This window comes from Mauremys reevesii, linkage group 12 (genome assembly GCF_016161935.1).
Source record: "Mauremys reevesii isolate NIE-2019 linkage group 12, ASM1616193v1, whole genome shotgun sequence".
Lineage (NCBI taxonomy): Eukaryota > Metazoa > Chordata > Testudines > Geoemydidae > Mauremys > Mauremys reevesii.
The window spans coordinates 23,555,849-23,668,020 of NC_052634.1; the positions used below are offsets into that span (position 1 = coordinate 23,555,849).

Consider the following 112,172-nt stretch of genomic DNA (forward strand, 5'->3'; position numbering starts at 1 on the left):
CCCCTAGTCAGGATCTCTGGGGCGTGCCTGTATAAAAAGAAACTTTGACTCACCCAGGCTGGGCTGCCATCATGGAAAAGACCAGGTCTTTCTGTGGAGGGTTTGCGTTCCTCCAAGGACGTGATCTCAGTGTGTGTGGGTGTCCCTGTCCCTTCAACCCTTAACAATCCCTGGTGCGTGGGTGGGGCCCCATTACAATCCCCTCTGTCTTACCCCCCATGAGGGATCTGGTGGATGTGGGGGTTCTCCATGCTACTGGGGGTGTCTGGTGCCCCTGTCCCTCCTGGTTAATAGTGGAGTGTGTGGGTGTCCCCCAGCTCGTTAAGGATCCGTGTTGTGTGGATGCCCCCGTTCTTCTCATTAAGAATGGTGCAAAGGAGCATATAGGTGTGTCCCCCACCCCATGAACTAGCTCCCATGTGTGGTTCCCCTGCCCCCATCCAGGCTCTGTGGTGTGTGGGTGTCGCTGTTCCTCTTTTCAAGATCCGTGTTGCTTGGGTGCGTCTCTAACCCACCAGTCAGATTCCCCAGCGTGTGGGTGCTCCCATCCCCCACTCCAGGCTCTGCGGGGTAGGGGTGTCTAAAAAGAGACTGTGTCTCACTGTCTTGCCCAGGCTACGCTACAGGGGCTATTCACAGGTGCGATCCCACTACTGATCAGCACAGGAGTTTTGACCTGCTCCGTTTCCGACCTGGGCCGGTTCACCCCTCCTTAGGCAACCTGGAGACCCCAAGCTTCCCCAGGATCACCATATTGATGCTGAACTTAGTGCGGACACCTGATTGGCACAGCCCCCTGCAGCCCAGAACTCCTGAGCTCAAGCGATCCACCAGCCTCAGCCTCCCCAGGCGCTGGGATCACAGGCACCAGCCACAGAGCCCGGCTTGCTTTGCAGTTTGGCAGCTGGACCTTTAAACTCTGCTTGTGAGCTCTGTGCCTTGGCCAGACGGGGACAGCCTGGAACTGGGAAATGCTTCTGCTCCCCCCGCCCCCGTCTCATGTCGAGCTGCAGGCGCCGCTGTCCTGCCAGGTAAGATCCCGGATGTTTCGGTGCCCCCTTTCCCCGCCCAGCTGTCCGGGTACCTCTCCCCCCCCATACAGAATCCTGGATGTGTGGGTGTCCGTCCCTCTGCAGAGGATCCCGGAGTGTGGATGCCCTTGTCCCCCCCTACAACATCCTGGGTGTGTGGGTGCCACTCTCCCCCCCCCCCCGTAGATCTCTGGTGGGTGGGTCCCCAGTGTGTGAGTGCTCCCATCCCCCGATACAGGCTGGGGGGGAGGGTATAACTGGCTCTCCCTGTCCTGCCCAGGCGGTGCTACAGCAGCTGTTCACAGGGGCAGCAGCCCCACTGTCAACCTGCAGCTTTAACCTGCTCCAGGGGTGACCTGCTTCACCCTCCTGTGGGAGCCCGGGGACCCCGAACTTCCCAGAATCACCTGATTGATGCCGAGCTTAGCGCAGACACCGGCTCAGCATGGCAGGGTGCTGCCCTGAGCCCTGACAATCCGCTTCCCTCCGCCTCCTGCTGCACAGCGAGGGTCCCACGCGAGAGGCTTTGGGCCCAGTTTGTTCAGGAGTGTCCCAGGCTCCAGCTGTAAACTCTGCTGGTCAGTTCTGATCTTTGGCCACACGGGGGCGGCACTAACGGTCCCATCTAAACGCTGTTTGCGTTCGACCTTTCGGATCGCAGATTGTAACCCGCGGGCAGATCTGAGTGCAGCCAAATCCCTCCCCAAACTGAACATTGAAGCAGCAGCTCCCATTGGAAAGATCAGGATTTTTGCCTTTAAAAACAAGGGAAATGTCTGCAGCGAGAGACTGAAGAAGCTCAATTGATTTCATTGACTCCATGAATGTTCCTCTGTGTCCCCCTAGGAGTCATGCCCCACATTTTGGGAACCACTGAACCCTACTCGCTAAGCAGGGGCTAGTGATGCCAAAGCCCAGGGAAAGGGAGAACAAGTGCGGGGCCCCCAGCACTGGAGCCATGTGAAGGGGCTGCAGGAGAGGGGCAATGGGTGGTGGCCCAGGGAATTAAGGGCAAAGGGGGCACAGGAGGGGGCAGGAGTTAGGGGTGAAGGAGGTGCAAGGGTTGGGAGTGCAGGAGCTAGCAGTAAAGGGGGAGTGGGGATGGTCCAGGGGCAATGGGGAAGTGCCAAAGTACAAGCTTTGCCCAGGGCACCATTTTCCCTAATGCGGGTCTGAGCAAACAATTGGAAATGACCCTTCAGTGAGACCAGAACCACAGTGTAGAAAAGCCCCTTTGTTAAGTGGTGGTGACTGAGGGCTTAGGGAGATGGGTTAGAAAACAACAGCCACTTGTCTGTGGAGATTTGATTCTTGCCTGCTAGGCCAGGCTGGGGTGTGGTGTCTCCATGGCTGTACTTCCAGTGTCTGATCTGCCACAGGGAGCCAAGTCTAGACATACTCAGAGGCTCTATGCCAGGGTTCCTCAAACTTCCTTTCACTACAACCCCTTTTTGCCAAAAAAAAAAAAACCAAAAAACTTACTACATGACCATAGAAAGACGCACCAAGCCCCTCTACACTGAGCACAGGCAGAGGAGACAAAGCCTGAGCCCTGCCCCAGTTGGGGGAGGGCAAAACCAGAGCTTGAGGGATTCAGCCCTGGGTGGTGGGGCTCAGACTTTTGGTTTCAGCCCCAGGCACCAACAAGTCTAATGCCAGCCCTGGCGACCCCATTAAAACAGGGTTATAACCCACTTTGGGGTCTTGCCCCACAGTTTGAGAACCACTGCTCTAGGCTGATGGGAGAGAGTTTTCCTGGGCGTGTAGTTAATCCACTTCCCAAGAGGTGGCAGCTATGTCAGTGGGAGAAGCTATATCGGTGGGTGCGCAAGCTGTGGTGTTTACCACATTTAAGAAGTTTAATCAAACCCCATTTTGAAAACCACCTGTGGTCTGGGAATGGCAAAGGAGCTCGATGAAGCAGGGTCTGCCCTTCAAAGTGCTGGACATCATGACTCCATACTCCTGTTGTCATTGGGGATATTGCTCAGTGTTAGAGTGCTTAACTGCAGTTCAAATAGTCCTCAGTTCAAATCCTCGTGTTCTCTTATAACCTTCCTTCTTTTTTTTTAAAAAGTTAAACATTTTCATTTCCATTCTCCATTCTGTTCAGGGGCTCCTCTATACAGGAGTGCTTGATAACAATGTAAACACTCAACATTTTGCTGTCCAAATGCACAAAAACCTAGCAAAGCTGTCCATCAGCTGAAATCAGATCCAATCCTCTAAGTGTCTAGTTTATGTTTTCATCAGTTAAACAAAGGTATCATACGAATGTACATTTGCAGATCCCTCTTCTCCGGGAGCTATGTTGTGCAGAAGAAGAAGAACCACATCCAGCTGCAGTTCAGGAGTCTGATGACCAAAGAGCCACAAAGTGTTCTCAGGGCTGGAGAAAAATGCCGTCTAGTGAGCTATTGAACGAGCTCAACCTGTTTAGCTTATCAAAAGAAGATTGAAAGGTGACTTCATTGAAGTGTTGAAGGGCCTTAATGGAGACAAAAGATTGGGTATTAAAGGGCTTTTTAATTGAGGAGAGAAAGGCATAACAAGAGCTTGTGGCTGGAAGGTGAAAAGAAACAAATTCATATTAGAAATAAGACACAAATATTCAACAGCAAGGATGATTCACCACAGGAACAAGCTACCAAGGAAAGTGGTGGATTTGCCATCTCCTGATGTCATATAATGGAGACTAGATGCCTTTCTGGAATGTGTTTGCCCCAAAAGTAGCTCTGGTGGCATACAGGAGGCCTGTGATATGCAGGGGGTCAGATTAGATGCTCTAATGGTCTCTTCTGGCCATATAGTCGACTAATTTCTGAAAAACTGAGTGTAGCATTGGGAACTGTTTCCGATGTTTTCCTGTCTAGCCGGCTTGCTTCCTAGAACAAACGCTCCTTGAGTGGGGTGATCCACAGGGAGTAGCTCAAACCTCCAAAGTGCATGTGCAGGGGCAGGACATTGGCACAGCAAGGGATGGGTGTGGCAGTGACATCACAAAGGCTTTTTGCAGGACCTCAGGCTATTGGTCAAAGGTGGTGGGGAGGTGGTGACCTCACAGAGAGATGCTGACATCAGCCAGGCAGGACAGGGGTGAGGGGCCAGGGAAACCTCAGAGACCCCTGTGGCTTTGCTTCAGCAAGTCTCCTTCTCCAGGTCTCTCTTTGAGGACTGAGAGAGTATTCGGGTTCACGGACGTGAGTGTCAGGAGGAAGCTTTTTCGAGTTTTCTCCTTCCCTTTTCCTGATTTTACTAGAAAACAGCCATCCCTGTTTAGAAGGTTGAAGCCTCCTCGAGGTTTGAAACCTGTTCAGTCTGATCCATCTGGTGACAGTTGAATTCTAGGCATGGAAAACACGAACTTAAGGAGGCAGAATTTTATTCCGCACCTGGGATTTTGTCCCTTAGAATCACTGGGGTCATTAGGGTTTGTCCTTTCTGTTTCACCTTTTCCTCCATCCATCCATCCCTCCCCCCTTTCTCTTTGTCTCTTGCTTCTTTTGTCCTTTCTCCTGTTCCCCTCCCAACACCAGGAGGGGTGTGTGTATGTGTCTCAGGGGAATGCTCTGCAGCTCCCACTCTGGGAGGTCCACCCAAAAATGTGGGGCTGAAATAGTGCTTGGGCAGTGATCCCCACCAGTGACCTGGGCCATCCTTTGGGCGAGAACCCTCAGCCTCCCGTCCTCAGTCTCTACCCTGATTGGCTGAGCAGGGGGTTATTGACAGGGAGGAGACTCAGGTCCTTGTTGTTCTCTTTTAAGCCCAAGGAAATAAGTCATAACCAGTCATATGTTTAATGAATTTTGCTGCTTCACTGCATTAATGGTCTCTGAGCAGTTCATGATTCTCTCTAACATTGCAGTTCTCCTCAAATACTTGCTGAATAATTACTGTGCACTGTTGTTGGTCTGGAGCTCATCTGAGAGCACTTTATTCAGGTCATTCAGTGTCTGAAATTCAAGATCCGATGGTTAGTTTGAAAATCAGGGCTCTTGGGTCCTATTCCCAACTCTGCCACTGACTGGCTGTGTGACCTAAGACAAGTCAATTCTCCTTTCTCAGCCTTAGCTTCTTCCTCTTTCAAGTAGGGATAATAATGATCCTCTCCTACCTACCTCACGGTGGGTGGGGATCCATTGGAGAGTGTCACTAGGAGTAGTGCATAATATGCGGTGTCCTATCACGTTTACTCAGAGCAGATTATGACATAATAGAATAGCTGAAATAGTCTATTTGATTTGTATTTTTTTATTTTGAAATTGTTAAGAGCAGCAATTACTTAGCTCAGACTGAAGCATCTTATCTAATGTTTGAGATCTAAGTGTCTCGTCTTTGTGTGCGACGAGACAATTTAACACACTGTGACAAACAGGAGATGCTTTTGTTTTGCAACAAAATATTTTTGCAAAGAACTTTCATCTCACTTGTTTTGATTTCGAGAAACAAACTGGTTTAGTCTGAAGGGGATTTTCTGACAGAAATGGTTTCAATGAAATTTCCCCACCATCTCGATTCCTGGGCTCTATCCTTTTCTCTGGGTTTTTTTTTTTGTCCATTAGAACAGGAGTCAGGACTGTTGGCTTCTCTTTCTGGCTCTGTCACCACCTTGCTGTGTAGGCCCTTGGGAAGGTCACTTCCCTTCTTTGTACTTCAGGCTTCTCCCCATCTGTCCAATGAGAACAGGGACAGTTCTCGAACTCTGGGCAGTCATTTTCGGCGGGGCCCCGGCAGGGATAACTAAAAATTTATAAGACTTTCATTTCTTAGGAACCGGTTCCCTATAAAAAGTTCTCATTTAAGGGATGTGTCACAGTACGTATTTTTTGTACCAATAGCGTTACCATGCGTCCGTATTTTCCCAGGAGGAATTTTTAAATTTTTAAATTTTTAAAATTCCTCCCAGACAGTGATTTAAGAACCAAAAAGCCTGACATGTCCAGGAAAATACGGGTGTATGTTAACCCTACCTAAAGTTCTTTTTTTAAAAAGATGGGCCTGAACCAGAAACGAATTCCGTTTTACATGTGTGGGTCCCTGCCACTCCCTGGGGCTGTGCTAGGGTGACCAGATGTCCTGATTTTATAGGGACAGTCCCAATTTTGGGGATTTTTTCTTATATAGGATCCTAATAACCCCCACCCCCGTCCCGATTTTTCACACTTGCTGTCTGGTCACCCTACGGTGTGCACATGTGTGGGTTCCAGCTGCTCCCTGCCCCCCTCATTGAAGCAGGTGTGCAGGGTTACTGCCCTGGGAACTGCAGGGCACCAGTGGACATGGGGCTGGCTGGAGGCAGGGCAGGGGCTGACTGGAAGTAGGGTCTGGCTGCAGGCAGGGCAAGGGGTGCGGGGCTGGCTGGAGATGGGCTGGTGCAGGCAGGGGGTGTGGGGCTGGCTGGAGGCAGGGGCTGGGGCAGGCAGGGCAGGGGGTGAGGGGCTGGAGGCAGGGCAGGGGGTGCAGGGCTGGCTGGAGATGGGCTGGTGCAGGCAGGGGGTGGGAGGCTGGCTATGGGCAGGGGCTGGTGCAGGCAGGGCAGGGGGTGCAGGGCTGGCTGGAGATGGGCTGGCTGCAGGCAGGGGGTGTGGGGCTGGCTGGAGGCAGGGGCTGGGGCAGGCAGGGCAGGGGGTGAGGGGCTGGAGGCAGGGCAGGGGGTGCAGCAGGGGCTGGCTGCAGGCAGGGGGTGCAGGTACAGAGGGTACAGCCCACCCTGTACGGTAAGTGCCCCCTCCTCCCTCCCTCAGCACCGGGGGAGCAGCAGCAGCCCGGGGCTTGGGGGCTATTTAAATGGCCCAGGGCTCCCGTTTCCACTGCCCCAGCCCTTTAAATAGCTGTGGGAGCCCTGGGGAAGCGGCGGGGCTCTGGGGGCTATTTAAAGGGCCGGGGCGGTAGAAGCAATGGGAACCCTGGACTTTTTAAATAGCCCCCAGCGCCCCACAGCCCTACCCCAGCCCTATCCCAGCCCCTGTTGGGAGCCCCAGGCCCTTTAAATTGCCCCCTGGGGAAGCTGGGCCACCCTGGTACAGCGCACCAGCTCTTGCCAGTACTCAGTACCAGGGCTTGGGCACGGGGCCCTCTTAGGGGTGGGGCCCAATTCAGAGGAATCGGGAGAATCGGCCTTAAGCTGGCCCTGTGTGGGGTTGGGGTGGGGTGGGGCAGGACTTGGTCCCATTCTGGGCACCACCAAAAAATATACAAACCTGCCGCCCCATCCAGCCCAACCTTCTGCTGATGCACCTCAGTCCACACCCCTGCAGGGTTTGAAGCTTCCATTGCTTAAACTCCAGGACACTGAGGGATTTCAGCTCCCCTTTGCCCAGCGGGAACCTTCACCCCACTCCCAGCCAGGTTCTTGTCCATGGGATCACTGTAGGGGGGCTGGGTCCCGCTGTGTCTTTTCTCTCTCTGTGACGGGCCAGGGTGCAATAACTGGGGCATCTGAGCACCCAGGACCTTCTGTGGGGCTGCCATTCCCCTTCCCCTTCTGTGGTCTCATCAGTCATTGACTCCAGCCTTTTTTCTATCCATCGTCAGCACCATCCCAAGCAAGCTGCACTCGCCTCAGAAAGAGAGCGTCCCCTGGTGGGTGTAAATCACTGACCTCTCTCCTCCCTGAGCACTGACTGCCCCTCTGTTTCCTTGCCTCTCAGTCTGTGCAGATGGGACCTTTCCCTCCAGTGCTGGAGGATTCACCCTTCTCATCTACCCTTGTCCCAAGCAGCACAGCGGGTGGGAATCTTACATGTACTGAGGTGACTTAGGAGCAGAACCCCCCCGACCTTCCATGCAATTGGCACTTGCCCCTCACTCTGCAGGATTAAAACTCCTGCAGGGAGACTGCTGGGTGACATGCCAGCTGGACATGAGCAAAGCAGCAGGGTGAAAAAAAGAGCTTGGAGATGCTGGGGATTGAACCCAGGGCCTCATCCATGCAAAGCATGTGCTCTACCACTGAGCTACATCCCCAGATGGGCTGGAGGCTACACTCAGAGTTGTCCTATTCCCAGAGCATCCAGTGGCGTAAGAGCAGCATGGGGGACACATTCCCTGCTCTGAGGGCAAACCTGCGGTACTTGAGGCTGCTGGTTCTTAGGGGTCACTTTGCAGCAGGGCCAGATTCGATGTGTGGGGCAGAGAGAGTGGGTGCCCTGGGCTCAGGGTGCAGAGATACACTCAGCCCTCTCCCCTGCATTGGGTGGGGGGTGCTGCCACCCCCTGCTGGAAGGTAATGGGAGGGGAGGGGCACTGTGAGTCTCTCAGCACCTGACCCTGGTGGCAGCAGTGGGGTGGGAAGCTCCAGGTGTTTCCACCTGCCTGTGAAGTCCAGCTTTCCCCAGCACATTCACTGCGGTGCAATTGGGTCACTGTTTCCATGGCTGAGCAGCAAAGAATCACTCCCAGTTTCCCTTCTATCTGCAGCAGGATTAGCCTGTGTCAGTGGTTAATGAGGTGGATCTAGTTGTAGATTGTTATTCATTCCCCACCTTGACAATACACACCGTCCCTTTCCCATGCAGATTCCCAGCACCTCAGTGATCCTGGTAGCGGGGGTTGGGGCCTGAGATTTTCAGGGTTCTTTTCCCCTCCACCTGGAGTGAACTCAGCTTTTCCCCCATCCCAGACAATCCATGAAATAACAACAGGGGCATAAAGAAAGAGGGGAGGGAACATCTCATGGCCAGGGCTGGATGTGCCCAGGGCCCCCTGCTTGTCCATTGTTTCCATGGAATTTGGCCCCCAGCTTTGCACAAGGGACAGAGAAAGATCTTCCTGTTCCTGTGTCTGTGCAAGGAAAATTGTGCTTCCCTAGGAAAGAGAGGAGGGAAATGGCCCCATGGTGGGACAATATCCTCAGGATTAAGACCTAAGGACTCAGGCTGAGAACTGATAGAACTGCACTCATCTGGGATTTAACAAATTGTCTTTCATGGAGCAGGGCCAGATCCAGCGTTTTTGCCTCCCTAAGTGAAAAAAAAATAAAATAAAAAAAAGCCACAATTTGCGCTTTTGGGGGCAATTCAGTGGCAAGTCCTTCCCTCCAAGAGGGACTGAGAGGGCCAGATCTGCCTTTGTGCCTCCCCTTTCCATTGCTCGCCCCAGGCACCTGCTTGCTGTGCTGGTGCCTGGAGCCAGCCCTGCCATGGAGACACTGGGAAGACGGGAGAATCAGAAAAAACCATGGATTTGTTTACAGTACAAGCAAAGAATAACTGAAGGTTTTTTGGTTTAAAATCACTTTTCCCTGACTGAAAATTGAACCCAGGTCTTGGTAGTGAAAGTACCAAATCCTAACCACTAGACCATCAGGAAGGTGATAATGCTGTTTTTTTTCTCACTTATGCTACACTTTCTTAGGCTACTTTCTAAAACTGCTCCATTGTCCACTCCCTGAGGGGCTAGGAGCAGAGTGCAGGAACCCTGTGCTCAGGGTCACAACCTGAGCCCAACCCAAGTCACTGAAACAAACTCAAATGATGCTTCCTCCAGCAGGATCACAGAGAAACAAAAAAACCCCCATGAGGAACAATCCTCCTCTGCCTTCATTTACCGCATCACAACCCTCTCAGCAGCCGACTCTTGCTGGAAGGACACTGAGCTGATAGGAGCTCTGGCACAGAGACCAAGGGAGGGGTGTTGCTCCCCCTGGGTGTGAGCTGATCACATTCTGACTCCCTGTAACAGGGCTCTGAGCTTTGCCATCTTGTGAGTTCTGTGTCCTCAACAAGCAACCACAGCGCTGACCCCTCCAGATCCTTCTGCTGGGAGCATGGGGATTACACAACAGCTGCAAGCCCTTTTCCCGTCTCCTTGTCCTCCTCGGCTTCCCCAGACCTTCCCCACAAATGGTTCTATCAGGTGCTGGAGGGATCTAAGGACCTGCAGGTTTCCCGAACCCACCTCTTAAGGAAAACAGTGATTCCCTTCTCTGACGCTCCTGGGCCTGGGCTTCTTTTGAGTTTTTCCCCAGGGGGCCTGATTCCTTGTGAAAATGTGTGTGTGGCACCAGCTTGTCTGCCCCGTCTCTGGGAGCTGAGAAACTTTTTCAGACTCTCCCCCACTAGATGAGTCCAACAGCACCTCCCCTTGGTGGGAGAATCCTAAATTCCACCCTTTCACCCTGGTTACTCTGACCAGCTGATGGCGACAGCATGTTAAATCAATCCCAGCTCTCTGGTCTAAAAAGCAGCATTTAACCAGCCTTGTGACACCGGTTTGCTCACTGGAGACATAACGAACCAGGAAAGAAAGCAAATGTCAGACAGGGAACCTCAGCTCACAAATAAACACCCTCAGGCTCCTTCTACACTGCGACTATTCGAATCTCCACCATATCATTGCAATAGCAGGGGTCAGGATTTCTCTGGGACACTGAAATGTTTCAGGGGATTGGTGCGTGAGCTCAGCCTTGCATTCCATCCCTGATGTTTCATGGACTAACAACAGCAGCAGCAGAAAGAAAGAGCTGAGCCAATATCTCACTGTCAGAGGTGAAGGTGGCCATGTCCCCTCTGTCTGACCATCGCCATTGCAGGAGAGAAGGTTTCAATACAATTGAATGCACTGGCTCAGACAAGAGACACAGGGAGGTTTTGCTGTTCATGGATCTGTGCAAAGGAAATTGTGTCTCTGTGTGAAATTTAGGCGGGAAATGAAACGTCCGCATGGTGGCCCAATGCCCTAAGGAATGTGGGTGATGGACTCTGGCTGAGAAATGATTTAACAGGAATTTGTATCAATGTATTGCCCTGATTAAAATCTATGGCTGTAAGGTGCCACTGTTGTTAGTACTTGAACCTGCATGGAGACACCCGAGTGGGTGTCAAGTCCATTACCTTAACGAGGGGTAGTTGAATATTTTGTCAAGATCCAAATTTCTTGGTCAAGGTCTAGTCAATGTCTAGATGCCAGAGAAAATAATACACTGATGATAATAAGAAGAATATAGAAAGATTTTGCAGTCACTATGGGCATAACTATGATGATTGTTTCGTGTTTCACTCTTTATATCTGGCACCACCACTGCCTTTCCCTTTAGTCTTGTAGTTAACAAAGGGTAAAACTAAACATCTCTTCAGATACAAGGGAGTGTTTGTGTTCATTCCTGTTAGCTACACAGGGGTTCGATGTAGCTGCTTTCAATCCTCCGGCTCTGCCCTGATAAGTAACATTTCAGGGTGTCACTGAACTGAAGGAGGGAGATCATTTTTTGGCAGCTTACGCTGCCTCTTAAAGGTGTTTGTCTGGCTGGCAGCCCTGGTTCCCAGGACTCTCCTGAGGGAAGAAAGTTTCTGTGCAAAATACCAAAACTTTTAACAGAGAGGAGGGAAAGGCCATGGCCACATGATAGGGCCAGTATGTACCACAACATGGTTCTTTTATGTGGGATGACTCTGAACACTGACTGATCTCCACTCCCTTGTGTTTGAAGAGATGTTTAGTTGTGCACTTAGGAACCTATAATGCTGAAGCAATTTTATGGATGGTGACACTGTTATTTAATGTTGTAAAAATTGTTAAAAACACTTAGCTTAAACTGGAATTGCCTGTCATTAAAGGCTGGTTTCCCCACGTCAGTTCCATAAGCTCTGCTAGAAACACCCTGGCTTCTCTCCTGCCTCGGTGGGAACTGGAGGGAATCGTCCCCTGCTGCCCTTGGCTCCAGGCTGGTTTTTCTGGGGAGGGGACGTGGAATTGATTTGTTCGCTGTTGAGAAGGGAGCCGGGCCAATTCTCAGTGAACGAGAACTCCCAGCATCTTCCCAGCCCAGCCCAGGCTGCTGCCCTGTCCCAGCCTCTGTTCCCCTGGGGGCCTGCGTGTTTGGCTCTAGAGCAGGCCGGGAGCAGCAGCTGAGGCAGAGAACAGCCTGGGCCGGCCAGATAAGAAGGAGTTTAGCAAGCAAAAAAGGTAAAATGGCAGGGGAGTATTACCTAGGACTCGACGGCATTTCTCCATTGGTCTCTCTGCTTGGGGGCAGGGACAATAACACGTCCTGCTGCATTCGTTATTTCAAAGGGAGGTTTAGGATTTTCATTCTCACACACGGTGCACAAAGCAGGACTCAACCTTTGCTGTAAACTGAACAAGCTGCTCACAGATTCTGGCAGCCACAATGAGCATTTGGGGGAGAGCTCAGACCTGCCCCTGTCTCATAGGCAGGGGGTCATCTGTGTGGGGACTGGACCACTGACCTACCCGCTCCTAACTCCCAAATGTTCAGTAACTCTATTATCAGTGCCTGTGAGTGTTATTTAAACCATAAGAAAAACCACCCTGGGCCAGACCAAAGGCCCACCTAGCTCTGAACTTTGTCTTCTCACAGTAGCCAATACCAGGTGCCCCAACAACCAGTCAACAAGGGACCCCTGGGAGTTGAACCCAGGATCTCCTGTTTACAAAACAGATGCTTGAGCCAGCTAAGCTATGGTGCCTGTAAGAGACTAAAACACTTTGTCTGCCCACACCTGACTCCCAGCCATCACCACCAGGGCCTGATAAGCTTTGCTTGTGTTTGGATTCTGCAAAGCAGAGGAGCAGGTGAGGTTTTCCTTGCAAGTTGTGTGTGAGTGAATCTTTGGCCAGGTCTGCACTACAAAGTTGTTTCAGCAGAATTATATTGCTCAGGTGTGTGAAAAACACACAACGCTCCCTCGGTTGGTAGCTTGTGGCTGGTGCACACACTGCAATGCCATGTCTGGCGACAAAAGTGCCCTGTTTTGCTGACAAAATAAAACAACTTCAATAAGAGGTCTAGAGCTTTTTGCAGCAAACTTAAAGTAACAGAGTAAACGCTGCTGTTCATTATATCACCATAACTGGCCTTCCCCAGTATCCCACAATGCCCTCTGTGAACTCGCCTGCCCTGCATTCCTGCTACAGAGCCATGGGCCCCTCCCCTTTCATCGCTCCGGGATGTTCTGACAGCTGAGCCTGCTGCTCTGTTCTGGCAGCCAGGAGCAAATCACTGCCCTGGATGCTGCTCTCTCCCGCACTGCGAAGACTGAGCAGGGTGGTGGGAACTTCCTTACAGTGTAGGGAGGCCACTGGCATCCGAACTGTGACACACCCCTGACACCCCTTCCCTCGAGGAGGCTCTTACCTTCTAAACAGGGACTTCTGTTTTCTAGTAAAATCACGAAAAGGGAAGGAGAAAACTCGAAAGAGGTTCCCCCTGGCGCTCACGTACGTGAACCCGAATACTCTCTCAGTCCTCAAAGAGAGACCTGGAGAAGGAGACTTGCTGAAGCAAAGCCACAGGGGTCTCTGAGGTTTCCCTGGCCCCTCACCCCTGTCCTGCCTGGCTGATGTCAGCATCTCTCTGTGAGGTCACCACCTCCCCACCACCTTTGACCAATAGTCTGAGGTCCTGCAAAAGGCCTTTGTGATGTCACTGCCACACCCCTCCCTTGCTGTGCTAATGTCCTGCCCCTGGCCAGGCACTTTGGAGGTTTGAGCTACTCCCTGTGGATCACCCCACTCAAGGAGCGTTCGTTCTAGGAAGCAAGCTGGCTAGACAGGAAAACATCAGACGCTGTTTGGATGGACAGGGTGGGTCTCAGGGGAGGGGCAGAGAGGGTGCGGGGGGTGGGGGTGGGAACTGAACGCAATGCTCCAGATGTGGCCTCATCAGTGCTGACTAGAGGGGAATAATCACTTCCCTCGATCTGCTTGCAATGCTCCTACTAATCCAGCCCAATATGACCAGTTACCAATATTCAATGCAGACACAGCAATATCTGATACATTGGTTCCTGTCCATTCAGGAGGTTATTTCCCACCTATTCATAAATAATGAAGCTGCTCTAAGCGGAGGGAAGAGAACTGTCCCGTCCGTGCAGTTAACCCATCTCCCCGAGAGGTGGTAGCTATGTCAGTGGGGGGAAGCTATGTTGGTGGGTGTGCAAGCTGTGGTATCTACATGTGTATATAAAGTTTAATCAAACCCCATTTTTAAAACCCCTGTGACCTGGGAATAGAAAAGGAGCTCTCTGAGGCAGAGCCCGTCCTTCAAAATCCTTAATATCACTGACTTGCCAATGCAAATGTCATGGGGGCATAGCTCAGTGGTAGAGTGTTTAACTACAAATCAAGTGGTCTTTAGTTCAAATCCAAGTGTCCCAATTTCTTAAATAAAAATAATTCTATTTCCAGTATACTCAGGAGCTCCACTAAATAGGGATCCCTAAAATGAATGGACGTACTCAAGGTTTGCCTGTGCAAATGCATAAAAACCTAGCAAACATGTCCCCCAGCTGAAATCAGTTCCAATCCTCTAAGTGTCTAGGTTTGTTTTCATCAATGAAACAAAGGCACGTGAAGACACATTTGCAGGTCCTTGGCCTCCATGGGCTACAATGTGCAGAAGAACAAGAACCACATCCACTTGGGAGGAATGGACTAGTCTGTATTACATTTGGTAAGTAAGTTGCCATTGGGACTGAAAACTCTCCTGGGGGTGGACAGGAATCTCTTAGAAAAATAAAATAACCAAGATTTACCAAACTCCCTGTTACACATTCAAACCTCTCTTTGTGCCCATGGCATCAATTGGGGCTCTAATAAATGTCAACCTTCCTTTAACACAGATCATTGTTCCTTGTAACTTTCAGACGCATTCAAATGGCAGCTGTTTACAGGTCATGTGCTGCTAGTTCATGAGCAGCAGCAGAGTCTCTGTACGTTTACCAACCGTAGAGCTCATTATGTCTGCCTCTAAGTAAGTGCAGAGTTATTTCAATGGCTCCTACACTGACATCTGCTGCCCCTTCTGGCTGGTTAATTGCACTATTTGGAACCTGCTCCTAAAATTACACCCTTCCTGGGAGTGAGTCAAAACTGCCCAAGGAAACCCCATTGGGTTTCAAGTGCAGTACAAGCAGGGAGGTGAGGGGCCAGCAGAGGGGTCTCAGAGGTTCTCCTAGGGAGCAGGGTTGGGGGGCTAGTAGTCATGCCTGTGGGGTTCTATTCCTGGCTGTGGGAGGAAAGGGGTGTCTAGTAGATTAGAGGTGGGGGCCTAGAAATCAAACAAAAAAAACATCTCCCTTTTCAGCTTCAATGCTCATTGAACAAGAACATGGCTTCTCATCACTTTGGTTTCAGAGGAGCAGCCATGTTAGTCTGTATCCTCAAAAAGAACAGGAGTACATGTGACACCTTAGAGAATAACAAATTTCTTAGGTTCTGTTGCCATCATGTGGCCATTTCATTTCACTTCTTATTGTTAAAATGTTTGGGTACTTTGCACAGAAACATCATTTCCTTGGGAGAGATGGAGAAGTGGAAGCTGCATTGATTTAATCCTCTGAAAATTAGATAGGGATTAAAATATTCCCCAGTCAGCTCAGTCCCAACCGTCCTTGCTCACTGCTGCCAGTGAAGCTCAGTTCTGTCCCATGGCCCCAAGAACTGCTGGGTGCAAGTCCTGGGTCTGATGTGAAGTAAGAAAAAAAAGATAATAGAGGTACCCTATCCCCTAGAACTAGAAGGGACCATTGAGTCCAGCCCCCTGCCTTCACTAGCAGGACCAAGTCCTGATTTTGCCCCAGATTCCTAAGTGGCCTCTCAATAATTGAACTCACAACCCTGTATATAGTAAGTTAATGCACAAACCACTGAGCTATCCTTCCCCTAAACAGCATAGGGGTGACTCTGCCTGCCTAGACTTTTCTATAAATAAATTGAGACACACCATGCTTGAGGAAGGAGATACAGATGTGTCGTTTGATTGTTTTTCTCATGTTAAATGTACTTGATCATTTCCATGGCAAAAATATTTGTACGAGACCATGAAAAAAGGAAGAAACTGTGAAAATACCCATGGGAGAAAGGGGGTTTCTGAGAGCTGGGGTAGATATGGAGATTTTTATGAAAGGGGGAGAGGCCAAAGTAGGGCCTTAGCTGGAGCAAAGGGGGAAGGTTTTTTGGGAAGTTTCATTTTAGCCAGCCTCACATCCTGTAGTCCCTACTTCCCCATCCGACCAACATGTGACCTAGCGCCTCCCCACTGGCAAAGCCACCTCTGACTCCTGAGACAGCCCCACTGGACTGGCCTCCAGAGCCCCCAGCAATTCCTCTCCTGGCTGGATCCCCTGGCAGCCAGAGCTCTCCGCAGAACTGCCGTGGCTGCTCTCCTGGGTCTCTGGTCAAGGACGGCTACCGGCTTCTCCTGAGAATGCAGCTGAGAAATGACTCACCCTTCTCTAGATTCTCGCCTGTGGGCTCTGAGAAGCAGGATGGGCCCTGTATGATAAAGTCCAGGCAACATTCCCCTCACATCCCAGCCCTGGTATGTCACCAGTAGCTGCTGTGCCTGGGTAGCAGCCAAGGATGTTTCCCACCATTCAGGAGACTCCAACCTGGGACTAAAGTCAGCTTCAGGCTTCTCCTCTCTCCCTTCTTGGAATCAAGTTCATGTTTTTACCAAGAGTTAAAGCAGCCCGAACCCCCAGAGTCTGGATCAATGTCACAAGTTCCTAGTGTCTCCATGGAAGAGAATTTGTTAAATCCCAGATGAGTGGGGTTAAATCAGTTCTCAGCCTGAGTCCTTAGGTCTCAATCCTGAGGATATTGTCCCATCATGGGGCCATTTCCCACCCCTCTTTCCTAGGGAAGCACAATTTTCCTTACACAGACACAGGAACAGCAAGATCTTTCTCTGTCCCTTGTGCAAAGCAGGGGCCAAATTCCATGGAAACAATGGATGAGTTGGGGGCCCTGGGCACATCCAGCCCTGGCTGTGAGATGTTCCCTCCCCTCTTTCTTTATGCCCCTGATGTTATTTCATGGATTGTCTGGGATGGGGGAAAAGCTGAGTTCACTCCAGGTGGAGGGGAAAAAACCGTGAAAGTCTCAGGCCCCAACCCCTGCTACCAGGATCACTGAGGTGCTGGGAATCTGCATGGGAAAGGGACGGTGTGAATTGTCAAGGTGGGGAATGAATAACAATTTACAACAAGAGCCACCTCATTAACCACTGACACAGGCTAATCCTGCTGCCGATAGAAGGGAAACTAGGAGCGATTCTTTGCTGTTCAGCCATGGAAACAGTGACCCAATTGCACCGCAGTGAATGTGCTGGGGAAAGCTGGACTTCACAGGCAGGTAGAAAGAGCAGATCCTAGAAACACCTGGAGCTCCCCACAGCACTGCTGCCACCAGGGTCAGGTGTTGAGCGACTCACAGTGCCCACGCCCCGACACATTACCTTCCAGCAGGGGGTGGCAGCACCCCCCACCCAATGCAGGGGAGAGGGCTGAGTGCATCTCTGCACCCGGAATCCAGGGCACCCAGTGTCTCTGCCCCACACATCGAATCTGGCCCTGCTGCAAAGTGACCCCTAAGAACTAACAGCCTCCAGGACAGCAGGTTTGGCCCTCAGAGCAGGGAATGTGTCCCTCATGCTGCTTTTAGGCCACTAGGTGCTCTGGAAACAGGAGGGCTCTGAGTGTAACCTATAGCACACACAGTCCATCTGGGGATGTAGCTCAGTGGTAGAGCACATGCTTTGCATGTATGAGGTCCTGGGTTCAATCCCCAGCATCTCCAGGTTCTTTTCACCCTGCTGCTTTGCTCATGCCCAGAGCAGGTGTGTCTCCCTGCAGGAATTTCAATCCTGCTTGGTGAGAGGCAAGTGCCAATTGCATGCAAGGTGTGGGTGGGGTTTCTGCTCCTCTGTACATGTAAGATTCCCACCTGCTGTGTTGCTTGGGACAAGGGGTAGATGAGAAGGGCAAATCCTCCAGCACTGGAGGGAAAGGTCCCATCTGCAAAGACTAAACTTATTTCTTGTCTGGGCCCAATCTTTTCACCTGGCATAGCCCTTGTTCCAGCTCAGGTGGTAGCTGGGGGATGTCTCATGACTGCAGCCATGTTTGTTCAGTTCCACCCCCTTATACAGCTTTGGTACAAGGCAGGAATCTTTTGTCTCTCTCCTGAGGAAGAGCCCCAGGTTTAAGATGTGTCAGAGGGGTAGCCGTGTTAGTCTGGTTCTGTAGAAGCAGCAAAGAATCCTGTGGCACCTTATAGACTAACAGACGTTTTGCAGCATGAGCTTTCGTGGGTGAATACCCACTTCTTCGGATGCAAGGTTTAAGATGGATTCCTGTACCAGGTGACATGTTCACATATCCTGTGAGACCCCCCCAAGCCTTCATTCTTCCTGGCCTGACTCACAGATGGTGCAGGACAGAGCCATCTCCAGTCTATTGTCCTGGTTAATGGGAGCCATCAAGAGTCCAAACCACTATTAATGGCCCACACTTTGCATCATTACAACAGGACCTCAGAGTTATAGTTCATATTTCTAGTTTCAGATACAAGAATGATTGAATCATACAAATAGAATGAACACTCACAATAGATAATAAGCTTTGTAATGATACCTTACAAGAGACCTTTTGCATGAAACATAGTCCAATCACTTTATATTCACACTCATTAGCATATTTTCAGAAAATCCTATGGAGTGCAAGGTCACAACAGGGAAAGGGTTTTACTGCAGCACCTGGGAGCAGTTGAGTTTCATGTTCAGGCTGTGGTATGAGTTCCTCCAGGTTTCTCGTAAGCACACAGGGACCTTAGCGGGTGCTCTCGATACAGGAATGGCCCCAACACGATAAAGTGATGGGGATTGCATTATTTCTTTTTAATTCTTGTATTTCCAATGACAGTTCTGTATAACTGTGTTTTCTCCTGGATTTGATATTTAACTAAAGAAAGAATAAGGCCTCAGGATGGAGGAGCAGGCTGGGGCTAGGACTGCTGAGAGAGCAAGAGTAGCAGGTTTTCTGTATTGTTTCCTGCCCTCATTTTCATGACTAATTTCTCTTCTGCATTAAATTTACCTTTTTTTACATGTGAACCTGACTAGTTCAGTTGGTAAAGCATCAGGCTTTTAATCTGAGGGTGTAGGGTTCAAGTCACTGGTCAGCCGAGAAGACAGTTCTCTGTGTAATATGCCCCCAAGATCTTTAGAAGGTGTCTTTGGAGGACTCTTCTTGACTTCAGCTTCTTCTTTTCAGGACATGGCCTTTCCCAGGAAGGGCCCTTTACTGCCTGAGACTGAAGGTGCTACTGCCTCACCTGTCCACTGGCCTCACAGTCTGGAGGAAGAAAGGCCTCTGGGCCTGCAGCAAAGTGCTGTGTGCTGACTTTTTGAGCAAATGCAGGGCTGGTCAGAGAGGCATGTTCCCACTGAGTCCTCCCTGCCAGAAAAAATTGTCCCCACAGACAGGGGCGGCTCCAGGCCCCAGCACACCAAGCGCGTGCTTGGGACAGCAAGCCACTGGGGGCGCTCTGCCAGTCGCCGCGAGGGTGGCAGGCAGGCTGCCTTCGGCGGCATGCCTGTGAAGGGTCCGCTGGTCCTGCGACTTCGGTGACCTCCCGCAGGCAAGCCACCAAAGGCAACCTGCCTGCCGTGCTTGGGGTGGCAAAATGCCTAGAGCCGCCCCTGCCCACAGAGTCCTCCCTGCTGGAAGTCTACAGTAATCAACAGGTGCTCTGCTGGTCCTATGGTGTAAGGGCCAGCACTCAGGACTTTGAATCCTGCAACCTGAGTTGAAGTCTCAGTGGAATCTGAGAACAATTCCTGTGCCACAAACCCTGCTGGGTCTTCCAAGGCTCTGTCTTGCTTTCTCAAAGGCCATGAAAGCCACTAAAAAAGGGTTTTTTTTCCTGCTGATAATAGCTCACCTTAACTGATCACTCTCATTATAGTGTGTATGGCAACATCCAATTTTTCATGTTCTGTTTGTATACATATATATATATCTTCCTGCTGTATTTTCCACTGCATGCATCCAATGAAGTTGGTTTTAGCCCAGGAAAGCTTATGCTCAAATAAATTTGTTAGTTTCTAAGGTGCCAAAAGTACTCCTTGTTCTTTTTGCAGATAAATTAATGGAGGTTAAGTCCATGAATGGCTATTAGCCAGGATGGGTAAGGAATGGTGCCCCTAGCCTGTTTATCAGAGGGTGGAGATGGATGGCAGGAGAGAGATCACTTGCTCATTACCTGTTAGGTTCAGTTCCTCTGGGGCACCGGGCATTGGCCACTGTTGGCAGATAGGATGTGGGGTTGGATGGACCTTTGGTCTGACCCAGTATGGCCATTCTTATGTTCTTAGGAAGGGAGGAGCAGAGCCCTGTGACAGAGTTTCTGTAGTGTAGTGGTTCTCACATTTACCTAACTCGTAAAAGGTCCCTGGTTCAAAGCCAGACAGAAACATGCTGCCTTAATTTTCCCAGCTCCTACTGGCCTGTCCCTGCTGTTGTAGGAGCAGCAGTGATTTCTATGCTCAAAAGGTCTGTTATACTTCCCCTGCTCCCACTTCTGTCTCCTCTCCCTCTCTGAATGCCTGTGAAGTGGTTTTCCCCCTCCCGCTCCCTCCTGGAATGCTGGTGGGATGAATGGGCTGGTTGAAGAGCAGAAGAGCTTCCAGGTAGACAAGGTGTCTGGGACACTAATTAGGCAGTGCTCACACAGCCAGAGCATGGACACTGCCCAAGGTGGAGTGTGACCCACCAGATGCAGCCAAGTCATCTCTAGTCGCAGGCCATGAGGTGCAGGCCCTTAAAAGGGGAAGGGGCCATGTGCTCAGGAGAGCACTCACAAGCTTGTACCTCCAGTGAATGCCCTTCGCCGGGACCGCCTGGCCAGTGGTTCTCTGCGTTGTATTTCATTGTGCCTCAGGGACACTTACCTTCATCGCACCGTCCATAGCTGCGCTGTGGGACACTTACCTTGCAGAATCCTGACATCTCCAGTGCTGTGCCTGTCCTGCGAGTGTGAGTGTGACACCCCCCACATCTTCTTTTGAGCTTAGCTTTCAGTATAATAAATGTGCTGCTTTCTGCCAAACTCTGGTGGGTCATTAGTCCTCCCTTTGCTTACTAGCTGGCCCAATTTTGGGTAACACCTGCAATAACCTCAACCCCTGCAGGGCAGAGGATGGTGAAATGAGCTGAGAAAAAGCCTTAGCATCAGCAGGGATAAGCTAGAGGATCTTGGCCAGTCACCTTTTGAAGCCTTGTGGCTTGGTCTCCTCTGCCCTGGGAGGTTGGCCTATGGCGGCCGGCTTTTCCTGCTGGCCTCCTTTGTGTGACCTGCCAAAGGAGGGAGTGAGGCAGGAATGGGGCAATAGAGGGAAGTCGAGCTGAGGAAGGCAGGGCAGAAGCTAAGCGCCTCAGTGCGACTAAGTGGGGTTAGTAGAGCGTCACCAGTCGCTCTGCAAAGCCTGGGGAGGTGCAGTTAGCTGCTGGGAGGTAGAATCTTGTGCCTGCCTCTTGGCTTCCCAGGGATGGCTACTTGCAGTGCAGGAGAAGAAGGATGGTTCTGGGTGAAAGGAAGACAAGCAAAGCTCTGGGAGGAAATGTGGGTGCGGGGTGCTGGCTCTGCGCTGGGGGAGGGGGTTGGGATGCAGGAGGGGTGGCGCTTAACCCGGGCGGTGCAGCTCCCAAAGTGACCAGTACACACAACCCTGCGGCAGCAGCTCCTAGGTGGGCAGGGCCAGGGGGTCTCCGTGTGCCGCTGCCTGCAGGCGCTGCCCCCAGAGCTCCCATTGGCTGAAGTTCCTGGCCAATGGGTGCTGCGGAGTTGGTACTCGGGGCAGGGGCAGTGCATGGAGACACTCCCCCCGCCCCAGGGGATTCTGGGATATGCCAACCACTTCTGGGAGTGGCACGGAGGGATGGAGGCAGAGTGGGCAGGGAGCCACCTCAGTGCAGCTGGCACATCTCTGCACACCCATTGGGGGAGGGGAGCAGAGGGCCTCCATGTGCTGCCTGGGGTAGGGGCAGTGCACAGAGCTGCCTCCCCTCCCGGGTCTATTACAGGAGTGGGTGGGTGGAGTCTTTTGGCCTGCAAGGTGCAGCAGGTCGGACTAGATGATCACACTGGTCCCTTCTGACCTTAAAGGCTCTGAGTCTAAAAGGGAGATGGAAGTAAAGAATTTTTAAAAAAAAAATAAACCAAACATTAACAATAAAAATACCAGGATAACTCCAACAGCTCATTGTATAGTCCCGCCCCTTTCGTCCTTCCTTGTGTGTTGAATAACCTGCAGGACATTGATTCTCTCATTCCATTGATAAACTGATACAATGTGACTGAAATTAAACCAATTCCCAGGGGAGAAAACATCACAGCCCTGCATTGGCTGGGAATTGAACCCAGGTCAACTGCTTGGAAAGCAGCTATGCTCACCACTATACCACCAATGCAGCTGGCAAAAGTGTTACTTATGCTTGCCCAATGAGGCTAGACCAGCATTGAGGAGATTTTCTTCGTGTTAAAATGTACTGGATTCTCATCACTAAAAAAAACCCACCTCCATCTTCACTTGGGTTTGAACCATCAGCCTTTCAATTAGCCACCAAAGTTGTTAATCACAGGGTGTCTCTACACTATGGGATTATTCCAATTTTACATAAACTGTTTTTTGGAAAGATTGTATAAAGTCGAGTGCATGCAGCCACACTAAGCACATTCATTTGGCAGTGTGCGTCTATGTACCGAGGCTAGCGTCGATTTCCGGAGCGCTGCACTGTGGGTAGCTATCCCATAGCTATACCATAGTTCCCACAGTCTCCCCCGCCCATTGGAATTCTGGGTTGAGATCCCAATGCCTGATGGGGCAAAAACAGTGTCGTGGGTGATTCTGGGTAAATGTTGCCACTCAATCCTCCCTCCATGAAAGAAACGGCAGACATTTCATGCCCTTTTCCCTGGATTGCCTGGGCCGACAGCATAGCATGGCAACCATGGAGCCCGTTCAGCCTTTTTTCACTGTCACCGTATCTCTACTGGATGGTGCTGACAGATGCGGTTCTGCAGCGCTACACAGCAGCATCCCTTTGCCTTTTGCAAGTTAGTAAAGATGGTTACCAGCCATACCATCCCGTCTGCTGCTTTGCAAGTTGACAATGACAGTTGCCGGTTATACTGTATCATTTGTTGCTGTCATGGGTGCTCCTGGCTGGCCTTGGTGAGGTTGGCTGGGGGCATATGGACAAAAATGGGAATGACTCCCCAGGTCATTCCCTTCTTTAAGATTTGTCTAAAGGGAGAGTCAGTCCTGTCTAAACTATCAGGCAAGCCTACAAAAGAACCAGAGAAGCAAAAGACTGCTCCAGGTCAGAGCCCCAGACATCCCACAGAAATGATGAGCTGCATGCCATTCTAGGGTGGTGTTTATGTGACCATCGCTTACTAGCACTGAAGTGTCCATGAAGTGGATCTCTTGTGTGGACTGGTCCAGGCTGAAGTTGATGGTGGGATGGAAATTGTTGAAATCATGGTGGAATTCCTCAAGGGCTTCTTTTCCATGGGTCCAGATGATGAAGATGTAATCAGTGTAGTGCATGTAAAGTAGGGGCATTAGGGAATGAGAGCTGAGGAAGCATTGTTCTAAGTCAGCCATAAAAATGTTGGCATACTGTGGGGCCATGCGGGTACCCATAGCACTGCCACTGACTTGAAGGTTTGTCCCCAAATCTGAAATAGTTATGAGTGAGGACAAAGTCACAAAGTTCAGCCACCAGGTTTGCCGTGACATTATCAGGGATACTGTTCCTGATGGCTTGTAATCCATCTTTGTGTGGAATGTTGGTGTAGAGGGCTTCTACCTCCATAGTGGCCAAGATGGTGTTTTCTGGAAGATCACCAATGTATTGTAGTTTCCTCAGGAAGTCAGTGGTGTCTCAAAGATAGCTAGGAGTGCTGGTAGAGTAGTGCCTGAGGAGGGAGTCTACATAGCCAAACAATCCTGCTGTCAGGGTGCCAATGCCTGAGATGATGGGGCATCCAGGATTTCCAGGTTTATGGATCTTGGGTAGACGATAGAATACCCCTGGTTGAAGTTCTAGGGGTGTGTCTGTGCAGATTTGTTCTTGTGCTTTTTCAGGGAGTTTCTTGAGCAGATGGTGTCATTTCTTTTGGTAACTCTCAGTGGGATCAGAGGGTAATGGCTTGTAGAATGTAGTGTCAGAGAGCCGCCTAGCAGCCTCTCGTTCATATTCCGACCTATTCATGATGACGACAGCACCTCCTTTGTCAGCCTTTTTTATTATGATGTGAGTTGTTTCTCAAATAAATTTGTTAGTCTGTAAGGTGCCACAAGTACTCCTCGTTCTTTTTGCTGATACAGACTAACATGGCTTCCATTCTGAAACTTATTAATTTATCTAGTTCTCTTTTAAACCCTGTTATAGTCCTAGCCTTCACAACCCCCTCAGGCAAGGAGTTCCACATGTTGACTGTGTCTCTGTGAAGAAGAATTTCCTTGTATTTGTTTTAAACTTGCTGCCTATTCATTTCATTTGGTGGCCCCTAGGTCTTATATTATGGGATCAAGTAAGTAACTTTTCCATATTCACTTTCCGCACACCACTCATGATTTTATAGACCTCTATCATATCCCCCCTTAGTCTTCTCTTTGCCAAGCTGAAAAGTTCTAGTCTCATTAATCTCTCCTCATATGGGACCCATTCCAAACCCCTAATAATTTTAGTTGCCCTTCTCTGAACCTTTTCTAATGCCAGTATATCTTTTTTGAAATGAGGAGAGCACATCTGTACCCAGTATTCAAGATGTGGGTGTACCATGGATTTATATAAAGGCAGTAAGATATACTCTATCTTATTCTCCTTTTTTTAATGATTCCTAACATCCTGTTTGCTTTTTTGACTGGCACTGCACACTGCGTGGTCGTCTTCAGAGAACTATCCATGATGACTCCAAGATCTCTTTCCTGATTAGTTGTAGCTAAATTAGCTCCCATCATATTGTATGTATAGCTGGGGTTATTTTTTCCAATGTGCATTACTTTACATTTAGCCACATTAAATTTAATTTGCCATTTTGTTGCCCAATCACTTAGTTTTGTGAGATCTCTTTGAAGTTCTTCACAGTCTGCTTTGGTCTTAACTATCTTGAGCGATTTAGTATCATCTGCAAACTTTGCCACCTCACTGTTTACCCCTTTCTCCAGATCATTCATGAATAAGTTGAATAGGATTGGTCCTAGGACGGACCCTTGGGGAACACCACTAGTTACCCCTCTCCATTCTGAACACACCGATGGGCAAACCTGGAAAGAGAGGTGGCAGCCCTTCGATAGGTCAGCTGGTAGAGCAAAGGACTGGAGCCGGCACTCAGGAAGGCATCCTTACGTCACCCTTCTGACTCCAGCTTGAGGCAGAACTTCTTTTTTTTCCCCTTGCTGAGAAAGAGCAAGAGAAGAAAGAAAGGTCCGGTGGGCCAACTTGGTGCATAAGTCCATGCTGTCTTTTCTTGCTTGGGAGCCCAAAATGAGGGACTCGTGGTGGGTAAAGGCACTGCTGTGCTTCCAGAAAACATCGCACCACAGCACACAAAGGGACCAAAAGAGCATGCCAAAGCCTGGGATTGAACGAGGGAACCTCTCGAGCTCCAGCACTGAGCTACTTCAGCACGTAAATGGCACTTTTTTGGCCTGCTGTTTCTCTGTCCAGGATATTTTTGTCAGCCCTGGCACACAAAAAGGGTATCATTGCGAGTGCCCATGAAGTCAAGATGAATTTTTGCCTGCCTTGCTCAGCTTGACTTGCTTCCTCACCCCATTCCTGCCTTAGATCCTGGGTCACCTGGTGGCTGAACATGGTCCATTGGCTCAAGCGGTGCCAGAGCCTGACACAGTGCCCCGGGCCGCCTTTGCTCTGCACATGCCGGCCGTGCACATTTGCAAATACGTTAAAGCTCCTGTCAGTAAGTTCTGGGGACAGTTGCTCACCATCAGAGGAAGCTCCCTAAAATTGGCCTGTCTCACCCAATTGTACATTGACCTCTGTTCAGACTGAGCCGAAGGAGTGGGGGGGGGGGGGTGGGCTCGCTGCTGTGGCCGCCACTGCTGTGAGAGGGGCCAGTGTTGCGGATGAAGCCATCCTGCAAGCACCTTCCACCTAGCCACCCACTGAAAATCCTGTAGGCTGTAAGATGGGACTAGAAGAACACCGGGGGAGGGGCTTCCTAATCTCCTCCCCCTTCTGCCATCATTGGCCATTCCATACCCAGTGCTGCACCCAGTGGGGTAAAAAGAAAATATGGCCATATCCGAAGAGTCAGTTGTGTTCTTTGCGGTTGCCCCTCCAGTCCCCTCAGGCCTGACCTGCCCTCCAGTTCAGCCACACACTGAAAATTGAAACACAAAACAGTAGAGCCGTAAAAGGCTTCAAGGCCCACCAGGCCCAACCCCCCTTCTAATACGGCAGAAAAGCCGCACTTCTCCTGACTAGGTAGGGACGTCCTATTGCCCCGCAAGAGGTGGAAGGCCATCGTGTTCGGTTTCAGCAGCACTCATGGAGCAGGGGGAAACACATGGCTGAGAAAATTCCCCACAGATGGGTCTTGAGCATCACAACCTTGTAGGTAATGACAAGCTCCACTTACGCCACCGGCTGAGCCATTCCTCACAGGCCAGCAACCATTTCTCCCAGTTCGCGTTCCTCACCTCGTCCCTAACCGAACGCTAGAAGGCCCAACCATCAACCTACCCACTCTTGCAGCCCTCCTCTTCCACCCTGACTGATAGGGGGGAGTATTGAGCCTCCCTCCCTTAGGCCCTTCAGCATCCCTGGGGAACACCAACGCCGCCCAAGTGACTTTGGGCCAGTAGGTCAACCAATAGGACTGCCTCCTAGGCCAGGCTGCAGCCCAGCTTCAGGACTCACAGGAAATGGAGCTCGCATCCCTACCTACAGGACTCCAGGCACGGCCAGGCTTCTGGATCAAACGTCCCCTCTTGTGCTCAAGTCACAACAGCTAGTGGGCAAAAGACAGGCTTTCATGGCCTTGGAGAAAGCAAGATAGAGCCTTGGAAGACCCAGCAGGGTTTTTGGCACAGGAATTGACCTCAGATCCCACCGAGGCTTCAGCTCAGATTGCAGGATTCAAAGTCCCGCGTGCTGCCCTTACACCATGGGACCAGCAGGTGTGGATGACCCTGTGCGGGCAGCCCTGCATTTGCTCACCAAGTTGGCCTGCAGCAGTTTGCTGCAGCTCCCAGAGGCCTTTCTTAATCCAGACTGAGAGGCCAGTGGGCATGTGAGGAAGTTGCCCCTTCAGTCCCAGGCAGTACATGGCCCTTCCTAATGAAAAGCCAAGTACTGGGGGGGAAAGGTGATGTCAAATAACATCCTGGAGAGATGCCTTCTTCCTTTTTGTGGGGAATGGTTCCCTCTTCACCTGACCAGGGACTTGAACCCTGGATCCTCAGATTAAAAGTTTGACGCGCTACCAACTGAGCACATGTGAAAGAAACAAATTAAGTGCACAAGAGTAACTAGTCATGAACATGAGGGCAGGAAACAATACAGAAAACCTGCTACTCTCACTCTCTTAGCAGTCCTAGCCCCAGCCTGCTCCTCCATCCGCCGCCCTGAGGCCTTATTCTTTTTTTAGTTAAATATCAAATCCAGGAGAAAACACAGTTATACAAAGCAAAACGAAATCACAAACAGAAATGTCATTGGAAATACAGAAATAAAAAAGGAAAATGCAATCCCCATCGCTTTATCGTGTCTGGACCATTCCTGTATCGAGAGCACCCGCGAAGGTCCCTGTGTGCTTACAAGAAACCTGGAGGAACTCATACCACAGCCTGAACATGAAACTCAACTGCTCCCAGGTGCCGCAGTAAAACCCTTTCCCTGCTGTGACGTTGCACTCCATGTGATTTTATGAAAATATGCTAATGAGTGTGAATATGATGTAACTGGAACATGCTTCATGCAAAAGGTCTCTTGTGCAGTATCATTACAAAGCTTATAATCTACTGTGTGTGTTCATCCTATTTGTATGACTCAATCATTCCTGTATCTGAAACTAGAAATATGAACTATAACTCTGAGGTCCTGTTGTAATGATGCAAAGTGTGGGCCATTAATAGTGGTTTGGACTCTTGATGGCTCCCGTTAACCAGGACAATAGACTGGAGATGGCTCTGTCCTGCACAATCTGTGAGTCAGGCCAGGAAGAATGAAGGCTTGGGGGGTCTCACAGGATATGTGACCATGTCACCTGGTACAGGAATCCATCTTAAACCTGGAGCTCTTCCCCAGGAGAGAGACAAAAGATTCCTGCCTTGTACCAAAGCTGTATAAGGTGGTGGAACAGAACAAAGGTGGCTGCAGTCATGAGACATCCCCTAGCTACCACCTGAGCTGGAACAAGGACTGTACCAGACGAAAAAATTGGACCCAGACAAGAAATAAGTCTAGTCTGCAAAAGAAGCTTATTGGAAGATCTCTGAGGGTGAGATTTGATCTGTATTGAGTTTTGTACTGTATTAGGCTTAGACTTGCATGTTTTTGGTTTATTTTGCTCTATGAAGAATACAAACTGCACAGAGAAGGAAAAGTTAATGCCTTGGAAAAGTCTCTGTGTGTTAGATGGGTGGGAGGGTGTCTAAAAACCACTTTCCTCTACTTTCTTTTCTCTGAATTCCTTTAGAAAATCCAAAGCAGGAAACAGAACCATTGTCTTCTCTGAGGCTTGAGCTCCGAGACCTTTAAATTATGAAACTGACATGCTGCCAACTGTGCTAAGGTGGCCCAGTGAAATGTTTAGGCTCAGTACATATAGGATCCTCCTACAGCAGTGACTGGGGCAGGGAAGGAGCCAGGGGTGTGCTGGAAAAAGCAGGGAGATCTGGTGCCCACCGACCTGTCCTGGCAGCTTTCACAGGAGCAAATAAATCAATTCTCCCTGCCAGTGAATAATGTACTGGCTAATGGCAGCAGAGTGGGGATGTTTCCAAGCTGTGCACCCACTGCCACATGTTAGAACTCAATCTCCTTTCCCTAGCAGGGCACTTTCCCCTGTGCATTGGGCAAAGCAAGTCGGGGAAGCTAGTTGGGTAACAAAAACCAGTGCTTCAGACACGGCTTAAACTCTTAACCCCAGCACTGTCCCCCTTTATACCAACCAGTTGCACCACTGCAGGTGCTTTTTAGAGCAAGCTGGGAAGCAGGCAGTGATCAGTCTCTGGGGTTCACACCTTTGCCTGGTAATTGAAAGGCTGATGCATCAAACCTAACTCAAGATGCGGCTTTTCAGTGATGAGACTCCAGGACATTTTAACAGAAAGAAAATCTCCTCGATTCTGGTTTAGTCCCATTTGACTCCTTCTGCCCATCTTCTCCCCCTGCCTCCCCACCCCATCTCTTTCCTTCCCCATTGGGGCCGTGCAGAGAGGAGCCCCAGTCAGTCTCTTTCACAGAGAGTCTGTATCCCATAAAAGGAGGGAGGGGTTGCTCTAAAACACTGATAATGGGGAGAGGAGGGGTGTCTGTGATTAGGGGGAGAAAGGATGGAGAACTAACAGTGGGACCCAGAGAGATTCCCCCAGATTGGGGAGATCCCCTGCTGCCCCCCATCAGCCAGCTGTGGGAAGAACAACTTGGGATTGCTTGGGGAAGCCACCTTTAAAAACACAAGTGTAACATGCTAGTTACATTTTAATAAGACCAAAGCCTCCTCAAACCCAGGGTCACAATCACTGGAATGATTTTGCCTTGATATTTTACCAGCCGCAGACACAAAGCGAGTCAAATTACAGTTTCCGTTCGGAGTCAGTGCACACACAAGAATCCGGAGGCTTTTAATTCCTTAGGTTCTGCCGCCATTTCATGTCTGTCCTGTTCCAAGATTTATTGTTGTGCAAAGCAACATTAGGCCCTCGGGAGTGTCCCCCCTGGTCCTGCCTGCCGCCCCGGTCAAGTTAAAAGGGCCCAAGGACCCCTGCCACCACCACCACCAGCACAAGGGGGCTAAGGCGGTTTCCTGGCCACACTCGCTCCATGTAGCACGCCACTCCCGGAAGCGGCTGGCACGTCCCTGCAGCCCCTGGGGTGGGGGTGGTGGCATCTCCACGTGCTGCCCCCGCCCCGAGAGCCAACTCTGAGAACTGTGGCAACGGGAGCTGCAGGGGTGGAGTCTGCGGGCAGCCGTGCTCAGAGACGCCCCCTGCCCTCCCACTTAGGGGCTGCTGCCAGAAGGGGGTGTGGGTTGCTTTCGGGAGATGCCCGAGGTAAAGGTTGCACCCCTCACCCTCTCCTGCACCCCCAACCCAGACCCCACACCTGCACCCAAACTCTCTCCAAGACCCTGCCCCCCACACACCCTCCTGCAGCACAATCCCCTGACTGAGATCAGACCCTGCACCCAAACTCTCTCCTAGAGCCCAATCCCTCTCCCTCCCACATCCAAACTCCCCCCCCAGAGCCTTACACAGCTGTGGGGTGGGGCAGGACTTAGTCCCATTCTGGGAACGACCAAAAATTATACAAACCTGCTGCCTTGTCCAGACCAACCTTCTGCTGACGCACCTCAGCCCACACCCGTGCAGGGTTTGAAGCTTCCATTGCTTAAATTCCAGGACACTGAGGGATTTCAGCTCCCCTTTGCCCACAGGGAACCTTCACCCCACTCCCAGCCAGGTTCTTGTCCATGGGATCACTGTAGGGCGGCAGGGTCCCTCTGTGTCTTTTCTCTCTCTGTGACAGGCCAGGGTGCAATAACTGGGGCATCTGAGCACCCAGGACCTTCTGTGGGGCTGCCATTCCCCTTCCCCTTCTGTGGTCTCATCTGTCATTGACTCCAGCCTTTTTTCTATCCATCGTCAGCACCATCCCAAGCAAGCTGCACTCGCCTCAGAAAGACAAAGAATCCTGTGGCACCTTACAGAGAAACAGACATATTGGAGCATAAGCTTTCGTGGGTGAATCCCCACTTTGTCAGATGAATGTCATGGAAATTTCCAGGGGCAGGTATAAATATGCAGGCAAGAATCAGTCTAGAGATAAGGAGGTTAGTTCAATCAGGGAGCATGAGGCCCTCTTCTAGCAGCTGAGGTGTGAACACCAAGGGAGGAGAAATTGCTTTTGTAGTTGGCTAGCCAGGCACAGAATTCCCACTACATTCATCTGAGGAAGTGGGGATTCACCCACAAAAGCTTATGCTCCTGTACGTCTGTTAGTCTATAAGGTGCCACAGGACTCTGTCGCTTTTTACAGATCCAGACTAACACAGCTACCCCTGTGATACTCAAAAAGACAGTGTCCCTGGTGGGTGTAAATCACTGACCTCTCTCCTCTCTGAGCACTGACTGCCCCTCTGTTTCCTTGCCTCTCAGTCTGAGCAGATGGGACCTTTCCCTCCAGTGCTGGAGGATTCACCCTTCTCATCCACCCTTGTCCCAAGCAGCACAGCGGGTGGGAATCTTACATGTACTGAGGTGACTTAGGAGCAGAAACCCCCCCAGACCTTCCATGCAATTGGCACTTACCCCTCACTGAGCAGGATTAAAACTCCTGCAGGGAGACTGCTGGGCCACATCCCCTCTGGGCATGAGCAAAGCAGCAGGGTGAAAAAAAAGAACCTGGAGATGCTGGGGATTGAACCCAGGGCCTCATACATGTAAAACATGTGTTTTACCACTGAGCTATATCCACAGATGGGCTGTAGGTTACACTCAGAGCTGTCCTGTTTCCAGAGCATCCAGTGGCCTAAGAGCAGCATGGGGGACACATTCCCTGCTCTGAGGGCCAAATCTGCTGTCCTGGAGGCTGCTGGTTCTTAGGGGTCACTTTGCAGCAGGGCCAGATTCAATGTGTGGGGCAGAGAGAGTGGGTGCCCTGGGCTCAGGGTGCAGAGATACACTCAGCCCTCTCCCCGGCATTGGGTGGGGGGTGCTGCCACCCCCTGCTGGAAGATAATGGGAGGGGAGGGGCGCTGTGAGTCACTCAACACCTGACCCTGGTGGCAGCAGTGGTGGGGGGAGCTCCAGGTATTTCTAGGATCTGCTAGTGCCACCTGCCTGTGAAGTCCAGCTTTCCCCAGCACATTCACTGCGGTGCAATTGGGTCACTGTTTCCATGGCTGAGCAGCAAAGAATCACTCCCAGTTTCCCTTCTAGCTGCAGCAGGATTAGCCTGTGTCAGTGGTTAATGAGGTGGATCTAGTTGTAGATTGTTATTCATTCCCCACCTTGACAATTCACACAGTCCCTTTCCTACTCAAATCCCCAGCACCTCGGTGATCCTGGTAGCAGGGGTTGGGGCCTGAGATTTTCAGGGTCCTTTTTCCCCTCCACCTGGAGTGAACTCAGCTTTTCCCCCATCCCAGCCAATCCATGAAATAACAACAGGGGCATAAAGAAAGAGGGGAGGGAACATTTCACAGCCAGGGCTGGATGTGCCCAGGGCCCCCTGCTTGTCCATTGTTTCCATGGAATTTGGCCCCTGCTTTGCACAAGGGACAGAGAAAGATCTTGCTCTTCCTGTGTCTGTGCAAGGAAAATTGTGTTTCTGTATGAAAGAGAGGAGGGAAATGGTCCCATGATGGGACAATATCCTCAGGATTAAGACCTAAGGGCTCAGGCTGAGAACTGATAGAACTGCACTCATCTGGGATTTAACAAATTGTCTTCCATGGAGCAGGGCCAGATCCAGCGTTTTTGCCGCCCCAAGTGGAAAAAAAAATTAAAAAGCTGCAGTCAACTGGAGCTCTACCTGAGTTCTGTCCATAGGCAGGTCCCTGCGTACCTTGCTGAGTAACAAGGTGTATCTGCTTTCTCTCAATGGGTCGATTGTATAGCTGATGGTCCTTAATGGGCCATCAAGCAGGCTAGGCAGAACTGACACCAAATTGTCTGGCTGGGGTGTTCCCCGGAAGCAGAGCACAAGTTTGAAGTACGGGCAGCATAGAGTCAATATTCATAACATCAATTACAAAAATGATACACATCTAGAGATAGCATCATTATAATCAGCCAATCAGAACCTCTCCATAGACCCCTTACACGACAACCTTTCTACAATATTGTCTGCAAATATAGAACAGTGGTCGCAATGATGATCTGTACAGTTACAGATTATGTCAATAAAGTCACAAGAGGTGACATGGCATCAGTGAGACTGATACTGGAATACTGCTTCCAGTTTTGGTGTCCTCATTTGAAAAAGATGTTGTGAAATTGGAGCTGGGGCAGCAAAGAGCCACCAAATGTTCTGAGGGCTGGAGAAAAATGCCTTCTAGTGAGCTATTGAAAGAGCTCAACCTGTTTAGCTTATCAAAAGAAGATTGAAAGGTGACTTCATTGAAGTGTTGAAGGACCTTAACGGAGAGAAAAGATTAGCTATTAAAGGGCTCTTTAATCGAGCAGAGAAAGGCATAAGAAGACCTAATGGCTGGAAGGTGAAAAGACACAAAATCATATTACAACTAAGGCACAAATATTCAGCAGCAAGGATGATTCACCGCAGGAACAAGCTACCAAGGAAAGTGGTGGATTCTCCATCTCCTGATGTCATTTAATGAAAACTTGATGCCTTTCTGGAATGTGTTTGCCCCAAAAGTAGCTCTTGCGTCATACAGGAGGCCTGTGATATGCAGGGGGTCAGATTAGATGCTCTAATGGTCTCTTCTGGCCATAAAGTCGACTAATTTCTGAAAAACTGAGTGTAGCATTGGGAGCAGCATCTGATGTTTTACTGTCTAGCCGGCTTGCTTCCTAGAACGAACGCTCCTTGAGTGGGGTGATCAAGCCTCCAAAGTGCCTGACCAGAGGCAGGACATTAGCACAGCAAGGGAGGGGTGTGGCAGTGACATCACAAAGGCCTTTTGCAGGACCTCAGACTATTGGTCCAAGGTGGTGGGGAGGTGGTGACCTCACAGAGAGATGCTGACTTCAGCCAGGCAGGACAGGGGTGAGGGGCCAGGGAAACCTCAGAGACCCCTGTGGCTTTGCTTCAGCAAGTCTCCTTCTCCAGGTCTGTCTCTGAGGACTGAGAGAGTATTCGGGTTCACGGACGTGAGCGCCAGGAGGAACCTCTTTCGAGTTTTCTCCTTCCCTTTTAGTGATTTTACTAGAGACCAGCCATCCCTGTTTAGAAGGTAAGAGCCTCCTCGAAGGAAGGGGTGTCACAGTTCGGATGCCGGTGCCCCCCCCCACTGTAAGGAAGTTCCCGCCACCCTGCTCTATGTTCGCAGGGCGGGAGAGAGCAGCATCCACGGCAGTGATTTGCTCCTGGCTGCCGGAGCAGAGCAGCAGGCTCAGCTGTCAGAACTTCCCAGAGCGATGAAAGGGGAGGGGCCCATGGCTCTGTAGCAGGAATGCAGGGCAGGCGAGTTCACAGAGGGCATTGTGGGATACTGGCAGAGGCCAGTTATGGTGATATAATGAACAGCAGCATCTACACTGACACTCTGCCACTGTAAGTTTGCTGCACAAAGCTCTAGGCTTCTCATCGAGGTGGTTTTATTTTGCCACCAAAACAGGGCAGTTTTTTCGCCAGACCTTGCATTGCAGTGTGTGCACCAGCCACAAGCTGCTGACCGAGGGAGCGTTGTGTGTTTTTCACACACCTGAGCAATATAATTCTGCTGAAATAACTTTGTAGTGCAGATCTGGCCAAAGATTCACACACAGAGACAGCTTGCAAGGAAAATGTCACCTGCTCCTCTGCTTTGCAGAATCCAGACACAAGCAAAGCTTGTCAGGCCTAGGTGGAGATGCAGATGCAGATGCAGGGAGTCAGGTGTGAACAGAGACTGTACTTTAGTTACAGGCAGGCACCATGGTTTAGCTGGTTAAAGTACCTGTTTTGTAAACAGGAGATCCTGGGTTCAACTCCCAGGGGTGCCTTGTTGAGATGCTTTTAGAGCACCTGGTATTGGCTACCGTCAGAAAACAAGATTCAGAGCTAGATGGACCTTTGATCTAGCCCAGTGTGGTTTTTCTTATGGTTTAAATTACACTCACTGGCACTGATAATAGAGTTACTGAAAGTTTGGGAGTTAAGAGCTGATAGGTCTGTGGTCCAAGCCCCTCACGGATGACCCCCTTCCTCTGGGACAGGGGCAGGTCTGAGCTCTCGCACCAAATGCTCATTGTGGCTGCCAGAATCTGTAGGCAGCTCATTTAGTTTACACCCAGGGTTGAGTCCTTGATTCACACATCAAGGATAACAACCTTTTGTTTCTCCTGCCCCAATAACAAGGAGACTGGGAATCCAACACCAGCCAAAAGTGATCATTTTGGCAAGCAACCCAACCTATTTCCAACATACCGTAAAATCCACATGCAGACTCATACACAAGAAAATCTCCCTGAGGGGATCTGAAGCACCTGCTGCTGGAGGGAAGGAGGGAGCTGTGGGTTGGGATTGAGGAGCAGCGTGAGGAGAAGGGGCCTGTGGGTTGGGATTGAGGGGCACTGGGAATAGGAGGGGGCTGTGAGTTGGGACAGAGGAGAAGGGTGAAGAGGAGCAGGCTCTGGTTGGGAGTGAGGAGCAGTGAGCATAGGAGGGACTGAGGGTTGGGATTAAAGGGCACTGGGAGTAGAGGGGACATGGGTTTGGGCTGAAGAGCATCCTCATTTGGGGATCCAGCAGGAAAGGGGAAGGAAGCAGGTGATTCTAATTCCTTAGGGATATTCTGTGTGTTTGTGTGTGCAGGGGAGGAACATGCTCTATGCCCAGAGGCCTTGATTCCTCCAGCCTGCAAGGACAGAGAGGATGTCAAGGAGTTGCTCCTTCAATCCCCCCACCACCAAGGCCCTTCTTAGGAAAGGCAAAATCCTGAAGACAAAGAGTAACACCAAAGAAGACCCCAAAAAGTCAGATTTTCACAACCACAGAGAGAAATTTATCACCTGACCAGGGATTTGAACCCTGGACCCTCAGAGTACAAGTCTGATGCTTTGCCAACTGAGCTAGCCAGGCTTATATAGGAAAAGTGCAAGTTGGTGCAGAGGTGAAGCTAGTCAAGAAAAAGCGAGTGGGAAACAATAGGAGAAACCTGCTGCTCTCTCTCTCTTCCCAGCTCTGGCCTGGCCTGGTATTAGCGCTGGTTAAAAAGACGGGAAAATATCAGCATCTACCAGCCTCTCGTAGCTGTACAAGACTCAGGCACAATACAGAGGTGCCCATCTGCAAGTGCCAAATGGTTGGATTGGCTAATGCAACCTGTAGACGTCCAGGGCACTCTGGGATACAGAGCCCAGGGTCCATCACCATCATCATTTCACAGGGATAATGATAATGATGGGAAGGTTCACAATTGACTCAGTAGTTGCATACAAAGGTGCACGTTTGGCAGTTACATTGGGAAATTCTGGCTCCTTCTCAGGCTCAGGTTGGCCACCCTGGTCTAGATGTAGAAGTTACAACATTTAAACTTGAAAGAGGGGCCAATTTCCCCATCATTTCCCACCTTTACATCCAAACACGATGACTTTCTGAATGAACCCTCCTCGTTCAGCCAGAAGATCTTGGGGTGGGTGTAGGAGTCACTGGGTAAAATTCTCTGGACTCTGTTCTGAATCAGGTCAGAGCAGAGGTACCTAGTGATCTAGTCTGGCTGTAAAATCTATATATCAACACCAAATATGGTGTGAAATTAATCCTCAGAAACGGCTGTTCCTCACCCAGACCCCAGCAAAGGGCTCTCCAGAGAAGGGGGATGTTGAGGAAGGAAAGATGAAAGACGTCCTTCTCTCCCTGGAGGGACTGGGCTCTGCGCTTTGGACAGAAAGGAAGGGAAGGAAATGGCTACATGATGGCAGCAGAACCTGAGAAATGAAACACAACAGGCTTCTGAGCATGTTGCTTCTGAACAGTGAACGAACCTGACTCCCGTACCATGAAAAGCCAAAAAGCCGTTTCTTTTCTATGCCCGGGAGAAAAGAGTTCCAATCATTCCTGCCCTTACTTTTGAATTATTTTACATTATAAAGAAAATTGTAACAAAATTAGTCTGAACTTGAGCTGCCTGTTATTAAAAGCTGGTTCCCCAATTCAGTTCCAACTGCCCTGCTAGAAACACCCCCAGGTCCCTGCTCACCCCAGGAAGAGGAAAAAGAGAAACCCCCACTGGGCACTGCCCTTGGCTCCAGGCTGCTGTCCCGGGGTGCGGGTGGGGACTGATTGTTTGCTGCTGAGGAGGGAGCCAGTAGAGGCCTCTGGTGCTCTGCTCCTAGCATCTGCCCGGCCCAGGCTGTCCTCTGCCTCAGCTGCTGCTCCCGGCCTGCTCTAGAGTCAAACACGCAGGGCACCCAGGGGAACAGAGGCTGGGACAGGGCAGCTTTGAGCTGGGACGATATTGGGAGTTCTCATTCCCTGAGAACTGGCCTGGCTCCCATCTCAACAGCAAACAAATCAATTCCACGTCCCCTCCCCAGAAAAACCAGCCTGGAGCCAAGGGCAGCAGGGGACGATTCCCTCCAGTTCCCACCGAGGCAGGAGCGAACCCAGGGTGTTTCTAGCAGAGCTTATGGAACTGACTTGGGGAAACCAGCCTTTAATAACAGGCAGTTCCAGTTGAAGCTCAGTGTTTTTAACAATTTTTACAACATTAAATAACCCTTCAATCGTAGTGTCACCATCCATAAAATTGCTTCAGCCTCCTAAGTGCCCAACTAAACATCTCTTCAAACACAAGGGAGTGGAGATCAGTCAGTGTTCAGAGCCATCCCACATAAAAGAACCATGTTGTGGTACATACTGGCCCCATCATGTGGCCATGGCCTTTCCCTCCTCTCTTCTTAAAAGTTTTAGTATTTTGCACAGAAACTTTCTTCCCTCAGGAGAGACCTGGGAACCAGGACTGCCAGCCAGACAAACACCTTTAAGAGGAGGCATAATCTATCAAAAAATAATCTCCCTTCTTCTGTTCAGTGGCAGCCTGAAATGCTACTTATCCCGGCGGAGCTGGAGGATTGAAAGCAGCTACATCAAGCCCCTGTGTAGCTCACAGGAATGAACACAAACACTCCCTTGTATCTGAAGAGATGTTTAGTTTTACCCTTGGTAAACTACAAGACTAAAGGGAAAGGCAGTGATGGTGTCAGATATAAAGAGTGAAACACAAAACAATCATCATAATTATGCCTATAGTGACTGCAAAATCTTTCTATATTCTTCTTATTATCATCAGTGTATTATTTTCTCTGGCATCTAGACATTGACTAGACCTTGACCAAGAAATTTGGATCTTGACAAAATATTCAACTACGCCTCGTTAAGGTAATGGACTTGACACCCACTCGGGTGTCTCCACGCAGGTTCAAGTACTAACAACAGTGGCTGCCTTACAGCCATAGATTTTAATCAGGGCAATACATTGATACAAATTCCTGTTAAATCATTTCTCAGCCAGAGTCCATCACCCACATTCCTTAGGGCATTGGGCCACCATGTGGACGTTTCATTTCCCGCTTAAATTTCACACAGAGACACAATTTCCTTTGCACAGATCCATGAACAGCAAAACCTCCCTGTGTCTCTTGTCTGAGCCTGGGCATTCAATTGTATTGAAACCTTCTCTCCTGCAATGGCGATGGTCAGACAGAGGGGACGTGACCACCTTCACCTCTGACAGTGAGATATTGGCTCAGCTCTTTCTTTCTGCTGCTGTTGTTAGTCCATGAAACATCAGGGATGGAATGCAAGGCTGAGCTCACACACCAACTCCCTGAAACATTTCAGTGCCCCAGAGAAATCCTGACCCCTGCTATTGCAATGATATGGTGGAGATTCGAATAGTCGCAGTGTAGAAGGAGCCTGAGTGTGTTTATTTGTGAGCTGAGGTTCCCTGTCTGACATTTGCCTTCTTTCCTGGTTCGTTATGTCTCCAGTGAGCAAACCGGAGCTGTCACAAGGCTGGTTAAATGCTGCTTTTTAGACCAGAGAGCTGGGGTTGATTTAGCATGCTGTCGCCATCAGCTGGTCAGAGTAACCAGGGTGAAAGGGTGGAATTTAGGATTCTCCCACCAAGGGGAGGTGCTGTTGGACTCCTCTAGTGGGGGAGAGTCTGAAAAAGTTTCTCAGCTCCCAGAGACAGGGCAGACAAGCTGGTGCCACACACACATTTTAACAGGGAATCAGGCCCCCTCGGGAAAAACTCAAAAGAAGCCCAGGCCCAGGAGTGTCAGAGAAGGGAATCACTGTTTTCCTTAAGAGGTGGGTTCGGGAAACCTGCAGGTCCTTAGATCCCTCCAGTGCCTGATAGAACCATTTGTGGGGAAGGTCTGGGGAAGCCGAGGAGGACAAGGAGATGGGAAAAGGGCTTGCAGCGGTTGTGCAATCCCCATGCTCCCAGCAGAAGGGTCCGGGGGGCTCAGCACTCAGAACTCACAAGATGGCAAAGCTCAGAGCCCCGTTACACAGAGTCAGAATGTGATCAGCTCACAGCGAGGGGGAGCAACACCCCTCCCTTGGTCTCTGTGCCAGAGCTCCTATCAGCTCAGTGTCCTTCCCGCAAGAGTGGGCTGCTGAGAGGGTTGCAATGGGGTAAATGAAGGCAGAGGAGGATTGTTCCTGCTGGGTTTTCTTTGTGTTGCTCTGTGATCCTGCTGGAGGAAGCTGAAGCATCATTTGAGTTTTTTTCAGTGGCTTGGGCTGGGCTGAGGTTGTGACCCTGAGCACAGGGGTTCTCTGCTCTTAGCCCCTCAGGGAATGGACAATGGAGCAGCTTCAGAAATTGGCTAGAAAGTAGCCTAAGAAAGTGTAACATAAGCGAGAAGAAAAATAACATTATCACCTCCCTGGTGGTCTAGGGGTTAGGATTTGGCATTTTCACTGCCTGGGTTCAATTCCCAGTCAGGGAAAAGTGACTTTAAACCAAAACTGCTTCAGTTATTCTTCACTTGCAATGTAAATAAATCCACTTTTTTTTCCTGATTCCCCCATCTTCCCAGTGTCTCTATGGCAGGGCCAGCTCCGGGCACCAGCACAGCGGGGCGGTCAATGAAAAGGGGAGGCTTCAGCAGCAATTCATCCCTCTCAGAGGGAAGGACTTGAGGCCAAAAGCGGCAGAGGTAGAGCTGCAGCTTTTTTATTTTTTTTTCCACTGTGGGGGCAAAAACACTGGATCTGGCCCTGCTCCATGGAAGATAATTTGTTAAATCCCAGATAAGTGCAGTTCTATCAGTTCTCAGCCTAAATCCTTAGGTCTTAATCCTGAGGCTATTGTCCCACCATGGGGCCATTTCCCGCCTCTCTTTCCTAGGGAAGCACAATGTTCCTTGCACAGACACAGGAACAGCAAGATCTTTCTCTGTCCCTTGTGCAAAGCAGGGGGCCAAATTCCATGGAAACAATGGACAAGCCGGGGGCCCTGGGCACATCCAGCCCTGGCCGTGAGATGTTCCCTCCCCTCTTTCTTTATGCCCCTGTTGTTATTTCATGGATTGTCTCAGCTGGGGGAAAAGGTGAGTTCACTCCAGGTGGAGGGGAAAAGAACCTTGAAAATCTCAGTACCCAACCCCCACTACCAGGATCACTGATGTGCTGGGAATCTTGCATGGGAAAGGGATGGTGTGAATTGTCAAGGTGGGGAATGAATAACAATTTACAACAAGAGCCACCTCATTAACCACTGACACAGGCTAATCCTGCCGCAGATAGAAGGGAAACTGGGAGTGATTCTTTGCTGCTCAGCCATGGAAACAGTGACCCAATTGCACCGCAGTGAATGTGTTGGGGAAAGCTGGACTTCACAGGCAGGTGGCAATAGCAGATCCTAGAAACACCTGGAGCTCCCCACAGCACTTCTGCCAGCAGGGTCAGGTGTTGAACGACTCACAGTGCCCCCCCCCCCAGACACATTACCTTCCAGCAGGAGGTGGCAGCACCCCTCACCCAATGCAGGGGAGAGGGCTGAGTGTATCTCTGCACCCTGAGCCCAAGGCACCCACTCTCTCTGCCCCACACATCGAATCTGGCCCTGCTGCAAAGTGACCCTAAGAACCAGCAACCTCCAGGACAGCAAGTTTGGCCTCAGAGCAGGGAATGTGTCCCCCATGCTGCTTTTAGGCCACTAGGTGCTCTGGAAACAGGAGGGCTCTGAGTGTAACCTAGAGCACATACAGCCAATCTGGGGATGTAGCTCAGTGGTAGAGCACATGCTTTGCATGTATGAGGTCCTGGGTTCAATCCCCAGCATCTCCAATTTCTTTTCACCCTGCTGCTTTGCTCCTGCCCAGAGGATGTGGCCCAGCAGTCTCCCTGCAGGAGTTTCAATCCTGCTCAGTGATGGATAAGTGCCAATTGCATGGAAGGTCGGGGCGGTTCTGCTCCTAAGTCTTCTCTGTACATTTAAGATTCCCACCAGTTGTGTTGCCTGGAACAAGGGTAGATGAGAAGGGAGAATCCTCCAGCACTGGAGGGAAAGGTCCCATCTGCACAGACTGAGAGGCAAAGACTAGACTTATTTCTAGTCTGGGCCCAATCTTTTCTCCTGGTGTAGTCCTTGTTCCAGCTCAGGTGGTAGCTGGGGATGTCTCATGACTGCAGCCATGTTTGTTCAGTTCCACCCCCTTATACAGCTTTGGTACAAGGCAGGAATTTTTTGTCTCTCTCCTGAGGAAAAGCCCCAGGTTTAAGATGGATTCCTGTACCAGGTGACATGGTCACATATCCCGTGAGACCCCCAAGCCTTCATTCTTCCTGGCCTGACTCAGGGATGGTGCAGGACAGAACCATCTCCAGTCAATTGTCCTGGTTAATGGGAGCCATCAAGAGTCCAAACCACTGTTAATGGCCCTCACTTTGCATCATTACAACAGGACCTCAGAGTTATAGTTCATATTTCTAGTTTCAGATCCAAGAATGATTGGTTCATACAAATAGGATGAACACACATCGTAGATTATAAGCTTTGTAATGATACCTTACAAGAGACCTTTTGCATGAAGCATAGTCCAGTCACTTTATATTCACACTCATTAGCATATTTTCATAAAATCCTATGGAGTGCAACGTCACAGCAGGGAAAGGGTTTTACTGCGGCACCTGGGAGCAGTTGAGTTTCATGTTCAGGCTGTGGTATGAGTTCCTCCAGGTTTCTCGTAAGCACACAGGGACCTTCGCGGGTGCTCTCGATACAGGAATGGCCCAGACATGATAAAGTGATGTAGTTTGCATTTTCCTTTTTTATTTTTGTATTTCCAATGGCATTTCTGTTTGTGATTTTGTTTTGCTTTGTATAACTGTGTTTTCTCCTGGATTTGTTATTTAACTAAAAAAAGAATAAGGCCTCAGGGCACCGGATGGAGGAGCAGGCTGGGGCTAGGACTGCTAAGAGAGCCAGAGTAGCAAGTTTTCTGTATTGTTTCCTGCTCTCATTTTCTTGATTAGTTTCTCTTCTGCACGAAATTTGCTTCTTTGAAGCATGAGCCTGACTAGCTCAGTTGGTAGAGCATCAGACTTTTAATCTGAGGGTCCAGGGTTCAAGTCCCTGGTCAGGTGAAAAGTAACCTTTCCCTGTTGGATATTTCCCCCAGAACTGATGAAGGCATCTCTCTAGGATGTTATTTGAATCACTTTTTTCCCCCAGGAATTCACCTTTCACTAGGAAGGGCCATGTACTGCCTGGGACTGAAGGGAAAACTTCCTCACATGCCCACTGGCCTTTCACAGTCTGGATTAAGAAAGGCCTCTGGGAGGTGCAGCAAACTGCTGCATGACAACTTGGTGAGCAAATGCAGGGCTGCCCCCACAGGGTCATCCTCACCAGAGCTCAGCAGAGGTCTGGGGGTTCCCTATTGGTCCCATGGTGTAAGGGCAGCACTCGGGACTTTGAATCCTGCAATCTGAGCTGAAGTCTCGGTGGGATCTGAGGACAATTCCTGTGCCACAAACCCTGCTGGGTCTTCCAAGGCTCTATCTTGCTCTCTCCAATGCCATGAAAGCCTGTCTTTCACCCGCTAGCTGTTGTGACTTGAGCACAAGAGGGGATGTTTGATCCAGAAGCCTGGCCATGCCTGGAGTCCTGTAGGTAGGGATGCGAGCTCCATTTCCTGTGAGTCCTGAAGCTGGGCTGCAGCCTGGCCTAGCAGGCAGCCCTATTGGTTCACCTACTGGCCCAAAGTCACTTGGGCGGTGTTGGTGTTCCCTAGGGATGCTGAAGGGCCTAAGGGAGGGAGGCTCAATGCTCCCCCCTATCAGTCAGGGCGGAAGGGGAGGGCTGCAAGAGTGGGCAGGTTGATGGCTGGGCCTTCTAGCATTCGGTTGGGGTTGAGGTGGAGAACGCGAACTGGGAGAAATGGTTGCTGGCCTGTGAGGAGTGGCTCAGCCGGTGGCGTAAGTGGACCTTGTCATTACCTACAAGGTTGTCATGCTCAAGACCCATCTGTGGGGAATTTCCTCAGCCATGTGTTTCCCCCTGCTCCACGAGTGCTGCTGAGACCGAACACGATGGCCTTCCACTTCTTGTGGGGCCATAGGACGTCCCTACCTAGTCAGGAGAACTGTGGCTTTTCTGCTGTATTAGAAGGGGGGTTGGGCCTGGTGGGCTTTGAAGCCTTGTACGGTTCTACTGTTTTGTTTTTCAATTTTCAGTGGTGGCTCAGCTGGAGAGCAGGTCAAAGCCCAAAGCCCTGCCCCCGCCCCCCTCGCTCCACCCTTCCCCCAAAGCCCTGCCCCCCGCTGTGCCCTTCCCCAAAGCCCTGCCCCTGCCAAACCCCTTTCCCCAAAGCCCTGCCCCTGCCCCCTTCCCTGAGGTCCTGCCCCGCCCCGCCCCAAAGCCCTGCTCCTGCCCCCATCACTCTGCCCTTTCCCCAAAGACCTGCTCCCACCCCCGAGGTCCTGCCCTCACGCTACCCCTAACCCCAAGGTCCCCCTCACATCGCCTGTTCCCCTAATCCCTGCCCCTTTCCTGAAGTCCTGCCCCGCCCCGTCCCTTCCTCCAAGGCACCACCCTCGCATTGCCCCTTTTCCCCAGCACCCCACCCTCACTCTGCCCCTTCCCCGACTCCCCACTCCCACATTGCCCCCAATACACCCCTCCCTGCACCCTTTCCCCAAGGACCCACCCCACATGGCCCCTTCCCCGAGTTCCCGCCCTTGAGCTTCCCTTTCTCCTCGAGACCCCGCCCCTGCACCGCCCCATCCCCTGGAACCGCATGCCTGCACCGCCCCTTCCCCTGAGACCCCGCCCCTGCACCGCCCCTTCCCCTGGGACCCCGCCCCTTCCCCCTGGGACCCTGCGCCTGCACCGCCCATTCACCTGGGACCCTGCCCTCACATTCCCACTAGACCCCACCCCTGCAGCACCTGTTCCCTCTAATCCCTGCCCCTGCATTGCCCCTTCCCCCGAGACCCCACCCACATGCTTCCCCTTTGCCCCGAGACCCTGCCCTCACAGCGCCTCTTCCCCCAAGTCCCCAGTGCCACACTGCCCATTTCCCCCTGAGTCCCCGCCCCCACACTGCCCCTATGACCCCACCCTCACATTGTCCTGAGACCCCGCCCTCCCACTGCTCCTCCTGAGACCCCGCCCCTGCACCACCCACTAACAGGCCGGACCCCGGCGGGGGAGGGGGAGAAACATGCTGTGCTCTGCCACAGACTTCCCGAGTGTCCTTGGGCACATCACTCAGCCTCTCTTCTCCCGTCCAGGAAATGGGGCTGGTGGTGCTTTCCGCCCTCGCACGAGCTGGGACGAGAACTACCCTGTGTATTAGGAAGATGCTCCCAGTCCCCCTGCTCCCACCTCTAGACCCACCTCTGATCCCAGAGCCAGGAATAGAATCCAGAGGTCCTAACACCCAGCCCCCTCCCTGTTCTGACCACTGACCCCCACTCCCCTTTTAGGCTCACTGCCATTTCTATCCACCCACCCCACCTGTCCATCCCTTTGCTGCAGGTTTCTGGGGTGTCACCCCTGCTCTGCACTCCCCCAGTGCAGCCACAGGCCTTTTTTCCCCCAACCACACATCCTCTCCCCCTCATGCTGGATCATCTGCTTGGCCCCCTGCCCCCTCTCGGGGTGCGCTGTGCGGCGTGGCTGGGGATTGTGCAATGGCCCAGCACCAGGCAACGCAGAACGTAAACCACAGGCCCTGCCCCACCCCACCGGAGCTGCCCTCCAGGTGCATTTGAGCCCAGCACCTTGCATCTGTGCTCTCCTGCCCCACGAGGGGTGAGCTGCAGCCCCCACCATGCTCTGCAGCAGAGAGAAGAGTCAAGCCAACCAGCCCATTTAGGATGGGGGAATCAACACCCTTTTTTCTGCACAGCCACTGACCATCAGCGGGATTCCTCCTCCCTCCTGTGCCTCAGTGCAACTAAATCTCCGCACCTAGACAGCCGGTCCGTCCACTGCACCCCAGTCCCCCATGCCTGAGCCTCCCTGCCAAAGCCCTGTACCTGGCTCCATAGAATTAAGTCTCACATCTCGCTGGGAACTCGACTTCTTGTGCCCAGAGAGTCTCAACCCCCCTCAGTAGATGACCTGTCTGAGAAACACAGTGTCCGTCTTCTCTAAAGAAGTACTTGGAGAGCATTTGCTAGTGTGACCACGTGGCCTAATGGATAAGGTATCTGACTTTAAATCAGGCAGTTAAGAGTTCAAGTCCCTTTGTGCTTGTGCAGTTTTACCTTTGGGCTGAACATCCTACTCCTTTCAGGGCTAGAACCTCTTTTTGGTCACTCAGGCCAATGCTCTGGCTTCAGCTAGAGCCCTGGGAAGGAGTTGGGGGGTGGGTGTCACAAAGGCTGGGGCATGAGCCCCAGGTGCTTCCAGTCTCACCTTTGCCCTTCCTGACTTGCCAAAGAAACTGGGCGGCTGCCCGGGCTAGTGTGTGGAGCAGTTTCCCTCTTCCAAGTGTGCGCCTGTCCCTGTGCTGGAGGGTACTTGCTACATAGCCCCTTGGGAGCCTGGGTGTTTCTCTGCTTCTCGCCAGCTGGGGAAAAGCCTCTCGGGGTAAAATCTCCTGCCCCACTGCCAAAGTGAGCACCTTGAGTGGGAACGGTAAGAGGCCCCACCAGGGGGGCTGGCCCTGCTTTCCTACCATCGTCTGATGTTGGCCACAGAGCATCAGCAGCCGCCCCACATGCTGGTCTGTGGGTGGCCTTCAGTGGGTGTTTGGCATGGCAGGGAGCAGGCTGGCTGGGGGTCTTTGTCGCTGTCTGCTGGCCACGCATAGGCATGGTCGTCCCCTCCTCTGAACAGCCAGAGTGAGTCTGTGCTTAGAAAGCAGAGACACAGGAGACTGGAGACAAGAGGGTGAGAAAGATTGAGAAAGGGCCTATGCAGACAGCCCACACCACAGGGACGCTGCCTGGTTAAGGAATGTGGAGGCACCAAATTGCCCCAAATTTCCCGGTGCCCTGCGCAGCTGCGTACTGCTCCAGCGGGGAACCCGATCCCCCGGCTGGCTGAGCCGGCCAGGAAAGCTGCCCCTGCCCCTGCTCCACCTCTTCCCCACAGCCCCCACCCCTGGTCTGCCCCCACCCCCCTCTTCCCACCCCTGCTCCACCCCATCCCCCCCCACTCCGCCCCTTCCCCTGAGCTACACCCCGGTGGACGGCAGGAGGGATCAGGCGCACCCGGCACTCACTGGGCGGTGGGAAGTGGAACGACCTGGCCCCAGCCTGCTCTGCTCCACCAGCTCCCAGCCGCGCCACTGGTGAGTGCTGGGGGGGCGTTTCCCCCCCAACTTCCAAGGCTGGGAGCAGAGTGCAGCAGGCTGGGGCCGGATCACTCCACTTCCCGACGCCCCGTGAGTGTGGGGTCGGGCCTGCCCTGCAATTACCGGGCAGCGGGAAGTGGAGTGACCTGGCCCCAGCCTGCTCCGCTCTGCCAGCTCGGGCTGGGGGACGGGGGTGCCGTGTAGGGCACCAAAATGTCTAGGGACAACCCTGAATAGATCATTTTCCCACAGGGACCGATGGCTGTTAGACTAGAGATATTCAGGCTGCCTGTACAGGCCTAAACTTTAAGAACTCAGGTGTATTTTTATCACTTAGCTAGTGACAGGGCTATAAAAGAAAGACCCAAAATCCCAGTTTGCCTGCGTCTGGGCCTTCTCTCCCTCGGAGAGTCTGAGCCTTGTTTGTAGGCGAAGGCCTTTGGCTAAGTAGCAGGGGCAGCCATAAACTGGGAAGCGAACGGTCCCATCCTCACCTCCCAAACCCGTCACACTGAACTAAGGTGGGGTTGGGCTGTTAGGAAGACGATCCTGTCCCGATAGTGCCCATCACCACCAGATAACGAAACAGATCTTAAGGGAGCATCCGGTCTGGCAAGAAATCCCTTCTCAATGGTTGTGGTTGTGAAACCCTCATTTCTGTAGGGTTTAGCTTTCTGGCCCCCACTTTCCTATTGTCAATCTGTCTGGTTCGCTAATTGTTTCTGTCTGCTGCAGAATTAATTTTGCTGGGTGTAAGTTAATTAGGGGAGTGGGATGTAATTGGTTAGAGAATTCTGTTACAATAGGTTAGAATTGGTTAGTTACAATGACTGGTTAAGGTCTAGCTGAGAATATTACTGTATAAACTGGGGTCAGACAGGAAGTGGAAGAGGAAATTGGAATCATGCTAACGGGGGGGATGGGTATAGGGAACGGGGAACAGGGACACAGACAAGGCTTTGCAGTGTCACAGCTGGGAAGGGGGATGTGGGGTAAACACTCTGCAGTGTCAGAGCTCATAGACTCATCGACTTTAAGGTCAGAAAGGACCATTGTGATCGTCTAGTCTGACCTCCTGCACAACGCAGGCCACAGACTCTCACCCACCCACTCCTATAACAAACCCCTGGCCTATGTCTGAGCTAGCGAAGTCCTCAACTCGTTGTTTAAAGACTTCAAGGTCAGAGAATCCTCCAGCAAGTGACCCGTGCCCCACGCTGCAGAGGAAGGTGAAACCCCCCAAGGGTCTCTGCCAACCTGCCCTGGAGGAAAATTCCTTCCCGACACCAAATATAGCGGTCAGCTAAACCCTTAGCATGTGGGCAGGACTCAGCAGCCAGACACCCAGGAAAGAATTGTCTGTAGGGATGTGGGGTAAACGCTCTGTGGTGTCAGAGCTGGGAAAGGGGACACTGGGGAACAGACTCTGTCGGTCTATAGAGATAAGCCCGACTGGTGTGAAGGGCTTCGGAATCTGCCTGCTTGGAAACTAACCCCAGTAAACATCCCTTTGTCTGCGCTTCCGACTTCTGGTCTTTTGCTGCTTGCTGCCTGCGTGACAAGAGCCAGGGAAGTGGGCAGGGGAAGGGAAAGCCCTCTGACAATGGCTCCTTGCTCCTCTCCCTCCAGGCTCAGGGGTCAAGGATGGGCAGGACTCCAGGCTCTGCTTGAGGGATCCTGGCACAGGGGCTGGTGGGGGAGAAAGGATGGTAGATTCTCATCTGCGCTCTGGAGAGGAGGTAATAATTGAAGGGGGCATTTTTGATTCCTCCCCTCCTCAGTGTCCCCAGGGCTGGAAGTCTACTTTCCACAGGGGCAAATGAGGGGGTGATGCCATGTGGTTAATGAAAACCAGTGCTCTAGATGAGGTTTGAACTCACAACCTCAGCATAGCTCCTCTCAGCACTGCCCTATAAGTACTGTGCGCTAACCAGTTGCGCCACTGGAGCACCTGATGTGAGTCTCTAAAACCCCTAGGTTGATACAGGCGAGGGGTGACCCCAAAACATTCTCAGTGGAGCTAAGAGCAGGTAGCGACAAGTGTTGTACTCGGTGGGGTGGATTCTTCTTAAGGGTTCCAGGCACCATTTGACCCTTTTGTTCTTCCCTGTGTAATAACAGAGCTGATTAAGACTCAATGGAGAGTCTTGCTGCAGCCCAACAGATCTGAAATCACTGATAACCAGCTCTAAGCATTAGTCCTGCTTTGGGACAGTGTCTCTCATGCAAGGAACTGCCCAGTCTGCGCTAGCAGTGAGGCTCCCTCACTAACAGCTGAAATCAGGGAGAGCTGTGTGAAGTGCAGGGCCCCAGGGGTGCCGGAACAGGGGGGAACAACACCCCAGGACTTTAAAAAATGGGAGGGCTCTGCCTTGCCACTTTGTAAAGACCGTAAGGGTGAGTGAGGGTGGGGAGGGGACGGAGAGCAGTGACCGGGAGGAAGGATCTTGGGCTATGAGGCAGTGTAGGAGCGGGGCCTTGGGGAGGGGGTGGTGCAGGGGCGTGGCCTCAAGTGGAAGGGGTGGGGCTACTGCTTGGGCTCTGGTGGCCACCACTTTTAGGCAGGGACACCCGGGGGGGGGCAAGTGGGGCAAAAAACCCTCCATAGCAGTCCAGTTCCTTGCTGTTGCTTGGCTAACCACTGCATGCATGTGCTATACCGCACCCTGAGCTGATTCCGGGCTTTTGTGCTCAATACAGCCTTGCCCCTCCATGTCTCTGTGGCGCAATGGGTCAGCGCGTTCGGCTGTTAACCGAAAGGATGGTGGTTCGAGCCCACCCAGGGACGACGCTAAGCCCGTGCTACTTCCTTGCTTCCCTGAGGCCTGTGGGGGGAGCCTCAAAGGTCCCATTTTGCTGCCTCTTGGCCTCAGTGCTTTCAGCTGGTGGTCCAAAGAGCAGGCTGGATGCCATTCAGAAACCCATCTGCCAGCAGCTGTGCCGGAGGCTCAGGCTTAATCCTCAAAGCCGAGCACAAAAACTTTCAGCCGGGAACATTTCGCTCCCTTCCCGCCTCCGCCCAAGCGGCACGGGAGAAGCGGAGGCGACAGGCCGGCTCAAAGACACCTCCCTCCCGCTTCCCTGTACGCTGTGCAAGCTCTTGGCCTGCCTCATGCCTCGTCAGGAAAGCACGGCCATGCGGCCCAAGCCTGAGTCACGTCCGCGGCCTGGCCCGCCCCGCCCCGGCTGACAGCGCGCAGAGCCACGCGAGTCAATGGCAGGTCGAGTCGGGAGCCTCGGCTCTTTCCTGACAGCCACACACACAGCGCTGCCTAGCGCCCCAGAGCCTCCTCGTGTTCTCCGCAGCAGCCGCCTGCCGGTGTGGGTGGGAAAAGGGGACCAGGAAGCACTGCAGCACCATTCCTGGACAGGAGGCCCTCGCCACGCCCAGGCCTGCCTCTTGCCTTCAGCCCAGGCAGCCAGAGGTGCCAGGGAGCTCCCTGGCAGGCCGCCACTTCGCCTCAGCCACCTCTTGCCTCATGGCCTAGGCTCTTGGGGCTCTGCTGGTCACCCGCTCGCTTGAAGGCCCAGAGGGAAAAGAAACAAGCGCACACGTAGCAGAGGATGGTTTCGATCCATCGACCTCTGGGTTATGGGCCCAGCACGCTCCCGCTGCGCCACTCTGCTGCTTCTTCACACTCTCCCCCTGCCACCTAGCTGCCACTATCCGGATTAGTGCCTTACACGCCCTCGCTCTGGCAGGCAGATGCGCAGGCTACTAGGCAGCTGCCCTGGTTACAGGATTTTACAGCTAGCTTCTACAGGGTAAAAAGGATCTATTTGGGGTTTGGACCCCATTGGGAGCTGGGTAGCTGAGTGCCAGAGACGGGAGCACTTCTTAAACTGTTTTCAGTTACGCTTGTGGGGGACGAGGTTCAGCCTTGGATCCATGTCTGCAGCAGGCAAGCACCTCTGGCTCAATCGCCCCCCGCCGTATTAGCAGAGTAAAACGCGGAGCGAACGCACACGCCTTGCAAAGGAAGAGGAGCTGGGATCTCGAACAAAAGTCAACATTTTATTAAGATGAAGATCAAAGAAAAAAAAAGTGTACGGTACAGAGTTTCGGCGTAGAAGTTTCTGGTGCTCAGGGAACAACGTACAGCTTACCCAAGGGGTGCAAAGTTCGGTTTAAAATGGGGTGGCGTAAAAAATACATAATCTGCAATAGCCCTGACTGGGGGTAAAAGGTTAACGTACAGCCACTGAGTTAGGAGGGTATGTTGTCCATATGAGGGCTACGTTCAGGTGTGGAGTATAACGAGCGGTTACGACGATGAGGATGGATTGACCCGCGTTAGGTGAGTTTTAACGTTCGGTGTTTGGGAATCTTTGCCACAATCTAGTTGAAGCAGGGTCAGTATGAAGTCAACCCTGCCATCTGTTGGTGATCTGTCGTCAAGGCCTTTTGGGGCTGATGTCATTTGCATGGTAACACCCACCCCGGATTGCATGATGGGAGTGCTTGTCCAAACGGTCATTTCAGCTGCTGCGGGATCCCCAGTCTCTTTGTTATTGGGGCAGGAGTAATCCAGTGTATTTTCCTGTTGATTTTGGATCAAGGACAGAGTAACTGTACCTGGCATTTGAGGCCTGAGAGCGTCACCCTCGCCTGAAAAGTACTCACCATTAAGGGGTAGGGGTTCCTAACGGCAGCGCATGGAGGGAGGTAGAAATGGATGTTTGTTGGTCTCTTGCAGGTGCTGCTGATGTCCCTTCTGCTGTCTCTGGTGTGGAAAGGCAGAGACAGAGGCGGAGGCGGTTTTGAATCTCTTCAAATTGTTGTTAGTGCTGCAGTTGCTCACCCTAAGCTTATGCCATTAGAGCTCTTTCATGGTGTATTTTGCCCCTGAGAGGTAAAAGGTGTGTTGTTAGGGAGTGAGGTAGCAAACGTTAGTTGCAGAGGTGGTGCATGTGCCACAGAAGTCGTGTGCCCCCCTGGCCCCTGTCCAAGAGTCCAGGATTTGCATAAACCCACCCACTGACCTGTGACTAACAATCTCGCTCTGCTAACTCTTCCAGCAAAACAGGCCAAAGAAAGTGTATGCGAGCACTGTACCACAGCCCCGGTGCTCTTTTCGGTTCCTTCCCACAGAACTTTCCTTCCATAGCAGTCCAGTTCCTTGCTGTTGCTTGGCTAACCACTGCATGCATGTGCTATACCGCACCCTGAGCTGATTCCGGGCTTTTGTGCTCAATACAGCCTTGCCCCTCCATGTCTCTGTGGCGCAATGGGTCAGCGCGTTCGGCTGTTAACCGAAAGGATGGTGGTTCGAGCCCACCCAGGGACGACGCTAAGCCCGTGCTACTTCCTTGCTTCCCTGAGGCCTGTGGGGGGAGCCTCAAAGGTCCCATTTTGCTGCCTCTTGGCCTCAGTGCTTTCAGCTGGTGGTCCAAAGAGCAGGCTGGATGCCATTCAGAAACCCATCTGCCAGCAGCTGTGCCGGAGGCTCAGGCTTAATCCTCAAAGCCGAGCACAAAAACTTTCAGCCGGGAACATTTCGCTCCTTCCCGCCTCCGCCCAAGCGGCAAGGAGAAGCGGAGGAGACAGGCCGGCTCAAAGACACCTCCTCCCACTTCCCTGTACGCTGTGCAAAGCTCTTGGCCTGCCTCATGCCTCGTCAGGAAAGCACGGCCATGCGGCCCAAGCCTGAGTCACGTCCGGCCTGGCCCGCCCGCCCGGCTGACAGCGCGCAGAGCCACGCGAGTCAATGGCAGGTCGAGTCGGGAGCCTCGGCTCTTTCCTGACAGCCACACACACAGCGCTGCCTAGCGCCCCCAGAGCCTCCCTCGTGTTCTCCCGCAGCAGCCGCCTGCCGGTGTGGGTGGGAAAAGGGGACCAGGAAGCACTGCAGCACCATTCCTGGACAGGAGGCCCTCGCCACGCCCAGGCCTGCCTCTTGCCTTCAGCCCAGGCAGCCAGAGGTGCCAGGAGCTCCTGGCAGGCCGCCACTTCGCCTCAGCCACCTCTTGCCTCATGGCCTAGGCTCTTGGGGCTCTGCTGGTCACCCGCTCGCTTGAAGGCCCAGAGGGAAAGAAACAAGCGCACACGTAGCAGAGGATGGTTTCGATCCATCGACCTCTGGGTTATGGGCCCAGCACGCTCCCGCTGCGCCACTCTGCTGCTTCTTCACACTCTCCCCCTGCCACCTAGCTGCCACTATCCGGATTAGTGCCTTACACGCCCTCGCTCTGGCAGGCAGATGCGCAGGCTACTAGGCAGCTGCCCTGGTTACAGGATTTTACAGCTAGCTTCTACAGGGTAAAAAGGATCTATTTGGGGTTTGGACCCCATTGGGAGCTGGGTAGCTGAGTGCCAGAGACGGAGCACTTCTTAAACTGTTTTCAGTTACGCTTGTGGGGGACGAGGTTCAGCCTTGGATCCATGTCTGCAGCAGGCAAGCACCTCTGGCTCAATCGCCCCCTGCCGTATTAGCAGAGTAAAACGCGGAGCGAACGCACACGCCTTGCAAAGGAAGAGGAGCTGGGATCTCGAACAAAAGTCAACATTTTATTAAGATGAAGATCAAAGAAAAAAAAAGTGTACGGTACAGAGTTTGGCGTAGAAGTTTCTGGTGCTCAGGGAACAACGTACAGCTTACCCAAGGGTGCAAAGTTCGGTTTAAAATGGGGTGGCGTAAAAATACATAATCTGCAATAGCCCTGACTGGGGTAAAAGGTTAACGTACAGCCACTGAGTTAGGAGGGTATGTTGTCCATATGAGGGCTACGTTCAGGTGTGGAGTATAACGAGCGGTTACGACGATGAGGATGGATTGACCCGCGTTAGGTGAGTTTTAACGTTCGGTGTTTGGGAATCTTTGCCACAATCTAGTTGAAGCAGGGTCAGTATGAAGTCAACCCTGCCATCTGTTGGTGATCTGTCGTCAAGGCCTTTTGGGGCTGATGTCATTTGCATGGTAACACCCACCCCGGATTGCATGATGGGAGTGCTTGTCCAAACGGTCATTTCAGCTGCTGCGGGATCCCCAGTCTCTTTGTTATTGGGGCAGGAGTAATCCAGTGTATTTTCCTGTTGATTTTGGATCAAGGACAGAGTAACTGTACCTGGCATTTGAGGCCTGAGAGCGTCACCCTCGCCTGAAAAGTACTCACCATTAAGGGGTAGGGGTTCCTAACGGCAGCGCATGGAGGGAGGTAGAAATGGATGTTTGTTGGTCTGTTGCAGGTGCTGCTGATGTCCCTTCTGCTGTCCCTGGTGTGGAAAGACAGAGACGGAGACGGTTTTGAATCTCTTCAAATTGTTGTTAGTGCTGCAGTTGCTCACCCTAAGCTTATGCCGTTAGAGCTCTTTCACGGTGTATTTTGGCCCTGAGAGGTAAAAGGTGTGTTGTTAGGGAGTGAGGTAGCAAACGTTAGTTGCAGAGGTGGTGCATGTGCCACAGAAGTCGTGTGCCCCCCTGGCCCCTGTCCAAGAGTCCAGGATTTGCATAAACCCACCCACTGACCTGTGACTAACAATCTCGCTCTGCTAACTCTTCCAGCAAAACAGGCCAAAGAAAGTGTATGCGAGCACTGTACCACAGCCCCGGTGCTCTTTTCGGTTCCTTCCCACAGAACTTTCCTTCCATAGCAGTCCAGTTCCTTGCTGTTGCTTGGCTAACCACTGCATGCATGTGCTATACCGCACCCTGAGCTGATTCCGGGCTTTTGTGCTCAATACAGCCTTGCCCCTCCATGTCTCTGTGGCGCAATGGGTCAGCGCGTTCGGCTGTTAACCGAAAGGATGGTGGTTCGAGCCCACCCAGGGACGACGCTAAGCCCGTGCTACTTCCTTGCTTCCCTGAGGCCTGTGGGGGGAGCCTCAAAGGTCCCATTTTGCTGCCTCTTGGCCTCAGTGCTTTCAGCTGGTGGTCCAAAGAGCAGGCTGGATGCCATTCAGAAACCCATCTGCCAGCAGCTGTGCCGGAGGCTCAGGCTTAATCCTCAAAGCCGAGCACAAAAACTTTCAGCCGGGAACATTTCGCTCCCTTCCTGCCTCCGCCCAAGCGGCAAGGGAGAAGCGGAGGAGACAGGCCAGCTCAAAGACACCTCCCTCCCACTTCCCTGTACGCTGTGCAAAGCTCTTGGCCTGCCTCATGCCTTGTCAGGAAAGCACGGCCATGCGGCCCAAGCCTGAGTCACGTCCGCGGCCTGGCCCGCCCCGCCCCGGCTGACAGCGCAGAGCCACGCGAGTCAATGGCAGGTCGAGTCGGGAGCCTCGGCTCTTTCCCCTGACAGCCACACACACAGCGCTGCCTAGCGCCCCCAGAGCCTCCCTCGTGTTCTCCCGCAGCAGCCGCCTGCCGGTGTGGGTGGGAAAAGGGGACCAGGAAGCACTGCAGCACCATTCCTGGACAGGAGGCCCTCGCCACGCCCAGGCCTGCCTCTTGCCTTCAGCCCAGGCAGCCAGAGGTGCCAGGGAGCTCCCTGGCAGGCCGCCACTTCGCCTCAGCCACCTCTTGCCTCATGGCCTAGGCTCTTGGGGCTCTGCTGGTCACCCGCTCGCTTGAAGGCCCAGAGGGAAAAGAAACAAGCGCACACGTAGCAGAGGATGGTTTCGATCCATCGACCTCTGGGTTATGGGCCCAGCACGCTCCCGCTGCGCCACTCTGCTGCTTCTTCACACTCTCCCCCTGCCACCTAGCTGCCACTATCCGGATTAGTGCCTTACACGCCCTCGCTCTGGCAGGCAGATGCGCAGGCTACCAGGCAGCTGCCCTGGTTACAGGATTTTACAGCTAGCTTCTACAGGGTAACACGGATCTATGTGGGGTTTGGACCCCATTGGGAGCTGGGTAGCTGAGTGCCAGAGACGGGAGCACTTCTTAAACTGTTTTCAGTTACGCTTGTGGGGGACGAGGTTCAGCCTTGGATCCATGTCTGCAGCAGGCAAGCACCTCTGGCTCAATCGCCCCCCGCCGTATTAGCAGAGTAAAGCGGAGCGAACGCACACGCCTTGCAAAGGAAGAGGAGCTGGGATCTCGAACAAAGTCAACATTTTATTAAGATGAAGATCAAAGAAAAAAAGTGTACGGTACAGAGTTTCGGCGTAGAAGTTTCTGGTGCTCAGGGAACAACGTACAGCTTACCCAAGGGTGCAAAGTTCGGTTTAAAATGGGGTGGCGTAAAATACATAATCTGCAATAGCCCTGACTGGGGGTAAAAGGTTAACGTACAGCCACTGAGTTAGGAGGGTATGTTGTCCATATGAGGGCTACGTTCAGGTGTGGAGTATAACGAGCGGTTACGACGATGAGGATGGATTGACCCGCGTTAGGTGAGTTTTAACGTTCGGTGTTTGGGAATCTTTGCCACAATCTAGTTGAAGCAGGGTCAGTATGAAGTCAACCCTGCCATCTGTTGGTGATCTGTCGTCAAGGCCTTTTGGGGCTGATGTCATTTGCATGGTAACACCCACCCCGGATTGCATGATGGGAGTGCTTGTCCAAACGGTCATTTCAGCTGCTGCGGGATCCCCAGTCTCTTTGTTATTGGGGCAGGAGTAATCCAGTGTATTTTCCTGTTGATTTTGGATCAAGGACAGAGTAACTGTACCTGGCATTTGAGGCCTGAGAGCGTCACCCTCGCCTGAAAAGTACTCACCATTAAGGGGTAGGGGTTCCTAACGGCAGCGCATAGAGGAGGTAGAAATGGATGTTTGTTGGTCTCTTGCAGGTGCTGCTGATGTCCCTTCTGCTGTCCCTGGTGTGGAAAGACAGAGGCGGAGGCGGTTTTGAATCTCTTCAAATTGTTGTTAGTGCTGCAGTTGCTCACCCTAAGCTTATGCCGTTAGAGCTCTTTCACGGTGTATTTTGGCCCTGAGAGATAAAAGGTGTGTTGTTAGGGAGTGAGGTAGCAAACGTTAGTTGCAGAGGTGGTGCATGTGCCACAGAAGTCGTGTGCCCCCCTGGCCCCTGTCCAAGAGTCCAGGATTTGCATAAACCCACCCACTGACCTGTGACTAACAATCTCGCTCTGCTAACTCTTGCAGCAAAACAGGCCAAAGAAAGTGTATGCGAGCACTGTACCACAGCCCCGGTGCTCTTTTCGGTTCCTTCCCACAGAACTTTCCTTCCATAGCAGTCCAGTTCCTTGCTGTTGCTTGGCTAACCACTGCATGCATGTGCTATACCGCACCCTGAGCTGATTCCGGGCTTTTGTGCTCAATACAGCCTTGCCCCTCCATGTCTCTGTGGCGCAATGGGTCAGCGCGTTCGGCTGTTAACCGAAAGGCTGGTGGTTCGAGCCCACCCAGGGATGACGCTAAGCCCGTGCTACTTCCTTGCTTCCCTGAGGCCTGTGGGGGGAGCCTCAAAGGTCCCATTTTGCTGCCTCTTGGCCTCAGTGCTTTCAGCTGGTGGTCCAAAGAGCAGGCTGGATGCCATTCAGAAACCCATCTGCCAGCAGCTGTGCCGGAGGCTCAGGCTTAATCCTCAAAGCCGAGCACAAAACTTTCAGCCGGGAACATTTCGCTCCTTCCGCCTCCGCCCAGCGGCAAGGAGAAGCGGAGGAGACAGGCCGGCTCAAAGACACCTCCCTCCCACTTCCCTGTACGCTGTGCAAAGCTCTTGGCCTGCCTCATGCCTCGTCAGGAAAGCACGGCCATGCGGCCCAAGCCTGAGTCACGTCCGCGGCCTGGCCCGCCCCGCCCCGGCTGACAGCGCGCAGAGCCACGCGAGTCAATGGCAGGTCGAGTCGGGAGCCTCGGCTCTTTCCCCTGACAGCCACACACACAGCGCTGCCTAGCGCCCCAGAGCCTCCTCGTGTTCTCCGCAGCAGCCGCCTGCCGGTGTGGGTGGGAAAAGGGGACCAGGAAGCACTGCAGCACCATTCCTGGACAGGAGGCCCTCGCCACGCCCAGGCCTGCCTCTTGCCTTCAGCCCAGGCAGCCAGAGGTGCCAGGGAGCTCCCTGGCAGGCCGCCACTTCGCCTCAGCCACCTCTTGCCTCATGGCCTAGGCTCTTGGGGCTCTGCTGGTCACCCGCTCGCTTGAAGGCCCAGAGGGAAAAGAAACAAGCGCACACGTAGCAGAGGATGGTTTCGATCCATCGACCTCTGGGTTATGGGCCCAGCACGCTCCGCTGCGCCACTCTGCTGCTTCTTCACACTCTCCCCCTGCCACCTAGCTGCCACTATCCGGATTAGTGCCTTACACGCCCTCGCTCTGGCAGGCAGATGCGCAGGCTACTAGGCAGCTGCCCTGGTTACAGGATTTTACAGCTAGCTTCTACAGGGTAAAAAGGATCTATTTGGGGTTTGGACCCCATTGGGAGCTGGGTAGCTGAGTGCCAGAGACGGGAGCACTTCTTAAACTGTTTTCAGTTACGCTTGTGGGGGACGAGGTTCAGCCTTGGATCCATGTCTGCAGCAGGCAAGCACCTCTGGCTCAATCGCCCCCCGCCGTATTAGCAGAGTAAAACGCGGAGCGAACGCACACGCCTTGCAAAGGAAGAGGAGCTGGGATCTCGAACAAAAGTCAACATTTTATTAAGATGAAGATCAAAGAAAAAAAAAGTGTACGGTACAGAGTTTCGGCGTAGAAGTTTCTGGTGCTCAGGGAACAACGTACAGCTTACCCAAGGGGTGCAAAGTTCGGTTTAAAATGGGGTGGCGTAAAAAATACATAATCTGCAATAGCCCTGACTGGGGGTAAAAGGTTAACGTACAGCCACTGAGTTAGGAGGGTATGTTGTCCATATGAGGGCTACGTTCAGGTGTGGAGTATAACGAGCGGTTACGACGATGAGGATGGATTGACCCGCGTTAGGTGAGTTTTAACGTTCGGTGTTTGGGAATCTTTGCCACAATCTAGTTGAAGCAGGGTCAGTATGAAGTCAACCCTGCCATCTGTTGGTGATCTGTCGTCAAGGCCTTTTGGGGCTGATGTCATTTGCATGGTAACACCCACCCCGGATTGCATGATGGGAGTGCTTGTCCAAACGGTCATTTCAGCTGCTGCGGGATCCCCAGTCTCTTTGTTATTGGGGCAGGAGTAATCCAGTGTATTTTCCTGTTGATTTTGGATCAAGGACAGAGTAACTGTACCTGGCATTTGAGGCCTGAGAGCGTCACCCTCGCCTGAAAAGTACTCACCATTAAGGGGTAGGGGTTCCTAACGGCAGCGCATGGAGGAGGTAGAAATGGATGTTTGTTGGTCTCTTGCAGGTGCTGCTGATGTCCCTTCTGCTGTCCCTGGTGTGGAAAGACAGAGACGGAGGCGGTTTTGAATCTCTTCAAAATGTTGTTAGTGCTGCAGTTGCTCACCCTAAGCTTATGCCGTTAGAGCTCTTTCACGGTGTATTTTGGCCCTGAGAGGTAAAAGGTGTGTTGTTAGGGAGTGAGGTAGCAAACGTTAGTTGCAGAGGTGGTGCATGTGCCACAGAAGTCGTGTGCCCCCCTGGCCCCTGTCCAAGAGTCCAGGATTTGCATAAACCCACCCACTGACCTGTGACTAACAATCTCGCTCTGCTAACTCTTGCAGCAAAACAGGCCAAAGAAAGTGTATGCGAGCACTGTACCACAGCCCGGTGCTCTTTCGGTTCCTTCCCACAGAACTTTCCTTCCATAGCAGTCCAGTTCCTTGCTGTTGCTTGGCTAACCACTGCATGCATGTGCTATACCGCACCCTGAGCTGATTCCGGCTTTTGTGCTCAATACAGCCTTGCCCCTCCATGTCTCTGTGGCGCAATGGGTCAGCGCGTTCGGCTGTTAACCGAAAGGATGGTGGTTCGAGCCCACCCAGGGACGGCGCTAAGCCCGTGCTACTTCCTTGCTTCCCTGAGGCCTGTGGGGAGCCTCAAGGTCCCATTTTGCTGCCTCTTGGCCTTAGTGCTTTCAGCTGGTGGTCCAAAGAGCAGGCTGGATGCCATTCAGAAACCCATCTGCCAGCAGCTGTGCCGGAGGCTCAGGCTTAGTCCTCAAAGCCGAGCACAAAAACTGTCAGCCGGGACCATTTCGCTCCTTCCGCCTCCGCCCAAGCGGCAAGGGAGAAGCGGAGGAGACAGGCCGGCTCAAAGACACCTCCCTCCCACTTCCCTGTACGCTGTGCAAAGCTCTTGGCCTGCCTCATGCCTCGTCAGGAAAGCACGGCCATGCGGCCCAAGCCTGAGTCACGTCCGCGGCCTGGCCCGCCGCCCGGCTGACAGCGCGCAGAGCCACGCGAGTCAATGGCAGGTCGAGTCGGGAGCCTCGGCTCTATCAACTGACATCCACACACACAGCGCTGCCTAGCGCCCCCAGAGCCTCCCTCGTGTTCTCCCGCAGCAGCCGCCTGCCGGTGTGGGTGGGAAAAGGGGACCAGGAAGCACTGCAGCACCATTCCTGGACAGGAGGCCCTCGCCACGCCCAGGCCTGCCTCTTGCCTTCAGCCCAGGCAGCCAGAGGTGCCAGGAGCTCCTGGCAGGCCGCCACTTCGCCTCAGCCACCTCTTGCCTCATGGCCTAGGCTCTTGGGGCTCTGCTGGTCACCCGCTCGCTTGAAGGCCCAGAGGGAAAGAAACAAGCGCACACGTAGCAGAGGATGGTTTCGATCCATCGACCTCTGGGTTATGGGCCCAGCACGCTCCCGCTGCGCCACTCTGCTGCTTCTTCACACTCTCCCCCTGCCACCTAGCTGCCACTATCCGGATTAGTGCCTTACACGCCCTCGCTCTGGCAGGCAGATGCGCAGGCTACTAGGCAGCTGCCCTGGTTACAGGATTTTACAGCTAGCTTCTACAGGGTAAAAAGGATCTATTTGGGGTTTGGACCCCATTGGGAGCTGGGTAGCTGAGTGCCAGAGACGGGAGCACTTCTTAAACTGTTTTCAGTTACGCTTGTGGGGGACGAGGTTCAGCCTTGGATCCATGTCTGCAGCAGGCAAGCACCTCTGGCTCAATCGCCCCCCGCCGTATTAGCAGAGTAAAGCGGAGCGAACGCACACGCCTTGCAAAGGAAGAGGAGCTGGGATCTCGAACAAAAGTCAACATTTTATTAAGATGAAGATCAAAGAAAAAAAAAGTGTACGGTACAGAGTTTCGGCGTAGAAGTTTCTGGTGCTCAGGGAACAACGTACAGCTTACCCAAGGGGTGCAAAGTTCGGTTTAAAATGGGGTGGCGTAAAAAATACATAATCTGCAATAGCCCTGAGGGGGTAAAGGTTAACGTACAGCCACTGAGTTAGGAGGGTATGTTGTCCATATGAGGGCTACGTTCAGGTGTGGAGTATAACGGCGGTTCTGACGATGAGGATGGATTGACCAGCGTTAGGTGAGTTTTAACGTTCGGTGTTTGGGAATCTTTGCCACAATCTAGTTGAAGCAGGGTCAGTATGAAGTCAACCCTGCCATCTGTTGGTGATCTGTCGTCAAGGCCTTTTGGGGCTGATGTCATTTGCATGGTAACACCCACCCGGATTGCATGATGGGAGTGCTTGTCCAAACGGTCATTTCAGCTGCTGCGGGATCCCCAGTCTCTTTGTTATTGGGGCAGGAGTAATCCAGTGTATTTTCCTGTTGATTTTGGATCAAGGACAGAGTAACTGTACCTGGCATTTGAGGCCTGAGAGCGTCACCCTCGCCTGAAAAGTACTCACCATTAAGGGTAGGGGTTCCTAACGGCAGCGCATGGAGGGAGGTAGAAATGGATGTTTGTTGGTCTCTTGCAGGTGCTGCTGATGTCCCTTCTGCTGTCCCTGGTGTGGAAAGACAGAGGCGGAGGCGGTTTTGAATCTCTTCAAATTGTTGTTAGTGCTGCAGTTGCTCACCCTAAGCTTATGCCGTTAGAGCTCTTTCACGGTGTATTTTGGCCCTGAGAGGTAAAAGGTGTGTTGTTAGGGAGTGAGGTAGCAAACGTTAGTTGCAGAGGTGGTGCATGTGCCACAGAAGTCGTGTGCCCCCTGCTCCTGTCCAAGAGTCCAGGATTTGCATAAACCCACCCACTGACCTGTGACTAACAATCTCGCTCTGCTAACTCTTGCAGCAAAACAGGCCAAAGAAAGTGTATGCGAGCACTGTACCACAGCCCGGTGCTCTTTTCGGTTCCTTCCCACAGAACTTTCCTTCCATAGCAGTCCAGTTCCTTGCTGTTGCTTGGCTAACCACTGCATGCATGTGCTATACCGCACCCTGAGCTGATTCCGGCTTTTGTGCTCAATACAGCCTTGCCCCTCCATGTCTCTGTGGCGCAATGGGTCAGCGCGTTCGGCTGTTAACCGAAAGGATGGTGGTTCGAGCCCACCCAGGGACGGCGCTAAGCCCGTGCTACTTCCTTGCTTCCCTGAGGCCTGTGGGGAGCCTCAAAGGTCCCATTTTGCTGCCTCTTGGCCTCAGTGCTTTCAGCTGGTGGTCCAAAGAGCAGGCTGGATGCCATTCAGAAACCCATCTGCCAGCAGCTGTGCCGGAGGCTCAGGCTTAATCCTCAAAGCCGAGCACAAAAACTTTCAGCCGGGAACATTTCGCTCCCTTCCGCCTCCGCCCAGCGGCAAGGGAGAAGCGGAGGAGACAGGCCGGCTCAAGACACCTCCCTCCCACTTCCCTGTACGCTGTGCAAAGCTCTTGGCCTGCCTCATGCCTCATCAGGAAAGCACGGCCATGCGGCCCAAGCCTGAGTCACGTCCGCGGCCTGGCCCACCGCCCGGCTGACAGCGCGCAGAGCCACGCGAGTCAATGGCAGGTCGAGTCGGGAGCCTCGGCTCTTTCCTGACAGCCACACACACAGCGCTGCCTAGCGCCCCAGAGCCTCCCTCGTGTTCTCCGCAGCAGCCGCCTGCCGGTGTGGGTGGGAAAAGGGGACCAGGAAGCACTGCAGCACCATTCCTGGACAGGAGGCCCTCGCCACGCCCAGGCCTGCCTCTTGCCTTCAGCCCAGGCAGCCAGAGGTGCCAGGAGCTCCCTGGCAGGCCGCCACTTCGCCTCAGCCACCTCTTGCCTCATGGCCTAGGCTCTTGGGGCTCTGCTGGTCACCGGCTCGCTTGAAGGCCCAGAGGAAAGAAACAAGCGCACACGTAGCAGAGGATGGTTTGATCCATCGACCTCTGGGTTATGGGCCCAGCACGCTCCCGCTGCGCCACTCTGCTGCTTCTTCACACTCTCCCCCTGCCACCTAGCTGCCACGATCCGGATTAGTGCCTTACACGCCCTCGCTCTGGCAGGCAGATGCGCTGGCTCCTAGGCAGCTGCCGTGGTTACAGGATTTTACAGCTAGCTTCTACAGGGTAAAAAGGATCTATTTGGGGTTTGGACCCCATTGGGAGCTGGGTAGCTGAGTGCCAGAGACGGGAGCACTTCTTAAACTGTTTTCAGTTACGCTTGTGGGGGACGAGGTCAGCCTTGGATCCATGTCTGCAGCAGGCAAGCACCTCTGGCTCAATCGCCCCCTGCCGTATTAGCAGAGTAAAACGCGGAGCGAACGCACACGCCTTGCAAAGGAAGAGGAGCTGGGATCTCGAACAAAAGTCAACATTTTATTAAGATGAAGATCAAAGAAAAAAAAAGTGTACGGTACAGAGTTTCGGCGTAGAAGTTTCTGGTGCTCAGGGAACAACGTACAGCTTACCCAAGGGGTGCAAAGTTCGGTTTAAAATGGGGTGGCGTAAAAATACATAATCTGCAATAGCCCTGAGGGGGTAAAGGTTAACGTACAGCCACTGAGTTAGGAGGGCATGTTGTCCATATGAGGGCTACGTTCAGGTGTGGAGTATAACGGCGGTTCTGACGATGAGGATGGATTGACCAGCGTTAGGTGAGTTTTAACGTTCGGTGTTTGGGAATCTTTGCCACAATCTAGTTGAAGCAGGGTCAGTATGAAGTCAACCCTGCCATCTGTTGGTGATCTGTCGTCAAGGCCTTTTGGGGCTGATGTCATTTGCATGGTAACACCCACCCGGATTGCATGATGGGAGTGCTTGTCCAAACGGTCATTTCAGCTGCTGCGGGATCCCCAGTGTCTTTGTTATTGGGGCAGGAGTAATCCAGTGTATTTTCCTGTTGATTTTGGATCAAGGACAGAGTAACTGTACCTGGCATTTGAGGCCTGAGAGCGTCACCCTCGCCTGAAAAGTACTCACCATTAAGGGTAGGGGTTCCTAACGGCAGCGCATGGAGGAGGTAGAAATGGATGTTTGTTGGTCTCTTGCAGGTGCTGCTGATGTCCTTTCTGCTGTCCCTGGTGTGGAAAGACAGAGGCAGAGGCGGTTTTGAATCTCTTCAAATTGTTGTTAGTGCTGCAGTTGCTCACCTAAGCTTATGCCGTTAGATCTTAGATCTCTTTCACGGTGTATTTTGGTCCTGAGAGCTAAAAGGTGTGTTGTTAGGGAGTGAGGTAGCAGACGTTAGTTGCAGAGGTGGTGCATGTGCCACAGAAGTCGTGTTGATCCCCCGCCCTGCTCCTGTCCAAGAGTCCAGGATTTGCATAAACCCACCCACTGACCTGTGACTAACAATCTCGCTCTGCTAACTCTTGCAGCAAAACAGGCCAAAGAAAGTGTATGCGGCACTGTACCACAGCCCGGTGCTCTTTTCGGTTCCTTCCCACAGAACTTTCCTTCCATAGCAATCCAGTTCCTTGCTTTTGCTTGGCTAACCACTGCATGCATGTGCTATACCGCACCCTGAGCTGATTCCGGCTTTTGTGCTCAATACAGCCTTGCCCCTCCATGTCTCTGTGGCGCAATGGGTCAGCGCGTTCGGCTGTTAACCGAAAGGATGGTGGTTCGAGCCCACCCAGGGACGGCGCTAAGCCCTGCTACTTCCTTGCTTTCCTGAGGCCTGTGGGAGCCTCAAAGGTCCCATTTGCTGCCTCTTGGCCTCAGTGCTTTCAGCTGGTGGTCCAAAGAGCAGGCTGGATGCCATTCAGAAACCCATCTGCCAGCAGCCGTGCCGGAGGCTCAGGCTTAATCCTCAAAGCCGAGCACAAAAACTTTCAGCCGGGAACATTTCGCTCCCTTCCGCCTCCGCCCAGCGGCAAGGAGAAGCGGAGGAGACAGGCCGGCTCAAGACACCTCCCTCCCACTTCCCTGTACGCTGTGCAAAGCTCTTGGCCTGCCTCATGCCTCATCAGGAAAGCACGGCCATGCGGCCCAAGCCTGAGTCACGTCCGCGGCCTGGCCCACCCGCCCGGCTGACAGCGCGCAGAGCCACGCGAGTCAATGGCAGGTCGAGTCGGGAGCCTCGGCTCTTTCCTGACAGCCACACACACAGCGCTGCCTAGCGCCCCCAGAGCCTCCCTCGTGTTCTCCCGCAGCAGCCGCCTGCCGGTGTGGGTGGGAAAAGGGGACCAGGAAGCACTGCAGCCTCATTCCTGGACAGGAGGCCCTCGCCACGCCCAGGCCTGCCTCTTGCCTTCAGCCCAGGCAGCCAGAGGTGCCAGGGAGCTCCTGGCAGGCCGCCACTTTGCCTCAGCCACCTCTTGCCTCATGGCCTAGGCTCTTGGGGCTCTGCTGGTCACCGGCTCGCTTGAAGGCCCAGAGGGACAAGAAACACGCGCACGCGTAGCAGAGGATGGTTTCGATCCATCGACCTCTGGGTTATGGGCCCAGCACGCTCCCGCTGCGCCACTCTGCTGCTTCTTCACACTCTCCCCCTGTCACCTAGCTGCCACTATCCGGATTAGTGCCTTACATGCCCTCGCTCTGGCAGGCAGATGCGCTGGCTGCTAGGCAGCTGCCCTGGTCACAGGATTTTACAGCTAGCTTCTACAGGGTAAAAAGGATCTATTTGGGGTTTGGACCCCATTGGGAGCTGGGTAGCTGAGTGCCAGAGACAGGAGCACTTCTTAAACTGTTTTCAGTTACGCTTGTGGGGACGAGGTCAGCCTTGGATCCGTGTCTGCAGCAGGCAAGCACCTCTGGCTCAATCGCCCCCGCCGTATTAGCAGACTAAAGCGCGGAGGACGCACACGCCTTGCAAAGGAAGAGGAGCTGGGATCTCGAACAAAAGTCAGCATTTTATTAAGATGAGGTTCAAAGAAAAAAAGTTACGGTACAGAGTTTTGGCGTAGAAGTTTCTGGTGCTCAGGGAACAACGTACAGCGTACCCAAGGGGTGCAAAGTTCGGTTTAAAATGGGGTGGCGTAAGGAATACATAATCTGCAATAGCCCTGACTGGGGTAAAGGTTAACGTACAGACACTGAGTTAGGAGGGCATGTTGTCCATATGAGGGCTACGTTCAGGTGTGGAGTATAACGAGCGGTTCTGACGATGAGGATGGATTGACCAGCGTTAGGTGAGTTTTAACGTTCGGTGTTTTGGAATCTTTGCCACAATCTAGTTGAAGCAGGGTCAGTATGAAGTCTACCCTGCCATCTGTTGGTGATCTGTCGTCAAGGCCTTTTGGGGCTGATGTCATTTGCATGGTTACACCCACCCGGATTGCATGATGGGAGTGCTTGTCCAAACGGTCATTTCAGCTGCTGCGGGATCCCCAGTGTCTTTGTTATTGGGGCAGGAGTAATCCAGTGTATTTTCCTGTTGGTTTTGGATCAAGGACAGAGTAACTGTACCTGGCCTTTGAGGCCTGAGAGCGTCACCCTCGCCAGAAAAGTACTCACCATTAAGGGTAGGGGTTCCTAACGGCAGCGCATGGAGGAGGTAGAAATGGATGTTTGTTGGTCTCTTGCAGGTGCTGCTGATGTCCTTTCTGCTGTCCCTGGTGTGGAAAGACAGAGGCAGAGGCGGTTTTGAATCTCTTCAAATTGTTGTGAGTGCTGCAGTTGCTCACCCTAAGCTTATGCCGTTAGATCTTAGATCTCTTTCACGGTGTATTTTGGTCCTGAGAGCTAAAGGTGTGTTGTTAGGGAGTGAGGTAGCAGACGTTAGTTGCAGAGGTGGTGCATGTGCCACAGAAGTCGTGTTGATCCCCGCCCCTGCTCCTGTCCAAGAGTCCAGTATTTGCATAAACCCACCCACTCACCTGTGACTAACAATCTCGCTCTGCTAACTCTTCCAGCAAAACAGACCAAAGAAAGTGTATGCGGCGCTGTACCACAGCCCGGTGCTCTTTTCGGTTCCTTCCCACAGAACTTTCCTTCCATAGCAATCCAGTTCCTTGCTTTTGCTTGGCTAACCACTGTAGGCATGTGCTATACCGTACCCTGAGCTGATTCCCGGCTTTTGTGCTCAATACAGCCTTGCCCCCTCTGTGGCGCAATGGGTCAGCGCGTTCGGCTGTTAACCGAAAGGATGGTGGTTCGAGCCCACCCAGGGACGGCGCTAAGCCCCTGCTACTGCCTTGCTTTCCCGAGGCCTGTATGGGGAGCCTCAAGGTCCCATTTGCTACCTCTTGGCCTCAGAGCTTTCAGCTGGTGGTCCAAAGAGCAGGCTGGATGCCATTCAGAAACCCATCTGCCAGCAGCCGTGCCGGAGGCTCAGGCTTAATCCTCAAAGCCGAGCACAAAAACTTTCAGCCGGGAACATTTCGCTCCCTTCCCGCCTCCGCCCAAGCGGCAAGGGAGAAGCGGAGGAGACAGGCCGGCTCAAAGACACCTCCCTCCCACTTCCCTGTACGCTGTGCAAAGCTCTTGGCCTGCCTCATGCCTCATCAGGAAAGCACGGCCATGCGGCCCAAGCCTGAGTCACGTCCGCGGCCTGGCCCACCCCGCCCGGCTGACGGCGCGCAGAGCCACGCGAGTCAATGGCAGGTCGAGTCGGGAGCCTCGGCTCTTTCCCCTGACAGCCACACACACAGCGCTGCCTAGCGCCCCCAGAGCCTCCCTCGTGTTCTCCCGCAGCAGCCGCCTGCCGGTGTGGGTGGGAAAAGGGGACCAGGAAGCACTGCAGCCTCATTCCGGGACAGGAGGCCCTCGCCACGCCCAGGCCTGCCTCTTGCCTTCAGCCCAGGCAGCCAGAGGTGCCGAGCTCCCTGGCAGGCCGCCGCTTTGCCTCAGCCACCTCTTGCCTCATGGCCTAGGCTCTTGGGGCTCTGCTGGTCACCGCTCGCTTGAAGGCCCAGAGGGAAAAGAAACAAGCGCACGCGTAGCAGAGGATGGTTTCGATCCATCGACCTCTGGGTTATGGGCCCAGCACGCTCCCGCTGCGCCACTCTGCTGCTTCTTCACACTCTCCCCCTGTCACCTAGCTGCCACTATCCGGATTAGTGCCTTACATGCCCTCGCTCTGGCAGGCAGATGCGCTGGCTGCTAGGCAGCTGCCCTGGTCACAGGATTTTACAGCTAGCTTCTACAGGGTAAAAAGGATCTATTTGGGGTTTGGACCCCATTGGGAGCTGGGTAGCTGAGTGCCAGAGACGGGAGCACTTCTTAAACTGTTTTCAGTTACGCTTGTGGGGACGAGGGTCAGCCTTGGATCCGTGTCTGCAGCAGGCAAGCACCTCTGGCTCAATCGCCCCCCGCCGTATTAGCAGACTAAAACGCGGAGCGAACGCACACGCCTTGCAAAGGAAGAGGAGCCGGGATCTCGAACAAAAGTCAGCATTTTATTAAGATGAGGTTCAAAGAAAAGAAAATTACGGTACAGAGTTTTGGCGTAGAAGTTTCTGGTGCTCAGGAACAACGTACAGCTTACCCAAGGGGTGCAAAGTTCGGTTTAAAATGGGGTGGCGTAAGGAATACATAATCTGCAATAGCCCTGAGGGGGTAAAGGTTAACGTACAGACACTGAGTTAGGAGGGCATGTTGTCCATATGAGGGCTACGTTCGGGTGTGGAGTATAACGGCGGTTCTGACGATGAGGATGGATTGACCAGCGTTAGGTGAGTTTTAACGTTCAGTGTTTTGGAATCTTTGCCACAATCTAGTTGAAGCAGGGTCAGTATGAAGCCTACCCTGCCATCTGTTGGTGATCTGTCGTCAAGGCCTTTTGGGGCTGATGTCATTTGCATGGTTACACCCACCCGGATTGCATGATGGGAGTGCTTGTCCAAACGGTCATTTCAGCTGCTGCGGGATCCCCAGTGTCTTTGTTATTGGGGCAGGAGTAATCCAGTGTATTTTCCTGTTGGTTTTGGATCAAGGACAGAGTAACTGTACCTGGCCTTTGAGGCCTGAGAGCGTCACCCTCGCCTGAAAAGTACTCACCATTAAGGGGTAGGGGTTCCTAACGGCAGCGCGTGGAGGAGGTAGAAATGGATGTTTGTTGGTCTCTTGCAGGTGCTGCTGATGTCCTTTCTGCTGTCCCTGGTGTGGAAAGACAGAGGCAGAGGCGGTTTTGAATCTCTTCAAATTGTTGTGAGTGCTGCAGTTGCTCACCTAAGCTTATGCCGTTAGATCTTAGATCTCTTTCACGGTGTATTTTGGTCCTGAGAGCTAAAAGGTGTGTTGTTAGGGAGTGAGGTAGCAGACGTTAGTTGCAGAGGTGGTGCATGTGCCACAGAAGTCGTGTTGATCCCCCGCCCTGCTCCTGTCCAAGAGTCCAGTATTTGCATAAACCCACCCACTCACCTGTGACTAACAATCTCGCTCTGCTAACTCTTCCAGCAAAACAGACCAAAGAAAGTGTATGCGGCGCTGTACCACAGCCCGGTGCTCTTTTCGGTTCCTTCCCACATAACTTTCCTTCCATAGCAATCCAGTTCCTTGCTTTTGCTTGGCTAACCACTGTAGGCATGTGCTATACCGTACCCTGAGCTGATTCCCGGCTTTTGTGCTCAATACAGCCTTGCCCCCTCTGTGGCGCAATGGGTCAGCGCGTTCGGCTGTTAACCGAAAGGATGGTGGTTCGAGCCCACCCAGGGACGGCGCTAAGCCCCTGCTACTGCCTTGCTTTCCCGAGGCCTGTATGGGAGCCTCAAAGGTCCCATTTGCTACCTCTTGGCCTCAGAGCTTTCAGCTGGTGGTCCAAAGAGCAGGCTGGATGCCATTCAGAAACCCATCTGCCAGCAGCCGTGCCGGAGGCTCAGGCTTAATCCTCAAAGCCGAGCACAAAAACTTTCAGCCGGGACCATGTCGCTCCTTCCGCCTCCGCCCAGCGGCAAGGGAGAAGCGGAGGAGACAGGCCGGCTCAAAGACACCTCCTCCCACTTCCCTGTACGCTGTGCAAAGCTCTTGGCCTGCCTCATGCCTCATCAGGAAAGCACGGCCATGCGGCCCAAGCCTGAGTCACGTCCGCGGCCTGGCCCACCCGCCCGGCTGACAGCGCGTAGAGCCACGCGAGTCAATGGCAGGTCGAGTCGGGAGCCTCGGCTCTTTCCCCTGACAGCCACACACACAGCGCTGCCTAGCGCCCCCAGAGCCTCCCTCGTGTTCTCCCGCAGCAGCCGCCTGCCGGTGTGGGTGGGAAAAGGGGACCAGGAAGCACTGCAGCCTCATTCCGGGACAGGAGGCCCTCGCCACGCCCAGGCCTGCCTCTTGCCTTCAGCCCAGGCAGCCAGAGGTGCCAGGAGCTCCTGGCAGGCCGCCGCTTTGCCTCAGCCACCTCTTGCCTCATGGCCTAGGCTCTTGGGGCTCTGCTGGTCACCGGCTCGCTTGAAGGCCCAGAGGAAAGAAACAAGCGCCGCGCGTAGCAGAGGATGGTTTCGATCCATCGACCTCTGGGTTATGGGCCCAGCACGCTCCGCTGCGCCACTCTGCTGCTTCTTCACACTCTCCCCCTGTCACCTAGCTGCCACTATCCGGATTAGTGCCTTACATGCCCTCGCTCTGGCAGGCAGATGCGCTGGCTGCTAGGCAGCTGCCCTGGTCACAGGATTTTACAGCTAGCTTCTACAGGGTAAAAGGATCTATTTGGGGTTTGGACCCCATTGGGAGCTGGGTAGCTGAGTGCCAGAGACAGGAGCACTTCTTAAACTGTTTTCAGTTACGCTTGTGGGGACGAGGGTCAGCCTTGGATCCGTGTCTGCAGCAGGCAAGCACCTCTGGCTCAATCGCCCCCGCCGTATTAGCAGACTAAAGCGCGGAGGCGAACGCACACGCCTTGCAAAGGAAGAGGAGCTGGGATCTCGAACAAAAGTCAGCATTTTATTAAGATGAGGTTCAAAGAAAAAAAAATTATGCGGTACAGAGTTTTGGCGTAGAAGTTTCTGGTGCTCAGGGAACAACGTACAGCTTACCCAAGGGTGCAAAGTTCGGTTTAAAATGGGGTGGCGTAAGGAATACATAATCTGCAATAGCCCTGAGGGGGTAAAGGTTAACGTACAGACACTGAGTTAGGAGGGCATGTTGTCCATATGAGGGCTACGTTCGGGTGTGGAGTATAACGGCGGTTCTGACGATGAGGATGGATTGACCAGCGTTAGGTGAGTTTTAACGTTCGGTGTTTTGGAATCTTTGCCACAATCTAGTTGAAGCAGGGTCAGTATGAAGTCTACCCTGCCATCTGTTGGTGATCTGTCGTCAAGGCCTTTTGGGGCTGATGTCATTTGCATGGTTACACCCACCCCGGATTGCATGATGGGAGTGCTTGTCCAAACGGTCATTTCAGCTGCTGCGGGATCCCCAGTGTCTTTGTTATTGGGGCAGGAGTAATCCAGTGTATTTTCCTGTTGGTTTTGGATCAAGGACAGAGTAACTGTACCTGACCTTTGAGGCCTGAGAGCGTCACCCTCGCCTGAAAAGTACTCACCATTAAGGGTAGGGGTTCCTAACGGCAGCGTGGAGGGAGGTAGAAATGGATGTTTGTTGGTCTCTTGCAGGTGTTGCTGATGTCCTTTCTGCTGTCCCTGGTGTGGAAAGACAGAGGCAGAGGCGGTTTTGAATCTCTTCAAATTGTTGTGAGTGCTGCAGTTGCTCACCCTAAGCTTATGCCGTTAGATCTTAGATCTCTTTCACGGTGTATTTTGGTCCTGAGAGCTAAAGGTGTGTTGTTAGGGAGTGAGGTAGCAGACGTTAGTTGCAGAGGTGGTGCATGTGCCACAGAAGTCGTGTTGATCCCCCGCCCTGCTCCTGTCCAAGAGTCCAGTATTTGCATAAACCCACCCACTCACCTGTGACTAACAATCTCGCTCTGCTAACTCTTCCAGCAAAACAGACCAAAGAAAGTGTATGCGGCGCTGTACCACAGCCCTGGTGCTCTTTTCGGTTCCTTCCCAGAACTTTCCTTCCATAGCAATCCAGTTCCTTGCTTTTGCTTGGCTAACCACTGTAGGCATGTGCTATACCGTACCCTGAGCTGATTCCCGGCTTTTGTGCTCAATACAGCCTTGCCCCTCCATGTCTCTGTGGCGCAATGGGTCAGCGCGTTCGGCTGTTAACCGAAAGGATGGTGGTTCGAGCCCACCCAGGGACGGCGCTAAGCCCCTGCTACTGCCTTGCTTTCCCGAGGCCTGTATGGGAGCCTCAAAGGTCCCATTTGCTACCTCTTGGCCTCAGAGCTTTCAGCTGGTGGTCCAAAGAGCAGGCTGGATGCCATTCAGAAACCCATCTGCCAGCAGCCGTGCCGGAGGCTCAGGCTTAGTCCTCAAAGCCGAGCACAAAAACTTTCAGCCGGGAACATTTCGCTCCTTCCGCCTCCGCCCAGCGGCAAGGGAGAAGCGGAGAGACAGGCCGGCTCAAGACACCTCCCTCCCACTTCCCTGTACGCTGTGCAAAGCTCTTGGCCTGCCTCATGCCTCATCAGGAAAGCACGGCCATGCGGCCCAAGCCTGAGTCACGTCCGCGGCCTGGCCCACCCGCCCGGCTGACGCGCGCAGAGCCACGAGTCAATGGCAGGTCGAGTCGGGAGCCTCGGCTCTTTCCTGACAGCCACACACACAGCGCTGCCTAGCGCCCCAGAGCCTCCCTCGTGTTCTCCGCAGCAGCCGCCTGCCGGTGTGGGTGGGAAAAGGGGACCAGGAAGCACTGCAGCCTCATTCCGGGACAGGAGGCCCTCGCCACGCCCAGGCCTGCCTCTTGCCTTCAGCCCAGGCAGCCAGAGGTGCCAGGGAGCTCCTGGCAGGCCGCCGCTTTGCCTCAGCCACCTCTTGCCTCATGGCCTAGGCTCTTGGGGCTCTGCTGGTCACCGGCTCGCTTGAAGGCCCAGAGGGAAAGAAACAAGCGCCGCGCGTAGCAGAGGATGGTTTCGATCCATCGACCTCTGGGTTATGGGCCCAGCACGCTCCCGCTGCGCCACTCTGCTGCTTCTTCACACTCTCCCCTGTCACCTAGCTGCCACTATCCGGATTAGTGCCTTACATGCCCTCGCTCTGGCAGGCAGATGCGCTGGCTGCTAGGCAGCTGCCCTGGTCACAGGATTTTACAGCTAGCTTCTACAGGGTAAAAGGATCTATTTGGGGTTTGGACCCCATTGGGAGCTGGGTAGCTGAGTGCCAGAGACAGGAGCACTTCTTAAACTGTTTTCAGTTACGCTTGTGGGGACGAGGTCAGCCTTGGATCCGTGTCTGCAGCAGGCAAGCACCTCTGGCTCAATCGCCCCCGCCGTATTAGCAGACTAAAGCGCGGAGCGACGCACACGCCTTGCAAAGGAAGAGGAGCTGGGATCTCGAACAAAATTAAGCATATTATTAAGATTATGTTCAAAGAAAAAAAAATTTTAATTTAAAGATTTTTGGCGTAGAAGTTTCTGGTGCTCAGGGAACAACGTACAGCTTACCCAAGGGGTGCAAAGTTCGGTTTAAAATGGGGTGGCGTAAGGAATACATAATCTGCAATAGCCCTGAGGGGGGGTAAAAGGTTAACGTACAGACACTGAGTTAGGAGGGCATGTTGTCCATATGAGGGCTACGTTCGGGTGTGGAGTATAACGGCGGTTCTGACGATGAGGATGGATTGACCAGCGTTAGGTGAGATTTAACGTTCGGTGTTTTGGAATCTTTGCCACAATCTAGTTGAAGCAGGGTCAGTATGAAGTCTACCCTGCCATCTGTTGGTGATCTGTCGTCAAGGCCTTTTGGGGCTGATGTCATTTGCATGGTTACACCCACCCGGATTGCATGATGGGAGTGCTTGTCCAAACGGTCATTTCAGCTGCTGCGGGATCCCCAGTGTCTTTGTTATTGGGGCAGGAGTAATCCAGTGTATTTTCCTGTTGGTTTTGGATCAAGGACAGAGTAACTGTACCTGACCTTTGAGGCCTGAGAGCGTCACCCTCGCCTGAAAAGTACTCACCATTAAGGGGTAGGGGTTCCTAACGGCAGCGCGTGGAGGGAGGTAGAAATGGATGTTTGTTGGTCTCTTGCAGGTGCTGTTGATGTTCTTTCTGCTGTCCCTGGTGTGGAAAGGCAGAGGCAGAGGCGGTTTTCAATCTCTTCAAATTGTTGTGAGTGCTGCAGTTGCTCACCCTAAGCTTATGCCGTTAGATCTTAGATCTCTTTCACGGTGTATTTTGGTCCTGAGAGCTAAAAGGTGTGTTGTTAGGGAGTGAGGTAGCAGACGTTAGTTGCAGAGGTGGTGCATGTGCCACAGAAGTCGTGTTGATCCCCCCCGCCCCTGCTCCTGTCCAAGAGTCCAGTATTTGCATAAACCCACCCACTCACCTGTGACTAACAATCTCGCTCTGCTAACTCTTCCAGCAAAACAGACCAAAGAAAGTGTATGCGAGCGCTGTACCACAGCCCTGGTGCTCTTTTCGGTTCCTTCCCAGAGAACTTTCCTTCCATAGCAATCCAGTTCCTTGCTTTTGCTTGGCTAACCACTGTAGGCATGTGCTATACCGTACCCTGAGCTGATTCCCGGCTTTTGTGCTCAATACAGCCTTGCCCCTCCATGTCTCTGTGGCGCAATGGGTCAGCGCGTTCGGCTGTTAACCGAAAGGATGGTGGTTCGAGCCCACCCAGGGACGGCGCTAAGCCCCTGCTACTGCCTTGCTTTCCCGAGGCCTGTATGGGGAGCCTCAAAGGTCCCATTTGCTACCTCTTGGCCTCAGAGCTTTCAGCTGGTGGTCCAAAGAGCAGGCTGGATGCCATTCAGAAACCCATCTGCCAGCAGCCGTGCCGGAGGCTCAGGCTTAATCCTCAAAGCCGAGCACAAAAACTTTCAGCCGGGAACATTTCGCTCCCTTCCGCCTCCGCCCAGCGGCAAGGGAGAAGCGGAGGAGACAGGCCGGCTCAAGACACCTCCTCCCACTTCCCTGTACGCTGTGCAAAGCTCTTGGCCTGCCTCATGCCTCATCAGGAAAGCACGGCCATGCGGCCCAAGCCTGAGTCACGTCCGCGGCCTGGCCCACCCGCCCCGGCTGACGGCGCGCAGAGCCACGCGAGTCAATGGCAGGTCGAGTCGGGAGCCTCGGCTCTTTCCCCTGACAGCCACACACACAGCGCTGCCTAGCGCCCCCAGAGCCTCCCTCGTGTTCTCCCGCAGCAGCCGCCTGCCGGTGTGGGTGGGAAAAGGGGACCAGGAAGCACTGCAGCCTCATTCCGGGACAGGAGGCCCTCGCCACGCCCAGGCCTGCCTCTTGCCTTCAGCCCAGGCAGCCAGAGCTCCCTGGCAGGCCGCCGCTTTGCCTCAGCCACCTCTTGCCTCATGGCCTAGGCTCTTGGGGCTCTGCTGGTCACCGGCTCGCTTGAAGGCCCAGAGGAAAGAAACAAGCGCACGCGTAGCAGAGGATGGTTTCGATCCATCGACCTCTGGGTTATGGGCCCAGCACGCTCCCGCTGCGCCACTCTGCTGCTTCTTCACACTCTCCCCCTGTCACCTAGCTGCCACTATCCGGATTAGTGCCTTACATGCCCTCGCTCTGGCAGGCAGATGCGCTGGCTGCTAGGCAGCTGCCCTGGTCACAGGATTTTACAGCTAGCTTCTACAGGGTAAAGGATCTATTTGGGGTTTGGACCCCATTGGGAGCTGGGTAGCTGAGTGCCAGAGACAGGAGCACTTCTTAAACTGTTTTCAGTTACGCTTGTGGGGACGAGGTCAGCCTTGGATCCGTGTCTGCAGCAGGCAAGCACCTCTGGCTCAATCGCCCCCGCCGTATTAGCAGACTAAAGCGCGGAGGCGAACGCACACGCCTTGCAAAGGAAGAGGCGGGATCTCGAACAAAAGTCAGCATTTTATTAAGATGAGGTTCAAAGAAAAAAAAATTATGCGGTACAGAGTTTTGGCGTAGAAGTTTCTGGTGCTCAGGAACAACGTACAGCTTACCCAAGGGTGCAAAGTTCGGTTTAAAATGGGGTGGCGTAAAGGAATACATAATCTGCAATAGCCCTGAGGGGGTAAAGGTTAACGTACAGACACTGAGTTAGGAGGGCATGTTGTCCATATGAGGGCTACGTTCGGGTGTGGAGTATAACGAGCGATTCTGACGATGAGGATGGATTGACCAGCGTTAGGTGAGTTTTAACGTTCGGTGTTTTGGAATCTTTGCCACAATCTAGTCGAAGCAGGGTCAGTATGAAGTCTACCCTGCCATCTGTTGGTGATCTGTCGTCAAGGCCTTTTGGGGCTGATGTCATTTGCATGGTTACACCCACCCCGAATTGCATGATGGGAGTGCTTGTCCAAACGGTCATTTCAGCTGCTGCGGGATCCCCAGTGTCTTTGTTATTGGGGCAGGAGTAATCCAGTGTATTTTCCTGTTGGTTTTGGATCAAGGACAGAGTAACTGTACCTGGCCTTTGAGGCCTGAGAGCGTCACCCTCGCCTGAAAAGTACTCACCATTAAGGGGTAGGGGTTCCTAACGGCAGCGCGTGGAGGGAGGTAGAAATGGATGTTTGTTGGTCTCTTGCAGGTGCTGTTGATGTTCTTTCTGCTGTCCCTGGTGTGGAAAGACAGAGGCAGAGGCGGTTTTGAATCTCTTCAAATTGTTGTGAGTGCTGCAGTTGCTCACCCTAAGCTTATGCCGTTAGATCTTAGATCTCTTTCACGGTGTATTTTGGTCCTGAGAGCTAAAAGGTGTGTTGTTAGGGAGTGAGGTAGCAGACGTTAGTTGCAGAGGTGGTGCATGTGCCACAGAAGTCGTGTTGATCCCCCCCCCGCTCCTGTCCAAGAGTCCAGTATTTGCATAAACCCACCCACTCACCTGTGACTAACAATCTCGCTCTGCTAACTCTTCCAGCAAAACAGACCAAAGAAAGTGTATGCGAGCGCTGTACCACAGCCCTGGTGCTCTTTTCGGTTCCTTCCCAGAGAACTTTCCTTCCATAGCAATCCAGTTCCTTGCTTTTGCTTGGCTAACCACTGTAGGCATGTGCTATACCGTACCCTGAGCTGATTCCCGGCTTTTGTGCTCAATACAGCCTTGCCCCCTCCATGTCTCTGTGGCGCAATGGGTCAGCGCGTTCGGCTGTTAACCGAAAGGATGGTGGTTCGAGCCCACCCAGGGACGGCGCTAAGCCCCTGCTACTGCCTTGCTTTCCCGAGGCCTGTATGGGGAGCCTCAAAGGTCCCATTTTGCTACCTCTTGGCCTCAGAGCTTTCAGCTGGTGGTCCAAAGAGCAGGCTGGATGCCATTCAGAAACCCATCTGCCAGCAGCCGTGCCGGAGGCTCAGGCTTAATCCTCAAAGCCGAGCACAAAAACTTTCAGCCGGGAACATTTCGCTCCCTTCCCGCCTCCGCCCAAGCGGCAAGGGAGAAGCGGAGGAGACAGGCCGGCTCAAAGACACCTCCCTCCCACTTCCCTGTACGCTGTGCAAAGCTCTTGGCCTGCCTCATGCCTCATCAGGAAAGCACGGCCATGCGGCCCAAGCCTGAGTCACGTCCGCGGCCTGGCCCACCCCGCCCCGGCTGACGGCGCGCAGAGCCACGCGAGTCAATGGCAGGTCGAGTCGGGAGCCTCGGCTCTTTCCTGACAGCCACACACACAGCGCTGCCTAGCGCCCCAGAGCCTCCCTCGTGTTCTCCGCAGCAGCCGCCTGCCGGTGTGGGTGGGAAAAGGGACCAGGAAGCACTGCAGCCTCATTCCGGGACAGGAGGCCCTCGCCACGCCCAGGCCTGCCTCTTGCCTTCAGCCCAGGCAGCCAGAGGTGCCAGGGAGCTCCCTGGCAGGCCGCCGCTTTGCCTCAGCCACCTCTTGCCTCATGGCCTAGGCTCTTGGGGCTCTGCTGGTCACCGGCTCGCTTGAAGGCCCAGAGGAAAGAAACAAGCGCCGCAGCGTAGCAGAGGATGGTTTCGATCCATCGACCTCTGGGTTATGGGCCCAGCACGCTCCGCTGCGCCACTCTGCTGCTTCTTCACACTCTCCCCCTGTCACCTAGCTGCCACTATCCGGATTAGTGCCTTACATGCCCTCGCTCTGGCAGGCAGATGCGCTGGCTGCTAGGCAGCTGCCCTGGTCACAGGATTTTACAGCTAGCTTCTACAGGGTAAAAGGATCTATTTGGGGTTTGGACCCCATTGGGAGCTGGGTAGCTGAGTGCCAGAGACAGGAGCACTTCTTAAACTGTTTTCAGTTACGCTTGTGGGGACGAGGGTCAGCCTTGGATCCGTGTCTGCAGCAGGCAAGCACCTCTGGCTCAATCGCCCCCGCCGTATTAGCAGACTAAAGCGGAGCGAACGCACACGCCTTGCAAAGGAAGAGGAGCTGGGATCTCGAACAAAAGTCAGCATTTTATTAAGATGAGGTTCAAAGAAAAAAAAATTATGCGGTACAGAGTTTTGGCGTAGAAGTTTCTGGTGCTCAGGGAACAACGTACAGCTTACCCAAGGGTGCAAAGTTCGGTTTAAAATGGGGTGGCGTAAGGAATACATAATCTGCAATAGCCCTGAGGGGGTAAAGGTTAACGTACAGACACTGAGTTAGGAGGGCATGTTGTCCATATGAGGGCTACGTTCGGGTGTGGAGTATAACGGCGGTTCTGACGATGAGGATGGATTGACCAGCGTTAGGTGAGTTTTAACGTTCGGTGTTTTGGAATCTTTGCCACAATCTAGTCGAAGCAGGGTCAGTATGAAGTCTACCCTGCCATCTGTTGGTGATCTGTCGTCAAGGCCTTTTGGGGCTGATGTCATTTGCATGGTTACACCCACCCCGGATTGCATGATGGGAGTGCTTGTCCAAACGGTCATTTCAGCTGCTGCGGGATCCCCAGTGTCTTTGTTATTGGGGCAGGAGTAATGCAGTGTATTTTCCTGTTGGTTTTGGATCAAGGACAGAGTAACTGTACCTGACCTTTGAGGCCTGAGAGCGTCACCCTCGCCTGAAAAGTACTCACCATTAAGGGTAGGGGTTCCTAACGGCAGCGCGTGGAGGAGGTAGAAATGGATGTTTGTTGGTCTCTCGCAGGTGCTGCTGATGTCCTTTCTGCTGTCCCTGGTGTGGAAAGACAGAGGCAGAGGCGGTTTTGAATCTCTTCAAATTGTTGTGAGTGCTGCAGTTGCTCACCTAAGCTTATGCCGTTAGATCTTAGATCTCTTTCACGGTGTATTTTGGTCCTGAGAGCTAAAGGTGTGTTGTTAGGGAGTGAGGTAGCAGACGTTAGTTGCAGAGGTGGTGCATGTGCCACAGAAGTCGTGTTGATCCCCCCCACCCCTGCTCCTGTCCAAGAGTCCAGTATTTGCATAAACCCACCCACTCACCTGTGACTAACAATCTCGCTCTGCTAACTCTTCCAGCAAAACAGACCAAAGAAAGTGTATGCGAGCGCTGTACCACAGCCCTGGTGCTCTTTTCGGTTCCTTCCCAGAGAACTTTCCTTCCATAGCAATCCAGTTCCTTGCTTTTGCTTGGCTAACCACTGTAGGCATGTGCTATACCGTACCCTGAGCTGATTCCCGGCTTTTGTGCTCAATACAGCCTTGCCCCCTCTGTGGCGCAATGGGTCAGCGCGTTCGGCTGTTAACCGAAAGGATGGTGGTTCGAGCCCACCCAGGGACGGCGCTAAGCCCCTGCTACTGCCTTGCTTTCCCGAGGCCTGTATGGGGAGCCTCAAAGGTCCCATTGTGCTACCTCTTGGCCTCAGAGCTTTCAGCTGGTGGTCCAAAGAGCAGGCTGGATGCCATTCAGAAACCCATCTGCCAGCAGCCGTGCCGGAGGCTCAGGCTTAATCCTCAAAGCCGAGCACAAAAACCTTCAGCCGGGAACATTTCGCTCCCTTCCGCCTCCGCCCAGCGGCAAGGAGAAGCGGAGAGACAGGCCGGCTCAAAGACACCTCCCTCCCACTTCCCTGTACGCTGTGCAAAGCTCTTGGCCTGCCTCATGCCTCATCAGGAAAGCACGGCCATGCGGCCCAAGCCTGAGTCACGTCCGCGGCCTGGCCCACCCGCCCGGCTGACGGCGCGCAGAGCCACGCGAGTCAATGGCAGGTCGAGTCGGGAGCCTCGGCTCTTTCCCCTGACAGCCACACACACAGCGCTGCCTAGCGCCCCCAGAGCCTCCCTCGTGTTCTCCCGCAGCAGCCGCCTGCCGGTGTGGGTGGGACAAGGGACCAGGAAGCACTGCAGCCTCATTCCGGGACAGGAGGCCCTCGCCACGCCCAGGCCTGCCTCTTGCCTTCAGCCCAGGCAGCCAGAGGTGCCAGGGAGCTCCTGGCAGGCCGCCGCTTTGCCTCAGCCACCTCTTGCCTCATGGCCTAGGCTCTTGGGGCTCTGCTGGTCACCGGCTCGCTTGAAGGCCCAGAGGAAAGAAACAAGCGCACGCGTAGCAGAGGATGGTTTCGATCCATCGACCTCTGGGTTATGGGCCCAGCACGCTCCGCTGCGCCACTCTGCTGCTTCTTCACACTCTCCCCCTGTCACCTAGCTGCCACTATCCGGATTAGTGCCTTACATGCCCTCGCTCTGGCAGGCAGATGCGCTGGCTGCTAGGCAGCTGCCCTGGTCACAGGATTTTACAGCTAGCTTCTACAGGGTAAAGGATCTATTTGGGGTTTGGACCCCATTGGGAGCTGGGTAGCTGAGTGCCAGAGACAGGAGCACTTCTTAAACTGTTTTCAGTTACGCTTGTGGGGACGAGGTCAGCCTTGGATCCGTGTCTGCAGCAGGCAAGCACCTCTGGCTCAATCGCCCCCGCCGTATTAGCAGACTAAAGCGCGGAGCGAACGCACACGCCTTGCAAAGGAAGAGGAGCCGGGATCTCGAACAAAAGTCAGCATTTTATTAAGATGAGGTTCAAAGAAAAAAAAAGTGTACGGTACAGAGTTTTGGCGTAGAAGTTTCTGGTGCTCAGGGAACAACGTACAGCTTACCCAAGGGGTGCAAAGTTCGGTTTAAAATGGGGTGGCGTAAGGAATACATAATCTGCAATAGCCCTGAGGGGGTAAAGGTTAACGTACAGACACTGAGTTAGGAGGGCATGTTGTCCATATGAGGGCTACGTTCGGGTGTGGAGTATAACGAGCGATTCTGACGATGAGGATGGATTGACCCGCGTTAGGTGAGTTTTAACGTTCGGTGTTTTGGAATCTTTGCCACAATCTAGTCGAAGCAGGGTCAGTATGAAGTCTACCCTGCCATCTGTTGGTGATCTGTCGTCAAGGCCTTTTGGGGCTGATGTCATTTGCATGGTTACACCCACCCCGGATTGCATGATGGGAGTGCTTGTCCAAACGGTCATTTCAGCTGCTGCGGGATCCCCAGTGTCTTTGTTATTGGGGCAGGAGTAATCCAGTGTATTTTCCTGTTGGTTTTGGATCAAGGACAGAGTAACTGTACCTGACCTTTGAGGCCTGAGAGCGTCACCCTCGCCTGAAAAGTACTCACCATTAAGGGGTAGGGGTTCCTAACGGCAGCGCGTGGAGGGAGGTAGAAATGGATGTTTGTTGGTCTCTCGCAGGTGCTGCTGATGTCCTTTCTGCTGTCCCTGGTGTGGAAAGACAGAGGCAGAGGCGGTTTTGAATCTCTTCAAATTGTTGTGAGTGCTGCAGTTGCTCACCTAAGCTTATGCCGTTAGATCTTAGATCTCTTTCACGGTGTATTTTGGTCCTGAGAGCTAAAGGTGTGTTGTTAGGGAGTGAGGTAGCAGACGTTAGTTGCAGAGGTGGTGCATGTGCCACAGAAGTCGTGTTGATCGCCCCTGCTCCTGTCCAAGAGTCCAGTATTTGCATAAACCCACCCACTCACCTGTGACTAACAATCTCGCTCTGCTAACTCTTCCAGCAAAACAGACCAAAGAAAGTGTATGCGAGCGCTGTACCACAGCCCTGGTGCTCTTTTCGGTTCCTTCCCAGAGAACTTTCCTTCCATAGCAATCCAGTTCCTTGCTTTTGCTTGGCTAACCACTGTAGGCATGTGCTATACCGTACCCTGAGCTGATTCCCGGCTTTTGTGCTCAATACAGCCTTGCCGTCTCTGTGGCGCAATGGGTCAGCGCGTTCGGCTGTTAACTGAAAGGATGGTGGTTCGAGCCCACCCAGGGACGGCGCTAAGCCCCTGCTACTGCCTTGCTTTCCCGAGGCCTGTATGGGGAGCCTCAAAGGTCCCATTTTGCTACCTCTTGGCCTCAGAGCTTTCAGCTGGTGGTCCAAAGAGCAGGCTGGATGCCATTCAGAAACCCATCTGCCAGCAGCCGTGCCGGAGGCTCAGGCTTAATCCTCAAAGCCGAGCACAAAAACCTTCAGCCGGGAACATTTCGCTCCCTTCCGCCTCCGCCCAGCGGCAAGGGAGAAGCGGAGAGACAGGCCGGCTCAAAGACACCTCCTCCCACTTCCCTGTACGCTGTACAAAGCTCTTGGCCTGCCTCATGCCTCATCAGGAAAGCGCGGCCATGCGGCCCAAGCCTGAGTCACGTCCGCGGCCCGGCCCGCCCCGGCTGACGGCGCGCAGAGCCACGCGAGTCAATGGCAGGTCGAGTCGGGAGCCTCGGCTCTTTCCCCTGACAGCCACACACACAGCGCTGCCTAGCGCCCCCAGAGCCTCCCTCGTGTTCTCCCGCAGCAGCCGCCTGCCGGTGTGGGTGGGAAAAGGGGACCAGGAAGCACTGCAGCCTCATTCCGGGACAGGAGGCCCTCGCCACGCCCAGGCCTGCCTCTTGCCTTCAGCCCAGGCAGCCAGAGGTGCCAGGGAGCTCCCTGGCAGGCCGCCGCTTTGCCTCAGCCACCTCTTGCCTCATGGCCTAGGCTCTTGGGGCTCTGCTGGTCACCGGCTCGCTTGAAGGCCCAGAGGGAAAAGAAACAAGCGCACGCGTAGCAGAGGATGGTTTCGATCCATCGACCTCTGGGTTATGGGCCCAGCACGCTCCCGCTGCGCCACTCTGCTGCTTCTTCACACTCTCCCCCTGTCACCTAGCTGCCACTATCCGGATTAGTGCCTTACATGCCCTCGCTCTGGCAGGCAGATGCGCTGGCTGCTAGGCAGCTGCCCTGGTCACAGGATTTTACAGCTAGCTTCTACAGGGTAAAAAGGATCTATTTGGGGTTTGGACCCCATTGGGAGCTGGGTAGCTGAGTGCCAGAGACGGGAGCACTTCTTAAACTGTTTTCAGTTACGCTTGTGGGGACGAGGTCAGCCTTGGATCCGTGTCTGCAGCAGGCAAGCACCTCTGGCTCAATCGCCCCCGCCGTATTAGCAGACTAAAGCGGAGCGAACGCACACGCCTTGCAAAGGAAGAGGAGCTGGGATCTCGAACAAAAGTCAGCATTTTATTAAGATGAGGTTCAAAGAAAAAAAAAGTGTACGGTACAGAGTTTTGGCGTAGAAGTTTCTGGTGCTCAGGGAACAACGTACAGCTTACCCAAGGGTGCAAAGTTCGGTTTAAAATGGGGTGGCGTAAGGAATACATAATCTGCAATAGCCCTGAGGGGGTAAAGGTTAACGTACAGACACTGAGTTAGGAGGGCATGTTGTCCATATGAGGGCTACGTTCGGGTGTGGAGTATAACGAGCGGTTCTGACGATGAGGATGGATTGACCCGCGTTAGGTGAGTTTTAACGTTCGGTGTTTTGGAATCTTTGCCACAATCTAGTCGAAGCAGGGTCAGTATGAAGTCTACCCTGCCATCTGTTGGTGATCTGTCGTCAAGGCCTTTTGGGGCTGATGTCATTTGCATGGTTACACCCACCCCGGATTGCATGATGGGAGTGCTTGTCCAAACGGTCATTTCAGCTGCTGCGGGATCCCCAGTGTCTTTGTTATTGGGGCAGGAGTAATCCAGTGTATTTTCCTGTTGGTTTTGGATCAAGGACAGAGTAACTGTACCTGACCTTTGAGGCCTGAGAGCGTCACCCTCGCCTGAAAAGTACTCACCATTAAGGGGTAGGGGTTCCTAACGGCAGCGCGTGGAGGGAGGTAGAAATGGATGTTTGTTGGTCTCTCGCAGGTGCTGCTGATGTCCTTTCTGCTGTCCCTGGTGTGGAAAGACAGAGGCAGAGGCGGTTTTGAATCTCTTCAAATTGTTGTGAGTGCTGCAGTTGCTCACCCTAAGCTTATGCCGTTAGATCTTAGATCTCTTTCACGGTGTATTTTGGTCCTGAGAGCTAAAAGGTGTGTTGTTAGGGAGTGAGGTAGCAGACGTTAGTTGCAGAGGTGGTGCATGTGCCACAGAAGTCGTGTTGATCGCCCCTGCTCCTGTCCAAGAGTCCAGTATTTGCATAAACCCACCCACTCACCTGTGACTAACAATCTCGCTCTGCTAACTCTTCCAGCAAAACAGACCAAAGAAAGTGTATGCGAGCGCTGTACCACAGCCCTGGTGCTCTTTTCGGTTCCTTCCCAGAGAACTTTCCTTCCATAGCAATCCAGTTCCTTGCTTTTGCTTGGCTAACCACTGTAGGCATGTGCTATACCGTACCCTGAGCTGATTCCCGGCTTTTGTGCTCAATACAGCCTTGCCCCCTCCATGTCTCTGTGGCGCAATGGGTCAGCGCGTTCGGCTGTTAACCGAAAGGATGGTGGTTCGAGCCCACCCAGGGACGGCGCTAAGCCCCTGCTACTGCCTTGCTTTCCCGAGGCCTGTATGGGGAGCCTCAAAGGTCCCATTTGCTACCTCTTGGCCTCAGAGCAGTCAGCTGGTGTTCCAAATAGCAGGCTGGATGCCATTCAGAAACCCATCGGCCACCAGCCGGGCCGCAGGCTCAGGCTTAATCCGCCAAGCCGAGCACAAAAACCTTCAGCCGGGAACATTTCGCTCCCTTCCCGCCTCCGCCCAAGCGGCAAGGGAGAAGCGGAGGAGACAGGCCGGCTCAAAGACACCTCCCTCCCACTTCCCTGTACGCTGTGCAAAGCTCTTGGCCTGCCTCATGCCTCATCAGGAAAGCACGGCCATGCGGCCCAAGCCTGAGTCACGTCCGCGGCCTGGCCCACCCCGCCCCGGCTGACGGCGCGCAGAGCCACGCGAGTCAATGGCAGGTCGAGTCGGGAGCCTCGGCTCTTTCCTGACAGCCACACACACAGCGCTGCCTAGCGCCCCAGAGCCTCCCTCGTGTTCTCCGCAGCAGCCGCCTGCCGGTGTGGGTGGAAAAGGGGACCAGGAAGCACTGCAGCCTCATTCCGGGACAGGAGGCCCTCGCCACGCCCAGGCCTGCCTCTTGCCTTCAGCCCAGGCAGCCAGAGGTGCCAGGGAGCTCCCTGGCAGGCCGCCGCTTTGCCTCAGCCACCTCTTGCCTCATGGCCTAGGCTCTTGGGGCTCTGCTGGTCACCGGCTCGCTTGAAGGCCCAGAGGGAAAGAAACAAGCGCACGCGTAGCAGAGGATGGTTTCGATCCATCGACCTCTGGGTTATGGGCCCAGCACGCTCCCGCTGCTGCGCCACTCTGCTGCTTCTTCACACTCTCCCCCTGTCACCTAGCTGCCACTATCCGGATTAGTGCCTTACATGCCCTCGCTCTGGCAGGCAGATGCGCTGGCTGCTAGGCAGCTGCCCTGGTCACAGGATTTTACAGCTAGCTTCTACAGGGTAAAAGGATCTATTTGGGGTTTGGACCCCATTGGGAGCTGGGTAGCTGAGTGCCAGAGACGGGAGCACTTCTTAAACTGTTTTCAGTTACGCTTGTGGGGACGAGGGTCAGCCTTGGATCCGTGTCTGCAGCAGGCAAGCACCTCTGGCTCAATCGCCCCGCCGTATTAGCAGACTAAAGCGCGGAGCGAACGCACACGCCTTGCAAAGGAAGAGGAGCTGGGATCTCGAACAAAAGTCAGCATTTTATTAAGATGAGGTTCAAAGAAAAAAAAAGTGTACGGTACAGAGTTTTGGCGTAGAAGTTTCTGGTGCTCAGGGAACAACGTACAGCTTACCCAAGGGTGCAAAGTTCGGTTTAAAATGGGGTGGCGTAAGGAATACATAATCTGCAATAGCCCTGAGGGGGTAAAGGTTAACGTACAGACACTGAGTTAGGAGGGCATGTTGTCCATATGAGGGCTACGTTCGGGTGTGGAGTATAACGAGCGGTTACGACGATGAGGATGGATTGACCCGCGTTAGGTGAGTTTTAACGTTCGGTGTTTTGGAATCTTTGCCACAATCTAGTCGAAGCAGGGTCAGTATGAAGTCTACCCTGCCATCTGTTGGTGATCTGTCGTCAAGGCCTTTTGGGGCTGATGTCATTTGCATGGTTACACCCACCCCGGATTGCATGATGGGAGTGCTTGTCCAAACGGTCATTTCAGCTGCTGCGGATCCCCAGTGTCTTTGTTATTGGGGCAGGAGTAATCCAGTGTATTTTCCTGTTGGTTTTGGATCAAGGACAGAGTAACTGTACCTGACCTTTGAGGCCTGAGAGCGTCACCCTCGCCTGAAAAGTACTCACCATTAAGGGGTAGGGGTTCCTAACGGCAGCGTGGAGGGAGGTAGAAATGGATGTTTGTTGGTCTCTTGCAGGTGCTGCTGATGTCCTTTCTGCTGTCCCTGGTGTGGAAAGACAGAGGCAGAGGCGGTTTTGAATCTCTTCAAATTGTTGTGAGTGCTGCAGTTGCTCACCCTAAGCTTATGCCGTTAGATCTTAGATCTTTTTCACGGTGTATTTTGGTCCTGAGAGCTAAAAGGTGTGTTGTTAGGGAGTGAGGTAGCAGACGTTAGTTGCAGAGGTGGTGCATGTGCCACAGAAGTCGTGTTGATCCCCCCCGCCCCTGCTCCTGTCCAAGAGTCCAGTATTTGCATAAACCCACCCACTCACCTGTGACTAACAATCTCGCTCTGCTAACTCTTCCCGCAAAACAGACCAAAGAAAGTGTATGCGAGCGCTGTACCACAGCCCCGGTGCTCTTTTCGGTTCCATCCCACAGAACTTTCCTTCCATAGCAATCCAGTTCCTTGCTTTTGCTTGGCTAACCACTGTAGGCATGTGCTATACCGTACCCTGAGCTGATTCCCGGCTTTTGTGCTCAATACAGCCTTGCCCCCTCCATGTCTCTGTGGCGCAATGGGTCAGCGCGTTCGGCTGTTAACCGAAAGGATGGTGGTTCGAGCCCACCCAGGGACGGCGCTAAGCCCCTGCTACTGCCTTGCTTTCCCGAGGCCTGTATGGGGAGCCTCAAAGGTCCCATTTTGCTACCTCTTGGCCTCAGAGCTTTCAGCTGGTGGTCCAAAGAGCAGGCTGGATGCCATTCAGAAACCCATCTGCCAGCAGCCGTGCCGGAGGCTCAGGCTTAATCCTCAAAGCCGAGCACAAAAACTTTCAGCCGGGAACATTTCGCTCCCTTCCCGCCTCCGCCCAAGCGGCAAGGGAGAAGCGGAGGAGACAGGCCGGCTCAAAGACACCTCCTCCCACTTCCCTGTACGCTGTGCAAAGCTCTTGGCCTGCCTCATGCCTCATCAGGAAAGCACGGCCATGCGGCCCAAGCCTGAGTCACGTCCGCGGCCTGGCCCACCCGCCCGGCTGACGGGCGCGCAGAGCCACGCGAGTCAATGGCAGGTCGAGTCGGGAGCCTCGGCTCTTTCCCTGACAGCCACACACACAGCGCTGCCTAGCGCCCCCAGAGCCTCCCTCGTGTTCTCCCGCAGCAGCCGCCTGCCGGTGTGGGTGGGAAAAGGGGACCAGGAAGCACTGCAGCCTCATTCCGGGACAGGAGGCCCTCGCCACGCCCAGGCCTGCCTCTTGCCTTCAGCCCAGGCAGCCAGAGGTGCCAGGAGCTCCCTGGCAGGCCGCCGCTTGCCTCAGCCACCTCTTGCCTCATGGCCTAGGCTCTTGGGGCTCTGCTGGTCACCGGCTCGCTTGAAGGCCCAGAGGGAAAAGAAACAAGCGCACGCGTAGCAGAGGATGGTTTTGATCCATCGACCTCTGGGTTATGGGCCCAGCACGCTCCCGCTGCGCCACTCTGCTGCTTCTTCACACTCTCCCCCTGTCACCTAGCTGCCACTATCCGGATTAGTGCCTTACATGCCCTCGCTCTGGCAGGCAGATGCGCTGGCTGCTAGGCAGCTGCCCTGGTCACAGGATTTTACAGCTAGCTTCTACAGGGTAAAAGGATCTATTTGGGGTTTGGACCCCATTGGGAGCTGGGTAGCTGAGTGCCAGAGACGGAGCACTTCTTAAACTGTTTTCAGTTACGCTTGTGGGGGACGAGGGTCAGCCTTGGATCCGTGTCTGCAGCAGGCAAGCACCTCTGGCTCAATCGCCCCCCGCCGTATTAGCAGACTAAAACGCGGAGCGAACGCACACGCCTTGCAAAGGAAGAGGAGCCGGGATCTCGAACAAAAGTCAGCATTTTATTAAGATGAGGTTCAAAGAAAAAAAAAGTGTACGGTACAGAGTTTTGGCGTAGAAGTTTCTGGTGCTCAGGGAACAACGTACAGCTTACCCAAGGGGTGCAAAGTTCGGTTTAAAATGGGGTGGCGTAAGGAATACATAATCTGCAATAGCCCTGAGGGGGGGTGTCAAAGGTTAACGTACAGACACTGAGTTAGGAGGGCATGTTGTCCATATGAGGGCTACGTTCGGGTGTGGAGTATAACGAGCGGTTACGACGATGAGGATGGATTGACCCGCGTTAGGTGAGTTTTAACGTTCGGTGTTTTGGAATCTTTGCCACAATCTAGTCGAAGCAGGGTCAGTATGAAGTCTACCCTGCCATCTGTTGGTGATCTGTCGTCAAGGCCTTTTGGGGCTGATGTCATTTGCATGGTTACACCCACCCCGGATTGCATGATGGGAGTGCTTGTCCAAACGGTCATTTCAGCTGCTGCGGGATCCCCAGTGTCTTTGTTATTGGGGCAGGAGTAATCCAGTGTATTTTCCTGTTGGTTTTGGATCAAGGACAGAGTAACTGTACCTGACCTTTGAGGCCTGAGAGCGTCACCCTCGCCTGAAAAGTACTCACCATTAAGGGGTAGGGGTTCCTAACGGCAGCGCGTGGAGGAGGTAGAAATGGATGTTTGTTGGTCTCTCGCAGGTGCTGCTGATGTCCTTTCTGCTGTCCCTGGTGTGGAAAGACAGAGGCAGAGGCGGTTTTGAATCTCTTCAAATTGTTGTGAGTGCTGCAGTTGCTCACCCTAAGCTTATGCCGTTAGATCTTAGATCTCTTTCACGGTGTATTTTGGTCCTGAGAGCTAAAAGGTGTGTTGTTAGGGAGTGAGGTAGCAGACGTTAGTTGCAGAGGTGGTGCATGTGCCACAGAAGTCGTGTTGATCGCCCCTGCTCCTGTCCAAGAGTCCAGTATTTGCATAAACCCACCCACTCACCTGTGACTAACAATCTCGCTCTGCTAACTCTTCCAGCAAAACAGACCAAAGAAAGTGTATGCGAGCGCTGTACCACAGCCCTGGTGCTCTTTTCGGTTCCTTCCCAGAGAACTTTCCTTCCATAGCAATCCAGTTCCTTGCTTTTGCTTGGCTAACCACTGTAGGCATGTGCTATACCGTACCCTGAGCTGATTCCCGGCTTTTGTGCTCAATACAGCCTTGCCCCCTCCATGTCTCTGTGGCGCAATGGGTCAGCGCGTTCGGCTGTTAACCGAAAGGATGGTGGTTCGAGCCCACCCAGGGACGGCGCTAGGCCCCGGCTACTGCGGTGCTGTCCCGAGGCCGGTCTGGGGAGCCTCAAAGGTCCCATTTGCTACCTCTTGGCCTCAGAGCTTTCAGCTGGTGGTCCAAAGAGCAGGCTGGATGCCATTCAGAAACCCATCTGCCAGCAGCCGTGCCGGAGGCTCAGGCTTAATCCTCAAAGCCGAGCACAAAAACCTTCAGCCGGGAACATTTCGCTCCCTTCCGCCTCCGCCCAAGCGGCAAGGGAGAAGCGGAGAGACAGGCCGGCTCAAAGACACCTCCTCCCACTTCCCTGTACGCTGTGCAAAGCTCTTGGCCTGCCTCATGCCTCATCAGGAAAGCACGGCCATGCGGCCCAAGCCTGAGTCACGTCCGCGGCCTGGCCCACCCGCCCCGGCTGACGGCGCGCAGAGCCACGCGAGTCAATGGCAGGTCGAGTCGGGAGCCTCGGCTCTTTCCCCTGACAGCCACACACACAGCGCTGCCTAGCGCCCCCAGAGCCTCCCTCGTGTTCTCCCGCAGCAGCCGCCTGCCGGTGTGGGTGGGAAAAGGGGACCAGGAAGCACTGCAGCCTCATTCCGGGACAGGAGGCCCTCGCCACGCCCAGGCCTGCCTCTTGCCTTCAGCCCAGGCAGCCAGAGGTGCCAGGGAGCTCCCTGGCAGGCCGCCGCTTAGCCTCAGCCACCTCTTGGCTCATGGACTTGGCTCTCGGGGATCTGCTGGTCACCGTCTCGATTGAAGGCACTGTGGTAAAAAGAAACAAGCGCACGCGTAGCAGAGGATGGTTTCGATCCATCGACCTCTGGGTTATGGGCCCAGCACGCTCCCGCTGCGCCACTCTGCTGCTTCTTCACACTCTCCCCCTGTCACCTAGCTGCCACTATCCGGATTAGTGCCTTACATGCCCTCGCTCTGGCAGGCAGATGCGCTGGCTGCTAGGCAGCTGCCCTGGTCACAGGATTTTACAGCTAGCTTCTACAGGGTAAAAAGGATCTATTTGGGGTTTGGACCCCATTGGGAGCTGGGTAGCTGAGTGCCAGAGACGGGAGCACTTCTTAAACTGTTTTCAGTTACGCTTGTGGGGGACGAGGGTCAGCCTTGGATCCGTGTCTGCAGCAGGCAAGCACCTCTGGCTCAATCGCCCCCCGCCGTATTAGCAGACTAAAACGCGGAGCGAACGCACACGCCTTGCAAAGGAAGAGGAGCTGGGATCTCGAACAAAAGTCAGCATTTTATTAAGATGAGGTTCAAAGAAAAAAAAAGTGTACGGTACAGAGTTTTGGCGTAGAAGTTTCTGGTGCTCAGGGAACAACGTACAGCTTACCCAAGGGGTGCAAAGTTCGGTTTAAAATGGGGTGGCGTAAGGAATACATAATCTGCAATAGCCCTGAGGGGGGGTAAAAGGTTAACGTACAGACACTGAGTTAGGAGGGCATGTTGTCCATATGAGGGCTACGTTCGGGTGTGGAGTATAACGAGCGGTTACGACGATGAGGATGGATTGACCCGCGTTAGGTGAGTTTTAACGTTCGGTGTTTTGGAATCTTTGCCACAATCTAGTCGAAGCAGGGTCAGTATGAAGTCTACCCTGCCATCTGTTGGTGATCTGTCGTCAAGGCCTTTTGGGGCTGATGTCATTTGCATGGTTACACCCACCCCGGATTGCATGATGGGAGTGCTTGTCCAAACGGTCATTTCAGCTGCTGCGGGATCCCCAGTGTCTTTGTTATTGGGGCAGGAGTAATGCAGTGTATTTTCCTGTTGGTTTTGGATCAAGGACAGAGTAACTGTACCTGACCTTTGAGGCCTGAGAGCGTCACCCTCGCCTGAAAAGTACTCACCATTAAGGGGTAGGGGTTCCTAACGGCAGCGCGTGGAGGGAGGTAGAAATGGATGTTTGTTGGTCTCTCGCAGGTGCTGCTGATGTCCTTTCTGCTGTCCCTGGTGTGGAAAGACAGAGGCAGAGGCGGTTTTGAATCTCTTCAAATTGTTGTGAGTGCTGCAGTTGCTCACCCTAAGCTTATGCCGTTAGATCTTAGATCTCTTTCACGGTGTATTTTGGTCCTGAGAGCTAAAAGGTGTGTTGTTAGGGAGTGAGGTAGCAGACGTTAGTTGCAGAGGTGGTGCATGTGCCACAGAAGTCGTGTTGATCCCCCCCGCCCCTGCTCCTGTCCAAGAGTCCAGTATTTGCATAAACCCACCCACTCACCTGTGACTAACAATCTCGCTCTGCTAACTCTTCCAGCAAAACTTTTCTGCCAGGTTCTCATTCCGAACTGCATTCCTATGAACTTAAGGTTTTAAATAGCATCACATTCCATCTCTTTCAGTATAACTCAGTTTTTCACTTATCTAAGATTTTAAGTGTATGCCTTAACACATTATTTGTAATGGAATAATAATTAATTCTATTTTTCAACTAAAGAGAGAAGAAAACCATATAATGTGTATTTAGAGAATTCAGCAGAATCTCATGATGTTAAATACATATATTTTCAATCTCTCTTAAATTGCTATTCTTTGGAACCCATGTCCCTTGTCTAACGATTTTTATGTAGGTTCAGGTGAGTCCCGAAATCATGAACTGCTAAGTACCGTTCTACTGTTTTTTATTCATATGACCAGGATTACTACACTTTATTACTCCTGCCCTATTAAGAAAGTGTTTGGGGATCCGACAGCAGCCAAAATCACCATTTGGACAAGCACCCCCATCATGCAATGAGGCGTGGGTGTGACCATGCACATCAGCAACCAAAGGCCTTTACAACACATCACGAACAGATGGCAGGGTAGAGTTCATTCTGACCTTGCTTACATCCTCCCCACAGCCAAGAGTTGGTGCTCCTGATAAATCACACTCCCTATTATACCAGCTCATTGGTATTGAATGCTGAAGTTATGGCTAGCAAAAGTAGCCACCCATCTCTGCTCTGTAGCATCCAGCTTAGCCCTTCTTAACACATAAGTCAGTGGATTGTTCTCTGTGCATACCTGAAACTGAGCACCAGACAAGTAGTCTCCAAATTTCTCAATGATGGCCCATTTCAAGGCCAAGAACTGCAGCTGGTGGATGGGATAGTGAGTTTCGCTATCAGACAGTCCTCAGCTGGCAAAGGCTACAGATTTACATTTACCTTCCACTTCCTGGTAGGAGAGTGCTCCCAGACCCTCCAAACTGGCATCAGCATGCAGGATACTGTTTGTTTGGTCAGCAAGGACTAGGACTGGCACATGAATCAGGCAAATAATGATTTCCCGTAAAGCCCTGTCACATCTCTCATCCCGCCATGTCCCCAATGGAGAGGAGAGGAGCCCCTCCCCTGTCCCAGGCCAGGCGTACCAGATCTGTGGGGGCAGATGTCCATGGTCCAGCCCAGGTGAGCTGGAGCTGCTGGGGAGAGAAGTTCCTTCCTCAGCCCAAGCCCACCAGAGTTGATGTTGCAGTGGGGGAGAGGTATTTCTCACCTGGTTTTTAGATGCTCTGATGAGAGGGAGCAGAAGAAAGATTTTTCTTCTCCTTACATTTCAAATTCTCCACCCCCACCCCTAACCATTTTCTGCTCTAGCCTGATCTCTCTCTTATGTGTCTAGGGCCATCCTTACCCATAGCCAGCTGCCTAGGGCACCACTAGGTCTGGGGGCACTGCTCTGCTGGGAGCCTGGACAGACGGGAAGCAGTGGAGCTTGTAAGAGCAGGGCTGCTGGGTCCTAGAGAGAGCCGAATGCAGCACAGTCTGTGGGTGGGGATTGGCTGCTGGGGTCTCTGGGATGGGGTGGGGTTGGGGAGGGAGCTCACCTGTGAGTGTGACTCTTTCCCCCGGCTGAGGTGAGGTGAGGCAGGCCCTGCGGCTCTGGAACCAGTATCCTCTGTTGTCCCCCATAACATCCATTCTTCTCCCACCCTGCCCCATGGAGCACCCCCTCCTTTCTCCCTCCTCCCCAGGAGCATCCCTCTCTCTCTCCTCCCTCCCCGTTGGGAGGGAGGAGTTGGGTTGGGTGTGGTGCTGGGGGGGTAGGTGGGGGGAGGAGGCTGGCTCCCTGCCTGCTGAGGAATTAAAGTGAAAGTAACTCACTTCCTGGGCAGTGAGCCAGGATTGGAATGTCACATGGGGCTGGGCTGGGGTTAGCCAGATGTGTGAAAACTCAGGACAGGGGGTTGGGATAGGGTGAGCAGATATCCCTATTTTATAGGGCCAGTCCCAATTTTGGGGTCTTTTTCTTATATAGGCTCCTTTTACCCCCACCCCACCCCTGTCCTGATTTTTCACACTTGCTGTCTGGTCACTCTGGGTGGGGGTAATTGGTGCCTATATAAGACAAAGCCCCAAATATCGGGACTGGCCCTATAAAATCAGGACATCTGGATCTGGTCAACCTAGCTGGGGAGCGCCTCTCCCCCGGGCTGGCAGCTGCCAGCAATCCATCTCATCCGGGGGAGCTGTACAGGGCAGGATGAGCTGCTGTGGCTCCATGGGTGACCTGTCCCTGAGATCAGATGCTGTGCTAACTTCACCATGGTCCGTAAGGCTGGTGGTGGTGCCCATTGGCGTGTGATTGGACCTGAGGGTTTGCTGCTGCTGTTGCCACTCTGCACCCCAAGAGGTGGATTTTGGGGTCTACTGCAGCTGTTGGACCAGCAGTATGAAAGCAGTACTGTGTTGCCATTTAGATTGTCATTTAACAACTTTGTTTGCCAAAAATTCTTGCTAACAATCCTGAATCCAATTTCAATATTTAAAAAAAAAAAGTCAATCTCTTAGCCAAAAACAGAAAATTAAGTTGTTGACAATTATTAGTGACAGGTTTGGTTTGAGGCAGGGAGTAGGCCAGTTTTCATCAGAGAAACAAAAAATGTTGACTGACTTTCCTATAGCCTGTTACTCCTGATAAGAGCCCTCCAACAACTGTAATATGCTCATCTCCTTACTAGTGTATAAAGCAGGGGTTGGCAACCTACGGCACACGTGCCAAAGGTGGCAGGTGAGCTGATTTTTGATGGTACGCAGCGGCAGGCTGAGTGGCTCAGCCCATCACTGCTCTGGGGTTCCGGCTGCTGCCCTATTGCCAGCTGGGATACCAGCCGTCGGCCCCACTCAGCAGCTGCTGGTGGCCTGGGGACCCCCAAGGAACCCCAGGCTGGCAGCGGGCTGAGCAGGCCGGCAGAACCACTCAACCTGCTGTCAGCCTGGGGTTCCATTCACTCAGCCGGCAGCGGGCTGAGTGGGCTGGTGGTGGGCTGAGCAGGGCTGATGGAGGGTTGAGTGGCTCAGTCTGCTGCCAGTCTGGGGTGCCGGCAGCACTCAGCCTACTGCTACTCCGGGGTTCCGGCTGCCGGCCCCTTGCCAGTCAGGAGCCCAGCCGCCGGCCCCACTCTGCCTCCTGCCAGCCTGGGTGAGCAGAATCCCAGGCTGGTAGCGGGCTGAGGGGGGTTGGCGGCCGGGATCCTGGCTGGCAGGAGTTGGTGGTCAGAACCCCAGACCAGCAGCGGGCTGAGCAGGGCCTGGGATCCTTGTCTAGGGTTCCAGACACCAGCCCCGCTCAGCCCGCACCCGGTCTGGGGTTCCATTTACTCAGCTGGCAGTGGCCTGAGTAGGACCTCAGATAATAACAATAGTTTATTTATATAATATAGACATAGAGAGAGACCTTCTACAAACGTTAAAATGTATTACTGGCACGAGAAACCTTAAATTACAGTGAACTTGGCACACCACTTCTGAAAGGTTGCCGACCCCTGGTATAGACTGACCATATGTTGTACTAAGATTCTCCTGCTTTTTTTTCCCTGTGAGTCAGTACAGCTTTTGCCAGCCCAGAAGTTGGGCAGCCAATGTTTTACGTTTTCACAATATTTTCTCCAACTTTCATAAAGTAAATACATAGTTAATATGAGTTAAAAAGGCCAGGGACACTTCCTTGTGAAGAATCTGTACAGCAGATCATGCTAGAGCTGTGAAAATGTCAGTTTTTGATGGAACTTTAGAGGCAGTGATTTATCATGTATTTTATCATGTGAATGTGCTGCTATTGCTAATGTCTTTCCAAACAAAAATAAGGCACAATAGGACTTCTGTAACATTTCTGTGCTACCTTAATCTAGATGAGATGATTCTGTGCTGACTTCATTTTGGTCACTTTGTGCTTTACCTAGCAGTAAAACTAGGGTTATATTTTCCCACTGTTTGGAAACCCAGCTTATTAAACTGATTTTGCAGCCAAAAAGCCAAAAGATTGCTTTTAATTAAAAACAAATCTTTGTTTCAATACCTCTTCATATAAAATTTCCAATAACATTTTGACAAATTAAAAAAAATATATTATTTTCATCATTCTGTCAAATCAGAATTTTTTCTATAGTGCTACTTCTTTAGTGCTAGTGCATCAGCATTACAGTGTGCTTAGTTAAGTAAAACTGGTTTTAATAACGTGAATGTGGCAAGTTTTCCAATACTGTATGCTTATATTTGTGTTGCTAAGAGCAGAACAGGCACAGGGGCACCAGTTTAATAATCTCCCCTAGGGCACCATAAATCCTAAGGACAGCCCTGCTGGTGAGTGCGGATCTCCCTCAGCCTGCCCCGCAATGCTGGTCACTTTTATTGTCACTGTGATAGTCGGTGCTTCCCTTCAGGGCCGGCCCTAGAGGGGTCTGTGACAAATCCCCCCTTTCCTCCCCAGGCCCTGCCCCCCACCCCACCCCACCCCACCCCACCCAATCCCCCAAGCCCCCACCTCTGTCCCATCTCTTCCCAGCTTGCACCTTCCTGCCCCATTCCTCTCCCTCTCCCACCTCCTCCAGTCCCTGCTCCTCCCCCTCCCTGCCCAGCGCCTCCTGCACCCCACTGAACAGCTGATCACTGGCAAGTGGAAGTCACTGAAGGGGAAGAGGAAGAGCTTGTCAGCAAGGCCTGTAGTGGGGGGAGGGGGAGCTGGCTGCCAGTGGGCGCTGAGCACCTATTTTTCCTCTGTTGGTTCTGCAGCCCCGTAGCTCCCATGGAGTCACTGAATTGGCTCCTGTCACACTCTAGAGAGAGGAGCAGAACCAGGGCTATGGCTGATCTATGGGGCACCAGGTGAGTGGCAGAGGCTTCAGGTGCCGAGAGTTTGCCTGACCCCTCAGGGACACAGTGTGAGGGGGTGTCCCAGGCATCTCGATAAAAGGAGCAGAACAGGATTTACTTGGGGTGGGGAGAGAATTGAGAGTGTCTCAGGGGGTTGTACAGAGGTATTGCCCAGGTGAGAGACTGGCTAAAACACAGGCCTCGCTGTGAGCAGGATTTGAACCTGCGCAGGGGAACCCTATTGGATTTCGACTCCAATGCCTTAACCACTTGGCCATCACAGCTGTGAGCACAAAGCTACCCCAATGCCAGAGAAACTGGTAAAGAATCCCAATGCCCAGGCGTGAAGTCATCTGAACTACAGAATTCCCACCGCAAACCTGGCTCCCAAAGCACAGGGGGGATTGGGGGTTTGTTCTCTTTGCTTAGCCATGTGCAGTCGCACAGAGAGCGCGTTTAAAAGTCTCCCCTCCCACAGAGCAGGAAGGGGAAATGATTCTCAACTTGAAGCCTGATGTAGGGTGACCAGACGTCCCAATTTTATCAGGACTGTCCCAATATTTGCTTGTTTGTCCCATGTCCCGACTGATGTTTGGTCGGGACACTGGACAAACAAAAATTTTGCCCTCTGCCCTGGCACACAGGCAGAGCCCGAAGGGACACTCGCCCCCCCGACTCCGCCCCCTCCTTCCCCCATTGGATCCCTCCCCAAATCCCCGGCCTGGCCCTGCCCCCAGCCCCACCCCCTCACTGCCCCATTGGATCCCTCCCCAAATCCTCGCCCTGGCCCTGCCTCTTCCCCAAGCAGGTGGCATTCCTCCTCCCTCCCACGTTTGCACATGGGCCATGGCCATGGCCGGGAGCGCAGCATGGAGGCTGCTCCAGCCCTGGAGCCTGCGGGGCAGCGCAGTGGGGCTGGGGGCAGTGCGGAGCGGGCAGGGCCCATGTGGGTGGGGGTCAGAGACACACGTGGGGCAGACACGCTCCTGCCAGGAGGGCCCGGGCCCGGCTGCCTGGTTCTCCCTTGCCCGGAGCTGCAGGAGGGACCTGGAGCGGCTCGGCTGCAGAGCTCAGAGCCCAGGCCGGGCCCAGGAGTGAGGGGATGGGGAGCTGGGGGTGTATCGTGGGTCGGAACCGAGAGTTGGGTGGAGACAGGGCTGTGCCACTGCCGCCTGGCGGGGGTGGGGGGGGGGCTTTGGCTTTTTTTTTTTTGCTCCACCACCCGCGTCCCGATATTTCATCTTTGACATCTGGTCACCCCAGCCTGATGTGAATGAGGATGTCTGGACCAAGCGGCCAGGGATTGGCCTTTGCTAGAGAAACCACTGTCAAGTTTGATCCAATTAGGACAAGTCAGCAAATAAGAACAACCTCAGGTCTCAGTAACTGCTGCAGGTAGCAAAGTCCTACAGGGAGCAGTTTCTGGCACTACACCTGCACAGCTCTGCTCCTGGCTCTTCTCGGGCTCCTGCTCTCGCCTTAGCTCTGCCCCACTCTGCCCCAGGCAGTTCCAGCTCACACGGAGGATGGGACCCCCTGGCTTGGTGACTCCCTCATTACACTGCCTGGCCTGTCAGTCCGGCTAACTTGGAGCTTTGGCCTCTCCCCATTGCCCAGGGGACTGTCAGTCTCAGGGTCCTGATTTCCCATTGGCCCTTCCCCCTTCTATTGGTGCTGGGAATTAGCCAACCAAACCCCCCACTAAGCTTTAGTAAGGGGCCAACAGTCCCTTACATGAGCCAGCCCTGTGAGGGTCACTGATGTGCAGAAAAGACAGTAGGAGCTGGTCCCATGGTGTAACGGGCAGCTCTCAGGACTCTGAATCCTGCAATCTGAGTTCAAATCTCAGTGGGACCTTGTGTTGGTTTGCGGTAAAGCCCTGGAGCTCACAGGGCTCAACTTCCCTGTGTCCTGTTGTGCAAGAGCAAATCTTTCCCATCCTGTTGGGTGACTCAGGCCTCTGGGTGGGAGGCTGCAGTGGGTTAGGGCTCTAGAACTGACACCTGAGGGTTGGGATTCTCACAGGTTCACCTGGTGCCCACAAGTTTGGCACTTGCCTTTGTGCTTTTCCTCTTGCCCACCTGGCGCTTGAAGGAAGGAGGGCCAGGGCCAGGGCCAGGCTTCGTAGGCAGGAGGGAGACAGAGTCTCAGGCAGGAGCCCAGCACCTCTCCTCCTCTGGGCACCTGGAGCAGAGGCGGCTGGTGCTGACAGCTCCAAGGGAAGGTTTAAAATCCACAGAGCAATGGAAGGTGGGCAAGAGGAGGGCAGGACCATGACTTATGCGTGGCCAGCAGACAGCCACAGAGACACCCAGCCAGGCTGCTCCCTGCCATGCCGAACCCCCACTGAAGGCCACCCTCAGGCCAGCCTGCAGGGCGGCTGCTGATGCTCTGTGGTTAACATCAGGAGATGGTAGGAAAGCAGGGCTGGGCCCCCTGATGGGGCCTCTTACCGTTCCCACTCATGGTGCTGACTTTGGAAGTGGAGCCGCCCATTTTCTTTGGCAAGTCAGGAAGGGCAAAGGCGAGACTGGAAGCACCTGGGGCTCATGCCCCAGCCTTTGTGACGCCCACCCCCCAACTCCTTCCTGGGGCTCTAGCTGAAGCCAGAGCATTGGCCTGAGCAGCCAAGAAGAGGTTCCAGCCCTGAAGGCAGCAGGACTTGCAGCACAAAGTGAGCACAACCACGAGGGGACTCAAATCCTGAATCATCCGATCCACAGGGAGATGCCTCATCCTTTAGGCCACATGATGAGGGGGTCTAAGCTCTTCTTTGGAAAAGCCGGACACTGTGTTTCTCAGGTCATCTACTGAGCGGGGCCGAGACGCTCTGGGCACAATAAGTCGAATTCCCAGCGAGATGTGAGACTTAATTCTATGGAGCCAGGTGCAGGGCTTTGCCAGGGAGGCTCAGGCATGGGGGACTGAGGTGCAGCGGATGGACTGGCTGTCTAGATACAGAGATTTAATTGCACTGAGGCACAGGAGGGAGGAGGAATCCCGCTGATGGTCAGTGGCTGTGCAGAAAAAAGGGTGTTGATTCCCCCATCCTAAATGGGCTGGTTGGCTTGACCCTTCTCTCTGCTGCAGAGCATGGTGGGGACTGCAGCTCACCCCTTGTGGGACAGGAGAGCAGAGATGCAAGGTGCTGGGCTCAAATGCACCTGGAGGGCAGCTCCAGTGGGGTGGGGCAGGGCCTGTGGTTTACGTTCTGCGTTGCCTGGTGCTGGGCCATTGCACAATCCCCAGCCACGCCGCACAGCGCGTCCCGAGAGGAGGTGGGGGGCCAAGCAGATGATCCAGCATGAGGGGGAGAGGATGTGTGGTTGGGGGGAGGAAAAGCCTTGGGCTGCACTGGGGGAGCGCAGAGCAGGGGTGACACCCCAGAAACCTGCAGCAAAGGGATGGACAGCTGGGGTGGGTGGATAGAAAAGGCAGTGAGCCTAAAAGGGGAGTGGGGGCTAGTGGTCAGAGCAGGGAGGGGGCTGGGTGCTAGGACCTCTGGGTTCTATCCCTGGCTCTGGGAGCAGAGGGGGGTCTAGAGGTGAGAGCAGGGGGACTGGGAGCATCTTCTTAATTCACAGGGTAGTTCTCTTCCCAGCTCGTGCGAGGGCGGGAAACGCCACCAGCCCCATTTCCTGGATGGGAGAACTGAGGCCCAGAGAGGCTGAGTGATGTGCCCAAGGACACTCGGGAAGTCTGTGGCAGAGCAAAGCATGTTTCTCCCCCTCCCTTCCCAGAGTCTTGCCTGTTACTGGGTGGTGTAGGGTCTCAGGAGGAGCAGTGTGAGGGCGGGGTCTCGGGTGAATGGGTGGTACAGGGGTGGGGTCATAAGGGGAAGGGGCAGTGTGGCATTGGGGACTTGGGGGAAGAGGCGCTGTGAGGGCGGGATCTCGGGGCAAAGGGGAAGCATGTGGGTGGGGTCTCGGGGGAAGGGGCGATGCAGGGGCAGGGATTAGAGGGACCAGGTGGTGCAGGGTGGGGTCTCAGGGCAGTGTGAGGGCGGAGTCCCAGGGGAAGGGGCGTGCAGGGGCAGGGTCTTAGGGAGAAAGGGACGCTCAAGGGTAGGAACTTGGGGAAAGGGGCCATGGGGGGGTGGCCCCGTAGGGGAGGGGTGTTGTGGGGGGGGCAGTGCGCGAGGGGGGAGTCGGGGGAAGGGGCTGAGTGAGGGGGGGGTGCTGGGGAAAAGGGGCAATGGGAGGGTGGTGCCTTGGAGGAAGGGGCAGGGCTGGACTTCAGGGAAAGTGGGGGGGATTAGGGGGAACAGGCGATGTGAGGGGACCTCGGGTTAGGGGCAGCGTGAAGGCAGGACATCGGGGGAAGGAGGCAGGGCTTTGGGGAGGGCACAGCGGGGGCAGGGCTTTGGGGGAAGGGGCGGGGGCAGGGCTTTGGGGGCGGGCACAGTGGGGAGGGGCTCGGGGAAGGACTCATTCAGTCCAGGGGCGGGTCTGTCTGGGGGTGTCACTGTCCCTGCAGCGGGTGTTTAGAGCCGGGCTCCCCCGGGGAGGGGCGGGGCCGGGGGCAGCGGGAGTCGGGGGGTGACACGCGGCCGGTGCCTGGGCCCGCTCACACCCAGCGAACAAGGGGCGCCGGGAACATCCCCGCGGGGCGGACACAGGGATCCAGTCCCCGCACAGAGCCGGACCCGGCCCCGCCCTGACCAGCCGGGGGGTGAAAGGGGCGAAGCGGCGCAGCACGTGCCTACGCGGGGCAGCTTCAGACCCTGCACCGGGGAGGCGGGGCCGGGGCTCTCTGGGGGGCGGGGCGGGGATGAGGAGTTGCGTTGGGGGGGGAGGTGTCAGGCTGACCCAGGGACCCGCCCTCACCTGGGCTGGAGAGGACGGAGGCGCCGCGGGGCAGGCTGGGAGTTGTAGTTCCTGGCTCGTCTCAGAGCGGAAGTGACGGACAGTTGCTCGGGCAATGCGCCCCCTCCCGGTGCACACTGGGAAGCGTAGTTCTCTCGCTCTCTCTCTTACACGCGACCTTCTAGTGGAGGAGGGGCCGTAGCTCGTCACTTCGCCGCGCCCCTCCCCGCTCCCTGATTGGCGGAGAGAGCGCGGGACAGAGACTCGGCGCGTGGGGGGAGGCCCCGGTTCCCTGGCCCCAGGCGGCGCTGCCCCCCCCCACCCCAGGCGCGCGCTGCGGCCGTTGGGATTCGAATCCCGCGTGAGCCCCCCTGGCTCCAGGCAGGGACCTCCCGTTACCTGTGTGTGGGTTTCTGGACTAGCTGTGGCTTCAAGGGAGATGATGTTGCCATTTGCGGGGGCTGATCGTCTCTCTGGCCAGGAGTGGTGTGTGCTCCCTAGCAGAAAGTTGGATCCATGAGGGTGACTCCCTGTTCTGAGTTTCTTTCTTTCTCCAAGGTTTCTCTCTCTGTGTTGGCCAACTCACACTCAAACTCTCTCTCTCCTTTCATGGACACCTCTCATGTTCAGTTGCCTGCATCCTCTTCCTCTGCTCCTCCTCCCCCAGTCTCCCATGGGCTCAGCTGGGTCTGTCTGCCCACGGGCAAGGTCTCTGCCATACTGGGAAGGATGTGTCCTGCCTGCCAGGATAAGGGGGTTGCTCCTCCCACCCCCTATCTTCAGGGAGACCTCATTGCTGTAACTGGGTCACAGCGTGAGTGGCCAGTCATGTCTTTGGGGCTGTGGGGTCTGAGACTGAGAGGGGTGGGCTCACAGTCATGGCTTTGGGCACAGGAGAAGTGGGGCTGGGATTAGAGATGCCCAGAACCCCCCTTATCACCCGCTAGCTCCATTACTGCATCACCCAAAAGCCTCGCTCAGGGCCCACTATGCCTCCTTGTGCTGGGCACTGCAGGGCCAATCAGAGGGACAGCAGGATGCATGAGGAAATAGATGAGTGTGTGAGGCAGATGGGTGAGGGGGGGTGGCATACATTGGGGACGGATGGGGGGTTGAGGGTTGGACGGACAGCGGGACAGATGGAGAGCTGCAGGGACGGATGGTGACATCACAGGCTTTACTTGTGATGGGTTCAGCTCATGGCCGCTGGCCCTGTCATCTCCTGCCCCCATCTGCCCGTCAGACTCTGCCCCTGTCTCTCACAGGCAGCACTCAGCAGAGTCTGGCTCTGTCGTTACACTGGTGCCTACATCCAGTGCGCACCTGTGTGTTATGTGCTCCTGGAGAGCTCAGGCAGGGACAAGCGTGCGGCTCACGGCTGCTGAACCAGCTACTCCAAAACTGCCACAGATCTCCCCCTCCTTGGGCAGCAAGACCCTGGCCGGGGGGTTCCCTGTCCCTCCTCACTGCCAAAGCAGCCTGCTCAGCACAGAGACCGAGATCACCTGCCTCCGCCCAGCCTCCAGCTGGAGCTGTTCCAGCCCCGAATTGCTGGTATCCAGCCTGGCCGGAGTTGGTGCGATGTCCTAGCGGAGTCCGTTCTTTCTCCCCGGTAGATGACTATTTTCCCCACTGCAGTTAGTTGCTCTTTCTCCGCTTCCCCATAGCCCCTCCCCAGTGATAGTGACCCCTGCTGGCCAGGCACGGGAGTGTCCTGTAGGTGCCTTCTTGTAGGAGCAGAGACTCCTGGTGGCGAGGGGCAGCAATGCCTGGCATGTATCCCCCCTAGCATTGCTGCAGCGACCCCTGGTGGCCACTGAGGGCAGTTGCCTGTGCGACCCCACCACTGCCATTGCGCCTGTGAGCGCTGGTGGGTAGGTGAGGCAGGGCCCTGTATGTATATCAGCCATTGGGGCAGTGCCCTCTGCGTATCCCACTCTTATCTCGGTGACTCGTGTTGCCCAGGTGGGGCAGTCCCCTGTGTGTATTTACTCCCCCCAACCCCTGCATTGGGCCAGTGACCACTGGTAGCCAGAGGAGTCAGAGCCTGGGGTGTGTTCTTCACCTCCCCCAAGGTGGCAGGGTGCCTGGGTGGCCATGTCAGGCACTGCCCTGGGTGTCTTCCAACCCCTCTGTGGCAGTGAGCCCTGCTCCTGGTGTGTGTCACTCCCCCACTAGGGATGTGCACTGGTGGCCAAGTATGGCAGTGCCCTGTGTGTAGCCGCCTCCCTCTCCCCCCGCCCCCCCCCCCAGGGTGACCAGATAGAAAGTGTGACGAATCGGGACGGGGTGGAAGGTAATAGGCACCTACATAAGAAAAGCCCTGAATATCGGGACTGTCCCTATTAAATCGGGACATCTGGTCACCCTATCCCCTCTACCCCTGTGCCAGGTATGGCAGGCACTGATCCCTGGCATCCCCGTGGGGCAATACCCTCTGCATATCCCCCAATTGGGGCAGTGACCCCTGCTGGTCAGGTGGGGCAGTGCCCTGTGTGTGTGTGTGTGTGTCCCCTATTTAGGTAGTGACCCCTGGTGGCTAAGTGAGGCGGTGGCCTTTGATTTCCTCTTCTCTCCCCAGCCCCCTCTCTCTCTCTGGGGTAGGGCCCCCAGTTGGGGCACTACCCGATGTGTGTATCTACTAATTGGAGCAGTGACCTCCCCGTGGTGCCCTGGTGTGGCAGTGCCCTATTGGTATCTCCCTCCCCCTCTCCCCCCACCATTGTGGTAGTGGCCACTTCAGGCAGTGGCCTGTTTATCATCCCCCCACACCACCACCACCACCACCACCATTGCAGCAGTGCCCCGTGGTGGCCATGTGCAGCAGTGCCCTGCATGTATCCCCCCCCAACCATTGCTGCAGTGACCCCAGGTGCCCAGTTTGAGTAGTAGCCTGTGTGTACCTCACCTCTTGGGGCAGTAACGTGTGGGGCCAGCTAAGACAGTGCACAGTCTGTGATGTCTGGGGGCCACGGAGGGCAGTGGCCTGTATGTACCATCTCCTCTGGAGCAGTGACCACAGGTGTCTTGGTGCTAAGATGCAGCCACCTCTGGGTTACATGGTGGGGCTGTTTACAGGACAATGGGGACAGGCCCCCGGTTCCAGGAGGTAGGGGAATGTCTGGTGTTCGGGGCAGAGCGTTCCACCTTCTATTGAACTGTGATGCTCTGAGCACCTTTCCCCTGCATGAAGAAGACCCTGTGTGGCTCCAAAGCTGGTCCAGTAACAGGTATCACCTCACCTGCCTTGTCTCCTGGTATTCTGGGCAGTGTCCAACTTCCCCTTCACTGTTGGTCCTCAAACCTCCTCCAAGCACCCGCCCCCCAGTCCCTTAAGCTGCCAAACCTCCCCTGGAGCCCATCCCTGGGGGGGGGGGCACCCCACCTGAAAACCCTACGGCACCATGGGAGTGGTAGTGTCCACTGCCTCCATCTCCCACCAGCCAGGACGGGCCCCACAGCACCATGGGAGTGGTAGTGTCCACTGCCTCCATCTCCCACCAGCCAGGACGGGCCCCACAGCACCATGGGAGTGGTAGTGTCCACTGCCTCCATCTCCCACCAGCCAGGACGGGCCCCACAGCACCATGGGAGTGGTCGTGTCTCCTGCTTCCATTTCCTGACAGCTGCTGCCAGGCCCGGCCCAGACTTCCCATTTCTGGTGCGAGTCCGGAAGCAGATGCTGCCATGAGGCGGTGCTGGGAAGGGTGGTGCTGGTGTCAGGAGAAAGCAGGAGGAGCAGGTGGGGTCTGTGCTCCTGCGGGGAGGTGCTGCCCTTGCTGTGAAAAGGCCCCGCCATTAGGGGAGATGTCATCTCCCTGCCCTGCCACGCTCTGCACCAGCCCCTGCTTGTCACGGGAGCAGGGCTGGCTCCAGGCACCAGGGTAGCAAGCAGGTGCTTGGAGAGGCCAGTTCAAAGGGGCGGCCCGTCCGGTATCGGGGCAGCACGGCTGGGTCTTTGGCGGAAATTCGGCGGCAGGTCCCTCATTCCCTGTCTTAGTCTTTGAGCTGCCGCCGAATTGCTGCCAAAGAGGAAGGGGGGGAGGACTCGCCGCCGAACTGCCGCAGAAGCACCAGTGTGGTTGAGCTGCCGCCGAAGAGCCACAGCTTGTCCTTTTCCCACCTCCTGCTTGGGGTGGCAGAAAAGCTGGAGCTGGCCCTGCACAGGAGGAGCAGGCTCCAGTCTGCGGAGCTGCAGCAGGGAATCCCGCAGCCCAACACCTGTCAGGCGCCCCCGTTCTCCATGCCCCTAATCCCTGCTGCCCCCCCACTCATCAGTTATAGAACAGGAGGCAACTTAACTTCTGCTCACTGTTCCCGGTGGGACTCTAACAGAGCGCGAACCGGAGCCACTTAACTTCCATTCTCTGTTCCCTTTATAGACGCACAGTCAGAGCTCTCACAGGCTGGGCAGCAAGGGGCTGGTGCAGTTTGTCTCACCCCAGTGGATATTGCAGCCCTTAGTATAGAGGTTTGTTCTTTAAACATGGGGTCAGTCTCCTGTGGGGTTGGGCCACAGGAGAGCCCCGTGCCCCTTCCTGTGCTTCTAACCCTGCACTGTTCACCCTGCGTCCTCCCCCACGCCCCTAACCCTGTGCCCCCCTCTGGCACCCCTAACCTTGTGCTCCCCCCTGCACTCCCTCCAGCACCCCTAAACCCTACATCCCCAACCTCTGACACCCCTAACCCTGCACCCCCTCCAGCACCCCAACGTCCCTCACCCCTAACCCTGTGCCCCCAAAACCCCTAACCCTGTGCTCCCCCCGAACCCTAAACCTGTGACCTCTCGCACCCCTACACCCTAACCCTGCACCCCCTCCTGCCCCCCTCACCCTGCCCCCTAACCCCTGTGCCCCCTCCTGTCCCCCTAATCCCAGCGCCACCCACTGGCACCAAACCCCAGAACCACCTCTGATGCCCCCAAGCTCTGCACCCATAACCCTGTGCCCCCCTCCAGTGCTCCTAACCCCTGCCACCTCCTGCACCCGTTATCCCTGCACTGTGCCCCCTTTTCCCCTAACCCCTGCACCCCCTCCTGTGCCCACTTGGGGAAACTGACCTGGATGCACGGAGTAGCTGGCATTGCTGCTCGCTCCCCCCGCCGCCCCTTAACACTGCTCCTCCGCACATCGCTAGGAGGCTGTGAGAGGGGGAGCAAGGAGCGACATCAGGGCTCCCTGCCTCCAGGTCACCTTCCCCACCTGGGCTGCTGCTCTCTGTCCTCCCCTTATGCAGCCCAGGTGGGGAAGGAGACCTGGAGGCAGGGAGCCCTGATGTTGCTCCTTGCTCCCCCCTCACAGCCCCCTAGGGGGGCACGGAGGTACATTGGGGGGAGTAGTATCCGCTCATCACTGCTCTCTCCCCCTTCTCTTCCCCTCCCTCCCCCCATGCTCCTATGCCGGGAGGGAGCAGGAGGAAATCTGGGCACCACCCCAAGCAGCACTCCCCTGCCAGCCGGGAGCAGTTTCTGACTTTACACCAGCAGCACACACCTCTCTGTCACCGTACAGCACCGCCCTTGAGCATGGTACCCCTGGGCAATTCCCTGGTGGCACCCACCCCTAAGGCTGGCCCTGGCTATGGGCTTCAGAGGGAGTGATGGGTGGCAAGTTTGTAGAAATTTTGGTGGTGCCCAGAACCCGCCCCCCAACTCCGCCCCCCCAAACTCTGCTACCACCTGCCTAAGGCTCTGGGAGGGGGCTCGGTGGGGGAGGTCTGGGGTGCAGATCCTGGGCTGGGGATTAGGGTGCAGGAGGGGTGCAGGCTTTGGGATGGAGTTTGGGTGCTGGGTGCAGGCTCTGGGCTGGGGCAGGGGGTGGGTGTGCAGGAGGGGGTGAAGGGTGCAGGCTTTGGGACGGAGTTTGGGGTTGGGAAGGGGTATGTGGGAAGGGGGAGGGGGTGCACCTTGTGGGGAGGGAGTTTGGGGATAGGAGGGAATACAGGGGTGAGGGCTGTGGGGCTGAGGATGAGGGATTCATGATGCAGGAGGGGACTCAGGGCTGGGGCAGAGGATTAGGGTGCGGGGGGATGAGGGCTCTGGCTGGGGATGAGGATTAGGGTGCAGGGGGATGAGGGCTCTGGCTGGGGATGAGGATTAGGGTGCGGGGGGATGAGGGGTTCATGCTGCGGGGGGGCTCAGGGCTGGGGCAGAGGATTAGGGTGCAGGGGGATGAGGGGTTCATGCTGCAGGGGGGCTCAGGGCTGGGGCTGAGGATTAGGGTGCTGGGGTGAGGGCTCTGGCTGGGGCAGAGGATTAGGGTGTGGGGGGATGAGGGCTCTGGCTGGGGATGAGGGTTTGGGGCATTGGGGAGGCTCAGGGCCGGGGGAGAGACCCAGCTCCAAATATTGCTGGAGCAGGGCCCCCAGCCCTGAATATTCCTGGAGCCCGGGCACCGCACACAGATATAACCTGCCGCCCCTGCCTGCGGAAGCTAAGCCTGCCTGGGGAGCCCGCCCCAGCTCACCTCGGCTCCACCCCCTCCACTGAGCACCCCGGCATCGCTCTAATTCTCCTCCCCGCCCAGGCTTGCGACGCCGATTGGAGAAGAATTAGAGCTGGGCTGTGTGCTCGGCGGAGGAGGCAGAGCGGAGGTGAGCTGGGGTGGGGAGCGGTTCCCCTGTGCGCCCCCAACCTCCCATTACTGCGGACAGCCCTCCCCGCGCGCCCCCCCACCCAGCTCACCTCTGCTTCACCTCCTCACCTGAGGGGGCTTTTAGGCACCTCCAACCACTAGGCGCCCTAGGTGGCCGCCTAGTTTGCCTAAATGGTTGCACGGGCCCTGGTGTTCACAAGCAGTGTGAAAACGTGCAATTCCCGCTCACACTGCACAGGGGCAGCACAGCCCCGGGGTTCTCTGGAATCGCACAATAATGCCGGCTTTGTTCCCACAGCATCTGGAGCTTTGCACAGTGAGACATGGGGGTGCTGCAGCACCCGCCGCACCCCTCGTTCCCGCACCTCTGCTTCTCTGCAGGGAACTTGTTATGCCACGAGGGGGTGCAGGGAGACTGTGCAGGAGACCCAGGCCTACACCCCGAGCACTGCAGCTCCAGTGCTGTGTTCAGGATTCATTTCTGCTCTCTGATAAAACTGCTCCAGGCTTCTCTGTCCCACTAATATTCATCCAGGCTCCCCTGCGCTGTTAGTATCTGTCCAGAGCTCTCGCCAGCCCTGCCCCAGGAGAGCTGGGCGCTCGCCCTGCTCTAGGAGAGCCAGGCAGGCCCTGAGCACTAGACGGTGACCCTAGGCCAGTGGTGCCAGAACAATCTGTATAGTGGGGGGTGCTGAGCCACTGAACCAACTGTAACCCCTGGGTGTGATGGAAACCACGTCAAGCCAGGGGCTGCTGCAGCCCCCCCAGTTCCAGCCCCTCTGCCCAGGCAGCTCCCCCAGCCTGACACACACACCCAGCCCCTGCACCCGCCCACCCCAGGGCTCCTCAGCCCAGAGGGGAGCCCCCCGGCTGAGTGGGGAATCAGAACCCCCCGAAATTACCCTGGGACCAGCATGATCTGCCTCTGCCCTGCCCTGCCCTGCATGTATTTGGAGTGAGTCAGTTTCCCTGTCCCAACATGTGTCCTGCCCTGTGTCTCTTCTCCTCCCCAGTTCCCTCCAAACCAGCCAATTTCCCCTGCTCCCCGGGCTGGGTCTCTGCCAACCCCCCTTCTCCCCTCCTGCCCCCAATATCTCCCTGCCCCTACAGGTCTATAGGGCTGGATCCCTCCCTCCCCCTTCTCCCCTCATTTCCTGCCTCTGGGGGTCTATGGAGATGGGTGTCTCCTCTGCCATCCCCTCTCCTGCCCCCAATATCCCTCTGGGGCTCTGGGGGCTGGGTCTCTCTCACTGCCTCCGTGCTCCCCCCTGCACAGCATGTCCTGGGAGTGACTCAGATTCCCTGGACCAACATTTCCCCCCCCCACCACATGTCTCTTCTCTCCCCCAGCTCCCTGCACCCCACCCCATTTCCCCTGCACCCCGTGCTGGGTCTCTGCCAACCCCCTCTCCTCTCCTCCTGACCCCAATATCTCCCTGCCCCTACAGGTCTATGGGGCTGGATCCCTCCCGCCCACCTTCTCATTTCCTGCCTCTGGGGGTCTATGGAGATGGGTGTCTCCTCTGCCATCCCCTCGCCTGCCCCCCCATATTCTCTAGGGGTCTATGGGGCTGGGTCTCTCCCCCCTCCATCCCCTCCCCTGCCCCCAATATCCCTCTGGGACTCTGTGGGGCTGGAGCTCTCTCCCTGCCCCTGTGCTCCCCCCTGCACACGATGTCCTGGGAGTGACTCACATTCCCTGAACCAACATTTCACAACATTTCACAACATTTCACACACCCCACCCCCACATGTCTCCCTCCACCCCACCCCATTTCTCCTGCACCCCAGGCTGGGTCTCTGCCAACCCCCTTCTCCCCTCCTGACCCCAATGTCTCCCTGCCCCAGGCTGTCTATGGGGCTGGGTCTCTCCCTGAAGCCCCGACCCCAGCGCGAGGCTCACAGACAATCCCCGCCCGGCGGCTGTGACGTGCGCTGGGGCTGTGACGTGTGGTGATGTGTCCACTCCCCGCAGGCAACTCATTCACTGGAGACCAAAACGACAGAAGGTGTCACGTGTCCATGGGCGGGGTTATGCAGATGAGCAGTGTCTGGCGGCAGGACGGGGAGCAGCGAGAGGAACCGAAGGAGCCCGGCGGAGAGAATTCTCTGCGTGTGGACAGAATCCGGTGTGGGGAGTTCGTGCTGTGGGTGCCTGCGCCGGAGTCACTTCGGGGCAGTGATTGCTACTGAGCTGCATAGTGACCAAAGGCGTGTGAATGGGGTGTGGTGCCTGGCGGGGAGCAGCTCATGGTGATAAGGTGCCTCTCACTCCCGACCCGCAGCCCCTTGGTTCCCCCCAGCACTGACGGTGCCCCTCACTCCCGACCCGCAGTCCTGCTATCCTAGTCCTGACATCCAGACCCAGAGCTCTGCTGGTGCCCCTCACTCCCGACCCGCAGCCCCCGCTATCCCAGTCCTGACCTCCAGACCCACAGCTCTGCTGGTGCCCCTCACTCCCGACCCGCAGCCCCTACTATACCAGTCCACACCTGCAGACTCACAGCTCTTCTGGTGCCCCTCAATCCCGACCCGCAGCCCCCTGGTTTCCCCCCAGCTCTACCATTGCTCCTCACTCCCAACCAGCAGCCAGATCCATAAACAGCAAAACCTCCCTGTGTCTCTGGTCTGAGCCAGGGCATTCGATGCCAGTGAACCTTTTTCTCCTGCAATGGCGACGGTCAGACAGAGGGGTCATGGCACCTGCATCCCTGCCAGGGAGATATTGGCTCCGCTCTTTCTTTCTTTCTGCTGCTGTAGTTAGTCCATGAAACATCAAGGGTGGAATGCAAGGCTGAGTTCACGCACCAGCCCTCTTAAAAATTTCAGTGCCCCAGAGAAATCCTGCCCCCTGCTATTGGAACGATGTGCTGGAGATTTGACTAGGAAAGGGACTGTCTGAATTGTCAGAGTGGGGAATGAACAACAATCTACAGCAATGTCGTTCACACAAACACACTCTCATCCTGCTCCAACCGGAAGGGAAATGGGCAGGAATTCTCGCTGTTCAGCCCAGGACACACTTACACTGATGCGCAGCCGTGAGTGTGCTGGGGAAGCTGGTCTGGGCAAACAATTTGAAGTGACAATTTAGTGAGAACAAAATCATCATGCAGTGAAATGGCTACATGTCAAGTAGTTGTGGCCGAGTGGTTAAGGCGATGGACTAGAAATCTATTGGGGTTTCCCTGCGCAGGTTCGAATCCTGCCAACTACGCAAGCCCTGTGCTGCTGTTGTTAGTATTGTAGTCTTAGTGCCTGAGCATCCACAGTGGGAACTGGAGATAAATCTAGTTTTACTCTGTCTACACTTAAAATGCTGCTGTGGCGCTGCTATAGCACTTTGGAGTAGACAGTGACTGGAGGGATTTTCTCATCCCTGTAATAGCTGCATGGACAGAACAATTCTTCCTTTTCTTTAGCACTATCTAACCCGGGCTTAGGTCACCTTAACTATATGGGTTGGGGGGGGGGTCACACCCTGGGAGACATCGCTTTGCCAGTTCAGTGCCCAGCATACACCAGCCCTTAGATCCCTCTGGGTATTTCAATGCAGGCACTGACCTGTGAGAGGAAAACATCAGCTCACAAAGACAGAGACTGAATTTCCCACATTTAATCTCGCTGCACTTTCCAGAAAGTCACAAAATTCAATTCATTCTTGCTAGGACAGAGAAAAAATAAGTGATACTAAGTTTTTGGCTTGGTTAAATAGAATTAAGTGTTTAATTAATATAGTAAAAAATCTGTCCTGATTCCTCTAACTAACACCACAGCATGAAATAGGAACAGAGACAAATCTTGTCAGTGACGACTAATTTCACAAATGATCTTCCCATTATTAATTTCCACATTGCCCCTATTGGAGGTCTGGGCACCTCCAATGTCATTGCTCTGCATTCACCTTCCCCTAGAATTGTTCTCGGACATTCGACTTCCTCTGCGGCATGGGGCTCGGGTCACTTGCTGGAGGATTCCCTGCACCTTGAGGTCTTTAAGCCACAATTTGAGGACTTCAATAACTCAGACATAGGGCAGGGGTTTGTTACAGGAGTGGGTGAGTGAGATTCTGTGGCCTGCGTTGTGCAGAAGGTCAGACTAGATGATCATAATGGTCCCTTCTAACCTTAAGTCTATGAATCTATGAATCTAGTCCCAAATTTGGAAAACTGTGCAGTTCAGATTGTGAATAGTGACCCCGTCTCCTTCCTGCACCTGCTCTACATTGCTTCACAGCAGCTTCTCCACCTGCAGAGTCACCCCAGCACGGCAGTGCAGCCGCCCAGGTTTCAGCAGGGGCCCCTGGCAAGGACAGTGGGTAAAGCTAACAGCCCAGTGTGCCTGGCCCTGAGGCAGCTGTAAAAAAGCAACACTCCCCCCAGAAGTACAGAGACTGAATTCCTTAACTTTAACATCATGACCCCCTGTAGAAAGCCACACGTTAGTCGTATTTTCACAGGGAGATGCAAAAATCAAGTGACACCAATTTTTAAGTTGAGTAAATAAAGTTGAGGAGATAGTTATTAACCTCCCAAAAATATATTAAAGATCCCTCAACATCACACCTGAAGGTGAAATATGAACAGAGACAAACCTTGTCAGCAAAGGCTCATTTCCCAAACGATCCTCAAAATGTTACTAATTCC

General features: G+C 54.0%; 36 non-coding genes across 36 annotated transcripts; 21 read left to right on the forward strand and 15 right to left on the reverse strand.

Annotated features, from left to right (window-relative positions):
- Positions 1 to 7,925: 7,925 nt before the first annotated feature.
- TRNAA-UGC lies at positions 7,926 to 7,997 on the reverse strand. Its single transcript has one exon. It is a non-coding gene; the product is annotated as a tRNA-Ala (tRNA).
- A 9,504-nt stretch (positions 7,998 to 17,501) lies between these two features.
- On the forward strand, positions 17,502 to 17,573 carry TRNAA-UGC. The gene has a single exon. It is a non-coding gene; the product is annotated as a tRNA-Ala (tRNA).
- A 4,601-nt stretch (positions 17,574 to 22,174) lies between these two features.
- Positions 22,175 to 22,246, reverse strand: TRNAG-UCC. The gene has a single exon. It is a non-coding gene; the product is annotated as a tRNA-Gly (tRNA).
- A 13,466-nt stretch (positions 22,247 to 35,712) lies between these two features.
- Positions 35,713 to 35,785, reverse strand: TRNAT-UGU. The gene has a single exon. It is a non-coding gene; the product is annotated as a tRNA-Thr (tRNA).
- A 5,154-nt stretch (positions 35,786 to 40,939) lies between these two features.
- TRNAA-UGC lies at positions 40,940 to 41,011 on the forward strand. The gene has a single exon. It is a non-coding gene; the product is annotated as a tRNA-Ala (tRNA).
- Positions 41,012 to 42,237: 1,226 nt separating this feature from the next.
- On the forward strand, positions 42,238 to 42,310 carry TRNAK-UUU. The gene has a single exon. It is a non-coding gene; the product is annotated as a tRNA-Lys (tRNA).
- Positions 42,311 to 48,331: 6,021 nt separating this feature from the next.
- On the reverse strand, positions 48,332 to 48,425 carry TRNAI-UAU. The gene is made up of 2 exons: positions 48,388 to 48,425; positions 48,332 to 48,367 (listed from the first exon to the last, which is right to left on the reverse strand). It is a non-coding gene; the product is annotated as a tRNA-Ile (tRNA).
- A 765-nt stretch (positions 48,426 to 49,190) lies between these two features.
- Positions 49,191 to 49,264, forward strand: TRNAN-GUU. Its single transcript has one exon. It is a non-coding gene; the product is annotated as a tRNA-Asn (tRNA).
- Positions 49,265 to 50,031: 767 nt separating this feature from the next.
- Positions 50,032 to 50,103, reverse strand: TRNAM-CAU. Its single transcript has one exon. It is a non-coding gene; the product is annotated as a tRNA-Met (tRNA).
- Positions 50,104 to 51,690: 1,587 nt separating this feature from the next.
- On the forward strand, positions 51,691 to 51,764 carry TRNAN-GUU. Its single transcript has one exon. It is a non-coding gene; the product is annotated as a tRNA-Asn (tRNA).
- Positions 51,765 to 52,525: 761 nt separating this feature from the next.
- Positions 52,526 to 52,597, reverse strand: TRNAM-CAU. Its single transcript has one exon. It is a non-coding gene; the product is annotated as a tRNA-Met (tRNA).
- Positions 52,598 to 54,173: 1,576 nt separating this feature from the next.
- TRNAN-GUU lies at positions 54,174 to 54,247 on the forward strand. The gene has a single exon. It is a non-coding gene; the product is annotated as a tRNA-Asn (tRNA).
- A 771-nt stretch (positions 54,248 to 55,018) lies between these two features.
- TRNAM-CAU lies at positions 55,019 to 55,090 on the reverse strand. The gene has a single exon. It is a non-coding gene; the product is annotated as a tRNA-Met (tRNA).
- A 1,572-nt stretch (positions 55,091 to 56,662) lies between these two features.
- On the forward strand, positions 56,663 to 56,736 carry TRNAN-GUU. The gene has a single exon. It is a non-coding gene; the product is annotated as a tRNA-Asn (tRNA).
- Positions 56,737 to 59,149: 2,413 nt separating this feature from the next.
- TRNAN-GUU lies at positions 59,150 to 59,223 on the forward strand. Its single transcript has one exon. It is a non-coding gene; the product is annotated as a tRNA-Asn (tRNA).
- A 762-nt stretch (positions 59,224 to 59,985) lies between these two features.
- On the reverse strand, positions 59,986 to 60,057 carry TRNAM-CAU. The gene has a single exon. It is a non-coding gene; the product is annotated as a tRNA-Met (tRNA).
- Positions 60,058 to 61,626: 1,569 nt separating this feature from the next.
- TRNAN-GUU lies at positions 61,627 to 61,700 on the forward strand. The gene has a single exon. It is a non-coding gene; the product is annotated as a tRNA-Asn (tRNA).
- A 2,409-nt stretch (positions 61,701 to 64,109) lies between these two features.
- TRNAN-GUU lies at positions 64,110 to 64,183 on the forward strand. Its single transcript has one exon. It is a non-coding gene; the product is annotated as a tRNA-Asn (tRNA).
- A 759-nt stretch (positions 64,184 to 64,942) lies between these two features.
- On the reverse strand, positions 64,943 to 65,014 carry TRNAM-CAU. Its single transcript has one exon. It is a non-coding gene; the product is annotated as a tRNA-Met (tRNA).
- Positions 65,015 to 66,581: 1,567 nt separating this feature from the next.
- TRNAN-GUU lies at positions 66,582 to 66,658 on the forward strand. The gene has a single exon. It is a non-coding gene; the product is annotated as a tRNA-Asn (tRNA).
- A 766-nt stretch (positions 66,659 to 67,424) lies between these two features.
- On the reverse strand, positions 67,425 to 67,496 carry TRNAM-CAU. Its single transcript has one exon. It is a non-coding gene; the product is annotated as a tRNA-Met (tRNA).
- A 1,570-nt stretch (positions 67,497 to 69,066) lies between these two features.
- TRNAN-GUU lies at positions 69,067 to 69,143 on the forward strand. Its single transcript has one exon. It is a non-coding gene; the product is annotated as a tRNA-Asn (tRNA).
- Positions 69,144 to 71,555: 2,412 nt separating this feature from the next.
- TRNAN-GUU lies at positions 71,556 to 71,629 on the forward strand. Its single transcript has one exon. It is a non-coding gene; the product is annotated as a tRNA-Asn (tRNA).
- A 756-nt stretch (positions 71,630 to 72,385) lies between these two features.
- TRNAM-CAU lies at positions 72,386 to 72,457 on the reverse strand. The gene has a single exon. It is a non-coding gene; the product is annotated as a tRNA-Met (tRNA).
- Positions 72,458 to 74,045: 1,588 nt separating this feature from the next.
- TRNAN-GUU lies at positions 74,046 to 74,119 on the forward strand. The gene has a single exon. It is a non-coding gene; the product is annotated as a tRNA-Asn (tRNA).
- A 754-nt stretch (positions 74,120 to 74,873) lies between these two features.
- TRNAM-CAU lies at positions 74,874 to 74,945 on the reverse strand. Its single transcript has one exon. It is a non-coding gene; the product is annotated as a tRNA-Met (tRNA).
- A 1,582-nt stretch (positions 74,946 to 76,527) lies between these two features.
- TRNAN-GUU lies at positions 76,528 to 76,601 on the forward strand. Its single transcript has one exon. It is a non-coding gene; the product is annotated as a tRNA-Asn (tRNA).
- Positions 76,602 to 79,012: 2,411 nt separating this feature from the next.
- Positions 79,013 to 79,089, forward strand: TRNAN-GUU. The gene has a single exon. It is a non-coding gene; the product is annotated as a tRNA-Asn (tRNA).
- A 2,407-nt stretch (positions 79,090 to 81,496) lies between these two features.
- On the forward strand, positions 81,497 to 81,570 carry TRNAN-GUU. The gene has a single exon. It is a non-coding gene; the product is annotated as a tRNA-Asn (tRNA).
- A 764-nt stretch (positions 81,571 to 82,334) lies between these two features.
- TRNAM-CAU lies at positions 82,335 to 82,406 on the reverse strand. Its single transcript has one exon. It is a non-coding gene; the product is annotated as a tRNA-Met (tRNA).
- A 1,582-nt stretch (positions 82,407 to 83,988) lies between these two features.
- TRNAN-GUU lies at positions 83,989 to 84,062 on the forward strand. The gene has a single exon. It is a non-coding gene; the product is annotated as a tRNA-Asn (tRNA).
- Positions 84,063 to 86,489: 2,427 nt separating this feature from the next.
- TRNAN-GUU lies at positions 86,490 to 86,563 on the forward strand. Its single transcript has one exon. It is a non-coding gene; the product is annotated as a tRNA-Asn (tRNA).
- Positions 86,564 to 88,993: 2,430 nt separating this feature from the next.
- TRNAN-GUU lies at positions 88,994 to 89,067 on the forward strand. The gene has a single exon. It is a non-coding gene; the product is annotated as a tRNA-Asn (tRNA).
- Positions 89,068 to 89,836: 769 nt separating this feature from the next.
- Positions 89,837 to 89,908, reverse strand: TRNAM-CAU. The gene has a single exon. It is a non-coding gene; the product is annotated as a tRNA-Met (tRNA).
- A 6,422-nt stretch (positions 89,909 to 96,330) lies between these two features.
- Positions 96,331 to 96,412, reverse strand: TRNAS-CGA. Its single transcript has one exon. It is a non-coding gene; the product is annotated as a tRNA-Ser (tRNA).
- Positions 96,413 to 110,661: 14,249 nt separating this feature from the next.
- TRNAS-AGA lies at positions 110,662 to 110,743 on the forward strand. Its single transcript has one exon. It is a non-coding gene; the product is annotated as a tRNA-Ser (tRNA).
- Positions 110,744 to 112,172: the final 1,429 nt, after the last annotated feature.